This window comes from Diceros bicornis, chromosome 12 (assembly GCF_020826845.1).
Source record: "Diceros bicornis minor isolate mBicDic1 chromosome 12, mDicBic1.mat.cur, whole genome shotgun sequence".
Lineage (NCBI taxonomy): Eukaryota > Metazoa > Chordata > Mammalia > Perissodactyla > Rhinocerotidae > Diceros > Diceros bicornis.
The window spans coordinates 59914286-60058464 of NC_080751.1; the positions used below are offsets into that span (position 1 = coordinate 59914286).

General features: G+C 36.5%; 1 pseudogene; it reads right to left on the reverse strand.

The window, feature by feature from the left end:
- Nucleotides 1-3523: 3523 nt before the first annotated feature.
- LOC131411732 (E3 ubiquitin-protein ligase Mdm2-like) lies at nt 3524-61738 on the reverse strand (annotated as a pseudogene).
- Nucleotides 61739-144179: the final 82441 nt, after the last annotated feature.

Genomic DNA, 144179 nt, shown 5'->3' on the forward strand with positions numbered 1-144179 from the left:
ATCATTTTATGAGGCTTCAGGAAATATCTTGTTGTTTGAGTTTCTGTATTTTTGATTTTGAGATAAATGTTTTACCGTATCAAAGCCAAGTTCCCACTGGTGTTATCATTCCCCGCGGCCTCTTCACAAAACAATGAACCGGACTTGCTGTCCCAGGTCCTTTCTCTCCCTTTCGTATTCTAGCAGCAGGATGAATTCCTGTTCAGGCTCCTTGTAAACATAAGAAAACTCTGCCCTTTCATTTGGACAGCGCCTCAGAACAAGTGATTTTTGTGACAGGGTTTATGATTTTTGGTCTGGTGAATGAACAACGTTGAGGACTTAGAGGATTTGGCTGTTCTTAGGTCTTAAATGTAAAATGTTTCTAAAGCCAGTGTTCCTGCCTCACAAATGATAGTCGAAGTGTGCAGCGCTGTGATACCAAAGCTTAATGTGGCCAGACCTTGAACTTTCTGTCTCCACCTGGCTTTCTAACATTTAGTAGCTAGAATACAAAACGGTCTGCTGCGGCTCTGCCTCCCAGGCGTCGGAAAGAGCAAATGCTAAAGGACTTTCAACTCAGTGGGCTTCACACAAACTATACCCCAGAGAGAAAATCTAAGCAGTGCTTCAGGCAGGTGCATGATGTGGTTCAGAAGCAGAAAACATTTGATTCATGAGCAGGAGGCACTAAAATAGAGCTTTGGGAAGAAAGGAGGGATCAAGCAGCGATGGAAGCGATATTGCGTCTGTGTTGCAACATGTGCGCTGCTTCACCTGCCATCTCTTCTCCGTGCTTTAAGGTTTAGAGAAGATCAGAGGGAGCAGGTGAGGCAGAGGGTACACTATGAAGCAAACCAATCCCAAAGCATCCTGAAGAGGGAAGGGGGCATTACTCCTTCCAAGAAGAGGAGAAGGAGACTTGCATCCCCTAAAAGAAGAGATTTCCAGGACCTTGTGATTGACTTAAAGGGCAAAAAGGCAGCAAGTCCACGTGCGATTCTCTGATTTCCTTGCAGAGCAGTGAAATAAATTGATCTTGATGTTGCTGCTGCCCTCTCCCGACTTCTCCCTCTCTTCCTCCTCCTCCTCCTTCTTCTTCTCCCTTTACTTAAAAAAAAAAAAAAAAAAATTGCTGTTCTGAAACAGGCTTGGCAGAATTTGTAGCAAAGTTTTTCAAATACAACTATCTAAGTAGAACTTACTTTGTGTGCTCCTCTCTAACAGACTGACGTGTTTTGTATTGACTGCTAAGACTGGGGCTGTTTTCAGGGTTTGGGGGGCAATTTCACAGATTTAGGGACAGACTGGTGGTTTGTGTTTGCTCCCCAGAGGGCCCTGAGCATCCTTTTTAGGACAAAATCCTCCTATGTGACTACTCTGTAATCAGCAACTTTTTATTCTCTGCCCTTTTCATCATCTCCTAGTGAAGACTATGGCTGGAATCTAGGGATATGAATAGCAGTCAGCATGGGACCCAAGACAATGAAAACAGACGCCATGAAGTCAACAAACATTTAAGTGTACCAAGCACTCTGCTTAGCTCTCAGGGAACAGTTGGAAACACAAAAATGGATTGATCATAGAGTTCCCCTATGTAGGCTCTCTCTTCTATCTTGCATTTCATTTTATTGTATTTGTTTATAATAGTGATATTAGTCTCAAAAACACAACTCCTTTACGGAAAAGTTTGATTTGGCAGAATAAACTGTGAGGCCAATGTGAACGTTGTTGATCCTTATTAATACAGATTCTCCCAAAGGTTAACCCATCAAATGGGTTCAAGTTGCTTGCTATATTGATCCTGTCAGCCCCCGTGGAAGCTGGGTCAAGCTTCGAGGCAGCCATAGCCCCCGAGCTTGTCACCTCTGGCCTCAAACAGCCTCATCAAGTTACCACAGTCTACTGTACAAATATTATCATATTCTGTGTGTACTGATGCCCTTGAGGCCTATGCTGCCTTGTAAACTCTGATCATTTGATGTCAACAGACATGCAAAAGAGCAAACAAACAAAATAGTGAGAGCCCCTTCTATTCCCAGTAGACAGACTCACACTGGCTCAAGAGGCTAGTTTGATCAAAGTATCCTGAAGCTGTGCCTACAGTATTGTCAAGTGTTGGAGTCATTAATAGCAGCCCTTTTACAACTTTTTTTCCCCACAAAAGATTATCCGTTTGAGAATTATTTTCACTGATACTATGTAGATGACTCATTTTAATTGCTGAGACTTAGACAGCTGAGCATATCTCTTCATGTTATTCCACAATTGATGGTCATTTAGGCTCTTAAATTTTTCCCTCTAATTGACAATGCTACTAAAAATATCTGTATGGAAATATGCTGGAAATACTTCACAGAAATGGTTCACATGTGGGGGACGTAGGGTCTGTTTGAAAATGTGTGTATGCAGCTTGTTTATCATGATGTCTGGAGGACACTGCTGGCAAGTGATACTATGGGGCCATCCTACAAGAAATATCTGGCACAGTGAAGAATTAGCCATCCAAAACACCAATATTTCCCCTATGGATAAACAGTGATCTAGGTTGTGTGCTTAGAAGTGAAATTGCCGGATGTGATGGATTTAGTAGATTCATGCTCAACTTCCATTTTAAACCTCTTCTTGTTTGCTTGACCATATCGCAAAACCTGGAAAGTTAGAAACTCATTCCTATCTGCGGGTGCAGATTTGTTGTAGATTTTCCAGTCGGATATTCTCATGGAGACTTGGAAGGAAAAAAGTGAAGTGAAGGCTGGGCTGCTCTGCTGACAAGCAGGCACAGAGGCTTTTCATTTATTTATTTTTCCAAAAGCAGACAGTGTCCCAATGTCGCCCTGTCAAGATCCAGGATACAGGGCACGTTTTTTGCCTGTGAACTGAGACGTGTTGTGGCCCTGGAGCTCACAATTGTGGTGACAGCTTCCTGAGTCCGGGATAACAGCCATGAGATGGGATGTTCCATCCAGATTCCCCAGTGTCTTCATGGCGGGGACAGCAGCATCCCAGGTGGGCCAGGAAGAGGGTGGCTGTGGGAGTCATTCTCAAAGGCCCTGCATGGGGCTTGTTCTTTCCCCCTTTCTGAGAATATTATACACTGCTATACTCCGGTTTTGAATTGCTTTCTGCTTCAGATACCTGGATTTGTTTTCATTATATTCAACTGAACCATGGCTGAAGCACTAGGTTTTAGGAATTAGGTATCTTTGTTTTTACTGGATTTTGCCATGCTTCTCTTCCAAATAATTGGATCAATTTACACCACCACATATAAGAGTTCCTGTTTCCTCACACCCTCAATAACCTTTGGGATTGTCAGATTACCACTACTTCTCCTTCTCCTCTTCCTCATTGTTATCATTATCTGTCAATCTGATCATTGTAAATAGCAAAATGTTGTCTCTGAGTATCCTGATTATTTGCTAATTGAGCACTTTTTTATGTTTACTGTTTGCTTTCCTTTTCTGATAAATGCCTGATGATGTCTCTAATCTATTGTGCTATTGATTTGTTTATAATTTTCCAGGTCAATATGTAGAAGTTCTTAGTATCCCTGCCATTCCCAGTCATTGGCTGGAAGCAGCATGATCTCAGGACAGCTCAGCAATGAATTCCGAAGCTCAGCAGCTGAAGTTGTGCTCTCTGTAGCAAGAGATCGGCGGCAAGTGGCTTCTGGCTTCTGGCAAGGAGCAGTCTTTCTCCTTCCACTGTTCAGATCTGCTTCTTTACACAGGTTGGGGAGCATCTCTTCTGTGTCTCCTGTGACCCTCTTTTCTGAGGGGAAACTCAGAAGAGTGAGTCAATGGGATGAACTAGAGGCCCAGTGCTCAGGTCATCCCAGGCTATTACTGATCCTCCACTATCCATTCTAAATTACCCTCACTCTCAGCTGTCCCCTCAGCAGGTCTGGGTGGCTCACCTGGTGGTCTGACCCTTCATTCCTGAAGGTTCTAAAGCTTTGATAGTCATTCTCTTCTCAGTTCTGAATTGCTGCACATATCCACACACAGTTTAATGGAGCAAAGGAGGACCAAGAGGTGCTCAAGTTCCCAGGTACTTCTCCTGGGTTCCACAGGTATTTCTCCTTGTCCCCATATTGCATAAAGAGAGCCTTATCTCATTCCGTTGATCAGGGTCAATTACCCCTGCTAATATTGTGACCTTGTTTTTTGCCTGCCTTTCTCTGGAAACAAGGAGTCCAAAGTGTCCTGGAAACAGGCATAACTTTTAGTTCAGTAGGATTCCTAGCTATATCCCTTAGCAAGAGTGTACCCCTTTGGGGACCAGGACTTCCAACCCTGAAGAGCCTAGAGTTATGGAAATAGAAATCATAAGGGCCCCCAGTGAATTATTGGGAGTCATGGTAAGTGGGGCCACCCATGCTTCCACTCCTTGATTTCTGTACAAGCGTATCCTTCCTACTGGGGACAGAGCATCATATAGAGACATCTTTGTTGCAATAAACGTACTGTGTTGTGAAGAGTGGCACCCATTCCTTTCAGAGTGTTTGCTCTGAATTGCCATTTCAGTTGCACTTTTAGGAGGTCGTTGTATTTTTTTAGGAAGCCAGAAGCCACTTGATGGCATAGTATATGACACAAGCAGTGAATCTCCTAGGCATGGGCCACTCCAGTACCTTCTTCACCTTCTCCACTTCCTTCACTTCACATAAGTCCCCTGATCTGATGATAGGTGTGGAGAGGTCATGTGTGAGGATCAGGCATTTTGTAAGCCCCCATATAGTGGGGCTGGCTGTGGCTATGTGGGCGGGAAAGGAAAACCCACACCCAGGATTTATTTATTATCCCTACGAAGCTGAGAAGATAGTCTATTCAGGATAGAAGGGACTCTTAATCAACTTGCCACCAAGTAGCCAGTTGGTCTCCTCAAGGGGCAGTGCCGTATTGGGTGTTCAGTGTTGGTCTCTGTTACTCATAAATTAGGCATTCAGAGGCATAAATAGATCTGCTTTGGTAAGTAGGAGTCTGTGCTGTTGGGCCCACTTATAGCCTCTGTCTCTGTCACCATTCATGTACCCATCATGCCAATTGCAGGGTGGCTGATGACAAAGCCTGGCTAAAGATAACTGGCTCAGTCACATTCTCTACTTTGTTGTTCAGTGTCTCTCCTGTGGTGTATGCTTTCTGATGGGGGTCAACATGTTACACAAAAATCACATTTTATACCCACTTCCATATGCCCTACACATGTCTGTATCTAGAAGATGTCTCTAATCTTCTCATTATTTTCCTCCTAGGCCCTTGACATGACACCTTGGGCCATTTCTTCTTCCAAAAAAATAGACAAGTAGATTAACTGCTTATAGCTTAGCCCATTTGGAAAATTATCACTCTCAATCATCTTTCAGGGTAACCCCTCAATATGGGTCTGTAGTCACTGCTCATTTTTCATTTGCACCCACACACCAAGCTGAACTATCCATAAACCAAGCCCAACTGCTTTCCTCCTCCTTCAGCTAGTTGCATAAGAACCCCCATATGGCCATAGGTACAAGCTGTTGGAGAGGCACTGGTACAACTCTACAGGTGACATAGAGTCTGGCGTATATGTTCATAGATGTAACTTGTGTCCTCTGGCCCTGCTCAGGTTCATTCCCAGAGGTACATTGCCATTATATTATAGACAGGTGCTGCTGTACCTATCTGACCTCATGACTTGATGAACCTGACAGAACCCAGTTCATAATGGGAAATTCCAAAGGCATTGTCGCTTTGTCCCATGTTCAAGTACTCCATCTCTAACAGGGCCCAGTAAGATGTCAAAAGATGTTTATTTCTTAAAGGGCTGATAATTCTCTGTAGTAGATAATATGGCCCCAGAGTCCCAAGGGTCAGCATTGTGATTCTCCCACTAGGCTTGTCATGAGCTCCATACTGCATCCTTTCCCACCACTGACACTTCCAACATAATATTGTTTACTAGATTGTGTGGCCCAAGTGGCACTAAGGCCTGGACCTGCTCCAGTGCCCTTTCCTACTGCAGGAAACCTTACAGTCTTTCATGATCCCCAGCAATTATTCTTAGGGATGTGTTGCCTGCAGACCGAAAGGGGTCTACCAGGCACTGTGTTTCTTTCTTTGTGGGGGAAGATGCAAGATGCAGCAATTTGTCTTTTACTTTGTGAGGAATATCATGGCACTCTCCTGACACTAGATTCCCCCAAATTTCACTGAAGTGTCCAGTCCCTGAGTCTTTGTAGGGTTCATTTTCCCTTCTCTGGTATGCACATTTCTTGCCAAAGCCTATAGAGTACTAGCCCCTTCTTTCTCATTTTGCCAACTCAGCATGATGTCATAGGAGCAATGTGATGTTCTTTGAGATGTCCAGGTGGTTTAGATCTCTTAGGACTATATTATGACAGAAGGCAGAAGGCTTAACATAGTCCTGAGGCATAATTGTGTATAAATATTGTTGTCTGTCCCACATGAATGCAAACTGTTTCTGATCTTGTTTTCTAATTTGAATGGAAAAGAACACATTTGCCAAATCAATGACTACACATCATGTACCTGAAACCTTATTAATCTGTTCTAGCAGCAAGACCACATTGAGTGCTGCAGCTACAACTGGGCCCACTACTTGATTATGTCTGTCATAGACTACAGCTGTTCTCCAGGATGCGTCCATCTTCTGAAGGGGCCAGATTGTTGAATTAAATAAAAATATAAGAGGGAGCACCACACTTGAATCTTTTAGGTATTAAAAGGTTGAGCTAATCTTTACCATCCCCTCCAGAAAACAATATTATTTTTTAAAAATAATTTATTGATGTGAAATTCACAAAACATAAAACTGTTTAAAAATGAACAATTAAGTGGCATTTAGTATAATGTTGTACTAAATGTTACGATGTTGTGCAATAATTACCTTTATCTAGTTCCAAAACATTTCCATTATTCCAAAGTAAAACCCTTACACATTAAGCAGTTTCTCCCCATTTCCCGCTTCCTCCAGAATCTGGCAGGCAGCAGTCAGTGTTCTTTCTCTATACATTTATCTATAACGGATATTTCAAGTAAATAGAATCATTCAATACATGACCTTATGTGTTGAGGTTCATTCATGTTGCAGCATGTATCAGTACTTCATTTCTTTTTATGGCTGAATAATAATATGTTATATGTATATAACACAGTTTCTTTGTCTGTTTCTCCATTGATGGACACTGGGGCTGCTTCTACCTTTTGGCTATTGTGAATAGTGCTGCTATGAACATGAATGTACATATATTTGTTTGAGTAACTGTTTTCAGTTCTTTTGGGTATGCACTTAGGAGTAGAAATTGTGAGTAACATGGTAATTTTATCTTTAACTTTCTGAGGAACCAACAAACTCTTTTCCATAGCAGCTGAACCATTTTGCACTCCTACCAGCAATGTTCAAAGGTTCTATTTTCTCTACTTCCTCTCCAATCCTTATTTTCCATTTTTTTTGATTTTAGCCATGCTAGTAGGTATGAAATGGTGTCTCATTGTGGCTTTGATTTGCATTTCCCTGGTGACTAGTGATGTTGAGTATCTTCTCATGTGTTTACTGGGCCTTTGACTATCTTCTTTGGAGAAAAGTTAATTCTAGTCCTTAGCCCATTTTTAAATTTGGTTGCCTTTTTATCATTGAGTTGTAAGAATTCTTTATATATTCTGGATATTAGACCTTTGTCAGATATATGATTTGCCAATATTTTCTCTCATCCTATAAGTAAGCTGTCTTTTCATTCTTTTGATGTTTTTTGATGCACAAACATTTTTTAAAAATTTTAATGAGATCCAATTTATCTCGTTCTTTGTTTTGTTCATGCTTTTAGTTTCATAAATAACCAGGTCATTATTATTTTATGTTAACTTCAGCAATCAGCATAACGACTTTTACATAATAGGCCTCCCCTGTGTTTCTCCAAACTTGTTTAAAAACTAAATTTACTTCTGTCATAATATGCCATGGACTCACTCTAATAATCATTACCAATTTTGAATGTCCTTTAAATCACCTTCTTTATTCTTTAATACTAAAGACGATATGGCTCATCCAGATATATTCTTAAGTACAAGAGTTTTTCAAAGGGATAATTGAAGGTCTCCAAGGTGTCTGATTTACTAGAATTTTAAAATCTTGGGGCTAGAAGTAGATCTAAGGTATCACTTCCCCACTTGTATCAATGCAGTATTCCCTTTGACTCTGTTCCTCATAGATGACCATTCTACACGAACTCTCCCAGTGACAAGGAGAACAGTACTTTAAAAGGGTCACGTTGTGTGGTTGGACAGCATTGTTACAAAACTTTTCTTTAAAATGAGATAAACTTTAACCTTGCAACTTTATCCCATTTGACCTAATTTTATTATCCAAAGTTACACAGTATGAGGCTATCCTTTTTTTTCCTTTATAGTAGTGCCTCAGATGTGTAAAACCATACAATGGCTTTCCTATGTATCTACGCCAAATAGTTACCATGCCAATAGCTCTTCTTCATTTCTAACTTGGATTCTAGATATTTCATCCTCCAGATCACCCTCCTCTAACAAAAGTTCAGTTTGTTAATATTCTTAAAATGTAGGTGTCAGAATAAGACAAAATGCTCAACTACGATCAAAACCAAGAGAAGTAATTATTTGTACATCTTGATTTTATTAATGAAACTCTGGTTGCTAGCTTCTTTATTAGCAAGCCTGGTTTAAATGAGGTCCTTTTCATGAACTGTCATTTATTTTTGCAGAAGCAACAATACCAAACCCTCAGGAGAGCTCCAAGTCTCTACATGTGAATTAAGGTGATACTCTCCCATTTTGGAGTATATTATCAGGGCTTCCAAAATCATACTAGAAGGCTCACAATACCTTACAAGGGAAATGTATTATCTTAATGTCAGCCCACATGAAGCATATTGTATCTTGTCTTGTCCTGAAATGGACCCTATTCGTGTATCAACTTCTAATTCATTCTTTTAAAATATAGTGGCTTATGCCCACTCTACAAGTAACCAAGAGGATATATTGTCACTACTCATATCCTTTTATTTTCCTCAATCCAGACTTTCTTTGTAGTACACCCTATGTACTGTGTGTGTGTGTGTGTGTGTGTGTGAGAGAGAGAGAGAGAGAGAGAGAGAGAGAGAGAGAGAGAGAGAGAAAGACTGTGTTCATGTGTAGAGAAGAATATAATTTCTAGATGTAATTGCAAACAGCTATAAAATGAGACTATATGGAGTTTCATCCAAATATGCATCAAAATTTCAAATTTTGGTTTCTATCTAATTATATTTCTTTAAAAAACTAAGTGATTGTGTTTTTTTCCATTTTTTTTTACTATGGTAAAATACACAAACATAAAATTTCTCTCAGCAATTTTTAACTGTATAGTTCAGTGGTATTAAATATGTTCATAGTGTGTTATCATCACCACATCCATCTCCTGGACTTTTTTCTGTTTTTTGATAGTAGACATCCTAATGGGTGTGAGGTAGTATCTCATTGTAGCTTTGATTTGCATTTCCCTAATGATTAGTGATGTAAGTGACTGTTTTTTATGCTTATTTTGGATGAGGCTTGAGGCTTAACAGGTGTGATGTCTGTCAAAGACATAACTGATAGGGTTGTCAGAATGTCAACTCATATGTAGTAAAGGAAAAATTAGCAGTCACTGTAATGGTCTATTGGGCAGTTTTGGTGGATTAATTTCTCAGGAATTCTTAGATGTAGGAACAATTGTTTCTGGTAGTCTGTCTTTATCTGCAAAAGACTTAAATGGATTTACTCCAATCTCTCGTGAGCATATTCAGAGTGAATCAGCATTTGAGTAATGTATATCATCATCAGTATAAAATAATAAAGAATAGAGAGAAAATCAGCTTAGGACAGTGTAAAGCTAATTTTCTGTACAGGTGTGATAAGAAGCAGAAGGAGTTCTTCCTGTGTGATATATCAAGATGATAATGTGCCCCATTAGAACAATTTGTTTTATATTTCTTAAAATAGATATGACTGAGAAAATGACAGATGGAGGTCAGGAAAAAATTCATGAAGTCCTTCACCTTATATTCATAAATCAATGACTTAGTCCCGGAGAGTGGGCTAAAAATATATTTCTCTTTCAGATGAAGGAGATTAGGTTGTAAAAAGAAGAATCTGTTGACTGAAATGACTGAGAACACCATCTCTGTCATTATCACTATACTATAGCATCACATAGAGCACAAGAAAAGTGATTTTTTTTCTCTTTTATCTGTACTTTTCCCATAATACTTTTCTCTCTCTCTCTCACACACACACACATACACACACACATACACGTACACACATGTACAAATTTTCATTTTGTAGATGAAACCATGTGAGTTTATTAACAGAAAAATAATTGAGTTCAGGTAAATGTTTGGCCCCTGGGAGGGGGAATAGTTAAGGAAGAAATAATTTAAATGAACATGTACCAAGTATTTTCATAGGGGAAGAGTTAGAAAAAAATTACCCAGAAAAGATTGTGTTGAAACAATACTAATGCCTGAAAAAATAGACTTTAGATGTTTTTCATTCTAAGAGGCCGATACCAGCATCGACTCCCAAAAGAGATCAGTATGTGAAACGACAATCTTTGGTTGAGAATGCAATCTTTAAAGTTCAACGTAAAATACTGATTTTTTAAAATAATTCCTTTTGAAATATAACTGTAACCTTTTAAACTTATAATCAGGTACAACCTAAACTATAATGAAGATACTTAACGTGTCAGGAAACAAGGAGAGAGTTCAAATGGCAAGGTAGCATTGTGAATTTTTAGTGAGATTTGCACTCTGGCTTCTATTTTTTACTGCATTCCACAAGTGTCACAGAAAAAAAAATCCTTTAAAGAAATATATTTTACAGCTTATCAGTCATGTCAGAGAATACTCGTTTAATGCTTTTGTTGGCCATAATACTGAAAATAATTCTTGATTGAAGCAAGCACAGTCATACATTGAAGTACACAAATAGACACGTTTGCTTGGTTTATTCTCCAGCCTTGCTGCAAGAATGCAAATGAGCTTTTCCAGGCCCAGTTTCAAGCTATCAAGTGACAAAGTGGGGAGGGGGGTGGAAAAAAATCAATTGAGTTAACCTAGCCAGAAGTACAGATTAATTATGTTTTAAGAAACTGAAAACAGTGTGTGTTTTGTTGGCAACTTGAAAGATTGGTGCTTGAAATACTCTTTAATATTATGTAAACAAATGGAGCCTAATCAATTGCAGAGATGGCAGTCACCATACCTGTAAAGTGTGTAGAGTGAGATTGTTACTTTTCTCTCAAATAAATGAATTGAACGTGGAAGACGGGAATCCTTTTGCAGCAGTAGATAGAATTTATATTTTGCTTACAGGAAGGTGACAAATAGGCATTATGACTTCAAATGTCAAGTAGGTATCGTTATACCTATTCTTTCTATTGTGACTCCAGAATCCTAGGAATTCGAGGATAGTTAAGTAGGCAAGTTGTACTCTCGTTCTATCCCTAGTATTTTGTAACAGAGATATAACCTCTGAGGCTTGTAAGGATGTGGGACATCCTCATAATTGTTTTCAGTTCGCTTGGATAGATTAAGCCCAATTTAGTACCCAGTTGTTATGCAACCATTAACTTAGTAAATAAAAAATATTAACATAAATTATTTGGGATCTTGACCCAACCGTGACTTAAATATTGGGAAATTTACTTGTTTATTAGCTACTTGATGTTGATTGAGAATCTAAAGATGCTTAGCAATGTGTGCTGGAATAAAAAGGATGGAAAAGTTGAGTTATGAAGCGTACAGTGGAGGAGACCTAACTATATGGAACTTCAGAGAAGGGCAGACTAGCTTCAGGTAAAGTAGCAAAGGCTCTCCTTTGGAAGACAGAGGGACCCTGAAAATAACAGATGTCTTTGAAATTTACCTAGGGTATACAGTCATGCATCTCTTAACGACAGGGATACATTCTGAGAAATGTGTCATTAGGCTATTTCATCATTGATATAGATGGTATAGCCTACTACACACCTAGGCTTATGGTACTAATCTTATGGGAACACTGTCGTATATGCGGTCTGTCGTTGACCAAAACTTCGCTATGGGATGCATGACTATACAAGCGTTCAAGACATTTTTAGTAATTAGGAAAAAAATACTTGAATTTGAACAGAAGAGAGATCCAGAGGAAAGCAAAATGATTTGGTGTGATTTGGAATGGCAGATGTTTACCAATTGTCAGCAAGATGTTAAGGCAATTGGAAGGAGAGGAGACTAAGAAAGGATAAGTTAATTACCCGACATGAAATGCAAGGAAGATAACTTTAGTTTTCACAATTTTAGTTGAGATCAGTGGTTTTGCAGAGATAAGATGCAGGTTTTCGGGAAAAGCACTAAAGAGAAGATAACTTTCTGAGTTTGTTTTTATTTTTATGAAATGGGAAATTAGAATATAGGATTTGGCAATGCATTGGAAGAATAGGATATTTTGAAGGTATTTTCCTGCTTTCAACTGAAAGGTAAATAGATATGGTTATATTACAGCTAAATATAAAATGTTGGTAAAATCTGCCACAGAAAATTACAAAGAACATATTATTAATTAGGACTTTGTTTTTGCCCAATGTTTTAAATAGTTTTCCACTTTTTTTATTGAAGATATATCTGTTATCTTAAGTCTATTGCTGATCAGAAGTAAGCACAATTACACAGTTTGTTACATGAACTCATAATTACCTAGCACATCCATGCTGTATAACCTCAGGTGTCACTTTATTAGTAAATATGCCTTAAAATTGTGCAGGCTACATAGTTTCAGTTGAAAGGTTTGAGTATGTTTTCCCTCCTGCATTTACCCTCTTGGCTTTGGTTAGTAGTCGTATTGCATTTCTTGAATAAGGGTCTTAATGCAGGTACTTTTTATTCTTTTTTGTCAGACCCATTTCTCACCTCTGTTCTGTAATGAACAAATATATCACCAAGAAAATTCACTACAAAGCACATGCCCATTAAGTTGTGTCGATGAATATACAAAATTCCCTAAGTAACTAAACAAGAAACAGATGTGAAAAATTCCTCTATAGATTTAACTGTAAGTATATGTATACACACACACACACATACAGACATATAGTCATACATTTAGACATGAAGGTTGACATCCTAAAAATAATTTTTCTTCTCACAGTAAACCAAATTACAGTACTTTGTTAAGCAAAGGCATTAAATTATTCTCATCTTATGCACTGCCATCTGGCATACTTGTACTTTTTTGTGAATCACAGAAAAAGCAACTCAAAACCAGACAGTAAATAGACCCATAAGTAATTATTGACATATTAAGTAGTTTCTGAAGACAGGTTTAAACACATACATTCCAACAGGATTTTCTTAGATTGATAGCCATAAGCTTTGTCATTGAGAAAAATATTTTATAATAATATTGTAAAATAATTTTGCAAACTGTTTCTATGTGCATCTGCTTGAATAGTCTTATAACATGCTCCACTACAAAAGTAGTTCTGTTCTGTGATTCATACTCATTCCCTTTTCGTTGACGTTTTTCCATGTTTTATTAACGGGGAAGAAATCCTGATAATGAAGAAAGTGTCTTTATCGTGAAAACACCCAGATTGTTTTGCTTTACAGATGTCAGGATTCTGCAGATTTGGAGGGATGGTGGGTGAAGCTTATCTGTTTTATTTATGGACCAGGGTTCACATCAAAGGAGCCACTCAGATACTCTCCCATTAGCTTTGTGAAAGCAAGGTAATGATGTCACAGGAAAATTGGTTCCATTTTTGTATGTTTCTAATCTTGAGAAATATGCCTTTATATTTAACCAAAACAAATGCCCCTTCTAGCATTTCTACTCTGAAGGAGCTTGTAATTCCACATGGCAGCCATTTGTAATTCTGATCACTCTAGCTTACAGGTCCTTGATCCTCTTTCAGTGTGGTCCCTGGAACTGAACACAGTACTCTAAGTATGGCTAGACCAAGGCAAAGTACAAGGGAGTACTCACTTTCAATTTTCCTAATAGCAATATTACAATAATTCACAGACTCCATTCATCTTGTCAGGATACAGTCAAAACTCTTGCCTAAAATTGATGTTCACTCAAAATCATAAATTTTTACTAAAAGTTTTTGTCTTCTCAAATATTTATTCCTAAACATAGACATTTATATTTAACCCTATTATATCTCATTCTACTAGCTGTTTCTAATTTTGACTATTAGAAAGTCTTTCTTTAACAACCACTAAATTTTTATGACCATAAAAATAACACACCTTTTAGTAAAGAAAAAGAGAAAAAGGTAGGACAAACCAAAAAATATATATAAAAAATGCCTAAGGCATTTATGTGTAACAGTGCATAATGCCATTGCAATTATGTGTAACAGTTTTATGTGCTGCTTTTTTTCACTTAAAATTACCTTATGGGTATTTTGTAGCATTATTTAATTTTCTTTTGAAATCTGATTTCCAGGCTGGACTGAATAATATATGACAATATGGGCATATTATATTTAATTAAACAGTAGATGGTTAGTAAGAGTGTGTTTATTCATTTTTTTCTATTGCAAATGATACTACTATAAACATCCTTATACATAAATTTTTGCCTGCATTTCTCAATAACTCTAGGATAAATTATTGGTTATAGAATTCTTGGATCAAAATGTTTGAATATTTGAGGAAAATCTTGATGCATATTGCCAAATTGAAATTTATTTTCAAGGTGTTTTTTTACATCCCCCATAATGTTCTTTATGTGTATATATATATATATATATATATATACACGCACATATGTACATATATGTACATATATACATAACATATAATACATATACCTTTATATGTATACATACATCTATTGTGTATGTGTGCCTGTGTGTATGTGTTTGTATGTTTATATACATATACATATATGTATATATATATATTTGAGAAGATGGAAAGAGAGAGAGAACCTGGGAAAGTTACACGGTGTATTATCATGACCTATCTTATATCTGACTTATCTTATATCTAAACTAGGGAGTTGAAACTGGTATGTAAGTGTAAGTGGAACATGGCAGTATCAGACTAGTCTAAAAACTTACACCTAGGGTGTGTGGGATATAAAGGTACTATAATGAACCTGACCAATATTTTACCTTCCCTGTTTCCTTCATAAATTTCTATAACAAATGGAGCAATGAAAGTCTAAAATTTGAGTAGGATATTCTCATTACATGAAAAGATTCATGTGTGAAATTCTTCCAGAGGTAACAATAAAACTACAACCTTGAATGGGATGTGGTCAAAATTGTTGCTTTTGTTTCCTGAGAAGACAAATCCTCCATTGAGGCTTTCTTGGTTTATTTAGTGAAATCTACAAGCATTTATTGACTACTTTGAACTAGGTACAGTGCTGGACACTATAGTTTATTTAGACTAATAAAAGAATGTCCCTTTTTTCCTGAAGATCTTACTCCCTAAAAAGGGATACTGAAAAGTATATAGTGTTCAATGCAGTAATATACATATGCACAGAGGTCTGTGGAAGGGTCTCTGGGACACTTAAGACTTTTCTTAAGGCCTTAATCTGTACTTTCTTCTTCCACTTTTACTAACATTCTCTTTCTTCGTTAGTCACCAATCTCTGTTCTGTAGTGACTAAAATAGTACAATGGGAAATAAAAGGATAATGGGTGGACAAATAATGAACAAAGAAATCTAATTAAACAGAAGTATACTCTAACCTAGACCCTTTCTTCAAAGAAAAAGAAATTACCTTTAGGCAAGACCAATGCAAGAACTTGGCAGCAAATTTTGCTCGTGGTGTATCCCGGCACTTGCTTACTACACTCTGTACCTGCTCTCTGCTTGCCACTAAACAGAGAGAGAGAGACATGCTGGATGTGAAACCAGGTCTGCTCCCTAAGTAAACTGATATATCTCTAGGTGTACCACCACTCACTGCTGATTTACCAGTGAGAGTACCTTTGTTGCACAGCCACTGATGTTTGCAGATCTAAATTGCAGAAGAGCCACAAACATGAACAAGAGATCAGAGTTTCCAGCTCTGAAAATTAGAGGACCCACAGACTTCAGTCTTCAATCAGAAAGCTCCTAAGATTGTTATTTACAAGTTCTACTTTATAGTTTCTATAAAATTGAGAATTATTATTCTTACCCCTCAACCCACAAATTGGCAGAAATTTTCGAGAACTCAAGCTATTAATCTGGATATTTGTAATGACTAATGCAGAAAAAGGCTGCAGATGATAATAGTTTCAACCTTAGCACCAATAACAGTGAGGGAGATGGTGAAGAAGTAAAATAGACAGGAGTAAAACATCTGTTTATTTCGCTGCATCAGAAGCGGATGTAAGAGGGCCGACCCCGTGGCTTAGTGGTTAAGAGAGCGTGCTCCGCTACTGGCGGCCCGGGTTCGGATCCCAGGCACTCACCAAGGCACCGCTTCTCTGGCCATGCTGAGGCTGAGTCCCACATACAGCAACTAGAAGGATGTGCAACTATGACATACAACTATCTGCTGGGGCTTTGGGGAAAAAAAGGAGGAGGATTGGCAGTAGATGTTAGTGCAGAGCCGGTCTTCCTCAGCAAAAGAAAAAAAAAGAGGAGGAATAGCATGGATGTTAGCTCAGGGCTGATCTTCCTCACACACACACACACACACACATACACACAAAAAACGTATTTTGGGCCGGCCCCGTGGCTTAGCGGTTAAGTGCTCGCGCTCCGCTGCTGGCGGCCCAAGTTCGGATCCCAGGTGCGCACGACACACCGCTTCTCTGGCCATGCTGAGGCTGAGTCCCACATACAGCAACTAGAAGAATGTGCAACTGTGACATACAACTATCTACTGGGGCTTTGGGGGAAAAAAATAAGCAAAATTATTAAAAAAAAAAAAAAAAGAAGTGGATGTAAGAGAGCCCAGCTACCCATTGAGGAACCGAAGGGCTGGTACTCTTCACATTTATGGCTGTGGCAACCAAAATACTTCCTCAGCTACAGCACAACTTACTAGTTCAAATGTTTGCACTGCACGTATGGGCTATTAGGAGAGAAAACTCTAAAGCTCTAGATGCACGTGAGATGGTGGAGGTCGTGGTGGTGAATAAGAGTTCAAACAGGCCCTCCTTGTACTTCTGGGAAGCATCAGCAAACAGGTCCTTATTGAGGTGATCATAATAGATGAGGCGGCCAAGAACTGAACCCTACCGACAATCAGTAATTGAGAACCATTTAAGGAAATAGGAGTACATGAAGGAAACCAAGACAGAGCAGCCAGAGAGGTAGAGGGAAAGCCAAAATATGTGGTGTCACAGAACTCAGGGAAAGCACATTTTTTACAACATTGAATGATTAAAAATATCAAATATCAAGTAAGACTCAGAAAAGAGAAGTGGTTTTGACAACAAGGAGCTCACAGATGATCATAGCAAAAGTGAGGTGTCAGGGGAACAGAATAGGGTGGAGCCACATTGTTGTGAGTTGATGAGTGAATGGGAGACGTGAAAATTAGAGACAGTACCAATAGACAACTATTCTAAGATTATTTCATGGAATTTTATTTAGGATGAGAGAGACCTGAGGATGTTTGAATGATTATGTGATGTGATCAATATACAGTAGCACATAATTTCTCTATCTGTGGTGTCACACATTTCAATCTTAATTCTAGCTTCTTCCATATGCAAGCAGCATGACTGGACATTTCTCTAGGTCTCAATTTCTTCATCTGTAAATGCATCAGTACACTCTCAACCAACGTTAGCTCGTTGTTTTCTTTGAAGACATTGCAGAAAGAGAGAAAAATCAATGAGCAACTTCTCTTGGGAGGTAGAAGGCTATGGATTCCAGAACTCAGGTGAGTGAATTGATCTTTCAAAGGAGGAAGGTCTCTCTTACACTGTGGTGAGAGTAAAAGACAAAAATAAGGGTACAGGCACATTTACCTTGATGGGTTTGGCGTTGACAGATTTCCAATTTTAGTGGCATTTATTTGCTCTGAAGTAAGAGGTAGAATTATCAACTCTAAGTAGGATACAGAGTTGGTGAGTAGAAGGGTTGAGGGAGATAGTTAAGATTTCAAATAGCTACCATAGTGACGATAAGAGAATGTTTACTGAGAAAACAGGATCGTCAGTCAGTCTTGAGTGCCCATTTGATACTAGAGAAAACACATTAAAGTATTTCGTGAGGTTCTGGTTTTTCTTTAAACAGTGGACCTAGCCTGGTGCTTGATTAGGGAAGTGCTATTGAAATCTATTCGAAGTGTAGAAAGAAGTGGTGGGAGTGGAATACAATATAGATAGATAATGAAAAAGTAGAAAGGATAGAAGTATAGAGATCTTGGTCAGGTGAAAGGCAAGTTGGGATAAAACTAACTGGAGAGCTAGGAGGGTAGAAAGTTCTAGTAAAACACTAAAGTGTTTGTGTTTATAGGTGGAGCTTTTCTAGATTTTAAGCCCCAGGGGTGAACCAGTGTGAGCGGGTATATATATCAGAACGTTGGAGTTAAAGGTAAGATGACTCATTTTATGCTCGTTATCTTTACATAATCATTAATACTTCCCTTTTCATTTTTTTCTTAATCAACAGTTAATAAATTGTTTATTCATAAATCAATAAATAATAGATGTACACTGAACATACAAACCTAAACAATCAAGACTATATTAGTAATCCATAGGTATGGGGAATGAGACTCCATTTGCGCATAGATTGGAATGTTTTATAAATAGCATAATCACTGCATACATATATCCTGGATACACATTGTTTATAATCTCATTTATACCACCAACTCTCCTCAGAAAGGATGAATTCTACTTAGTTCTAGTTGATGTATTATAAATTCCAAACTAATAAAGCTCTACTGTATTTGAGGATCACTCTTTGGCTAGAATTCTGATCCCTTCGGCTATCTGCTTCCTACTTACCTATGCATACATGGATAAGTCATGCATGTGTGTGTGTGTGTGTGGTTTTTGTTTTTGAAGTTTTTAACGATGATATACTGTTAGTAACTGGCACACAAAGTTGCTGCACAAAATGACCTCTCAATCCTATCCTAATCTTACAGTTCAGTTGATTTCATTGTCCTCACCCATGTACATACAAGTGTGATACACAGGACAAAAACACTGGCACCCTAAATCCAAGTGGCTGTTTACACTATTTTGCTTTGAGTAAGATTCATATTTAAATGTAAATCAGGAAGTTAATCTATACAGTCTGAGAGGTATTTTAGAATCCTATGTTCTGACTCTGTCTTTCTTGAAGAAAAGTGATGCATAATTTCTAGATAATTTAGAAAACAGTTATAACCTTTCTGGATGTTTTAAAATGAACTTTTTTCTGCCATGAAATTCTGAATTCTGCTTTATGAATTCACTAGTTTCTAGAACTTGCCTTAAGCAAATGTCTGAAACCTAGCAAACTACTAGAACCATGGAACCCAGCCCAAGAAAGTACTTCACTGTGTCTTAGATTTGTTTTTCAACTTAGGGGAAACAATAGATTTCACTAAACCCTGAAATCAAGTGTGGAAAATGGCCTGATATACCAGGTTGGACCCCCACACCACCGCCAGGACAACCCCATATTCTACTACAGAGCCTTTTAAAAAGTTTTGTCTTGTGGATAAATGATGGCTATTCTCAAAGACTGCTCAAATGACGTATACCAAAGTGGCTGGAGAACAAGAAGTACAATTTACTTACATAGCACTAAATATAACTATTTATTTTTTATCTGGAAATAGTATTTTAAGAGGCTCTGAAAGAGCAGAGAAACTAAGAATCACGAGATTAAAGGGTATCTAAAATTTTAATATTAAATCTTTCACACAAAGTTTTTCTCCTTACATGAAACTTACTGAATAAGTGACATTTAAATGCCCTACTTATATACATTTTAAAAATGAGAGACTTCTCATTAAGAAAAAGTGCATAAGATTTAAAATATAAGAAGTAGGAGTAAAAGATGAGTTCTACATCCAATTCAAATTACATTAAAATCCAAATATAAAATATAAACAAAAGTTACATTTCCCTAAAAGGAAGTAAATATTCACTGTCCACCTCTGTAGTAGGTAAATTATATCAAAGAAGAAATATACATGGACTGAGATTTTTTTTGTTTTGATATATATATATAAAAATGTATATAAAATATATATAATATATATAATAAATATATATACAAAATTAAGAATATATTTCATGTTTGTCTAAATGTAGTCAGAAATATGTAATTCTACTTTTATGGAAAGGTCAACTAACGGAAATAAGTTAGCACAATCATTTGAATGGGTTGTCTTCATACTCTACAGAGCTTAGTTCCCTCTCTTTTTTTAAGCTTTATTGAGGTATAATTGACATACCAAAAGTTGCACATGTTTAATGTATACATTTTGATGAGTTTGGACATAAAGATACACCCGTGATACTATCACCACAATCAAAGTACTAAACATAGCCATCACCTCCAACAGTTTCCTTCTGTTCTTTTGCGTGAATGTGTGTTTGTGTGCCTTGTGTGTGTTAAGGCCACTTAACATGAGATCTCCCCTCAACATATTTTTAAGTGCACAATAGCGTGTTGTTAACTATATGCACTATGTTGTACAGCAGATCTCTAGAACTTATTCATTTTGTATACTTTTTTAAAGCTTCTTTGCAAGTGTAAAACATGCCATAAAATGTCCTGTATTGCCACGGACCATGCCACTATTTTTAGGTCAACCTTGGCAACTCACACAAGGATCAATGTCATTAAGGGGAAAACTAGATTCCATGCTTTCTTCTGTCTTGTGTTTCTTCCCAGTCAAACTTGTTGACATCTTCTTGGCTGCTATAAATAATGCAATTAGAAGTTGATGGCTGAGAATAGCACTCACTTCTTGGGATTGGAAGACGTATGTGATTTTTATCATCATTTTCTTCTACATATGACTCTTTGGAATCATTCACTGTAGTTCCCCAACCCCCCATCAGGAACTTCAAAGCCCTCTTCTACTTTTGTTTGTGTTGAGTTTTTAAGATTGGCTGTCTCAGACCTTTTCCCTTTATCTTTCTCTTTATCTTCAGGAAGCCAATTATCACCAACTGCCCAACATCTGTTGCAATGCCCTGGAAGAGGAGGATTCATTTCATTTCATAAAGCACACTTCCAGTAGTAAGCTAAGGAAATTTCAGGATCTTCTTCAAATGACTCTATATCACTCGCCCATGCCTGATATACAGTAACTCGATATACCTCATGATCTTCCTCCGAGAGTCCTTATTCTTCTGCACTAAGGCTATAATCTTCTGAATTGACACTCAACTTCAGATTCTACAGTGAATTAATCTGAAACTGAATCCTAATTCTACCACCTGAATGTTCACTTATACCTGCATCAAGATCCGGACTTGATGGAGTCTCTGTGGACTTCCTGCTACTGTTCTTTCACAACATGTCTCCCTTATTACACATAAAGTGAGGTTTTCATCAAAGAAAGGGAAATACTATTAGAAGTCTGGTACTTTCTTTGTCATTCACCATGTAATTCATGTGAATTTTCATTTAGTCAGAATTTACCTCTTCTTCCTCTGAATTCCCAAAACACTTACATCCCAGACCTCTGGGGCATTCAAACGCACTAGGTCCAGAGAAGGAGGCTCCTGGGGGCAAAAGTAGCAGGACCTTGGTCAGAGGGGTTAGGGCTGCCCCTCGGGTGCAGCTTCTCCCTCCATCCTCCTTCCAGTCCTACAGGTCGCAAGCGCCCAGAGAGGAGCCCAGCTCCCTGTGTTCCTTCAGTTTACCTCACTGGGTGTTTGTGCATGCATACCACAGCCCCCCACCCCACTAATTCCCCCTTTCATTTTAAAAATTGTCCAGATTTGGACATAAATTCTCTTTTGCCACCATGTAAAAGTCATTGGAAATTACAAAGCTGAGGAAAGGCGAGGGCAGGATGCTCAAAGGATTATCCAAGTGGGTGCAGAATTCATGGCTCAACAATGATGGAAAAATAGAGGGCTTGAGTAAGAATATCCGTAAATGAGTACATATTAATAAAACATAACATAATTAGGTGAAAGCTAAAAACTCAAATTTGAGTCTTCACGTTATAGACAGCAAGCCAGTGTAATATTTGGGGACCTAACGTGCAACACGCATCTAAGATTCACAATGGTGAATGATGCTATGTGATGCTACTCTGATTTAATGACTTTCAAAGGTCCAAGTTTGATTTCTTCCAAAATTTAGCATCTATTGCAAGCCTGACAAGTTAAAAGTTTGAGCTGGAGAACAGAGCCATTACAAAATAAAAGTAACCAACAAACTCTTACAGATCTCCTAAAGCAATGATTCACACAGGATTTCACACAGAACTCCCATTAATGCTAATGAAATTGGCTAAGTTACAGGCTGAAACTCTCCCATGCATTGATAGGTGAATAGTTCCCTGAGGTACTTACTTAGATGAGGGAACTTAATTTTCTCCCCACTAATCCCCTCTGGATGAAAAATAGGAAATCGTGCTTCACAAGTTAGATTTCTTTTTTAAAGTAGATGGCACAAATTCAGCATTATTGGAGTGGGTCAGTCAAAAGCCACATTAGAACATTGACTAGCTCATTTTTGACCAATCAAACCATCTTTCATTCAGATGGATACCAGATGACCAAAGTCCTAAGAAGTCAATCTTGTTTGCAGCTCTGAAAGTAACCCATTAAGGCCACTCAATCTTGCTTCTTCAAGATTCTAGAAAAAGGAACACTGCAATATGCAAGGGAACTAGTTGAGAAGAAATAGAAATCCCTGATTGCCTTAGTATGAATTGGAAAGTTCAGTCACTGATTTAATTAGCTGCCTAGGGAAGGAAAGGTCATGAAACGTTGAGTTAGAAAGAACATAAGATCGTTCAAAGACATACAAAGTGAGAGTACAGGTATAATTACGTTTCTGGGGCAGAAGTGTTTTTTTTGTGATTCAGAGGAAAGTAGCAACTTTCGCTAGCATGACAGTGTTTTTGCTTGATAATACTCATTATAATAATATCAACTTGGTTGTGTACAATTCTTGACTAGTGCCAAATAAATTGTCTATTCATCTTCTCATTTATTGCAACTTTCTAGAATATAGGTAGGGCTGTGATGACTGTCTTATTTTACAATTGACAAAGTTATGCTCAATTTAGCAAGCTGCCTCATAGAAGAAGAGTGGTAGGCCCTCAAAAACCATATTATGTCAAACAAATTGTAAATAAAATAAGTATGCTGATTTTGATAATGAGAATTATGTCACAGAAAGGAAAGATTGCTAAAATCTCATTTAGGCTACACTTCTCCCTTTTACAGCTAATGCCATTCAGCCTTAAAATGGGTATTTTCTAAAAATCATCACCCAGGTTCTTAATGTCAAAAGAATTCTAGTGTCTTGCCTTTCAATTACTGATATTAGAAAGTGTCTCAGATACGGATAGATCCCCAAATACCAAAATACTTCTTTGATTAAATTATGCATGAACACATAAATAGTTGTTACTATGTGCTGCTCAATGAAAAGTATCTGATGCTTCTTATTTTGACTAAAGCCCAGATTACACTGAATTTAAGCAACAGCAGACACATTTTGGCTAATTATATGGCTTTAAACAAATAAAATTTGCTAATTTATTAGACATTAAGAATCAGTGCTACTACATATGGCATTTTAAAAGTAACTAGTCTAAAATCCACAATTACAGTTGGAGATGTCTCAGGAATTGATGGAACAAGTAAAGTGAAAATCAGTAAGCAAATATAAGACCTGAACAACACTATCAACTAACTTGACCTAATTGACATCTATAGGACAGATGGCAGAAACCCAAAAACAGCCTATTACACATTTTTTTTCAAGTGCACACATACTATTCACCAAGATAGACCATATTCTGTGACACACAAGTTCTAGAATGAAATTGCATAACTATGTTCTCAGGCCACAATGCAATGAATTTAGAAATCAATAAGAAATAATTGGAAAATTCTTAAATATTTGGAAATTTAAAAACACACTTCTGAATAAACCCTGTGTCAAAGAAGAAAACAAAAGGGAAATAAGGAAATATTTTGAATTAAATGAAAGTGAAAACACAACATATCAACATTTACGTGATGCAGCTTAAGTAGTGCTTAGAAAAAAATTATAGCATTAGGAAAATAAAGGATATATTTCAAATTAGTCTTTGGAGATTCAACCTAAGAAACTAGAAAAAGAAGAGCAAATTAAATTCAAAACCAAAAGAAAGAAAATAATAAGCATAAGAGCAGAAATCAGTGAAATTGAAAATATGAAAGAAATAGAGAAAATCAGTAAAACCAAAACCAGTCCTTTGAAAAAGATCAATAATAAAATTGGTAAAACTCTGACCAGAATAATTAAGAAAAAAAGAGAGAAGACACAAATTACCAAAATCAAGACTAGAAGAGGGAACATCACCTCAGATCCTAGAGACATTAAAAGCATAAAGGAGCACCAGGAACAACATCATGACTATAAATTTGATAACTGAGGTTAAATGAACAAATACTTTGAAAGAAACAGCTAAAAAGGTGAATTTTACCATTTCAATATTCCTGACTAAATATTTCAATAAACCTGACTAAAAAAATAAAAGAGATATTGATCTACTCAGGAAAGAAAACAAAATGTACCACTACTATAACTAAGACCGATGTATTTTTAAATAATATTGCTTTTATTTAATGGTTTTGTTTTTATACCACAGTCTAACATATTTGGGCAACAGCGAGATTCTTCAGTGGTACTTAGACTTCAGTGACCTAATATCTGAAAAGTACACATTTATTTCCACACTTTCCCCCCAATTCTTCTTGAACAGATCTCGTATTTAAGACAATTCTCTTTCACATTTGGATGGTTTCTAGTACAAGAGAAGGTTTTGGATACAAGAAATAGAGCTGAGTCATTTTCCCTGCCTAGGATGTGAAAGCAGACTTACTTTTTTTTTTTCCTTCATTTGAACCTTAGGAATTTGATTAAATTGCATTGAAGCTATATTCTACATGGACTATTTTTAGGGGAGTTTGAAATTAATACATTACTTTTTTGCACATCATCATAGTCGTGGGCTTTGTGCGCTGGTAGTCAATCACCAGTATAAAATAAAAATGCTTTTTAACATGAGCATTAAGTATTCATTAAATTATTAATTTTCCAATAGATCCAGGAACAGAAAAAAAATAGATAAAGATAGTCTTTATTAGTAAGAAAGACAATAACATGATAGTTATAATTTATCGAACACTTGTACATGCCACTGTGTTAAGCAATTTCATTCATTACTTAAATTAATCCTCATAACATCATTAAGACATGGGAATAATTCTCATTGTACCACAAGGATCTGATACTAAAGACTAAGAAATATTCTACCAAATAAATTAGCAAAATTAACAGGGAAAAAATCACCAGTGTTGGCAGTGGGTGTTGGGAAATGTTTGCATTCAAACTTGCATTGCAGGTGGGAGGTTAAATTGGTAAAAACTATTTTATTAAGTAATTTCTAATATATATCAAGAGCCATAAAGATGTCATATTTTGTTAGACTATATACAAGCTTAGGAACATACTCTACAGAAATAATCCAGGCTACAGGGAAAAAACAAAAACAGAAAACTGGATTAATGATATTAATTTGAGCAGTAGCCATAATATTATTTTATTTCTTTAATGATATTTAATAATATTTAACAATTTACGATATTTAATAGGTAATATTTAGCAATAATTGTTAAATAAAACAAAGTGTAGCCATATGACTTTATATTAAATGCAGTAGGCTGTACACACATATATATATACACACACATATGTTTGTGTATAAAAATAAATTCAGCTGTATTTCTACATATCCCTTGATTAAAACTGTGTTCAGAGCTTGACGCACAGACTAGATTGCAACTGGCCAAAAATTTAATTTCTAACTTTTCCTGCTGCTTAGCTTATGTTCCTGCAACACTGAATTGCTTACAGTTCCCCAGATGAAGCTGTGGCATGTGCCTTGATTCGTGCATTTCTTTTTTCTAGAATGACTTTCCTATTCTTCCTGTCTTGAGTTAGCCCAATTTATCCTTTAAGATAAAACCCAGGAATTAGCTTTGCTGAGAATCTTTTTCTGCCCCCTTTCCATGAACACCTAAGGTTCCTCCTAATCATTCTATCCTAGAGTCTGACACATTATTCTAAAATGGTCTCTTTGTAGGCAGCTGCCACCTCCATTGGGACCCCTTGTGAGCTCAGAGGCTGTTCTGTTTTCTTCTTTATATTCCCAGGATCCAGCATGTTCTGGGTGTGAAGGAGCGTCATAAGCTTCTTAAAAACTGATCCTATATGATCTGAAGTGTAAGCAGTGTTAGTATTAAGATAGTATAATTATATTAATATGGTATGGTTCCCTTTTTTCAATTTCTCATAGTTTTATACTGTGGTTATATTATTTTTATAATGATCGAAATATATGTATTCAACCAGAATGAAATATAAAGCCAAGACATACTGACATCTATCCATAATTGTATCAATAACACTCTTCAACCAGAAAATTTTAGAAATATCCAGAAAAATAATTATGATGTATTCATGACAGACTTGAAATGTTTCTTTGAGATCTGAGGTCAAAAATGAAGAAAACACATAAAAAAAAGCAATGGTGCATGTCCATGGAAGTCAACTCTATCCACCATTGAAAAGTATATTAAAACATGAAAACTGCAAATAATTTAGTCAAACCTACACTATAAGTGTTGTTACAAAACATAGTATATGCAGCTGAGAATAAACTCACTCAACTGCTAAGGAAAGATAGGTGTCCTCAAAAGGTTAAAGCAAAGGGAGGAAATAATACAGGATGACATTATACCTTATATAGATATTCCAAATATTTAGCTAGGAAGATGTCCTTTCATAATCATGTAATTTGTGCATCCTGCCCCCACCATAGACATACAACATTATTTTGACTCCCTGTGGTTGTTGTGATTTCTGGGAAGTAAGAGAGCAATAACAGCTAGGAAGTTATTTTAAATTTCTTGAGGACACTTATTTGAACAAGCTTCTTGGATTTACCACGCATCAAGAGAGGCAGATGAGTAGCTGTTTTCTGGCTTGAGTGGAGACCTGATTTAGGGAGTGTATTCAAACTAATTGATTGTTGGGTATTGAAACAAGGGTAAAACAACAAAACCTATGCAGGAATATTGAGCTTCTCTGAGGTGGTATTTCTCTTTCAAAATACCAACAATAGGTTACCATCTGACACATTAAAAGTTCTGGAGAACAAAAAGTTTATTTAAAAAGTACTACTGTGACACACTAAGTAAAGGAATTTCTAAGAAGAGAGAGCTGAAAAATAAGCTGAAAAAAAAATCACAGAACAAAAGGACGTAACTAAGTTAAAGCACAGACATGATAACTAAGCATAGAAGAGAACATCTTTGATCCTAAACACTATCCAGAAACCATCAAAGGCAAATGTTACAGGTAAAAGCAATAAAAAGGATTACCTTGAGAGAGAAGGAAAAGGCACGTATTTAGATGCACTGTTAGAAGGGAAAACAAAACCAGGCAAGCAGTAAAAGATCTGAAAATTGAAAGGGAAAATCAAATCAGTGGCTTTTCTGCCTCATCCATCTGCCAGCACCCAGACAGCATACTTTGGAGTCCAATAGAGTGAAAACAAGATTGGGCAACTTCAGCAGAAACACATCCTCTCCATTTTTAAAATAATGAAAACAGTAACAGAGGCATGACTAGGAACCAAATGGAAGAAACACCAGAGAAACTGCACAAGGGACAGTCAGAGATGCAGTGAAAGGCAGTTTATTCATTGGAATGAAATTCAGCATGGATGGACCAGGCTACATGGATCAATGGCCTGGAAGAAATGGGTTGAGAAAAATGTGAATCAGTGAATGATCCCATTTGACCAAGCAAGAAAAAGGGTTCTGGGCTGCTTGGGAAGAGTTGTATCTAGTTTTTGAAGTGATATGAAGAGACTGTTGAAATCCTCAATCATGGCACTCAGAGTCCTCACCATTTGCCCACAGGATTCCTCCCACAGCATCTCCTCCTCGTCTCTTTGACATGACCCTTCTGTCGTTGTCACAGCTGCCCCTGAGAATAAACCCAGACCTTTTACTGAGGTTTAAAAGGACCCATGTCATCTGGACCATGCCTTCTTGCCAGCCTCTCTCCTTTTGTTCTCCCTGGTGTTTACTGAGCTCCGGCCACTCTTTAGTTCCCCCAAAATTCGAAGTTCATGCGTCAAATCTGTCTTTACACGTTATTCCCACCAGAAAAAATTGTCTCCAGTTCCCCTCATTTATATATCACCTCATTAGAGAGATTTTCCGTGACTGCACCTCCTCCCCTTCACTATCCCAACACACTTGTAATCATGTCATAATATTTATCAACATTTGAAATAAGCATGTATAATTATTTGGTTACTTGTTTGTTTTTTATGAACTCTCACAAGAATATGAACTCCAAGAAAGCAGAAATCTGATCTACTCACCACTTGATCCTAAGCAATTGGAAGAGTGACTACTATATAGTGAGAATTCAATAAATGTTTCCTTAATTAAGGAATTGATTGACAGAGGAAGATCATCCTAGCTTTGAAGCAAGAATGAAGAACAGAAACATATTGAGGCCTCCATTGGCCAAGGTATTTTATACACATGATTTCATTTAATCCTCCATCAAACCTAAAACGTAGTTATTATTATCCCTACTTTACAGATAGTAATTGAGACTAAAAACAATGTATGATTTAACCAAAGGCATGTAAGTACTAAAAGGAAGAACTTGGTTCCAAATCTGATTCTGAATTCCATGCTCTGCCCATTTCACCATACTGATCCTTATTTGTTCTGATCATTTTCTTCCCTAATCAGCTTGTTTTGCAGCATCTGCTGTGAAGCTACTTATAATAACCTTCTTCCTTGAGTGACATCCTTTTCTGATCATCAGTTGCACTTTTAGGAGAAAATACACAGACTCGAAATGCTGGCTATCACTTTTATGTAGCTATTCTATTTCTCTGACTAAACAATAAGGTCTTTTGGGGTAATAATCTTGTCTATTTCTTCTTTGCCATCCCTGTTTCACCCTTGGCCCCACTACAGCCCCTGCCCTTGCCTGACCCCCCACCCCTAACCCTGCCCCCCAAGCACCTGACCTCCCACACCTCCTGTCCTTTTATATCCCCTGCACTTCTATGCCTCCTGCATCATTACATCCTGCCCTAACTTGGAGCACAATTCTCTACCCATTGAGATAAGCTTGATAATAGGTCAGCATAAAAATAGGAGAAATTATAGTAAACAAACTCTCTTATTTCCAGATACATGTTCATCATTTTTACGATAACATTTTATCATAAATGAATTTTATGATTTTTATGGCTGAAAGAATGAATAAGACAGCAAAATTACTTCGAGTAACTGATATTCCCAATTGCTTCATTTGTCCATGCCTGGTGACCACCATGTCACTTAAGTCTCTGAGGTCATCTTCCTTTGAACAACAGTTTGCCTAGTAGTTATAAGCATATGTTTCAGAGGAAGACAGACTTGGGTTCACGTTCTGACTCTGACTCTTCCTAATGTACGTATCTAATTTACCTGTCTAATCCTAGACACTTTATCTCAAAAATAGATATATTATAATGCCTATTTCAAAAGATTCTTGAAAGGAATAATTAATCTGATACATGTAAATTCCCTACCAAAATGTCAGGCTCATAGAAAGTATTCAATAGGTACAGTGTTCAAAACTGGTAAAAGTTCCACGTCTAGCCGTCCGGAGGGTTTACACAATCAGGCTGTAAAGAAATCTCCTTTCTTCTTAGAGGACTGTCTCAGATTTCTCCAAAGGCTCTCAAGGTAATTAACAAAAAAAACCCCTAATTTCATTGACTTAATACAACAAAAATATTTCATATTAAAAATAAAATAAATATTAAATAATTTAAATACTAAAGTAAAAATGTTTACTTGTTTTTATTATGAAATGGTACTTCTCTACTTCAGGGGAAAGAAGAGTATTCTTTTTCAAACGGTTTGTTCCTGACATGAGTAAACAAGATGACAAACTTTCTCATTTCAAGAGAAGCCTATTGTTACCACTAGTTCCCTTGGTTGGCTTATTTTACTTCTCAGTAATTTCTAAAACAATTTTCCTGATTATAAACTATATCTATGACCTCTCTGTCATTCACAGATTTAATACCCACAATATTGATAATTTGTGAATATAATGAACACCACTATTCTCACTGATAAATAGATCTCTGTTCCTTCTTGAGCATGTACGAGTCTGAAATCCCTACCCCTTGCAGTTAGTTGGGGCTCTGTGAGAACAAATCAAATGTGCGCAAAAATAACGTGTTACTGGCTGATGTGATGAAGACCCCTGGGGGATTCTCCACTCTCTTCTTCCTCTGTCACAGCTAAGGCAGACAAAGTCTCATGCTCATACAGCAGAACCAAAGGACCAAAGCAGCATGAGTTATTGAGCTATTGCGTGGTGATCAAGTGCCTTGCAGAGTCCTCCCGATTTTCATAAACTTTACACAAATGGGGTGGCAGTGGTGGTGAAATATTTTTGTTGCATTAAGTCAATGAAATTAGCGGTTTCTTTTTTTTGTTATCTCAGTATATTCTAACACGTGTGTGCAGGAAAGAGTTAATTCACCAGGTCTGAGTTAATTCATCAAGTCTGAGTTGCTTAAAACTTGCACTTCCTCAGAAGAACCTATTTTCTTGACTGGCCCTTGGTGAGCTCCTGGGAATTGAATGCTTGAATGTTGTAACTGATACGAGTATTTTACATGCCTGGAGCTTTGAAGGATATTAAACCAGTTTGTCTAGATAGTTTATGCAAATAATGTGATTTATGGTGGACACCAGCTTTTTTTTGGTGGTCTGTAGTTTTGGTAACTGCAGTCAGTTGTGAAGGCATTGTGTATTTACAGGATCAACCCCCAAAAACCCCAGATTCTTAGGCTCAAGCAAACTTCCTTGGTAGACAACATTTCGCACACGTTGCCACAATAGCAGGAAGAATTAAATGTCTGAGGTGATTCCACTGGGAGACAAGTTTTGGAAACTTGCTACTGGTTTCCTCCAAACTTTTCCTGATGCACCATTTGCTGATTTTGCTTTCTATCGTTTCACTGTGATAAACCATAACTATGAGTATAATGACTTTCGAATTCAGTGAGTCCTTTTAGTGAACCACTAAGACTGGGAATGATCTTGAGGACCACCAAGACACTCCAATAACAAACACAGAAAATTAGGACTGGAAGTGGGGTACTGTCATAACAAAAACCTAAAATATGTGACGTTGCTGTTATAGGTGCCTGAAAATATGGTGATTTATATTAAAAAATGGCAGAACGTTTGTCATAAATCATAGTGGTAAAACACTTGCCTGAAGTAATTTGAGTATTAGATCATATAAAATGATGAACTTGTCCTCTTGACCTGATAGTCTAGAGAAAAAGTTTGGAAAATAGAATTTTATTAGCATGTTTTGAATGAAATTGACTATATTTTATAGGATATTTCAAGAAAGTGTTGAGCTCAGGACAGAATTGGCTATGGAACGGAATGGTAGAACTACAAACATTTCCGGGTTTGCAATGTTGGTGAAGCTGACTGTTTTTGATACCCAAACTATAAATGATGAATATAATAATGACTTTGAAAATCAAAAGCCTATAACAACTCAGTTGAGCAACAACGATTAAATTAAAGATCTTCTTCTCACCTTTTGTTAATAGTTTTCAAAAGACTTAAGTGCCTTAAAACAAAAATCAGATTAAGGGCTAATTCCCAACAAAGTAATATCAACATTTAAAATATCTTGAGGTAAAGATCAGATTTATGGTGTAGGCTTTTCATCTACTATTCAAAGTAGACTCAGTAAATTGATAAAGAAAAGTAAAGGGACAAAAAATAAGTAAAATCAGAGATCGCATTGCTAAAGAAACTTGGAGCCAAGACTGAAAAAGCCTGTGATTCTTTGAGACTTAAAAATGACCTTTTCATTTGTTGAAAATATTATGTTCAGCTATTCCAAGAATCACTTCTAACAATTCCTGAAACAATCCCTTTAACTCAGGATTATAAAGACAATAGAAGTAAAGGAAACATTACAGATTGGTTTCAGACAGAGCAGGATTTGGATCCAAGTTCCTTTATGGACTAACTATGGAACACTGGGCAATTTAAACAGGAATAATTATAATGCCATTTCAAAAGGCCATTGTGAGGATTAAATGCATGCTATTGCTTGGTATAATTTCAGTTACATAGAAAGCATTCAATAAATGTTAACATTCATTGTCAGAATGATCCTTGGGCCTCCAAGCTTCTACAGGCAGGTAGTGGGTTGAGAAACTGTTATAGTGCCTATGAAGGGCATATTCCCTAAACTCCACCTCAGATATAGACATGGAAGATAATGAGAGATAGAGGAGAAAAAGCTTTCAGAGGATGGTGCTAGGTGCCCCCTGAGGACAATGGAAAAGAGAACTACTTCCAGGAGAGCAAGATGAGGGCTTTACCAAGGAATAGTGTCTACCTTCAAGATAGGTGTTTCACACAATGTCTGTCCAGTGGGTGTTCAGAATTTCTGAGGACTAATGGCTAGGTATCTCTCATTCTTTTCCTTTCAGAATGAGAATATTTATCACATTATTCTAGCCTTATCCCACCATTATACGCTAAGTGTGTATGGGAAGGAGCAGATGATTGTCCTTAGAGTTCATAGGTTTCCAGTCCAAGAAGAGCCAGATCCAGATCTGATGGAGAGATTATTATTGCACAACACCTAAAATTTAGAGCTGTTGTTGGATGAGATTAGGGTGGTTTTCCTTGGCAAAAGGGTGTACATTTTGCAGGAAGATTAAACTTAATATATTAGAACTGGAAGAACAAACTGTAGCAGAATTTACCAATGCTCATCAATATCCAGTTCTCCTTTCCTGCCTTGACTTACGGGAACTGCACTTCCCAACCTCCTTACAGTTAGTTGATGACTAGTTCTGGCTAATAAAATGCATCACTTTCAAGCAGAGGCAGTGAAAATACCCTGGGAGTTTCCAATTGCATTATCCTACTACTGCAGCTATTATGAAGGAGTCCTAGCATTGTGATGGCCAAGTCCCAAGAATGAAGCTGGTTGGAGGAGAGGTCCACTGAGAGTTTCCTAGAGACACGGTGAACATTTTATAAACAAAAAACTAGCATTGGTGCACGAAGCCCAAACTATTTGTGGTTATATGTTAAAGCAGCATAACTTAGCTCATGCTGACTAAAACAGTGAGCACTGCTGAATATTGATGACTTGAAATTCTTTTCAGTATTTCTAAGGATGAATTTGAATCTTTTCCTCAGTGAAGCTATATGCTGGTTATTGTCAATTTGTGCTCCCAAAGGCGAGTGTGGCTGCAGCATGTTACACATAGAAAGGGTAATGCAAGAGAAGTACTAAATTTAGGAAGTCTAGATGATAAAGGATTTTTTAAGTCATGGTAATGAGTGTGGATTTTTTTTTAAAGCAATGGAAAGACATTGAAAAATATTAAGCAGAGGAGTGGCATATGACATACGTTTCATAAATCTTCCGGGCTATGTGAAGTTCAAAATGGAAACAGGGATAACAGTTTTAGTGGCTCTTGTGGTTCTTCAAAAAGAAAATGATATGTTTTAAACTAAAGTGGTCATAGTGCATTTTGAAAGGTGAGGATGGATTCCACACATATTTTTGTAGTTAGAAGCACTAAGACTTGCTGATCATTTAAGGAAATACACCAGAACCTTATTTCTCTTGAAGGAAATACAATTTTTGAGAAAGTCAAGAGACTATGCAAACTTTTCTGTATTTGCAAAGCTAGAAATTTGCAAAGATCTTGGGATTTATCCCTTGTAAATGTCAAGGGTTTTATGATATCTGCTTATTGTAGAAAACTTGAAAAATACAGATGTACCCAAATGTCACTGAGAAGTGGGTATGAATTGCATCTATGCCACAATTAGATTTCTTCTAAGCACTTCCAATTCCATCTCCCACAACATTCTCATCCCCAACACAAGCAAGAACATAGACCTCCAAGTTCCATAGACCCCAACACACCCATTTTCTCTGGGAAAACCCAAAGGGGTGCTTCTCACATCTCTCCAAAGGTTTCTCTAGTTCTTCATCCTCTTTTATTTTGCTCCCTACTTCTCAAGTTACACTCCTCTTTCCTCGACACACACACACACACACACACACACAAAAGCTGCTTCAGCGAGTCTCAGGGCTGGTGCTTCTATAAATTTCATCAGGTGAGCAGTATTATCCAGCAAGATATTTTAAAATGGTAGTTTAAAATTTTCATTTGAGAAATCTGTTTTTTCACATTTTGCCAGTTACATCTTGTCCAAACTCGCTCAAGAAAACAATCCAATCATAATTGGGCCCTCACCACTCTATTCATATCACTGCATCTAAAGTCTATGGATTATAATTTTTCCTTCATTTCTATTTTTACTACAAAAATCAAGGCCACCATCATCTCTTTCTGGGACTGCTGAAACAGCCTCCTAACAGACTTCCCTTCATTCAATCTTGTTTACATCCAATCAGCACTCTACAATTGAGCCAGAATAAACCCACCAATATGCTGACCTGACCACCTCTACCCGTCAGCTAACTCCATTAAAATCTTGAAATCTTTCAATGCCTTCTCACTTCCCTGTGGATAGAGCCCAAGTTTCTTCATATGCTTCTAGGAATGTTTAGGACTTGCCACTGCCTACTTCTAAAACCTCATCTTTTTATTCTTTCCCCCTAAAACCTGCACCACATAGTCCAATCAATCTGAATACTGCTCAGTTCTCAAACACATCAGGGGTTTCTCATTTCAGGACCTTCACATGTCTTGATCTTTCTTTCTGGAAGTGTATTCTTTACACCTCTTTAAGATCTGAATCTCAACAGCTCTTCCTCTATAAGTCCTTGACTTCTTCCTAAACCAGATTCCATGTTCTTAATATGTAGTTTCCAAATACCTTGCACTGCCCCATTATGCCATTCATCACATTTGCTTTGTTATTGCATGTTTTATCATCTATAGACACCACTTGACTCCATGAGGACCTGGCATCTCCCTTGCCTAGCACATAGTAGGCCCTTAGCAAGTGCTTATTGACTTATTATAGTGTTGCTAGCTTCTTGTGCCCAGATTCCTCACTTGCTATTCGAATACAAGCCAATGAGTAACTAACTGTATGCATTTTATGGAGTAAGCAAAATTATCTGCCTTAGAGACTAGTGGAGTGTGAGTTCCCTCACCAAATTTCTCTACCACACTGGAAAGTATATGGAGAAAAACAATTAAAAAAGGAAAAAGAGAAAACCTAATATCTAATTAATGTGTTTCTTCTCAGTCTCCTGTACATGCCTGGTAGATAACAGATTGAAAGCATAGTTAATTGGAGAGATCAATAAATGCAGAGCTATATGAATGCATAAATGATAGTTATGTTTGAAAGCATACTGAGTGTGACTGTGTGTGTAGATTTTGTTTGTTGATTTTTGTTTTTTGGAGTTATTTTACATGTTTTGATTTTCTTAATATTATCTGGTGAACTTTTTTCCACTTAATTAAAAATTGTTCCTAATGCCTACATCATATTCAAATATATGATGCACATTATTTATTTAGCCTTCACATTCAGTAACACATACATTATTTCCACTTTTTTCCTCATTATAAATAATCCTCTAGCAAACATTTCTGTCAAAATCTTTCCCTGAATCTGGATGTAATATTAATCTTTCACACTTCTATGCTTCTTTGCTCTAGTGCCTGGTCTTCCTATGGGAATTTAGAAATCTTTTGGTGCGACTACACTGAGACCCATTTTCATAAGCTAACCTTCCTTTTTGCCAATTCTTCTTAACAACATTCTCCAGCTTGGTGTAGTAGCAACGAGCTGTTGAGTTTGAAGACATCAATGCAGTGGGATTGTGTGAACTTGAAAATTCACTTAGATGTCTTGAGTCTTGGTTTCCTCATTCTGATAATGATAATCGCTCTCCTACCTGTCTTACTGCTTCACAGGTATTTTTTTTTATTATTTGTCTCTATGTTCTAGGGACCATTAAGGGAGTAAGTAAATGCATTTTAACTAATAATATTGTGTGTGTGTATATAAAAGTGGTCAACGATTTTTATTTTATTTGAAATGATTTTCATGCCCTTTGTAGCACTTGGATTAAGTTCAGATGCTTGATTTATACACTGCACGTTTGGATCACATCCAGGGCCTGAGGCTTGGCACATAAGGTTCTTCTCAGTTTTACTCCAAGTTAGAGCTACAAACTCATTTTGTGTGTGTGTGTGTGTGTGTGTGTGTTTTCTACACCAGATGTACTTACCTTCCTAGGTTTTGCAAAACTTCAAGGTCCTTTCAAAAAGTCAAGGTCCTTTCAGCACATGGTGTCTTTCTACAAGCGTGTTCTTCTACTTGAAATATCATCCACCATTCATTCTCCCCCACTGAAAAATTGACACAAATCAAAGATTGAAAGGTATTGGCAAGTCATTTCCAAACAAGTTTTTAAACAACACTGTGTGCGTATGCATGTGTGTTTGTGCATGGAGTGTAACATAATATTATAATATATGTGATTTTTCAGAGTGTGTGTGTGAGTGAGCATGCATACAAATATGTATCTACGTGTGTGTGTTTGTATGTGAGTGTGTAGGGAAATGTATATTGAGGATTAAAATAGAATGTGCTTTTTTCCAGAGTTTCTATATGACAATGCTTTCAGTCAGTGAATTTCTAGTTAATGGGAAAGTAAGGATAGGATTGTGGTTCTCCTACGGTTTCTACTCAGAAGGAGAACAGGCGACAGATTACCTGACGGCTCCTACACCTGCATTGCCTATTGCTGTGTGAAGCTGTCAGCTTCCATCAGGAGAGGACCTCACACAGCAAGGTGCAGACGCTTCACTGTGTTAGTTATAAGAGCACGCTGGAAAGAGAACAGAGGCGCATTGTTGTAAGGAAAATTAACAACCAGTGTCTGCAAAGAAAGGATTGAAAATGACAGGCCAGTTTTAAGAGGCCTTTTGTTTGGGCTTACATTTTTCACCTAGAAATGGACACAATTACTGAAAATTAGAAATGAAGCCGGGCTTTATACAATGAAATGAGATAATTTCACGGCCAAAACAAGTGGACTTACATTGAAAAGAAAGCCATTAAAATATACCTAAGCAGTAAGTTAATGGGGGGGAAATTCAATTTGAAAATGAGAGAACATTTTCAGATAGAAAAGGCAGGCAGTGGAACAGTGTGCTTAATGAGGTACAGTAGATATATTCAAGTTTAATCTAGATAATTTTAGATAATTACAGAAAAAGCTTAGGCTAGGGTTTTTTTTTTTTTTCTACTTTCCCCCACTGTTTGATGCCAAGTATTTGACTGGACCAGAAAAAAAAAATACACTATCATTTTATTATCTATTGTTTTGTATAAAGTCTATTTCCAGAAAATAAGAGTTCAAGTTTTTCTCTAGGTGCCTAGATGTCAGCACCATGTGAGAACTGCATTATTGTCAAATGATGCTCAGACAAAGGACATTCAGTATTTTCATTGCTCATGACCCCTCCACTTCTGTCCAAAGAATAAGCTCACCTCTGTGGTGGTTATTCCTTCTCTCTCTTTGCCTCACAGATTGTAAGTCTGTCCTCGGAATAATGCGCTGGTGAATGGCCACTGTGATAGTCAAAGGCTGCTTCCAAGGTTGTGATGGGATTATTCAAGGATAAAAACTTCTCGAAGTTATGCTACATGTTTGTAGTGGTGTTTGTACTTATTGTAGCATCCTCCTCATTATTTTCCTCAAATCATTCTCTAGGTTTTTTATTTTGCTGCAGATATTTGGCGACTATTCATTACTTCTCTAACAGCTTCTAAGATTTTTTTTCCCATGACTGCCAGGACTATACTGATTAATCAGGGCTTTGGGATATTCCATGACGTAGCTATAGGGTGTACAAAGACTGAAAGGAGTGTTGTACAGGAGGGAGGTGGTCTTGACTTCCTTGTCTGATGAGGCTTCACCTGTCGGGATGTGCTTGCTATCATCAGGCAGGCTCAGCTGGGGGTCTTGTAGGTTTCATGGCTCAGACTTATTGTTCTGCTCATTGTCACTAATATTTCTATCCGGGGCTCTGTAACTAGGCTACCTGGGTCCTACTAAGAAGAGCCTTGTGTGCTAGAGCATTCTACTCCGTAGAGAAAGTTTAGTGAAATGGTTGAGGATAAATATAAACCTGATTTAGGAGGTTTAGGAGAAATATAAACCTGGCTTCAAGTTCCTACTTAACCATTTATTTACTGAGTGTTCATGGATTAGTTGCCTTATTTCTCCATAAGACTTAGTTTCCTTATCTTTTAAAAGAGATATAATAACTTTATCCAATTCTCAGGTTGTTGAAAGACTATAAGGATTGCTTTTAAGTCTAGACTATAAACCAGTTTAATTTTAACTGATAACAAATATGTAGATAAATTTTAACTGTGACTGTGGTAATAAATGAAGTGATAGCTCTTACTACTACCATTATAATTATTACCATCTCAGGTCAGAAATATTTAGGGAAGTTAATATTATACAGTGAAGTTTAATCTAGCTCTAAAAATATGTATGTGGTATATACCAACTTATCTAGGAAGATAATTCAACAGTTCAAGGCTACTATCTCAGAGAGCATAAATTTTACCTTTCTAAACGTTGTATAGAATCTATTCCCAGGTATGGCTACTGAAATGATAAACGCTGCATCTGATAAGCCCACTTATGTTAAGGCACACATTCTAGAAAACCCTAGAAACCAAAACCAACTGGAAGTGACTCTCAAGGCACTGAAACTAATCCATATACCCATTGAAGACCACCATGAAGACCATGTGAATGTATTGATCCCCTTAATAATTTCTCAGATGAAAACAACTAAGCCAGCAGTTTTAAATATAATGTAGAAGGTTTATTAGCAATTAAACCAATTCTTTTGTATATTAACAAGTGAGGCTATGCTGTTCCTTCAGTGTGATAAGCTGTTATTCTAGTTCTTCACCATTACAGATATAATATCTCTATAATGATCTTTCTTTCAGTCCTTACCTTTTATTTCTGGAAAGTCACTAAAAGCTGCTGGGATCTCAGGAATTACCTAACATACTTGCTAGTCAAAATAGAGAAAGTTGCTGCTAAGTTCAGTTTATGTAAATCCCATACCATACCTTTTGTCCAGAAAAATAAAGTGTCCATATGCTCAGTGTAGTTGTTCTCTTGATTGCTTGCTTGCTTGCAAAGAGAGATATTACCCAACAATGGGCAGCGTAAAGTAGATTAAAGTTGTTTTTGGCTACATTCACCCCATGGGCACCTTCGGGAGCAGCAGATATCTGCCATTGGCTCCAGCAGGTAAAAGGATGAGTTTATCTCTTAATAGATCAAGAAAATTCAGAAGAGAATCCACACAGGCAAGAAGACTTTGTTCTGGGCCAAGCTTACAGGACAGCAGGATTGGATGGCCACAGACTCTCCTGGTACATTTGGCTGTTCTTGTCCTATAATTTTGTGAATTAAGGCACAAATGTATTTTCTTTGATATAGGGAGCTTGAGGACACAGAGAAGCTTAATGGGAAAATGCTTTCCATTGGTCAAAAGACTTTTCTTGAAGAACATGTCTAAGTGTGCTTGCAAGTTTTAAAAGTGAAGCAGTTCCCCTACCCCCACCCCACCCCCATCCTGATATTTCCATCTATATAGCAGGATCCCCACTAGCATAATACTTGGGGCCATTCTCTGGCCCCTACATAATCCATCCCCCATAAGGAGAAGGGGAGCTTACCTTTTTAGTGAGTTTGGGAAGAGGAGATTGAACACGAATGGTCCACCTCTTTTCTTTTTTCTGTCTGTTAGAAGTTGGCAATTGCTTTACTGTGTCATAAGGTTTACAATCATGGATCCTGTTCCCTTCAGTGGTGAGGCCTGCGAGTTTCGTAGTGTATCCTCATATCCCCACATCTGACTCATTGACCAGTGAACCTTAAGAACTGTGAAGTCTAAAGTCACATGTGGAGAAATTTAGAAGAAGCCAAGTCACATGGTGTCTTATCTTCATAGTTTTCTTTAAAATTTGTTGATACTCAGTTTAGAATAACTTCTGTGCACTTAGTAACTTCTGTTTTGTTTCTCAGCCAGGTCTGTAGGTCACTAAGTGATTTTTTTAATAAAGCTTTGAGATTGTAGCTACTATCTTTCACCAGGGTTGAGGCAAGACCAATCAGAAAATTTCATGTCTTATTTTTTTTTCTTGCATTAATGCATCCTTAAAATTATACTCCTCATGAGTTGATATTTATGCTTGTGAATACTGGAAATTCAAATAGCAGTCCTATCTACTGAAATCTGGTAGATTTTATTAATGAACAGACAAATAGAAATGGAGGCCCCTGCCAGGTTTGAATATATAACCTTCACATGGATAGAGTTAGAGGAGAGCTGATCACAAATACTTGGACCACCTCTTCAATTACTATTATTCAAGAAAGCTTATACCTGGGGTGACTTAATCTTGAGAATTACCCTAGTGTGGAAACAGTGTCAGGTTATAGGAAAGTGGTAGAGAAATTGAAGAACAATTTAAATGAATATGAGATGGTATTTTAAGAAAAGTCTATCTTTGAAAATAACTGAAGAAGACATAGGAGCACCAAGCTAAAAGAGAAAAGGTATATACTTCAAAGAAATTCAAGGTTTTAGAGGCCATAATTCAAACGAAGTGGATAAAAAATGCACTTTAAGACCCAACATACCAAAATTTAACTACTTTTAAGGTTTTGGCTGGACCAGGAAGAAATGTTTTTTGATAACCAGGCCCTAAAAAGTGATCAGTGCTTGAGAAACCTTGAGAAACAGAAGAATATAGTGAAGATCACAGAGGTAAATTGAAATATTTCCTCTGGATGCAGTTAGGACTCAGGAAACTGTTGAGAAATGCCGTCTCAAAGCTACAGATAGAGTACATACTAAGCGCTAATAGAAAACTGCTTCCCTGAAGATTGTGGTAATTCCAATAACAGCTTATATACTGTTTTAAACAAATGTAATAGGGGAAGACTAGGAGTACTAGTATAAAATGTTCAAATTATTGTTGAGTGAGTTTCAAGATAAATTGATTATTATAAGTAAAGACATAGCTATTAACTGTTCTCTCAAGGAATATGTCATGGAAATTTTACAAAATAAGAAATCTAAGGCAAGATAAAGTATGAAACATATGAAACAGGGGGAAATAGGCAGATCTCAATAGGTAGAATACAGACCCTGGGTAGACATGGGATTGAGAGAAAAATAACTCTTAGACATGATTACCTTACTCAGGAGAACATGTTTTGACAGAACCGGAAATGAAAGGCAACACATTTCTTATTATAGAGGATCCCTGTAAGGTCTGAGACATATATTATAAAGAAACATGTAAAAGACCATTCAACAGAGAAAATTAAGCACAGCTGTTTTCCCAGCAATCTAAACAATGAACACATTTATACATCAAGAGGGACTCCAAGGAATATTGTGAGGGCAACACTCAAGTTGGAAGAACAGACAGAATTAGTTTGATAGATGTTTAGGGATTTTAGGAAATTGAAGACACCCAAATGTGACTGAATGAGGTCAAGCACTCTTTGGAGAGCAAATAACTAGAGTTGTCCACATTATAAACCAATGTTTTTGCCAGTAGGTTTGCCTGTCATCAATACAAACACCCCACTGTCGGGAGAAAGTGGCATCAGTAGAAATGTTTTAGATTCAGAGTGTAGAAAGAATACCTGATAATGGAAAAAGCAGGCACTTAGATGCTCTGAAGACTATCAGGACCAATGATAGGGAGGCTCATTATTCTCCATTCTGGTACTTTGCTAGGGCCAGAGTATGGGCAACAAAAAGAATCCCTAGAAATTAGCTTCTGATGCTGTCCTCAGTTAGTGGGATCACATCTACCCTCCTGGAGAATGAGAACATGGAACATGCTTTTCTTCCTTTCCTTTCTCTTTTTTCTTCTCCTCCTCCTTCTCTCCTCATTCTTTTTCCCTCCTTTGAATATCTCTTTTTAAAGAAACATAGAAATATGTGACTTCTTGTTTGGGGGAAGAAATATAACAAGATATGGTGACAGGGGATTTTAATATATTTTAACATTTTCTTCTTTAGATTGACTAGAGAATTGCATATTTTACTTTATTTTCTTTGGCTTTGCACATAATTTTATTTTGAAAAATGTGATAATGGAAAGTGATTTGTATTCAACTTGGGTCATAACTTTATTGGAATTTACATCAATCTTGATATTGTCATTTGATCCCATTACAGAATCTCTGATAGACTGTTTGGGCAAAGTGGCTTGAAATAATTTGGGATGGAACATTGGAAAATCTAGCCTTAGATATAGTATGGATATAGAATAGATTTGGTAACTGCACTGTTGTAATCAATTTTAGACTTTTTAGTAGCAAAATCTTTATTATCTAGTGGTATACCCAAGAAGACAATCAAGGAGAGTAGTTATTATTGAGGAAGTGGACTTTTGTGAGAGTAGAGCAGTAATATTGATCTCTTTCATGGTAGAAGAATAACCACAGTCTTGGTTGACCATAAACTTAGTGGCTAAGCCCAGTGAGTTGAGACAGAAAGACATGGAATATTTGGGGGAGGATACTTCTTCCTAAGCTGAGGTTTTCTTACATGGAGTTAAAGTCCCATAATTGTAGCAATTCTTGCCCCTCTGCTTTACTATTCCCATAGAGAGGTGAAGTAAGTCATTGTATTGGTGAGTCTAAGAGAACTGGATACAGGTAGCCAGCCTCCTTTATCCTCTTACTGAGGGACAAGCTGACCAGAGAAGACACATGTATTTTATTTCTTTTGGTTGTGCATAGAGCACAGAAAAAGCTGGCCCCTTTTCATGAAGGTGGACATGGTGATGCAGTTCTTGGGAATAGTTCAATTTAGGGAATGGTCAATAGCAAGAAGTTATAGGAAGGTCAAGTTCTCCTTGAGGAGTATCTCTGCCCATGTTGGAGCAATACAATGGACTCTGCCTAATCAACAAAGTGATGCGTAGTGAGAAAGCAGTGGGGACTGTAGGATAATAGGTGCAAAACTGTGCTACTAACTTCATAGCCTTAAAGGCAAGACTAAAATCAGGAGCTAATTCAAACAGAAACCCAGATGACATGTCAATGCCAGGTCAGGCATTAAAAAATCTTTAAAATGATCCAATAAATGATGACCGAGGCACCACCCATTTAGAAGTGCTGAGGATAATGGTGGGCACATTAAGTCTATAGTTGAGTAATTTAAAGTATTCTATCTAAAAAGAAATCTGGATATCTTAGAAACATAGTCTATCCTTACGGAGTCCCCCTTAAACAAAATAAACCAAGAGAGAAGACTGGGGTCCCTTAACTTGCACATTCGGGCAATGTGAGGCTGCCACCAGAAATTTCATTCTTGAAACTTATGAGACTCTAGTCATAGTCAACGAGTAGGAATAATTTATTGAAACCACCATTGTTTTCAGAGGAAAATGATTTTAATATACTTACCAGTTGTCTTTTCACTGTGTCAAGAAGAGATACCATCTACAGAAAACTGTATGCTTATTCCAAGTATTGGCTGGATTAGCACCAAGACAAAGTAAATTATATTTGCATGATCTTACCTTACTAAGTAATCAATAAAATAGAATTAGTCATGTTTACAAATTTTAAAAAGCCATTGCGCAACCCAATTCAGTTATATAGAAGTTTGCCTTTTGATAGTACAAAATATATTGACTTTGTTCAAATCTATAAAATCTATTTTACAAATGTTTTCATAATTTAAAAATAGTACCTTAGCTTGTATTTAATAGGGAAACAAGTTACCACAACAGCTTGTATTTAATAAATAAGTAAACTTTCACATTGAAGTCAACATGAGAAAATTGAAATATTTGATTCCATAGGTAACCAGTTCCCCAGTTTTCTTTAATAATTTATTCAAAAACTGACAACAAAAGATTAACTTGCAAGTTGTTTTTCTTTAAATCCCTAAATGATTCTTAAGTTTATAATTAATGAGTCTAAAGAAATAAACCATTTTTTTTGGTATCAGTAGATGTGCGAGGCGTTAAAACATGAACAATCAATCATTTAATTTATCATGCTTCTCACATTATGTTCCCTAGATCATTGATATGAGATCCTTTAACTCAATTTTTAAAAAATATGTGTTGAATGATGCACAGACTAAATCTCAGTATTTATAGAGGAATATGTGTCAATGTCATAACTTCCTCATCCATGTCCGATTATTCTCCATTTTTAACAATATTCAATTCATTTTTGCTAAAAAAAAAAATTCATTCCCAGGAGAGGTAAGAACTTTACTTTGTTCAGCAAACTTGATGGGTGGGTGTATTATCTTTCATACTTGCATTTTATTAACAACCAATTCATCTCTACACATACAATTCACAGATTATTAAGTGAAAAAGCTTTCATTAATAATTAATGACATTTTCTTTATTTGCTGAAGACTGAAATTCAGTGAGCTGAGAACTTTTCTTAATCTTTTTAAACAATATCTAGCAAAATTCTGAGTTTCATTATATTGTACTCCTATGATATTCTGGGGCTATATATGTCTTATAGTCAAAATATTTTGAATAGGTTAATCAAATTTATCCAACTTTTATTGTCTCCACTTTGACAAAACAGTGTAAGATATAGAAACGGAAAATATGTGAGATTCTTTTTTCTCTGTAGGGATTTCTTCAAGTAGTATGTCCTGATTTACTATGTTCCTTCTATTAATTCGTGCGTTCAACAAACAGTTATTGAGCTCTGACCATGTGCCAGCACCATTCCAGAACCTGAAGATTAAGTGGTGTTGAAAACATTGTTTTTGCTCTCTTTGCCCTTAAAAGAACAGGAAATAAGCAATAGATCGATAGTTTAGTTTGAAATAACATCAGAATAATGTTCTTTAAAATGAAATATATCTGAAATTAAATTTCTTTGTATAGTTTTTGTGTTTGTATGTTCCAAATGCATATCTAAAGAATGAATCAAAACCTGTTTTTCTCAGTAGTAAAGCAATGGAAATAATTATTTAGCTTCCCAAGGGGACCTCAGACGTGGAAAAGTTTTGTAAGCTCTCTGAAGACAATGACCACATGTGGCTGGTTCATCAAATATTTACTGAACACAATGAGTAATTTTAGTATATAAAGGAAAAAAATAAATCTGGTTCGTGATTTTAAAAATCACATTGCTGCATATTTACATAAAAATCTGTGCAAATTACTATTTTAATGCTTCCTGTCATTCTCAATACAATTCCCTTGCCCATTCACTTCCCCACTCTTCTGGAAGATAATATCTTATTTTCTCTCTTCTAAAACCTCGTAACCCTTTTCCCCTTTCTCCACATACAGCTGATGTCTTTCTTTCCTACCTTACTGGAAAATAAAAGCGATTAGAAATGACATTTCCGGAGCTTCTCTTATTACGCATGCCCACCTATCTGCAGCCACACTCCAGTGATCGTTCTTCTCTGGAGTTACCATAAATGAATGTCTTCTGGTTCTAACACAAGTTCCTCAACTTGCGCATGAGATTTTATGACTTTCGCCCGTTCTAGGATATTACTTCAATGTCTGCTCTCTTCTGTACCTTAAATTCTATCTCCCTGCTGTATCTCTCCCATCCGCATGAACAGATCCTATTCTCTCTATACTACTTCCCTCTCTTGCTGTTGCCTTTTCTTTCCAGCAAACCCTTCAAAAGTGTTGTCTATATTCACTACTACTGGTTACTTCCCTCTCTATGTTGAGCCCTCTTAATTTAGTATTTCACCTCCACCAGACTCCTGAAAATTTTCTTTTTAAGGTCACCAATGACCTCCACATTTCTAAATCAATAATCAATTATCCATCCTTGTCTTACCTGGCCTATCAACAGCATTTAACAGTTGATTACTGTCTCTTGCTAGAAACGTTTTTTCTCCAATTGATTTCCAGGTTACTACAATCTCTTGCTTTCCTCCTACCTCACTACCACTCCTCCATCTCCTTGGCTGGTTCTTCCTCACCTCCACAAGCACTTAAATTCCAATGGTCAGTCTTCTTATTGACTCTCCTCATTCTCTTTATTCACTGCCTTGATGATTACTTCCAGTTACATAATTTTGAATACTTTCTCTTCGTTGATGACTCGCAAGTATATTTCCCCACCCTGGACCTTATCCCTGAACTCTGGGCTTGTGTATGCAACTTCCTACTTGACATCGCCAATTGGATTCATAACTGACATTTCAAATCAACATGGTAAGTAACTGAATTATTGAACCATCCCCACCTCCATGAAAAATAAAGGCTCTTCTACAGTTTTCCTACACTAGTGTTATTACAACCTCATCCATCCATTTGTTCAGACCAAACCTTGGAATTATTCTTCACTCTACCCTTCTCTTCCTCATCACACACACTCTAATAGCAAATTTATAATCTCTCCTCAAAATATATCCAGAATTTGACTACCATTCACCACCTCAACTGCCCACACTGTCCAAGCTACCGTCATCTTTCACTTGATAATGCCGAACCGTTTGCCAATATAGTACATTTCCACTAGCAATGTGTTCGACATTCTCACCACATTTGGTATTGTCAGTCTTTAGTAGTAGATATGCAGTGACATTTTATTTTGATTTAATTTGCATTTCCCTGGTTACTGATGATTCTTCACACATTTTCATATTAGCCATTTGGATATCTTCCTTTGTGGAGCTCCTGTTTAAACTTCTGGCCTACATTTCAATGCCATACTTTTTCTTATTGATTTGAAGCTATTTTTTATATGTTTTGGATATAAAACCCTTGTTGATTACATGAGTTCTAAATATCGCCTACTCAACAGCTTGGTTTTTTGTCCTCTTAACTGTAGCTTTTAATGAAAGTTGTTTTTACTCTTGGTAGTCAAATTTATTCTCTTTCCTTTATGGGTAGTGGTTTTTTATTTCTTTCATTTTATTTTCCTATCCCAAGGTCTTGAAGATATTCTCCTATATTATCTTCTGAAAGTTGTGACTTTCACATATAAATATAAAATCTCCCAGAATTTGATTTTGTGTGTACTATGACAAAGGAGCCACACTACTTTTTTTTTTCACATGGGTATCCAATCTCCCTTTGGAAAAACAGTTCTTTTTCCCACTGATCATCAGAATCACCTCTAAAGCAAATAGAGTGTCTAAATAGGGCAATTTTCCCCTCGGGCTCTTGGTCCCATTCTATTAAAGGATGATGAAAAGTCTTCTAAAGCAGATGAAAAAACTAAGAAGTCATAAAGAAAAATATTGGTAAATTTGATTTGATATTATTAAAATAGATTATTTTGTAAAGTCTTGGCCTGATATAAATATCAAAATCAAAGTCAACAGATAAGCAACAAACTGAGGAAATATGCTTGCCATATTTAAGATGTAGTGTACTTGTGTGAATCAGTATGAAAATAGTGGACAACACAATGGTAAAAAAAGGATAAGAAAATAGGGGTAGAGAGGTCACCAGGAAATCAATGATAATGGTTCACAGACATATAAATACTTTTATTTTTCCCATAGTTAAAATATGAAATTTAAAACAGCAGTGAAATGCAATTTTCTTCCTATCAGAATGGCAAAGGTTATTTATATGTTAGAATGTTCTGTTATTATAGAATGAAAACTGGCTCTTTCACATTCTATTGGTGGGCAACGACATATGTGATACCTTTTAAAATGCACGTCTCTACTGACCTGGGTATTCCGCTTGTGCATGTGCTCATCAACTCATTTTATCCTCACAAAGCCCTGTGAAGCCGGCACTATTACTATTTCATTTTACTTATGAGGAAACTAAAACAAATAAAGGTAAAGTGGCTTGCTCAAGATCAAAACTAGTAAAAAAAAAGAGCCAAAATTTGATTTTAGGTAGTCTGACTCCAGACTCTAGGCTCTTACCGAATTTTGTTGGCTCTCCATGAATATGTGAGGATGTTCATTGCTGTAGCTTTATCAATACAGTATTAGATATAACATAAATGCCACACAGTATAGAAATTTTTTTAAAGTGCCTTCATGCAATGTAATACAAAACAGTCATTAAGAAAATCATGCTGTAAATCTGTAAGTGTTGATTAAAGGATACATAAGAACCTGGTGATGCTGATTAACTTTGTTGTCTATCCTGGAAATCTGGAGTCAAAGGCAGATTTATTTTTCATTATACCATAATCTTGTGTGGTTTCAAAGTTTTTGACATAGGCATTTGATGTCCTTTTTTTTTTTTTTTCAAGAAATAAGCAGAATAGTAACCTCAAACATGTCTTGGTAATGAGAAAATGTGGTAAAAACGGGTAATCAACACTGTCTGGACCATGTCCGCCCTAAGGCCTGCACCAGACATGCATGCTTTGTAAAGAAGGCTTTTCATTCGTCTCTGCCTGCCACCAATGTAGAATGCTAGGAACTGTGCCTAGAGCAGATCTGGTATTAGAAGCAGGCTGGGATTTAGCCCTTCACTTAGTTATTAAGAGAAAAATATAAATGTAATTGTATCCATGACGTTTGGGAGGCAATTTGCGGAGGTGGCCCAAAGCTGCGGGGCTTCCTGCAGGGTTCTATCATGCCTTCCAAGAACCCTAATAGTTCCTTCCTCAGAAGAAATGTCAAGCTGCTCATGCTGTCAACAGAGCAGATGCTCTGCTGACGTCTTTGGGGAACAGTGTCAAGTGACTAGAAAATGGATGCCAAAGATAAAATAAAATTCTTACCCTATCACTAAATTTCATGTTCCCCGTGACCTGGTGTTTGGTCATCTACCCCAGGCCTCAGTGTTCGCAGCAGCCCCAGCTGGGGGATACTCAGCCATGCGCTTACTGGGACACCAGAGGGCTTAGCTCTCTCTCTGCATCTTTCACAAGATGTTCTTTGGAACTATGAAGAACGTGTCTATTTAATTTGCTTTACTTTGTGAAAGTTTCCCCTCTTATCTGACAACCTTTACTTGGGAGGTATCATCTTTCTTTCAACATATGACTTAAAAATATTATCTTTGTATCTGTTGTCTATTTTTTTTTCAGTTTCCTCTAATATTTATATAATTTTTTCATAAGAAACTTTTACTAAGACACAAAGTAAGCAATAAAGATACAGAAATGTAATTATTTTCCCTGTACTTTCTTATGCATTACTTTATTTGAAATTAACCCCCTCTCCCCCACACGCAAGCCCTCTCAGCTCCATTTTATAGAGGAGGAAAGTGAAATCCATGAGTTAATAACTTGTCCAAAGTGATACAACTAATTGGAGGTGGAGGTGGGTTGAGCACTCCAGTCTGTGTGTTTTCCCACACACTAAGAGCGTGTTCTCTGTGATTGGTGTCTTCATCCTCATTAGATAGTATAGCTTAGTTTTAAAAATTCTAAAAGCTAAAGTTATTAATGTAGTGATATCTTACTGCAGAAAATTTGGAGAATTCTGGACAACAAGAGGATGATGGGGAGGAAGGGGGAAGGGAGAAGAGGATACAGGTGAAAAGAAAGGGAAAGAATTTTGACATTTGTTTGCTAAATATTTATTCATATTTTTTTGCATTATGAATTATATTTTTATTTTCATTTCCACATTAGAAGTGTGCTTAATTTTATGAGTTCTTTCTCATTCTGTTCTATTGTGGCCTGAAGCATATACAATTTTGACAGACACTTCTTTAGGGAAAAGAATATCAAATTAGTAAACATTTATTCATAATGAGAAAAGAAATTACAATAAATAACATAATCATGATAAAATCCAGGAAAGCAATATAATGTTTTATTTATAACATTTCTAACATTATTCTTTATTTTTCCTACTTTTTATTTTGGCTACATTTTCCTTAATTGTCCCTTTACTTGAGAATGATTTTGTAATTATAATTTCTGATATGAGAATGCAAAGTCAATTCAATCTTCCTCTAGTGACATAAATTAATTTCCTTTAATAATTGATATTTTAGGAAAGATTGATTCAGTTTCATAATGTGTTATTGGAAATGTCATTTACAATTTTAAGATGTAGTCAAATTTGGGAAAACTATAAATTTTCTTTATATTTTAGTTGTAAGATTCAGAATATTATTGAACGTATATAAGTGATAAACAAAAATAAACAAAAATAAAACAAAATAATGAAATAGAATTTGTGTTATTTAATAAAAATTTTGTTGAACAGAAAAAGTATATATCTACTCATATCCATATACACACATATATATGCATATATATACATATATTTTTTTTAATGTAGAAAATCACCTTTGACTAGACATTTCTGAAAACTGAGTTCTCGTCTTATAATTTTGTATATCTGATGATTTGAGTAATTTTCACAGAATGGTTTCTGGCACTGTACAATTCCAATATTGTCGTTCCTTTGTTACATTTCAAGCTCTAGGAAATGTATTTCTAGCTCTAGGAAACACAGGACACATTCCCAATTGTGACACAACTTTTGGCCATGCACTTTTGTGTCAGGGCATCAAGAATCACCGCAGTAGACATTTCTTGTTAGTCATTTCTACATCAGACCAGCTAATAATAATTTGATTTAATGTGAAATGAACCACACAATAATTTCTAAATCAATCGATTGTCCTTTTAATCAATAAGGCCAAATCAAAAATACTGTTTCTTTGTAATAACAATACTTTGTTTTTGTTTAATATTTGCCAGTGTGAATTCAACATATTTTTCTATTATTTTTTTTAATAGTTATTGTTGATCACTCCATATTTTGCAAAATTCGTTGACGTAATGAGGTAACGAATATGGAATCTCAATAAAGAAGTTGAAGCTACAAAATAGAACCAAATAGAAATCCTACAGCTGAAAAATACAAACTCTTCAGTGAAAAAGAAAATTATTGGATAGGCTTAACAGCAGATTGGACACCAGGAAAAAATCAGTTCATTTGAAGAAAGAGCAATCGAAACTATCAAAACTAAGTCACAAAGAAAAAACTAAAAAAAAATGAATAGTGCCTCAGTGACCTGTGGGATAATTTAAAGAGCTTTAATATACATGTCAAAAGAGGAAAAATAAGAGGAAAAGATTTGGGCAGAAAATATATTTGATGAAATAACGGTGAAAAATTTTCCAAACTTGATGAGACGTAACCACAAAGACCTAAGAAGTTCAAGGAACCCCAAGAAGGACAAATAGAAGAGAACCACACCACGCACATCCAAACCGGATTGTTAAAAGCCAGTGATAAGGAAAGACTCTGAAAAGTAACCAAAGAATTAAGACACATTTCTTCTCATAAACAATTCAAGCCAGAAGAAAGAAGAACACATTTTTGTACTACCTTAAGCTTCTTGAGTGAAATGAGCAGTCATTAGAAGGTTATGAGCAGAGAAATGATATAAACTAACTTATATTTTCAAAGGATCACCTTGGCTTTTAGGGTGAAAATAGATTATGGGGCAGAAAATGAATAGAAGCAGAGAGACATTTTAGGAAGTTATTATAGTAAAGCCAGAGGTGTGCTGATGGTGGCTTGGACCAGAGAGGAAGCAATTAATGTGGTGAGAAGTGGGAAAATTTGGGATATATTTTAAAGGCAGAAGCAACATCATTTCCTAACAGATTAGATATGGGATATGAGAGAAGGAAAGCATCAAACATGACTCAATGTTTTGTCCTGAGAAACTGGAGTGACGAGGTAGCCATAAATTGACTTGGCGAAAACTATGGTTGATACAGAGGGTTTCTTTTTGTGGTGGGGGGAGGGGAGAGAAATCAGGAGTTTAGTTTTGAACATGTCAAGTCTGAGTTTTCTATTAAAAATTCTGTTGTATTGTTGAGTATGCAGTTACATATATCAGCTTGGAGTTTAGAAGAGAGAGCTAGTCTAGGGGTATAAATTTGTGGGGCATTGGTACGTAGATTACGTTTAAAACCATGAGAATCTGTATGATCACTGATAGAGTTAATGCAGATAGAGCTAAAGAGTGGAGGAAAGGCTGAGCTCTGAAGCACTCAACCGTAGGAAAGTCGGGGAGAAGGAGAGATGCCAGCATAAGATACTGAGAAGGATTGGCCAGTGACAGCGGAGGAAACCCAAGAGTATGATTCCACAAAGCAAACTGAAGAAAGTTCATCAAGAAAAAGGTAGTATTTAATAGTGCAAATCATAGTCACCATCACACAAAGAAATTATATGTTTCTAATACCAGAAAATATGACTAATGTCTACTTTTTATATCAAAAGTTTATAATTCCCAGAACATTTATTTCACAGAATTTTTGATTGGGGTACAGGGAGAAAAAAGGACAGAATTGAAAATCATTTGCATTCCTGTTTGAGTGGGATGATTTATATGTGCCCTTGTACAACATTCCTTCACTGAGGTAATTTGATATGATTCTCCAAATATTTTTTTAATTGAAATATCTTTCACATTCCATAAAATTCACCAACTAATCCCAGAACATTTTTCATTACCCCCCAAAGAAAGGCTGTATCCATTATCAGTCACTCTCTATTCCTGTTTCCTCCACTCTCCCTCTACCCCACCAACCCCTGGCAACCACTAATTCCTTTTCTATCTCTATGAACTTGCCTATTCTGAACATTTCATATAAATGGAATCATACAATATATGGCTTTTTATATCTGACTTTGTTGTATTAGCATAATGTTTTCAAGGTACATCCATGTTGTATCATGTATCAATATTCATTCCTTTGTGTGTGTGTGTGAGGAAGATCAGCCCTGAGCTAAAATCCGATGTCAATCCTCCTCTTTGTTGCTGAGGAAGACCAGCCCTGGACTAACATCTATGGGACGCTGCCACAGCATGGCTTGAGAAGCGGTGCATCGGTGCACACTGGGGATCCTAAGCTGCAAACCCTGGGCTGCCGAAGCAGAGCACGTGCACTTAACCGCTGCGCCACCGGGCCGACCCCTGCCTTGTATCTCCTTACTGACTAATGATGTTGAACAGCTTTTCTCATACTTATTGTCCATCTTCTTTGGAGAAATGTTATTTCAAATTATTTGTGCATTTTTAAAATTGAGTTATTTGTCTTTATATTGTTGAATAATAAGATTATATATATATTTTTTTCTGTATACTATACTTTATCAGATACATGATTTGCAAATATCTTCTCTCATTCTGTAGATTAACTTTCTATTTTCTTGATAGTGTTCTTTGAAATGCAAAGACTTAATTTTGATGAAGTTTAATTTACCTATTTTTTCTTTGGTTGCTTTTACTTTAGATGTCATAGCTGAAAAAACCATTGCCATATCCAAGGTCACAAAATTTTCTCACCTGGTTTCCCTTAAAAATTTTATAGTTTTAGTCCTTACATGTTTTTCTTCAAGTCATTTTGAGTAATTTTTGTATATTTTATGAAGTATGATTCCAATTTCATCATTTTCTGTGTAAATATCCAGTTATCCCAGCACAAGTTGTTAAAAAGATTAATTTTTCCCCATTGATTTGCCTTGTTATTATTGTCAAAAATCAATTGACCACACATGTATAGGTTTATTTCTGGACTCTCAATCTATTTACTTGATCCGTATGTCTGTCCTTAAGCCAGTACCACATTGTCTTGATTACTGTATCTTTGTAGTAAGTTTTGAAATTAAGAAGTGTGAGTCTTCTAACTTTGTTCTTTTTCAAGATTATTTTGAGTATTCTGGGTCCCTTGAGTTTCCATGTGCATTTTAGGATCAAGCTGTCCATTTCTGGGAGAAAAAATTCAGCTGGGATTTTGATAAGAATTGCATTGAATCTGCAGATCAGTATGGGGAGTACTGCCATCCTAACAATCATCTTCTAATCCATGAACGCAAGACGTCTTTCCATTTATTTAAGTCTTTGAATTCTTTCAAATATTTTATAGTTTTAAGTGTATCAGTCTTACACTTCTTTTGTTAAATTTAGTACTAGTTATGTTAAGTTTTTTATGCTATTATAAGTGGCTTGTTTTCTTAATTTTATTTTGAATTGTTCATCGCTACTATATAGAAATACAATTGACTTTTACTTGAGTGTTTTTTACATCAATGGTTAATTACCAGAAACTAAGCAGAAAGTTCCTCTTTCCCCTCAATTTTTAAATAAAAGTTGTGTTTAATTAAAGAGATATATCTCTTTGTTTAATTTCCTTCTAATATGAAGGAAATGCCCTTGCGTAATATCATAGAATGCCTGGCTCATTTCTTCACTAGAAAGGTGTTTTTTCTCACTCCTGTCTCCTGAATTCTGAGAAGATTAATATTCTGCTATGGAAGAAAACTTCCATTTCAAATGAGGATTTCCTATTTTCTCCTGGTCTGCTTGTCTCTCATCTGAGGCAGATCCAAACCCTAATTCCTACAGCTGATGGTAATACCGATGGAGATGGAGATGGGAGATGGTGGTGGTTTGGAGTGGTGTGTGTGTGTGTATGTGTGTTATGTGTGTGTGTGCATGTATAGGCAAACTTTTGGTGATTTTCTATTTGAATATCAGTAACAATTGCCAATCTAAAATCCTAACAGAATTTTTCTGGTAGCTACTAGGTATATGTCTGACTTGGAGAAAAGAGACATTTCCTGTATAGGTTTTCTTGAGAAACAAAGTTTATTTAAGCAGTGTCAAGGTAGATAAATGAAGAATGCAGTTGTTTTAACTTTAATATACAGCAATGAACTCATTAATTTTGATGGATTACAGACAGAAGTTAAAAACAAAATAAAACTTGTTTTCTTATTCCAAGCAGCAACTGGAATTTTTCTCTCTCAGCCTGCTTTTCTTATTTGTGTGTGTGGAGTGTGATGGACTATTGAATCCTGACAACCTGTTGGGTGAGATCCAACAATAATCAGTCAGATCAATGCAACCCAGACGGCCCTCATGGGACATGACAAGAAATTCTGCTTTCCTTTAGGATGCAATTACCCTGCTGGATGCTGTAGAGAGTGACCTCCTTTACTCTCGCATTTATTGAATGGAGACCTAATGTCTGGTCTCATTTCAAAGTCCTGTCTGCAGTGCCTATCCCAAGACCAAGTACAGTACACAGTGAACCACCATAGCTGCCAAGAATCAGTATTTTGAAAAGCATCTTTGCCAGGAGATTATAATGCCTGTTCCTGTTAGAAGCAATATTGCTTTTTCTGGCTCATTTAATGTAAAATGCAATTCAGTTTCAAAGATAAGTACTTTAATTCACAAATGGTTGACAGCAGTAGGAATATAGTGTAGGATCTGAACTTAAAAATAGTTTGGGTCTGATTACAAGTATTTCTGCACTGAGGAATATTTAACAGGATAGGAACTGAATAGAGGATATTAGTATTTGTCTTATCAGTTCAGGAATAAAGACACACTGAAGGTATGACAATTGAGTAATGGGACTTGGAACTAAAGTCATGATCTTCTATTTCATATTAAGAAACATTTTGAAGAAGTAGTGTATAGGTTTCATTAAAATTTATGCTGTGATTTATTTTATTAAACTTCTACAGTGATTTATTAGACATAATTGCAAAGAAGAGGTAGTTCAGTTTTTCCCTATTTGGCTAGAAGTTAAGTACTCTTGAGTCTAAACTTGGAGGACATGTCCTTATAAAAATGGAACTCATAATTAATGTTTCTGTGCATTTCCTATAATCCAAACATGCAAGAGGGAACATTTAAATGCCTAGCAATTAAAATGAAAACATTTTACTTTTACTGGCAGGCTTTTAACTTTTCAGTTCATCATATTTATAGTTATCATTATTAGACATCTGGAAAAATATAGTTATGCTTGCTATTTATATTACCAACCAAAGACTTTGAATCACTTTGTAGACATGATCTCATTAAGGCTCTCTACATCTCTGTGAGGTAAGTGCAATTATCTTCATTTTATTGAGTTTAAATTACTTTCTAAGGTGTCAAAGAAAATTGTGACAGGATATGGAAAAAAAATCAAGGTCCCTCAGTGTCCACTCTAGTGGTAAATCCTGTTCAATAAAATCAGAAAGAAATGAATCCAGTTTTAAGTGCATAGGGCTTAATTTTCTACAAATAGTCATTTGATGTAGCTATATGAGACATAACATTTTTCAGTTATGCCATTTCCAGTATAATTTATCAGCCTGACCCATATTCTAATGTATTTTTCAAACCAATATTTTATATAATGACATTTTCCTAAGTTTTCTGGGAGAAAGTTTTACCAAGAGGTAGAAATAAAACTTACTTTCTCTGTGACTGTTTTTACTTATTAAAGGAGTTCTCATTGCCTTTCTAATTATTTGTACTTTTTCAATCTCTGCCATCCACAGCCACTTTTATAATCTAGGCTTGATTTTCAGGTGGTTGAGCCACTTTTATAATCTAGGCTTTATTTTCAGGTGGTTGTTTAAAATGCATTCCTCTTTACATTTTAGGGAAATGGCACAGGACTTGCCAGTGTTCATCGTGTGGGTTTACTGAGTTATTACAGAATTGATTGTCTTTACTATAAATGATCCCTACTCCTAGACTTTATCAATGCTGAATACTTATGCTAGCATTTTTCCTTCTAGTTTTGCTTCCAGATTCTCAAATATAACAGGTATTAGAACTGATTGTGTTATTCTCCTTTTACTATAAACATTAGCCCTCATATATGGTCAATTAATTTTCAACAAGGGTGCTGAGACCATTCAAAGGGATAAGAACAGTCTCTTCAACAAATGGTGCTGGAAAAACTGGATGTTCACGTGCAAAAGAAGGAAGTTGGATCCTTAACTTATGTCACGTAGAAAAAGTAACTCAAAATGGATCAAATATCTAATCTTAAGAGCGTCATTATAAAAGTTTTAGAAGAGAACATAAAGGGAAATCTTCATGACCTTAGCTTTGGCACTGGTTTCTTAAATATGACATGAAAAGTACAAACAACAAAATAAACAAGATCATCATCAAAATTAAAAAATATGTGTGCATCAAAGAACACTATCAATAAAGTGAAAAGACAAACTGCAGAATGGGAGAAAATAAATCATATATTTGATAAGGGTTTAATATCCAGATTATATAAACATCTCTTATAACTCAAAGACAAAAAAAAAAAACAATTAAAAAATGGGCAAAGGACCTGAATAGATATTTCTTCAAAGAAGGAATACACAAGTGGCCAATAAGCACATAAAAAAGATAATCAACATCATTAGTCATTAGAGAAATACGAGTCAAAACCACAATGAGGTACCACTTCACACTCACTAGGATGGCAATAATAATGAAAATAACAAATGTTGAAGAGGATGTGGAGAAATTGGAATTCTTGTACACTATTTGTAGGAAAGTAAACTGATATAGCCACTGTGGAAAAATATCAGTTCCTCAAAAAGTTAAACATAGTGTTATCATACGACCTAGTGATTCCACTTCTAGGTATATTCCTCAAATAATTGAAAACAAGGACTCAAACAAAAACTTGCATGCCAGTGTTTGTAGAAATATTATTTACGATAGCCAAAAGGTAGAAATAATCCAGAGGTCTATCAACAGATAAAGGGATTAGCAAATGTGGTATATAATAGACTGTTATTCCATCATAAAAATAAAGTACTGATACATGCTACAACTTGGATGAACCTTGAAAATATGCGAAATGAAATAAACCAGACACGAAAGGACAAATATTTTATGGTTCCGCTTATATAAAATATCTAAAATAAGCAAGTTCAGAAGACGGAAAGTAGATTACAGGTTGTCAGGGGCCAAGGGTAGGGATAATAGGGAGTTATTGATTAATGAGTACAGAGTGCCTATTTTGAATGATTTTAGAGAGAGTGATATTATGGTTTGTACAACATTGTAATGTAATTAATGTTACTGAATTATACACTTAAAATGGTTAAAATGGAAAATTTTCTGTTATATATATCCTACCACACACAAAAAAAACTTACCCTTTTCATTTCAACCTAAACTACACAAGGTTCAAGTGAAACACACATATTTAGTTTTCTGTTTTCCAAAATGGACAGCTCTTTATTGGTTTTTATAGTTAAAATAATACAGAAAGTGTTGAAAACGTATCTTTCATTTCAACCCCTCCCCCTAATAAACATTTAATAGTTGAAAAAAACATTCTATTCGACAGTATATTTGGAATCTCTTTGGCAAAATACATGTTGTATATAATAGGGATAGCCACATTTGTACATTGTACATTGTACATCTGTACATATGAGAACCTAAAGTTTTTCCAGGAATAACATACACAGCTTTTGGTGCATGCATTGGTGATAACTGTTTTGGCTGCTCTGAGAACCTGTTAAATTCTTTGTTTAGTCTATTCCGAATAGGTAAAGTTGCATTATGGCTATGTTACAGTATATATTACACGATATGCAGCCACAAGAGGCATGTTTTCCAGTTTGGGAGGCATAAAACAACCACGCAAATACAAATTTAAGAAAACCTTCTACTACAAAAATATAAAGTCCAGAGTAAAACATTTTTACAATGGAAATCAAAATAATTATACTTATATATTCTCAATTTGATTATAAAAGCATTCATTTAGCTATTGGCAGGGGAAAACCTTACACTTTTTTTCAAATAATTAGCAAACATCTAATGTAGTTTATTTTGAACATTTTTTGTGTGTGTGAGGAAGATCAGCCCTGAGCTAACATCCATGCCAATCCTCCTCTTTTTTTGCTGAGGAAGACTGGTCCTGAGCTAACATCTGTGCCCATCTTCTTCCACTCTATATGGGACGCTGCCACAGCATGGCCTGACAAGCAGTGCATAGGTGTGCGGCCAGGATGCGAACCCGGGCCACCAGCAGCAGAGCGCGCGCACTTAACAGCTACGCCAGGGGCCGGCCCCTATTTTGAACATTTTTATTGCTAATTAGAATAACAAATAAATGAAGTGTTGTTTTACAAAACTGCTATATGTAAATGTGTGTATATATACTTGGATATATATATATGACCAAGCCAAAATTTTCAGAAAGCAGTTATTAATATTTCTATATGTGAGATACACTGAAATTATCTTTTCTAATACATTCTTCCCTTCTTCATTTTTTAAAAATGATGTCACAGCCTTGAGCCATTAATGGGTCATGACTAGCAGTTAGAAAACACTAAAAGAGTGAATTTCTGAGAAGGATTCCTGGCATGAAGGTGAACAGCGGGTGTATATAATAGGTAGCTGTACTTTTTTTCTATCAATCGTGATGCTAAACGGCAGTTACGCCCAACTTTATAACGATCAACTGAGCTGCTTCCTGCATCTACACAGCCTGTGGAAAGGAGAGATTAACCTAGATTTCTAGATAAATTTCCATTATCTGTGAAAAGTAAAAATATTGTTCTAACTGCCATTTTAATTCATCAAATAAAGGTAAATGTCTTTGAAAAAATGCCTTGAAAAGCGCTGTAGGTAGGACTGGGTGTTCTTAGCTGGTGCTTAAGCTTCAGAGAAAAGAGAAAATCTCCCTCCCTCCACCCCACCCCTGCCTCTCTCTCTCTCTCTCTCTCTCTCTCTCTCAGTCTCTGCCTGTCTCTCATTTCTTCCATGGAGATGAAAGATAGAGGAAAACAAAGGAGATAAACTATTAGAGCGGTTATTCTTTTTCTGGCCTTGCTACAGTTTCTTGGACTTTTAGTCAATATTGTACGGAAGACGGTGGAAGCAGACATCTTTGCCTTGTTTCCAATATTAAGAGGAAAACTATAAATTTTCATCTATAAGTGTCCACAAGTAGGTCTTTTATCAGATTGAGGAAATTCCCTTCTACTAATTTACTGAGACCTTTTATTATGAACAGGTGTTGGGATCTAGCAAATGCTTTTTTCCTCTATAAATATTGATCTTTTTATTTCTATCCATATGGTGGATTATATATGATTCTTTTTGAATGTCAGAGCAACCTTGAATGCATGATATGAATTCATCTTGACTGTTATATCTATATATATGTATTGCTATATTATTTGGTGAAACAAGAATTTCTAAATCTATGTTCATGTGGTCTATGGTTTTCTGTTCTTTTAATGCCTTTGTCTGATTTTGATATCATAGTAATGCTGGCCTCATAAAATGAATTGAGAACTGTTTCCTCTTTATCTATTTTTTGGAAGATTTTTTTTTTTTAGCGTAGGTTGTATTTTTCCCTAAATGTTTGGTAGAATTCACCAGTAAAACCAACTGGACTCAAATTTTTCTTTGAAAGTTTTAAACTATAAATTCAATTTCTTTAACAGATATAATTCTATTTAGTTTATTGAGTTCATCTTAAATGAGCTTTTGTAGTTTGCGTCTTTCAAGGAATTAGTCCATTTTAACTAAGTTGATACATTTATTGTAAAAGTGTTTGTTTATAATATTCTCTTATTATCCTTTTAAAATTTAAATTTTTCAGTAGTTCTATATTTAGAGAAAAATTGCAAAGATAGAACAGAGTGTATACCACATACCATTTCTTCTATTAATATCTTACATTAGTATTGTAATGTCTCAACTAATGAACCAAGTATGACACATTATTATTAACTAAAATTCATACTTTATTCACGTTCCACTACTTTCCCCCTAATGTCCTTTTACTATTCCAGAATCCCATCTAGGATACTACATTAGATTTAGTTATCATGTCTTCTTAGGTTTCTCTGGGCTGTAACAGTTATCAGACTTTCTTGGTTTTTGATGACCTTGACAGTTTTGAGGGGTACTGGTCAGGTGTTTTGTAGAATGTTCCTCAATTTGGGTCTGTCTGATATTTTTCTCATGGGAAGACTGTAGTTATGGATTTTGGGCAGGACAACAGAGATAAAGTATCATTCTCAACATATTGTATCAGAGTACATGCTCTCAATGTGATTTATCAGAGGAAACAAAACAAATTCACATTTATTGATATATCTGATATGTTTAGTCTCAATTAAATCGTGTTCTTCTACGTTATTTTTCTGTGTGCATTTTATTTACTGTGGTTCTCTTTGCAGTCTTTCTGCCTCTCTGTCTGTCTTTCTCTCTTGCTCTATTGATCTTGTTCTCATTTTCAATCTTGTTCTCAATCTCACTCTTGTGTGCTCATTCTCTTGCTTTCTCACTCTCTTTCTTTAAATAAAACAAAAACTTTTCATATTGAGGACTGTTTGTGTATATATAGCAGTACCTTTATTTTAAAATACTCTTTGGAACGGCTTTAGCCCCCCTCTTTCCTTACTTATGCTTTTCCTATTTGATTTGTCCGCTTTAATTTCTATCATCTGATTTCCATCTATTGGCTATGCAGTAATCAATGAGATTATTCTAATTTCTCCTATCTTGCTCAATTTTCCTCCCCTTCTCAAAATTCTCTTATTTCTAGTGTGTGAGAACTTATAACATCCTTTACTCTTTATCCACTCTTGTCCCCATTTCTGTTTTAATCTTGTATCTACAATTAATACATTTATTTGCTTACCATCGGTTCTGTTGGTAAAGGTTCAAAGTCCTCTGTTGATTGAATAAACTTCATCCTCCAATGAATTCCTAGGGAAGGCTTGCGTGTTCAGTCATCTCTGAGTCCCTGCATGTCTATCGCTTTGATGTTTGTTGACAGCTTGGCTGGTTTGAAAATCCTGGCTTAGCACTTTATGTACTTAAAGTTTTGTTTGTTTTTGTTGTTTTAATTTTGCTCCATTTTCTTCTTGCTTCATATGCTGCTGTCTAGAATTATGATGTTAACTTGATTTTCTTTTCTTTTCTTTGTAAGTGACTTGGTCTTTTTGCCAAGATGCTCAAAAAACTTTTTTTTTTTCCTTCTATCTTTAGAATCCAGTAATTTTACTAGGATGTATTTTGGGATTGAATGTTCTATGTCAAGTTTTTTCAGTAATAGGCCCTTTTACTATGTAGATTCAGACCTTCTTGGATTATAATTTTAAATAATGTTTCATTGTTTTGTTTTTCTTCTACAAAAAATCCAGTTACATATATGTGAATTTTCTTTGCCTTTTTTCTACATCTCTCACTTTCTATCTGATGCATTTTACCTCTTTTATGAATCTATTCTTATCTTGGCTCTTTTCATGCTACTTCTCAATGTCCCTTAGCATATTTTCCACTAAATCTACTTTCCCTTAGTTACCTTGTAATTTACGCTTTATTACTAAGTTGATTTTTTTTCCTTTCTTTCTGGGTGTGCAAAATTTTCATTTCTCATCTTCCTCGGTTTTTTTCCATTTCTCCTCTCATTAATTAATTAATGAATTTTAAAATATCTGATTCAGAGACCTCTTTCATATCTGCAAATGCTTGTTTTAAGTTGCTTAATTCTTCTTGGATATTGCTACAAGTTTTTGCCACTGTTATTTTGTTTTCTTCTGCTTTGTTGTTGCTCGGGAGTATATTTTCTTCAGCTGAAATGTTTTAATTCTCATTTTCTGTTTTCTTCTTATAGTAGCTGTGTAAGGATGTTACTTTCCAGTTTTGTTCATTTTTAAAAGTCTTGTATTTCCCGAAAGTATCAATAGAGAAAGTATCTATTGCAACTGGAGTGAGGGACTTGGTTGTGTTGCTGTGTTTCTTGCATTGAGAGTGTCTTGGTCTGTTAGTAAAGTGAAGCAGAGTTTCTTCACTGGTTGGCACTTTTTCCCAGGATGGGAGATGATGTGCCTTTTGATTTTTCTCTTTTTTCCCATTAATTTCCACAATTTCCTCCCTTTTCTTTTCCTTTCATACCCTGCCTTCAACTGGTATCCTCTGTTTCCAAATTGCTTCGCTCTTTCCCAGCAGCAGTGCTTTCCAAAGACTGCCAACTTTTGATTCTTCGGTAATTAACATTCTGGTCAATGGAATAGTAAACATTAGTATAACATTTAACCAATTTCCACAAACTGTATGCTTCATTCACATAAGTGCATACACGACATGTGCTAAAAATAATGTACTTTCTGTTTGTTACACTAGTCATATTTCAAGAAGATACATTTATTTACTCAAGCACCATACTGGGACAATCTACAGCACTAATAAAAGATAATGAGTAAAATGAGTCCCCAGACTTACATTCTAAGAGATCCAAATAATAACCCAATGTTTGAAGTGTCATAATATTTGTTTTGGAAGCTAGAGTTATAGTTATTTGCCTTAGTTCACCAATCAATTCTGGGGAAACAAAGATAAGTATTTTGCTATTAAGCTAGGAAGTAAGAGCCAAAATGCTATAGCCAAGGAAAAACAATTGGTTTTTACACTCAACAAAATTCAGAATGAGTGTTAATTTTCTATGTTCTTTGGATTAGATTCTGTAATTGCACTATAATTAAAGTATTTTGAAGAATAAATTATCTTTCCCTAGTTGATATCAGAAAAAGGGGACCATTTTCAAATGGATCTAGATAGTAGTTTGAAGAAAGTTTTCTCCATAAAATCCGATTGATGAATCAATTATTCCATGTATCGTATTCACAAACATTTTTAAATGCTTATGCTTCTAACATTCTTCCCTTCCTTGAATAAATTTGTTATTTTTTTGCATCTTCCTAGAGTGCCCTGCAGACAGAGGCATGTTGGGTGTGTTGAACTTTATATTTCCTTTCTGTTTTTGTAAGAAATGTGTATCAATTTTGTTCTGTCCTAACATTAGAACTTATTTCACGTCTAAAGGAAGCAGTTGAATCATAAAAGCACCAAGTCAATTATTAAATTAATATCCATAGTCTACTATGCAACATTGCAACCAGAGATATAAAGCAAACTTTTTAAAATCTGGATGAGTCATTTACCATGTATTAAAATATTTTTAAAGTGCATTAAAAATAATGATGAACCAAGCAAATATTCTGAGAACTCCCCATTCGCAGCCACCTGTTATTTTCTTTGAACGAATTTCAGTATGACATTATTTTTTGTCTATACTAAGACAATGTTAATGTACCTCAAAAAGCATGCACATATCTGTGCTCTTTTCACTCGTAGTAATGATGTTTCTGTTTTCTTTATCTTACCATTTTTTCATAGTAAACTCTCATTCAGCTCCAGCTTAAATTTCTTCTCTATGCAAAATGATGGTTCCATCCTCTGTGATTCAGTGTCTAACACATTGCTTGGCAAATAAAAATGATTTAATAAATAATGAACTAATCCTGTAACACTTTATTTTCTTCTTAATACAGACAAAAATAAGTTAATAAAATGGTACAAGACCCATGTATCCTCATTCAGACTAAACAAATATTAGTACTGCCATATTTGCTTCAGAATTTTTTCTTTCTTCTTAAAAAGAGAGAGAGAGAGAAAGCACAGTGGAGCTAAAGTCTCATGTGTTCCCATCCACTGAGATAACTGTCCATCTTTCTCAGATGCAACCATTATCATGAATCTGATGAGTATTCTTCCTTCCATATTCTTATTGTTCTACTGCATATATATGTTTTTGTAAACACTATAGTATTGTTTAGTGATTTTTAGCTTAGGTAAAAAATACTAAATAAGACATATATAATGGTAAATTAATTTTTCTATAACCTATTTTCATAACTTTATATTATTTTAAGATTGATTAATCCTCAAATGTCTATATAAAATTTACTAACTTTTGATGCTGTTTAATAGTCTAAATTTTTATGCACTCTCATATTGATTGAATTTTGGTAAGTTTTCTGAAATTTTCTTTATTATTAAAAATTAAGCAATAGTTCTCATTAAATACATCTCCATTTACAAATGTCCAAGATTTTCTCTAGGAAATTTACCTATAAATTACATTACTTAAATCTCCTTTAAACTATTACATGATAGAGTATGTGCGTTTTCAACTACAATATTTTTTCCATTTTGCATTCCAAACATTTTATAACATCGAACACCACTGGTAGCTGTATATAAGAGTTTTTCTTTACTTTCATTAATGCCTAAAAAAATTATTTTGGAATTTTTTGCCAAACTTATAAGTTTGATATAGAATCTACTTCTTTAAACTTCTTTTTCTCTGATTTTTTTTTCTGATTATTGTACATATGTTTTATCTATTAATTGCCTCTTTCAAAAAATTTAACCAGTTTTATTATTGATTTGTAGGAATTTACTTATTCTTTCAAAAAATTTATTCAAGAAACACATTGAGTGCCATCTATGTGTAGGGCACTATTTTAGGTTATAAGGTTACAGCAACAAACAAGATGAAGCCCCTGTCCTCACAGAGATCATGTTCTAGTGGAGAGAAAGAAAATAATAGGATGAAGAGGTGAAACTTGAAGTGAAGGTACAAGGCCTGTGAATTTCTCGGGAAAGAACATTCCAGAGAAAGGAAACATCAAGTGTAAGGATTTGAAGTGGGGACTTGCTTGGCCTTTCCCAGGAACAGCAAGAGCTAAGATGGCTTCAGGGCAGTGATAACAGAGCTGAGTCATTGAAGGGCAGGTTGGAAAGAGCTGGGGTCAGATTGTATAGGATCATGTTGGACATGGTAATGACATTGGACTTTGTTTTAAGTGTGTTGAGAAATCACTGATGAATTTTAAAGAGTAAGATTTGATCTATTTGCATTTTAATGAAAGGTCTAGGGCTGGCCCGGTGGCATCGTGGTTAAGTTCGCATGCTCAGCTTTGGCGACCTGGGGTTCGCTGGTTCGGATCCTGGAGCAGACCTACTCACCACTCATCAAGCCATGCTGAGACAGCTCCCCACATAGAAGAACTAGAAGGATATACAACTAGGATATACAACTATGTGCTGGGGCTTTGGGGAGAAAAAAGAAAACGAGGAAAATTGGCAACAGATGTTAGCTCAAAAAAAAAACAACAGGAACCATGTTTAAAAAGAAACCAGTGATCTAGATTTGTTTTCAATAGGCAGTGATTTTTACCCTCCAGAGACGGTTGGTGATGTCTGGAGATATTTTTTATTTTTACAACTAGATGGATGCTAGTGTCATCTAATTGGTAGAGATGAGTGATGCTGCTAAATATTCTACAATGCACAAGGAAACCACTCCCATCAATCAATAATTACCTGGCCCAAAATATTAATAATACCTAAATTGAGAACCCTGGTCTAGTCGCCTATCAATATAAAAGCAGTGTATTTAGAGTGTTGTCTATTAGAGTAAGGCAATTACTCACTTGCTGTTCTTTTCTTTTTGAACTTTTCACTGGCTGATCTTTAGATTTTTTTTTCAATATGAAGTTAAAATTCAACCCAATTGGAATAAAAATTACATGGAAATTTTAGAGTAATTGATAATTTTGTGCTATGACATCATCTTATATAAAATATGACAGGCAAGCGCCACATTTTTATTTGTTTTATTTGTTGTCATATATATATGTATTTGTTTATTTTCTTTATTTATTCTCATATGTATGTATATATATATATACTCATATGTATGAGTGCATATACATATATATGTCTATGTATATATATTTATTTGTATGTAATTTTTACCCAACGTCTTTAGAATAATACATAGTTTCTATTATAGCACTTGACATATTTTATTATACGTCTTCAGTTATACATTTGTTTCCCTCCCCAGACTGTAGGCATAATGAAGTCAGGAGCTATATCATATTAATCTCAATGCTTGGTATCCAGGATATGATTATTAAATGTTTGGTATAGTCGAGTATTTTGAGGTCCTCAAATAACAACAACATATGGGGTGTTTTCCAACTACTTTTTATCCATAACAATTATGATTCTGTCCAGAGAAGATAATATTAGATAAATGTAAGAAAACCAGAATAATAAGATGAGATGTCATTGAGGATGAATTGACTAAGATGAAGTACATTAATGGTCAATTTAAGAAGTAGGTGAGATGACCCATTGCCATGTTTCTGACTCAAAGCATCAGGAATTTACTCCCTGGCTCTACAGGCAGTAAGTATTTTAATATTGGTATGTAGTATTAACTTTGGCAACAGGCCTTATTGTCTATTTTGAGGTAATTCTCATAATGCCTAAAATGTGCAGAGTCCTATCTGTTGCTGCATGGCCTTCTGAATAAGCGGTGTTGGGAGTAGACAGTGACACGGCTGTTCTATAACTACAGAATTAATGATTCATGATCCTCTTTTGCAGATTTTCTTTGGATCTCTGCATAAAAACAGGTGTATGGTCTTATTAATCCCTCCACGGCTCCTCCTTCACATCTTCCATTTCCGTTTTATCACCTCTCCAGTTCCCGAACAGTGAGTTTTTTTTCTGTAAAATCACTAGGTTATGAAAGATGCTGTTGACAAAACATGATTATATAAATTCATTGTGGCAAATGATGCCAATAAGGCATAACATATCTATTAGAAGCAAATTAAAAGGTAATCCAAGATTGTCAGAGCCCTGTAACTTGAAAAAATGTTTACACTGCTATACAGGAAAAACAGCGTCCTGGAAGGGGTGCTCTTTTCTTGTTGACATGTTAGGTGGGGGGCAAGATGATTAAATATGAGAAATAGCTAGAACATGGAAGACATTTTCTGCCAGAAGAGACCACAAAATTGAAACAGCTTGTTGGTGGTTTAATTATGATTTGATTTTGTTACGTTAGTTCCAATAAAAAAAAATATATAAAATTGTTTGAAATTTAGAATTATGACAATTTCACTTGAAGGGTTTTTTATATTTTATCTATCTCTCTATCTCTCTATCTATCTATCTATCTATCTATCTGTCTATCCATCATCTGTCTATTGTTCACCCACTTGCATGGCATGAGGTGGAAGATGAAGGCATCCAGTATCTAACTAAACATTATTTATTGTATTTAAATGGTTAAATTTACATTGCACAAATAAAATTAAATGGACACTTTCGTGTAATATGAAAATTCAAATAAATATAGCTATCACACGGCTGGAAGCGTGTTTCCTAGTTGAACCGATAGTGAAAAGAATGCTTTATCACTCACTCTGAAGCTTTCCCTATGTCTAATCTAATCGCTACGTATCTGTTCTTTCTAAAATATATGGTGTTAGAAGATTTGAGTTCTATTCCCAGATCTGACTCTTAGCACCCTGATATTGATCAAATTATGTTCTCTTCTCAGTCTGCTCGTGTATTTGTAAAATTTTCATGATGTAGTTTGAGTATCACTACAATGGAGGGTATTTAGAGGTTAAAAGACTTGTTTCTAACTGACCTACTGCTTTACATATTGGTCGCGTCTTTTTTAACTAACCTAAATAACATAGTGGTCATTTTACAAAACGCTAAATGAATATTTTAAAGTATGTGATAAACACTCATGTTCACCAGATGTAAAGACATTTTAATAAGCTCAAAGCAACGTAGAGCCACATTCTTTTGAGGTTAGCAAGGACAAATTATATGTCTGCATTCAAAGGTGATAACTGATTACGTAAGAGTTAAGTATTCTTATAATGACAATATCTAAACAATAATAATGAGGAGGATATTATCTCTAAGAAATTTACCTACTGACATTGAAAAAGGTAACTATTAAAACCAATCCAAAAGGAATCATAAGAAGGTAGAAGTGGAAAGTAGTGACAAGACTAAATTCTTTGAGAATCTTCCTACTTTGCCGCAGAGGGTAACTTGGTGCGGAGAGACCAGGATGCACTCACGACCATGAGAGCTACCAGAGAGGGAGCGGCACCATCTGTTGCCCAGCCTTGCAGTTTCATTCATGAAAGTTACACCAAGTTTTTCTCTTACTGAACCTTTGCATATGCTTTTACCTCCTTAAAAATGAGAAGACTAGAGACCTATAAACTGTTAAGACAAGTATATTTTGGCAAAATACACACAACATACGATGGTGGAACATGGAGAGTATAACCTCAATAAGCATTCATATTAGAAAGGGTAATGATAGGAGGCTTATAGAGGTCACTAGTCCATAGAAATTCCAAAACCCCAGTGGGGATGTTTGCCAGGTACCATTACCTTGAGGGTGGGAAAGGTTCTTTGATTAGGCAGCAATTCTGCTTCTTGAAAAGGATTCTTCAGTTTATTTTTTTCTATACCTCTTGACTCTGCTGCTCTGGAATATTCTTCCTTTGCCATCATTCTACTGGGCCACTGCTGAAGAGTCAATAGAGAATATTTGTTGTTGGTTGAGCATAGTTTTCATCCTACTTCCTGTCTGTTGAAAGTTGAGGGACCAAGAGATATTTTCATGACTTGAATGGTGTAGGACTCTTTAGGTCAGCTTGTTAAAGCATTTGCAAATACAACTTTCTCAAAAAGTTTGTAAGTTTTCTATGAATTGATACTAGTCAACTCCATATACTAAAGCTGAACCTACAGTTCTTTTTCACATATGCTTCTCTTTTGTATGTGAGTATGTATATATAGTATATATAGTAAATATAGCCTATTTGATCCAAACTTGGTCTTATATATTACATATATAGTATATATAGCCTATTTGTATATATACAGTCATGTGCCAAATAACAACATTTTGGTCAATGATGGACCACGTATACAATAGTGGTCCCATAAGGTTAGTACCATATAGCCTAGGTGTTTAGTAGGCTATACCATCTAGGTTTGTCTAACTACACTCTATGATGTTCTCACAATGACGAAATCACCTAACCACACGTTTCTCAGAAAGTATCCCCATCGTTAAGTGACACATGACTGTATAGCCTATTTGAGTATATAGAGCTTGAGTTCATTAAATGGGCTACTTATGCCATATTCTTGTCTTGGAAATAGCAGAAGCAGCACATTTGTGCAAGACCATTTCAAGCTTCTGTTTAAATCATATTCACTAACATAATATTTGTCAAAGCTAGTTACATGCCTATGCACAATATCAGACAAGCACAGAAATGTATTCTTCCCATGTAGGTCAAAGGGAGGTAGTAAATATTTGCTGAGCAATAATTTAATATACCACACATACCATAAGAGTGGTAAGCAGAATATCTTCAGGTTCCAGGGCGGAAAGGAAAAGTAAATATCTAGTCACTATAGAAAGTCATTGAATTAAAAGGTGAACAAATCACACATTCTGTGATGTCACAGTGACAGAGATTAATTACACTATGGTGTTCAGGAATTAGTCATTCCCATTGGCAGTGCAGTGAGTGTAATGGAAAGAATGGAGTAAGACCAAGTGTGGATCAAATAGGCTCTGTGAGTTTGTACAAGTTATGAACCAATTTATACCTAGATCCTGTTCAATTATATAGGAATAATTATTGTCCAGTTTGTATGATACCATACAGAGAGACTTAACATTTTTGTCATCATTTAAATGTTATATCCCTCTGATTCCTACTTTCAGCACAAAAATACCTGCATTATCTTTCTCTTCTCTTTAGCTGACAAAAGGATTAGATTTCAACAGAATTTTTGTTAACCCCAGTGGATGTAGTAAAGTGTACAGTTGCAGTGATAAGAGAAAGGAAATAATGTTATAAGTTAAAGTCTCATACGGTCTAATTAGAAACAATTATTTAATGTGATGGTAGATAAAATTGAGTACATTCTGAGCTGTGATTGGGGAAATACCTTAAGCACCACTGTGCATGTTCAATCTGCATCTACAGTGAATATTTACACCAACTTTAATTATCACACTGGAGATTTATAAAATAGGTTTCAGATTATATTCTTTCTCTAAGGTGAAAAAGATAAATTTATTAAACTCTGTGATGAAGACAAAACTACATAGTTCTCTCTTACCCGTGGGGGATAGGTTCTAAGACCCCCAGCTGATGTCTGAATCTGCAGATAGTACTGAACATAATATATACTCTGTTTGTCCCTAGACTAGGCACTTATCGCGCACTGTGGCTGTAACTTTTGCATTTTGACGTGCGACTGCAAAACTAGAATGAATGGTTTTTCCTTCTTCACAATTTCATGGATAGAAGATTTGTTCTTACTGTAGATCTTAGCAACCTCAGCTTATGACTTTTTTCTTTCCTTAGTAAGTGGAGAACATTCACCTTTTCCCTTAAAGGAAGCACTTTAAGGCTTCTCTTTGACAAATCTGAATTGCCAGCTTTGCTACTCTTGCACCTTGGGGCCTTTATTAAGTAAAATAAGAGTGACTTGAACACAGGCTCTGCGGTACAGCAATGGGCAGTGCAAGATTTCATCACACTACTCAGAACGGCTGCAATTTAAAACTTATCAATTATTTATTTTTGGAATTTTTCATTTAATATTTTTGGACTGCAGTTGACCAGGGATGACTGAAACCATGAAAAGCGGATAAGAGGGGACTACTGTATAGATCAATTTTCATGCAAAAGACATAAAATCGTAGTAGATCAATATGCATAATGCGTTTAAAAAACTATCCACTAGGCTTCTCTGTTAAAAGGGCAATCAGGTAAAAGCCTAAATCTCTTCTTCGTCTAAATGCACAGTAATGCTACGTGAAATGTTTAAACACACACATAAACATTAAAATATATATATTTGCATTTAATAAAAGAAAGGAAACTGGAAAGGAAGCACTGAGTGGTCAGTGGGAGATGAGGTTGCATTGCCCTAGGGATTCTGATATCACCATTAGTCTGGAGATTGAATGCTAAAGGAGCATGAACATCAGATTCATGCACAGGATGAAGCTGGAACTCTGGATCCATGGTGACTTCTCGTAGTGAAGCTGGAGTAGGTAGGTAGTATCAGCTACATGCCCAGGAAAACATTCCTTGGTGCTATAATTGCAAATAATTTTTCTGAGACCTAATAGAATCTCTAGTAACTGAAGACTTTTTACAATCTGGGTAAGTGTTCCTCAGAAGGCTTTCATAGCAGCAATCACGGAATTACTCATAGGATAGTTTTTTTTTTAAGTAAGATATATTTGTAACAAATTCCAATGAATTAAGATTATAGAGAACGTATCTCTGACCAGAAAGAGAAAAAGCAATGATCAACAACAAAATGAAATCAAAGTAACCAGTCAATCAAATAAACAAATAAACAAATATGTGTGAATACAACAAAGCAGACTTCTAAGTAGTCCATGGGTTAAAATGAAAACCAAAGTGAAAATTGTGAAATGTTGGTATTGTTTATAATTTTTCTTAACTTATTCAGATTCAGTAGAGTGGTAATTAGAAGCAAATTCATAGCCTTACATGTATTTTTAATACTGTATGAATGTTTGAAAATGAATTAGGTAACCATTATACTTAAAAAACTAGAAAAAATCAATAGAGTAAATTTTAAGAAAGGGAATGAAGTTAAAAATTACTGAGATAGAATAGAAATAAATGTATAGATCAGTGAAGAAGAATTGAAGAGTTCAGAAATAAACCCATACATATATAATCAATTGATTTTTCAACAAGGGCGCCAAAATAATTACATGGAGGAAAGAACAGTCTTCGACAAATGGTGCTGAGACAACTGGATACTCACATGCAAGAAATTAGGTTTGGACCCCTATCTTACACCATATGCAAAGATTAACTTACAAAGGACCAAGGACCTAAAGATAAATATAAAACAATAAAACACTTAGAAGAAAACAAGTGTAATCTTCGTGACCTTGGGTTAGGCAGTTTCTTTAGGTATGACACTAAAATCACAAGCATAATGAGAAAAAAATAGATGAATTGACCTGCATCAAAAGTAGAAAATTTTGTGCTTCAAAGGATTCAGTCAAGAAAATGAAAGACAACCAACAAAATGTGAAAAAATATATTTACAAACCATATATCTATTAAGAGACTTGTAGCTAGACTATAGAAAGAACTCTTAAAGCTCAACAATGTAAAAAAATGAAAATTAAAAAAGGACAGAGGACTTGAATGAACATTTCTCTAAAGAATATATACAAATAGTTAATGAGCACATGAAAAGACTGTCAACATCAGCCGTCAATAGGGAAATACAAATCAAAATCACAATAGGATAATACTTCATATTCACAGTGATGACTACAAGCAAAGTGATAGGCCAGAAACAAGTGTTGGCAAAGATATTGAGAAATTGGAATCTTCAGACATTACTAATAGGAATGTAAAATGCTTCATTCACTTTGGTAAACAGTTTGCAGTTCCTCGAAAAGTTAAACATAGAATTGCCATATGACCCAGCAATTTCGCTCCGAGATGTAAACCCAAGAGAACAGAAAACCTAAGTTCACACGAAAACGTGTACATGCAAGTTCACAGCAGCATTATTCGTAATAGCCAAAGAGCGGAAACAGTCCAAATATATATCAGCTAACGGTAGATAGATAAGATGTGGCATAACCATACAATTGAATTTTACTATCCACAAAAAGGAATGAAGCACTGATACATGCTGTGTCTTGAATGAACCTTGAAAACATCATACTGAATGAAAGAAGCCAGTCACAAAAGACTGTATGATTATATTTATCTGAAATGTCAAGAATAGGCAAATCTATGAAGACCTAAAGTAGGTTAGTGGTTTCTTAGGCCTGGGAGGGAGAGGGAAATGATGAGGAATGACTAATAACAGGTACTGGGTTTTTGAGATGATGAAAATGTTCTAAAGTTAGATTGTGGTGATGGTTGCACACTTCTGTCAATATAATAAAAATAACTGAATTATAGACTACAAAAGGGTGAATTTTATATATGAATTTCTCAAAGATATTTTTAAGTTAATGAAATTACATACAAGCAAACACAATAAAGTTAATTTAGAAAACCAAATTCATTATTTGAAAAGACTAATAAAACTGAAATTCTGGAAAGACTATTTAAAAATATAGGAGAGATGATAAATTTTCCTTTCTTAGATATCATGGAAGTAACCTGTCTACAAATAGTTTATATTACAAAGAGAGAAAAACATTATACCCATGATATTATTCTAAAGCTTTTTGAACTATAATTTATATAACAAAATTGACCCACCCATTTTAAGAATATAATTCAATGATTTTTAGTAAATTTATAGTTTTAATACCATCCAGTTTTTGTTGTTGTTTTGTGAGGAGATCAGACCTGTGCTAACATCTGCCAATCTTCCTCTTTTTTTGCTGAGGAAGACTGGCCCCAGGCTAACATCCGCGCCCATCTTCCCCCACTTTATATGGGACACCGCCACAGCATGGCTTGCCAAGCAGTGCGTCGGTGCGCGCCCGGCATCCGAACCCGCAAAGCCCGTGTGCCACAGCAGATTGTGCGCACTTAACCGCTTGCGCCACTGACCGGCCCCAATACCATCCAGTTATAGAATATTTCCATCATGCTACAAAATTCCCATGAGCCCATTTTCAGACAAACCACACTCCCCCCACCTGAGGCCCAGGCTAGCAATAATCTGCTTTCTGCATATATAAATTTGCCTTTCCTGGATATTTCATATAAATGGTATCATCCATTTGTGTGTGTCAGTGTGCGTGTATGGGAGAGAGAGAGAAAGACATTTATTTTACTTAGCATAATGTTTCTCAAGTTCATCCATATTGTAGCTTGTATCAATATTTTGTTCCTTTTTATTGATGAATATTATTCCATTGTATGGATATGCCACATTCTCTTTACCCACTCACCATTTGATCGATATTTGGATTATTTTAAATTTTGGCTACAATAATAATGCTGCTATAAGCATTCATATCCAAGTTTTTTGTAGATATATGTTTTCGTTTTTCTGTTAGATTCTTAAGAGTGAAATTGCTGGTTTTTATGAGTACTTATGTATAGTATAACTTTGTAAGAAACTGAAAAATTTGGTTCAAAATTATGGTTGTTGTAGTTTATCCACATCCTCACAAACTCTTGGTAATACATCTTTTTATTATAGCCAATGGGTATATCTCATTGTGGTTTTAAATTACATTTCTCTAACGAGTAATGATTGTAAGCACATACTTATTAGCTGTTTATGTGTCTTAATTTGTGAAATATCTATTCAAATATTGTATCCAATTTTAATTAGATAGTTTGTCTTTTTATTATTGAGTTGTAAGTTTTCTTAATGTATTCTGGATACCAGTCTTTTATCAAAAATATGATTTGTAAATAGTTTCTCCCAGTCTATTAAATGTTTTTATTTTTAATGACATAATTTTAAGCATAATGTTCATATTTTAGTGAAGTCCAATTTATTATTTTTATTTTATATTTTACGGTTTCTGCTTTTGGTGTTGTATCTAAAAGCTCTTTGCCTAATTCAAGGTCAAAATTATTTTCTCCTATGTTTTAAAAATTTTATAGTTTTAGTTCTTATGTTTAGAACTATGATTTACTTACAGTGAATATTTGTGTATGGTGTGAGATAAGGGATTTAAATTTTTGTTTGTGCATTTGTTTATTTTTGCATGTGGATATCCAGTTGTTCCAGCACCGTTAATTGAAAATATTATTCCTCCTCATTGAATTGTCTTGGCACCTTTGTTAAAAATAGATTAACCATGGGGCCGGCCCGGTGGCGCAAGCGGTTAAGTGCGCGTGCTCTGCTGCGGTGGCCCGGGGATCGCTGGTTCGGATCCCGGGCGCGCACCGATGCACTGCTTGGCAAGCCATGCTGTGGCGGCGTCCCATATAAAGTGGAGGAAGATGGGCACAGATGTTAGCCCAGGGCCGTCTTCCTCAGCAAAAAAAAAAAAAAGAGGAGGATTGGCGGATGTTAGCACAGGGCTGATCTCCTCACAAAAAAAAAAAAAAAAATAGATTAACCATGAATTTAAGAGTTTATTTGTGGACTATCAATTCAGCTCTGTTAATATATATGCCCATCCTTATACCAATACCACACTATCTTAATTGCTGTGGCTTTACAGTACATTTTGTAATCAGGTAGCATAAGTTTTCCAACATTTTTCTTTTCAAGTTATCTTGGCTACTCTGGGTCCTTTGCATTTCCATACAAAGTCTAACATCAGTTTGTCAATTACTGCAGAAAATTCTATTAAGATTTATATAGGGTTTCATGAAATCTATACATTAATTTGGAAAGAATTGGTGTTTTAGTGATATGAAGTTCCATGATTCACGAACATGGAGAATCTCTCCATTTATTTAGATCTTCAATAATTTCTCTCAGCAATGTTTTGTAGTTTTCAGTAAACAAGCCTTTTACTTCCCTTGTTAAATTTATTCCTAAATATTTTATTTTTATGACATTATTAATAAAATTGTTTTCTTAGTTTCATTTTCAGATTATTTGTGACTAATATATCAATTATTTTGAAACCTAAGTGAAACTGTTCATTTCCTAGAACAACAAATTTAATACAGTTGATTCGAATATAAAGATATAATTACTTTTATTTTATGAATTTATTTGTTATTGTTCTTCTAAGGCCGCTATGCATATAGGTCTTCATCAAATGTAATTAGATGTGTTGATTTGGAGGTGTTCTACGAGGGTGAATACTCTTGCAATGAATGTTTGTTTATTCTGCTTTCTTTATTTTCACATAACTTTTTTTTCGACCCTGAATGTTTTCACTTCTTGTGTTTATTCAAAATTATAAAAGAGTACTCTATAAAGAAAAGATGGTTAGAGAGTTTAGATAAAGTTCCAGCTATATAGCTTTCTTATTTTACATGGCTGTCACTGTATCTACCATTAATCCCACTAACAAAGAACATCATATCCCTTTGATTACTAAATCCACTCAAGTAGAAATAATTCTAACTCTCCTAAGCACTTTTCCATGTCTCAACCTGAAACTTACTTTAAGACTATTGCAGTAAAAAGTTCTTCTGTTTGAGGAAAAAAGCTGCAAATTTAATAGGTAGAGAACTATTTGCAAATGGAACTAACAGATAAAATGTACGGCAGAGAAACTATTTTTAGAAGTCTCAAAAAATTCTCCAGCATACAATCAAATTATAGTTGATCTGGATGTCAGTAGACTTACACTATGTATAATTCAAAAAATAACCCAAGAATTAGCTATGGTCTCAGAATCCTCACAAGCAAAAAACTCTAAGATCTAGGCAGAATAATTGGAGCTGAGCCCATAAGAGTCCAATTTAATACTTGTAAACTGTTAGCTAAACTTTCCCAATATTTTCTTAAAACTAAAGCCAAAGAAAGTCTTTGGCCAATAGTGACCAGAAAAAAAATTAGAAAAGTATTGGAAAAATATTGATGTACCTTTTGAACCAGTCCTTGTAATATGCTAAGCTAATGAAAAAAAAAACAAACAAAATCTTAATGTTCAAGAATATAGATTTGTGATAGATATGCAGAGCAATTAATAAATAGTTATTCCTTGCTTCTCAGTATGCTTAATCAAAGCATAACACTTTGGAACAATCTGTAGCCAAATTCTTTATAATAGATTTATGCTCTGCTTTCTTTAAGCATATCCAATACTTACTTATTTTCACTTGGAAAAAAAAAGTCAACAGTTTACCTGGAAAGTTATGCTGCAGGGATTTATTAAGTTCTATCCTATTTGTCGCAAGTCTTATACTAAACTATTAAAAGCTCTGATCCAAAATATCGATGACCTCTGCTTATGTTCCATCGGTCTGGGCAATTTAGCACTAATTCTATCCATCTACTCACTGATAATGGGCATAGAGCTTCTCAGAAAATAGAAAAGCTCCAACATTTTTAAAAAACAGCTTATTATCTTAGTCTGCATCTATCATTGAAGGAAGGGCGTTATCTAAAAAGATATCACATATTATACAAAATTACTCAGATGAGCGAACTATATGTTGTAAAAGTGAGTACCAAACATTTCTGAACCAGCAAGGCCTCTTTTTTATTTTACTAAATCGAATATCTGGGAAACAATTCTATGGAACCCAGAAAGCTAAAATTTCTCTGAAGTTCCTCAGAGAATAAGCTGTTGAGGAATTTGGGTCAACGTGGTATATTTTACACACGTCTTCAGTGTGGCAGCCATACAGACTTAAGAACGAGAGAGAAAGGTACAGCGTAAGAAGATATTGACAAAATTCTGGAACCATATGCATCCTTATTGCTGAGGATACTGTTATATATACTCCACAAAACCGGTGCCCGCTTGGTCTGAAGTGGATGGAGGTGAGGAGTGGAAAGAGTCTCTGGAAACCTCAGGAAGTACTGGCAGTGCACTGGTCCGCTTGGAGACAGAACTAACTAACCCTTAGTTAGGAGGGTGTGTTTGTTTCTAAGTTGCGTAAAATCAGTTCCCATTCTTTCTTAATATGAAAAGGAGGTCATTTCATAAGACATTTGTTTGTGTAGGATCCGAAAGAGGGTTATGCTAGCAATATAAACAGGTAATTTCAATGAGATTGATTTTTTTTCCCTCAGTATAAATCACAGGTACAAGAATCCCATCATTCTAAGGCCTGTTTTTCAACAGTTAGACTTTCTTTTTTAGGTGAGGGTTTCTTCCTGTGATATCTTCTAGTCTTATATTTTAAAAGTTAAAATAGGTTTTCAAGATTGATTGGAGGGGAATGAAAAGTAAAATATAGCCTGAAACCAAACATTTAGACTTTTAAGTTATTCTTGTTTTCTTGATTTATTCCTCTAAAGGTGAATGGAATTGTCACTACAGAACTATGTTTTTTATTTGTCTCTGGAATGAACCTTGGTAATTCCACAAAGGCTACTGAGAGCTTTTAAAGAACAAGGGAACTGCAGGCCTCCAGGGACTTGTCAGCACTTAGTATTGCTTGTTTTCTATTCCCTTTGTTTTCAATAAGAAACAAACTTGAGAATTTAAACAAGAAATGCAATCCTTATTAAGTAGGAGCCTGTGTGGGAAACAAAAGAAGCTAGAGACTTCCATGGGGCTTTTAACCAGTGGAGAACAATACTGGGGGTTATACACCTCAGAACTGGTGGTCTGGCTCTTGAAAAGCTTGTAACTCTTAGAAAGCTTTATAGAGCTATAAGAAATGCAGATAAATCTGGAAAATTAGATCCCTGTTTATTTTTCTACACCTTGTTCATCACCTTAAAAGACATACATGAAGTGAAGTAGAAGACGTGTTTTTTGGCGTCTTCTGCCAGTTACTGTCAGCAGAGGGTGAGTGGGCTAAAGTGAGGTTGCCCTCATCCTAAGAGTGTCCCCTTTACAGTCCACTGTATTTGTGTAGCATGTTTATAATTTACAGTGCACCTTCATGTATATGAGTTCTCTCCTTATTCTAAACAAAACACCCCTTTTTCCTTATATTACCCAAATCTTGAATTTAAATCTATCTTCATTTTTTAACCCCCAATTTATACCTCAACCCCACCACTCATTACCCTTGTGAAACTGCTATCTTAAATTTCAAATCTATTGGTTTCTTTTCAAACTTTCTTATTTGACCACTCCAGAGAATGTGATACCCCATCAAGGCCCTGTCTATCTTAAAATGTCTCTCTTAGCTTGTGAGTCACCAGTCCCTCTTTTCTCTCTGGCAACTCTGTCTCAATCTTCTTACCTTCTATCTGGATCTCATTTTTACACCTTAAATTTTACATTTCATAAGCCCTCATTTTTTTCCCTTACTTTTCTGTTTTAATCCCACTTATATGCCTACGTTCTGAATCTCTTCCTTGAGCCCAGTATTCTCTCTGTCTTCCAGAATCTTATTTCCACAATCCATGAATATCTGCTCTTGGATGTCTCATGCACTGTGGTCAAAACCAAAATCATCATCTTTTCTCACAAATCGGCTACTTTTATCTCTAAAGACATAATCCTATCATTCCACTAGAAATCATGGGGTCATCTTAATTTCTTCCTCAAATTATGTTTTTCCATTGAATTGACCACTGGATCGTCTTGATTTTTACCATTTATAGATCTCCCCCATCAGTCCCCCTTTTGCCACTCCTGCTGACACTGCTCTGGTTTAGGTTCTCTCCTCCCTTTGAGTTTCCTGATTGATCTCCTTGCTTCCTCTCATGTAGTTTTTCTAAAAGGAAAACGTATCGTCTGATTCTGGTTCTTGATAATATTTGTCTCCTCGGTGATTACAGGACAAAGCATAACTCTCTCGGTTTCATGGACTACTTTTACATTTACAACCAGGCCCAAACCAGGCCTCTAGATGCCTTCAACGTGGTCTCCACTGAACTTCAGACCTCACTCTCTGAATGTCCCTCATATGGCCTCATGATTTTTGAAGCTACTGAGAGATGTAGTCTAGAAAATCATTCTCATTTCAAAGACCAATTTAAATACCATTTAATTGGTAAAGTCCTGTACTAATATACTCCTCTGTTCTCATTACCCTCCTGCAATAAATTTAATGATTCACCTCATGTGCTTTAAAAGTATTTTGTACAAACTGCTGTCCCCTCCCATCAATCCTCTCCCATAGTACTGCTTTTGGAACTATGTTTTCACACATCCCAGCTCTGTAACTACTTCTGTGACATTTCTCCCAGTAATTGGAAAAAAAATTGAGGTCAAAGGCATCCACGTTTTGTTCCCATCATCTAGCAGCTTTCTTGTAACTTATAGGCACTCAAATACATCTGGAAAACAAGTAGACGTACATCACATTAGGAACTTCACCAAGGAGACAAGGTGAGTCACATCCAGCCCTATCACTAGCTCCTATGGTCAAATTCTTGAAAACACGATATGTCACAAAGACTCAAAGGATATGACTCAGGCTGCAGTGAAGATCTCCCTAACTCATTGCAACTGGACACTTTTCCTCAGAGCATGGAAAATTTGCATTTCCCATTTTTCCTCAAAATTTTTTTGGCATGCCTGCCAAGCCGTCAGCTAAAAGGGATAATTTGTCTCCATTAGCAATAGAAATTCAGAATTTGAAATAGAAAATATCCAAATTGCAAGGCTATGTTTTACCTGATTTTGAAGAAAATGACATTAAGCAGTAGTACTATAATATTGATTATATTATGTAAACTGTGTTATATTATTAATTATATAAATTCTACTATATGTTATGTTATAGTTTCTACCCCTACCCTTCTATTTTTCTATTTTCTGTTTTACTTTCCTCCTTACTATCTAATTACTTTCTTATTATTGAGGAAATAGGAGTGACAAGACATCAAGCAAGCAATGTTGCTCAGTGTAAAAGAGAAGACTAGAAGGATTGCAATTATAATAAACTATGAAGTGCTTATCCTGTACCAGACTCTGTTCTAGGAACTTTACAAAATATTTTTCTTATAGAACATTTTATAAATATATTAGCTTATTTAATATTTACAATAACTCTAATGGATAAGTACTATTATTATTTTCAGGTTACAAAGAAGCAACAGAGTCACAGAAAGATCAACAATACACCCAGGGTCAAAGAGCTAGTTACAGAGCTAGGATTCCAACCCAGGATTGGCTCCACTGTCTTTAACCACTATGCCATACTGCTCCTTTATCAGAAAAAAGTGACTTGGGGTATTGAATTAAATATTGAAGTTAGAGGCCCTGGGTATCCACACACAGATATAAGATCACACAGGACATTTCAAAGGTGAGGATAAAAATAACTTGAAACTATTTAAAGACATTTCCCATTTATACAAATCACTTAGAGGAAACTATAATTATCCTAGAGATAACCGCTTATTAATATAGACAATTTAATCATGGTTGTTGACTCATGTGTTGTTGTTGAAAAGGACAGCAGGTTTAATTTATCAAAATTCACTGTGTAGTGACCCAGAACCACATTCTAACAACAGGTGATTTCACCTGTATAAAAATAAACCCATTGGTATTAATGAATCAAGAAATCTCAAGACATTGGTATGAGATGGAGTTCAGAACAAAAGGTTCTTTAACAGTCATAGTTTATACACTGTGATTTTTCAGTTCAGTTTTATCTGACACAAAGGATTTGTTAAAGGGCCAAATTCATCCTTTGTGTGTTTTGTGAATCTTATTAATTACACCTTACTTCCTTTGTCTTGATGGGCGATTTTGTTTTGTTTTATTTCTTATATTCACTTCCTTCCCCAGACAAATTCATCCTAATAAGATGCTTCTGTATTTCTTTAGTCTAAATAACACACTAAACTTCCATGTCCTGGATTTTGCTTCTACTCTTTTGTCATCCTTATTAACTGTAGGCAGATAGTTCTCTTTATGGATTAGCTGTAGCTTTACAAATATGAGCTCAATTAAAATTCCTTTGCCTTATACCCCTTCTCCATTCTTCTCTGTGGCTTTCTCCTTATCCTGAAATTTCACTTGTACTTGAAGATTGCCCGTCCTGCTTATTCACAGCTTTGCTCACAGACAAGAGGATCTTGGTAGTGTTCCCCAGGGCTCTGTCCAAAGCCCTCTTTCCATTCTATGCTGCATGGGGTGATTGTCTCCAGACCCATGGGCCAATACACATAAATATGCCTATAGTTTATAATGACAGATTTTTAGACTCACCCTTTCCAAAAACAGTTCTATGACTTCATCCCCAATTACCCATTGGAAGGACACTCTTACCCTCAGAAAACTCACATTTTGGTGGGAAAGAAACAAAGAAAGAGAAAACTATAGTTGAGAGTAATATGAAAGCACAGAAGAGCATCATCCAACACAGTCCGGAGTGTCAAAAAGATTCCAAGATGCTGATATATTGAGGATGAGTAATAGGAGCCAGCCAAAGAGATAGAAAGACAAATGGTCCAAATCACTAAAGGCAACAGAGTAGAACTGCATGAAGCTTAGTCTGACAGCAGCATAGTGCGAGAGAGGATAATGCAGAGAAATGTGGCTTAAGAGGTAAGCAGGGCCAGATCATAAAAGGCTTACCCTTTGAATGCTATTGGATAAGTGCATTAGAAATATAACTCTTAGTGTGGCGTGGAGATTAGATTTTAAAGTAGCAAGACAGAAGTCAAGAAGACCAGCCGTGAGTTTATTGCAATAGTTCTCATGACAGAGATAGATTGAAATTGGATAGTTATCTATTATGTTGGAGATAAGTAAATGGATTCAAGAAATAGTTTAAAAGGTAAAAATGGCATAACTTTGCAAGTGGATAGTAGGTATATGGAAAAGGAGATCTCAAATATGAAATAAAGGTACATGGCTTGAGTAATTAGATAGATTCACTATGTGAACATAGCAGTTTTGGTTGGAGATGGAAATTAGTATGCCAATTGAAATATGATAATATGAGTTTTCTATGCAACATTCAGGTGGAGATTCCCAACAGATATTTAGCTATTTGGATTGACAGCTCAGAATGAATATATGGGCTCAAGATTTGGTTTTGGATTTGGGGAAGGAGTGATATAAAGAGCATATATAAGATCTTTGGTGGATCCTGAATAAGTATCCTCTGAGACTGGAAAGAAAAGATGTAAAATGGATGGGACTTGATGGCAGCTTGAGGACTGTTAAATTTTGGAAGGGTACTGAAGACAATGAAAAACAGAACTGATTAAAGGCAATATAAAAGACTCTAAGTGGTACAGAGTGTACTGAGTGTGGAAAGCAGGATTCCTTGTGGTGCTTTGGGGTGACAGATAGTGACATGGCCCAGGTTATGGCCATGAACCAAAATGGAGATGAATGTTACCAGCATAAGCACGACTATAAGATCAACCCAAACAATTTGCTGATAACTTTGCAGTACGTGCTATCATTTAAGTCTCCAAAACAATCCCATAGAGTAATACTACTATCATTTCCATTTTAGAGAATAAAAAAAAAATGACGTTTAGAGAGACCAAATGCTTTGCTCAGGGAAACCCAGAAAATCAGTGGTGAAACCACATTATACGTGGACAGATAATCCTCTAAGCTTGCTTTCCTCATAAAGTGACTTCCATCCTGTGAGCAGCACTGGCCACCAATCTCTGGTCAGAGCCAGTATCTGATCGGAGACTGGTGACAGCCACCCAGAGCCACTGGCAGGGATTCCTGCCCAGGGCACTGTTGGATGTGATGGCCTCTGAAGCACCTTCTAAACGTGAAATTCTGAATATTCCTCCTTTAAATGTCAATGACAGTGTTTTTTATTTCATTTCATGATGTAAAATTCCAGAGGTGTCTGAAATTTTAAGTAACTTAATTGTCTTCTTCACTTGCTGCTAAGATGAAATATGAGTTTGTTTAGTGTGGTTGTGTGTGTGTGCACAGAGCCAGAGACTTGACTTCTGCTCTTTATTGCATTTCTTAAACTAGCTACACTTGGCGATTCATTTACATCAATAATTGAAAAGCCATCAGTCTCCTCTTGTCTTAAACTCCTTGCTATGCACACTAATGATATGCATGATTGGCTATTGCCATAAAAATGCACCATAAATTTTTTAAAGATAATTCAACTACAGAGAATGAATCAATATGAACTACAGTGACAACATATGAGAGACAATCTCTCTAATGCCACTTCAAAGCAGTTAGTGCTCCTCTTGATGACAACCTGTCATCGCCTCCAGTTGGAATTTTTAGGCAGCGAGTTTGCATTTTCCTCTTTCGAAAACTGACTAAGGTACTATATTCTCATCCACCCAGTTTTATAGACTGTTCACCCCTGTTGATGCTGCTTTAGTTCTATGCTTTCTAGTTTCTACCATTTGGGGGTAGTCTGTAAGTGGAAAGGACCTGTTGTGTCTTCTGTGTCTCACCAAACTGGGCATGAACTATTGTGTTTGCTCATTCTTTCATTCATTCATTCATTCATTTATTCACTCAATAGACTGTCATTTGTCCTTAAATTAATAGTGGTCTTATAGGTGAGACTGTCATCCATTAGAAGGCACAAATCACAATAGAAATCTGAAATAAAACCAACCCTGAGGCCAGTCAGTGCTCAGACAGAGATGCAATGTCTAAACTAAATGAGGATATGCTGGGCCCTAAGCATTGGATGATTTTGTTTATTTTGTCATGGAAAGCTGGGACAATGCTATTTGCAGGTAATTCATCAGCCTGGGTAGCCATCCAAGGAAAAGGGTCAGAGAGCGGAAATGGCTCCTTCTCCTAGCATTGTCTGTCCTAGGCCACTGACAACAGGGTCACTTGTAGAGACTGAGCATCACACTTCAACGTTTTAGGTGAGGAAGAGAGTATGACCCACACTTAACCCCTTCTCTGTGTAGGTACATACACAGGACATACTGCAGCAAAGTGTAATCTAACTCAAATCTTTGTCTCTGCAGAGGTGTGGACATCTTGATACTAAGGGTCCCCAGGGATCAGATGGAACTGTAGTTGTGGTTGGGCAGCAGAGGTTTTCAGGTTCCTCTCTGCTTTGTCTCCTAGGATACCTTTCTCTATAAACATACATCTGTAGCACACACACGTCTGCACACACTCATATACACACACACTTTGGGACCCAATGTTTTGAGGTATGTGATTCACTCTCTAGAGCGGCCCTACATGTATTTGCACAGAACTGAATCCAAAAATTGTTTGCTGAAGTGGGATCAATAACTTTTCATAAATCTCAAAGTGATTTATTTTTGAATCTTAGGAGCTGAAATTCAGTTTATCATATTTTTGTTACCAAGCACTAATATCATTGCTTAAAGAAAAGACCTGCTTGTTATTTTTTAAATCTTCCTTCTGTTCCTGATCTCTGTTTGTATTCCTCTTTCTCATTAATAGAAATCTCTACTCTAAAGTATGTGAGTTTGTCCATACACACCTTATACAAATAACACGTAGACAGTGTTATTTGGCATGTATAGTTTTAACTTGCCTACATATTATTATGCTTTAATCTCATTTTATTTCTTATTTCATGCTTTAAAAGTATATTTTTGAATCTATATTGCAGTATATTATATCTAGTCCGTTGCTTGCATAATATATTTCATTGGATACATAATATATTACTTATTCATTCTCCTATTGAGTATTCCTCAACTTTTTGTTGATAATAACACACACACATACACCACTACGATCAACTACTTTGTATAGATCTTCTTATAGAACTTCTCTGAGACGCATGCTCAGGAATGGAAGTGATTAACCATAAAGTATGTGCTTACTTAATTACATGAAGTACCTTCAGAATGATTTCCAAAATGGCCTAAGGACATTGACATAATCAATGTGCTAGAGTTCTAGTCTGGCCACGTCTTCACCAATAGCTGGCATCACGCACCTTTCCGAATTTTGCTATTCTTATGAGAGTTGCCTGGTATCTCATTGTTGTTGAATTTACATTTTTCTCATTTCACCTCAATTTGAATGATTCTTTAGAGAAATATCAGGTATTTTATCCCATATCCCTGTGGTTTGTCTTTTCCCATTTTTCTGCTGGATTTCAAACCTATTTTTCCAGTGATAGGAACAAAATGTTTAGGGGGCGCAGCCCAGAGTAGTGGTAAAAGGCAGGGATCCTGGATTTAGACAGAGGTTCAATTCCTGGATTCATTATTTACAGTCTACATGACATTAGGCAAGTTGTTTAAGCTTCTCCTTTCTTCCGTGTGAAGTGGATAAGGTCTTAGTCAATTTTCAGTGTGGTAATCCATCTACTTTTACTACTCTATGGCCCACAGCAATCGTTTGCAATGCTAACTGATATTATTTTTGTTAAAGAAGACCTTGTGTTCTCCATTCTCTTCCCTGTCTACCACATGGGAAAATTTTGCCAGAAGACTCAAAGGAAATGGTGACAGACCACCTTTATATTTATCGTTACTGTGACTGTCTTTTCCTTTTTTGATAAAGTAATATTATACCGAGGTATAATTTGTGCACAATAAAATGACAGATTTTAAATGTTCATTTCTATTATTTTTGACAGTTTTATACAAGTGTGTAACCACCACTCAATACATTTCAAACACACCATGCATCGTATCAGATAGTTCCTTTGTGCTCCCTTCCTGTCAACCCTCTTCACACCCATACCCCGAGAAGTGCTTTATTTTAATTGCCACGTAGCAATCCTGCCTGTTCTTGGGCTTCATATAAATCGGATCATACTGTATGTGTTTTGTTGTGTCTGACTTCTTTGGCACAGCGCAATGTTTTATAATTCACTCATGTCATTGAAATAATCAGCAGTTCATTCCTTTTCATAGCTGACTAGTACTCTATCATATGAATATATTACAAGTGGTTTATGCACTCTCCCATTGATAGACATTGGGTTATCTCCAGTTTTGGGCCATTATGAATAAACCTGCTAATGAAGATTTTTTATTAGAAGTGTCTGTGTGTGTGTGTGTGTGTGTGTGTACATATGCTTTAGCATATTTTGTTTTAGTATACTTTGGGAAATTACCAAGGAGTGGACTAACTAGGGCATAGGACTAACAGTTTTTAAGAAACTGTTAAATAGTCCTCCAAAATGGTTGTATCATTTTACACTCCTAGCCCGAGGTAATAGAGCTCCAGCTGCTCTGCATGTTTGTCAACATTTGAGATTACCCAACTTTTTTATTTTAGTCACTCTATTGGGTCTGAAAAGGTATCGCTTATTTTGTTTCTAATTTCATTCCCTGTTGACTAATTTCCAATTTCCTATTCATGTGTTTGTTGGGCATTTGTATGTCTTCATTTGTGGAGTATTTATTTAAATCTTTTGTGTATTTTTGTTTACAGTGGATTGTCTTTTTTGTTGTTGATTTGTAGGATTTCTTTATATGTTCTTTATACAAAGTTCATATATATATATATATATAATATTTGTGAATATTTGCTCCAATCTGTGGCTTGCTTTTTTACTTTTTTAATATTGTCTTTTGATGAGAAAATATTTTAATTTCAATACAGTTCTATTTCTCTTTTATTTCTTTTATGCTTTGTGCTTTTGGGGTTTATTTTCTATTTAGGAAATCTTTCTTATTCCAATGTCATGAAGACATTCTTTGGAATTTTTCTTTTGTAAGCTTTATTGTTCTAACATTTATGTTTAAGATGTTTCAATCTATGATTCATTTTTTTTGTGTTTGGAGTGAAGTAGAGGTCAAATTTTATTCTTTACAAATGGAATTCCAGTTGTTTCAATATTCTTTTTTTATTTTGTCTTTATTTTTCATATTTAATCGACTTGGCATTGTCAAAAATCAATTGACTGACTATTTATGAGTGATTGTGAACTCTCGACTCTGTTTCATTGATCTTAGACCAACGCCACATTTTATTACCAGAGATTTATATTAACCTTGAAATTAAGCAGTATAAATCCTTCAATTTTGTTCTAAGATAATTTTGGCTATTTTCGATAATACCTATTTCCATGTAAATTTTATAATTAGCTTGTCAATTTCTTTAACAACAACAAAAGCCTATTGGGTTTTCCTTGCAACTGGGTTGTATCTATAGACATTTAATGAGAATTGACATCTTAACAATATTCAACCTTCCAATCCATAAACATAGCATATCTCTCCATTTATTTAAGTCCTTAATTTCTCTCACCATGTTTGGTAGTTTTCAATTTAGAGGTCTTGTACAGCTTTTGTTAAGTTTATTCCTAGGGTTTTGATCTTTTCTGACAATTTTGTAAGTAGTGACCTAAATACAATTTTTTAATTTTTGATAATATATAGAAACATAACTAATTTTTGTGCATTGACCTTTAAGCTATTTTTACTTAAACTTCTGACACCAAATGTGTGGGGTTCTTTTCTCATGCCAACCAATTCTCCAACTCTCTGCACAGCAATCGGGTGTCCTACAACTCAATTCAATTCTGACACTAAGTGCCTGGAGTTAGTGTCTGACTCCCACAACACCCTTCCTCTTTCAGGTTTCATAATTTGCTGGAATGGCTCACAAAATTCTGTAAAACACTTTATTTACTATTATTGGTTTATTGTAAAGGATATAAGTGAAAAGCCATATGAAGAAGTACATAGGGGGCGATCCGAAAGGATCTCAAGCACATGAACTTCTGTCCCCACGGAGTTAGGATGTGCCACCCTGTAAGCATGTAGCTCTGTTCACCAACTCAAAAGCTCTCCAAATCCCATCATTAAAAGTTTGTTTATGGACATTTAATAACATAGACATCATTGATTATTAACTCAATTTCCATCCCCTGTCTCCTCCTCAAAGGTTGGAGAGGTGGGGCTGAAAGTTCCAGGCTGCTAATCAAGGCTGGATTTTTCTGGTGACCAGCCCTGATCCTGAAGCTATTTAGGGGCTTGCCAGGAGTCACTGCGTTAGAACAAAAGATGCTTCTATTACCTAGGAAATTCCAAGGGATTTAGGAGCTCTGTGTCAGAAACCAGGGACAAAGACCAAATATCTTTCTGTGATACCACAACCATGTGGTATCTAGCAAATCTTGCTGGATTTGCTTAGTCATTCTAGTATCTTTTCTGTAGATTTCGTGTTTTCTACATACAAAATTGTATTATCTTTGAAGAATAATAGTTATAATTTTTATTTATCACATTTGTACCTTTTATTTTCTTCTCTTGCTTTAATCCATAGAACTTAAATTACCACATTTAATAGAAGTTATGATAGTGAATAACTTTCCTTATTCTTTACCTTAGGAGAAAAGTGCCTAATAATTTGGTATCATTAAATATGATGTTGTCTGTTTCTTATAGATGTACTATATCAATATTGAGGAAGTTTTCCGCTTTTCCTAGATTCTTAGTTTGCTGAAAGTTTTTTAAAAAATCATGAATTGGTATTGGATTTTGTCAAATGCTTTTTTTTATATCTATTAGAATGACTACATGATTATTTACCTTTATTCTACAAATATAGTGATCACATTGCTTACATTTCATGTTAAATCAGCTTTGCCTTCCTGACATAATCCCCACTTGGTTATAATATATCATCCTTATTATATATTCTAAGATTTAGTTTGCTAATATTTAGTTAGGAAATGTTGCATCTATGTTATGAGAGATATTGATCAGCAATTATTTTTTAGACTTTCTTTTCAGTATTAGTATTATGCTGGCCCCATAAGGCTAATGGGGAATTGTTCCTTCCTGATCTATTTCCTGACAGAACTTGGTAGGATTGGGATTATTCTTCCTTCAATGTTTAATAAAATTCATGAATTAAGCCATCCAGGTCTGGAGATTTCTATATGAGAATGTTTCTGATTATGATTTAATTACTTCAATAACTATAGGGCTGTTCAAGCTTTCAATTTCTACTTGTATCACTTGTTTTTGAGGAAATTCATTGATTTAATATAAAGTATCAAAATTATTGCCATAAATTTGTTTATATCTCCTTATTATCATGTTAGTGTCTGTAGGGTCTATAGTGATGTTTCCTTTGTGCATTCTTAATATTGATAATTTGAATTTTCTCTTGTGTTCCATGATTAGCCGTCTTGGGTTTTTATTAATGTTATTAATTTTTTTAAAGAAACACCTTTAAATTTGCTGATTGCTATATTGTTTTTCCATTTTCTATTCAATTCATTTTTGCTTTTATTCTTATTACTTCATTTTTCTTTTTGCTTTGGACTTATTTTATTCTTCTTTTGCTAACTTTTACACACTGGAACATTAGATTATTAATTTTACAGTTTTCTTCATTTTCTAATATAGGCATTTAAAGCTATAAAACTCATTATAATCAATGCTCAGCTGCATTTTATACATTTTGATAGTCTATATTTTCATTATCATTTAGTTTGAAATATTTTCTCATTTCCCTTGTGATATATGTTTTATCCATGAATTATTTGAAATTCTGTTGTTTAATTTCCTCATATTTGGAGATTTTCTTCATGATCTTATTGTTATTGATATCTAACTGAATACCTTGTGGTCAGAAAATATGTTCTGCTTATTTCAATTGTATAATATCTATTAAATTTGTTCTATGGCTTGGTATATGGTTTATCTCAATTAACATTGCATGTTCCTTTGAAATTCATGTGTATTCTTCTGAATGGGAGTATAATGTTCTTGAACTGCCAGTTCAGTCAAGTTGGTTCATAGTCATTTGTAGTTGTTCTTGTTGTTTATTCCATATCTTCTATCCTTAACAATTTTTTATCTAAATGTTTTAAGAATTATTGAAATTATGGATTTATTTTAATTTCCAACATAGAATTTATTTATATTTCTCTATAGTTCTATTTTTGCTTTATGTATTTTTAATAAATATTGAGGTGAAATTCATATAACATAAAATTGTCCCTTTTAAAGTGAGCAGTTCAGAGGCATTTGGTACATTCACAATGTTGTTCAGTCACCACTTCTATCTAGTTGCAAAACATTTCCGTCACTCCAAAGTAAAATATCTTACCCCATTAAGCAGTTTCTCCCTGTCCCTTCCTGCCCCAGCCCCCAGCAACCACCAATCTGTGTTCTGTCTCTATGGATTTATCTATTGTGGATAGTTCATATAAATGGAATCATATAATATTTGTACTTTTTTGTCTGGCTTCTTTTACTTAGCATAATGATTTTGAGGTAACTCTTTGTCATAGCACGTATCAGTACTTCATTTCTTTTTATGGTTGAATAATATCCCATTGTGTGTATATAGCGTAATATGTTTATCTACTAATCCATTGATCCACATGTGGGCTATTTCCGCCTTTTGGCTATTGTGAATAGTGCTGCCACAAACATGTATGTACATAAAGTTGTTTAAGGACCTGTTTTTAATTCTTTGGGGTATATACCTAGGAGTAGAACTGTGGGAAAATATGATAATTCTATGTTTAACTTTTTGAGGAATTACCAAACTCTTCTCCACAGAGTTGACCCTTTTTGCATTCCGACCAGCAACATATAAGGGTTCCAATTTTTCCACATCCTTGCCAACACTTGTTATTTTCTATTTCTTATTATGGCCATCTTTGTGGGCATGAAGTAGTACCTCATTGTAGTTTTGATTTGCATTTCCCTAATGACTAATGATGTTGAGCATCTTTTCATGTGTTTCCTGGGTCTTTGAATATCTTCTATGGAGAAATGTCAATTCAAGTCCTTTGTTGATTTTTTAATTAGTTTTTTTTTGTATTTTTGTTGTTGAGTTATGAGATGTTTTTATATGTTCTGGACAAATTTTTTTTAGGTTCTGTAGGTTCTTCATTCTATAAATTGCATTTTTGGTTTTTTTTGATAGTGCCTTTTAAAGCATAAAATTTTTTAATTTTGATGAAGTCTTATTTATCTATTTTTTCTCTTATACGTGCTTTTTGTTTCATATCTAAGAACTTGTTGCCAAATCTAAGGTCATGAAGATTTACCTGTATGTTATTGTCTATTGGTTTCATGGTTTTAGTTCTTATATTTAGATTATGATCCATTTAAACTAATTTGTGTATATGGTTTGAGATTGAGGTCCAACTTCATTCTTTTATATACGGATATTCAATTGTCTTAGCACCAACCACTGAAGAGAGTCTTCTTTCCTGATTGAATTGTCTTAGCACCTTTGTTGAAAATCAATTAGTAATAAATATATGGGCAAACATACGGAATCTTAATTCTGTTCCATTGGTCTCTATTTCTATACTTATGCCTGAACCACACTGTTTTTTTATTACTACAGCTTCCTACTAAGTTTTAAAATCAGAAATAGTGAGTTAGCCAACTTTGTTCTTTTTCAACATTGACTTGGCTATTCAAGGCTCCTTTTAATTCCATATGAATTCGAGGAGCAGCTTTTCTTTCTTGCAAGAATAAAAACGCTATTGGAATTTTTATATTGTTTTATTGAATCTGTTGATCACCTCGGGTAGTATTGAAATCTTAACAATATTGAGTCTTTCTATTCATGAAAATGTATTGTCCTTCCATTTTTTTAAGTTGTCTTTAATTTCTTTCTTCAATCTTTCATAATTTTCAGCATGCAAGTCTTTCATCTCCTTGGTTAAATTTACACCTAGGTATTTTATTCTTTGGATGCTATTGTAAATGGAATTGATTTCTTAATTTCCTTTTTTGAATTGTTTATTGTTGTTGTATAGAAACATAACTGCAGAATAAGTATTCTTGTTTCAGCAGGCAGTTCCATAAAAGGTTGATTGCCTTAAATATGTAGGCTTGTTTTTGACTCGTTGATGCAGATCTGTGGAATACCCACTGTTTCCCAAGCCCCTCAAACTTGATGAGACACAACCTTCAAACTCTGTCTCCCCTGAGGGTCTTGTTAAGGCTTGGTTTTATTCTTCCTCAAGGTGAGTGTAAGGTAAGTCTTACTCTAAGGTGTGGTCTTCACTCATAAGGAGTGGTCTTCCTATTATTTTAGCTGGCTGTTGAGAAGTTACTCATGAGATCTCTGTACTCTGGCACAGCCAGTACTCCAATATCGCTCAGCATTACTTTTCTCGCAGTAATGCTCCACCTCTAGTATCTCTGTTGCACTTTCTACCTCATAGCAGCTGCTCTCCAGTAAGTCTTAGTTCGTCTATTCCTGAACACATATAGCCTATTTATCAACCACAGACTCATAGGGGACCACTTAGTGAATTCTGGGCTACTTGTCTTCATAGCCTCCATTTCTCCAATATTCCATTCCACAGATTTGACCCATTTCAGCAGCTTCAGATTCTGATTTCTTCTTATTAATTTCAATAGGACAGTCCTGCTCTACTAGAGCTACATCAATTTTTGTCCAAATAGGGAAACTTTCCCCAACAGGTGATTGAGGAGCTCAACTCGTGAGTTCCCCTTCTCTTATATTCAAAGTCTTGTGCTATCTGTTTTCTACTGCCTAAAAAAACAGCTAACTACTGTATTTTATCCAGTTTTACAATTGTTATGGAAAGAGGGATAATCTGGTAAAAGCCACTCTGCCATGGCCAGAAGTGGAAACTCCATCATAATTATTTTAATGTCTCTATTAATTTCATCTGGACTATCTCTTGAGGGTTTTCTCTCTTGGCCATGAGACGCATTCCCTTGCTTCATCATGTGCCTTGAAATTTTTGATTGAATGCCAGCCATTTTGTGTAAAAGAACACTAGGGACTGAGATAAACAATGTCTAATGCCAAAAAAGGGCACACCACTTCTTCTGTTAAGATAATATTGGGAAAGGGAGTGTGAGAGAGCTTAATTTTTTTGATGATCTGGGTCTGGGCATTAGTGGGGTTTAATTAATGTGGTTCACTTCTAATTTCAAAATTTTGAGGGCCATTTCAGGATTTTTCCTTTATGAAAGCTTGGGATATGAACACTAGAGATATTCCAGAAATCTCTTTATGCTTTACAGACATGCTTCCAGCTTTCTGAATGCTGGGAGATCTCTCTTTACTTTACAGACTAGCTCTAAGCTTTTGGGTTGCTGAGGAATTCTCTTTGTTATCTAATTCCCAGCCACCTCCTGCTTTCTGTGCCTCCAGAGATCTCTCTCCTCTTTGCTGAGCTATTCCAACTTTTAGAAGATAGCTTCAGTGTACTTGTGTAAAAGGGATTTCTCTCAGCTTTCCTGCATGCTGTCTTTGGCACATTATCCCTTTGCATTTGGCATGGGAATGAGTTTTTGTGGGGGAGCAGACTCCATATGTGGCTAGAGCTCTTTAGAATCCATTTTGCCAGCCTCCACATGTATTTCATGAATTTGTAGAAAGTCAGCTTTTTCTTCAATATCTCAACCTATAGTGTGTTTGTTCTTTTTGTGCTTCTCTGCTAGGGGTTGTGGCAGTCACGGGTCTTTTTTCTCCTACCCAGTGCTCATGAATAGTTGAAATTTAGTTTGTTTAGGCTGTCCAGTGCGTTTCTCAAGAGTTATCTGTTTCTCATTGTCAGGTAGAGCAAGGTTCTCTTGAAAATGTCTCCTCTCTGCCTTTGGTTTTGTACATATGTATTTTATTTCTAAAATCTAGTTACTCAAAAAAGCCCAGACAGAGATCCACTATGCTTTGAGTCTTCAGATAATCACTGTTAGAGTTCACAAATGCAGTGCTCAGAAGACAAAATTCTGAGCATGAAATCTAGTTAGTATTTAGGGGTTTGGGCTGCTTAAACTCTTATATGAATGTATCTTAAAAGTCTAGAAACCATGTATAACTGTTCTCTTTCTAGGCTATGAGCCCTCAGAATTCTCCCTTCTGACTAGTTAATCTACTGACTACTTAATCTACTATATATAACTGCTCCTATGTGGAAGCTTTCTAGGATAGCCCCTTGCCTCTCTTAAATGAAGCAGGAAGGATGAGGGAATTAGGAAGACCCCAAAATGGGAGAAGCCTAGAGAGGAGGAATAAAGGGGTAGAGAGAGAGGCAGAAATGGGAAGAGGCAGAAAGGATGGTTGGAACATTGGGAACAGGAGAACAGGCAGGGAGGCTCTGGGGAGACCTTGGGCAGGCTTCCTGGCAGAGCAGGAGGCTGGTGGCTGGAACTCAGTAACTCAGCTCCCATGCATCCTCAGTGTCATCTGTGGAGAAAGCCAGCTAGCAAGGGAGAGGAGGAGGCTGGCCCTGTTCCTGTAAGTTATTTCTGGATGCATTATTCATATTTGATAAATCATTTAGAGGCAGCTACTTTATTAGCTTATAAAGCACATTATATGGTTTTAAATTGTTAATACAGGCTGTTGTGATGCATATTGTACCTCAGAAAAGCAATGCATCACTTTAATTCACAGCCTCATTATAAAGCTTGTTTCAAAGTGCTGCATTATTGCATGAAGGATAGTGGAGTAACGTTTCTGCAAGAAACCTGAATGTTTTATTTACATCTTTGGAGTCTTGGTATAGACCATAGGAAATGTACTGAAAGATAGAACCAGATCAGATTTTGAGCTTTTGGAGGACGGAGACCTAACATCCACCCCCTCCAGACTGATTTTAATCTAGATTTAGCACCTGGTTCTAGTCTGCATACATAAATATCCAGGAAAGTCTTCCTTGAGTGATCATTTGCTTGGCATCCTTGGATGAGTTGGCTTGTCCACTTCTCTAGGATCCCCAGAAATATTGGTACAAAATTTATCTTAGGACCTGCTTTTCATTTATTCATTTAAGAGACATTGATCACCACCCATGTGCCCGGCACCATGCTAGACGCTGGAGATAAAATGGTTAGCAGCATAATCTTATGTCTTGACTTCATGAAGATTATCAGTACTTCTGGCAAGAAGGAGAGATGGGGTGTATTTGTGCTTGAGGATTGAAATTAACTGAGTTTTATACAATTTTTAGATGACAAGGGTAGCATACTAGTAAGTTAGCCAACTATTCAGAAGGCTGGGTGATCAATAGGCCTTCATTCCAACTGAAGTTCAAACTACCTCCTCCAGGAAGCCTATATTGACAAAGAAATCAAACAAATCCAAATTTGAATCCTGGTTCAGTTACTGACTATTTATCCTTGGGTGGGTCACTTAGCCTCATTGATACTCAGCTTTCTCATCTGTAAAGTGAAAATAATTGTTGCCATGTATCACTGACTCATTGTGAGTATTAAATACAGAAACAAATACTTAGCTGAGAGTCTGAGACATTATAGGTGCTCAGTAAATTGTTGTTGTTTCAATCATTCAGTACTTGAAAGCAGAAGGTGTAATGCTCCTCAAACTCACCTGAAACATGCAGAGGTACACACCATGGCATTCACAATTGTAAAATCTCAAGGATGAAATTACATTTTATGCCAGTGTTAAAGCATCTAAAAATTAAAGGTTCTAGGGGCCAGCCAGGAGGCATAGTGGTTAAGTTTGCAAGCTCTGGCGGCCCAGGCTTCACAGGTTCGGATCCTGGGCGCAGACCTATTCACCCCTCATCAAGCCATGCTGTGGCAGCATCCCATATACAAAATAGAGGAAGAAGGGCACAGATGTTAGCCCAGGTCTAATCTTCCTCAGCAAAAAGAGGAAGATTGACAACAGATGTTAGCTAAGGGATGATCTTCCTCACCAAAAAACCAAAAACAATTAAACGCTCTCTTTAGATCATGTATAATCTATTTCAGTACCTATGCCTTAGAATCTTTTTCCCCATGTGAACTACTACTCCGTGCACGGCTTTCTGGAACCTAAAGTAGGGCAATGCCTCTCATTCAAAATCAGTGGAAACTCTAGTTAGCTCATGGTGAGGGTTCAAGTTGAAGAGAAATTGGGAATGATGTAGGTTGGAAGAGTAAAAGTCCTGAAGAGTATTGAACATTAGTCCAAAGAGTGCTGGCTTGTTGAGCCAACAATAGGGAGCCAATGCTGGCTCTTAAAGATTTAGAGGAAGTGCTACATCATCACAACTTGACTTTTGGAAGTCATATGGATCAGTCTCTGTATGGGGTGTTGGGGATTGGGAGGGGAGATGGGGGCTAAATTAAGGAAGACTGAGTATTGACCAGTTTGGAGAGTAGAGCAGTCTTAGCATCTTTCAGATTCTGCAGTTACTACCTCCCCCAATTTTCCTGACATCTCTACCACTCCAACTCATGAGAGGCACCCAAGTCCCATGTTGGCACAGTCTTTCTTCCATGATACAGAAAATTAATGCCACCTGTGATTATCATTAGGAAATAAGTGCCCCTGTAAGTTTCTTGAGAGTGTCTAGGAAAAGTAGAATTAAAAATTTGAAAAGGAAAGAAAAGTAATACCTGAATGATATTATTATACTAAATTTTGGAATTGGAAAATGCTTCCTTCTGATATATGGAAAACGTACAATAACATTTGCCTTTATGTTTATTGTTAATGATGGAATGATTAATTATTGTTAATATTGGAATGATGGAATATGGATGCCTGTGCCCCAAATCATGGGCATGCTGTGACTTTAGTCTTATAGGAGATAATTTTTCATAATTTATGAAACACATTTTTGAATGCTGAAAACAAAGAAAATGACAAGGCTCACATATTTTTGAGTTAATGAAGCTCAATGTTAGCAAGTCATTTACATCAAAAATAAGTATAGAGAGAAGAGGAAGAGTCTGTGCAAATATTTTTTTTTAGGTAAGATCTGTGCTAACAGGTGAATATCCAGACCAAAGAAACTTTTTCATCTGGTACCCTTTGGTGTCTGAATCCATGAAGTAGAGTAAGGGAAAGAAGTACAAATGTCCCAATGATTCCCCAGAAAATGAGTTGCTAACATTGACTGACTTTCTTCTAACTTTTTATTTACAAAACTAGCACCTGTACATGCTTTCACTCTAATTTCAAAACTCTGGCATTTTTATTAAAGTAAGAGGCAGATAAGTGATGGATTCTATCGTGTTCACTTGGTGTTAGATATGGCAAGTCAGTAGAAAAACCTACAGTCTTAATTAAAATGCAGGAACTCCTGGGTCCATATAGAAATCATGACACAATCAACAGAGTCTCAATCTGTCCAAACAATGTGCTCAGAAATGGATTCTCCTCTCTCTTGGTTAAAACCAAAATACTTAGCTAGGAAGTGCCCTCAATCAGCTCCAAGGCTGTATGCGCCAAGTTCAAGGAAAGCTTCCCAGGAGTCACCAGGAAAGGTTTCCCCTGAGGCAGCTGGGCACTGTTGGAGGAATGGGATCTCCTTCAGATTTTGACCTGTGGACCCTTTCTCAGCCCCCTTCTCTTTGCTTGCTCCCAGCCCCCAAGAACTCAAGGACTTGGTTGCTGCCTTCTGCTCTCTTGCCAGGGTTTCTCTTCCACCCCCAAAGAGGAACAAGGCAGAATGATTTCTCAGGTACCTTTTTTGTTTCAAAACAAAGCATGCAAGCTCCTTTTATATTTTTCTGAGGTGTTGACGGCTAGTGAAAACAAAGAAAAAGGAGGGTTAAGAAACATAAGACACACGTGCATGCGAACACACACACACACAAAATATCCTTTGCAATTATGTGGATCTTCTCAAAGTGTAGAGTCACTCTATAGACATGATCTCATTGGGAAGGGAAAGTATTACACTGATTCCTACTTTACATGTGAAGAAGTGGAGGTCTAGGGAGTTGGAGAGATTTCCTCTGTAGCTAGTAATGGTGGAACTGGACCTGTTATCAACACTAAGAGAGTCTTGGTTCCCTCGCTCCTTCTAACACAGAATAAGAAATATTTAAAAATATTTAGAGGTTGGCCCAGTGGCGTAGTGGTTAAGTTCATGCGCTCTGCATCAGCAGCCCAGGGTTCATGGGTTCAGATCCCAGGCATGGACCTATGCACCACTCATCAAGCCATGCTGTGGCGGCATCCCACATACAAAATAGAGGAAGATGGGCATAAATATTAGCTCAGTGACAATCTTCCTCAAGCAAAAAAAAGGAAGAGTGGCAACAGATGTTAGCTCAGGGCCAACCATCCTCTCCAAAAAAATGAAAAAAATATTTAATAGAATTTGTGGGGCCAGCCTGGTGGCGTGGTGGTTGGGTTCGTGCACTCCACTTTGGTGGCCCAGGGTTCACCGGTTTGGATCCCGGGGGCGGACCTACACACTGCTCGTCAAGCCATGCTGAGGTAGCGTCCCACATAGAGCAACTAGAAGGATGTACAACTATCTACTGGGAGCTTTAGGGAGAAAAAAGGAAGAAAGGAGGAAGATTGGCAACAGATGTTAGCTCAGGGCCAATCTTCCTAAAAAAAAAAAAAAGAATAGTTTCTCTAGAATTTGCTAAAATGCTGGTGGGATGAAGCTGTTTTTATATAACGTTATCATTTTTAAGCATTTACCGCTTGCCAAGTATCATATGTATACACGTGGACAAATGCATGGACATTTCATCCTAACAGCAAACTCTCAAGAGAGGAATTTTCTTCCTAGTATTATAGACTGGCGTGTTTTTTCATTCTAACTGCACATTTCTGAACCGTGTACTGAGTCATCCTATCTACCTCCTGCCCCATCACACATTCTTTCCCCACAGGCCACTCCACAGGACGGTCAGACATGATCAGATTCCTGCTCTTCTAGGCATGGATTTCCCCTACATCACTAAGAGGATCAGGGAAGTGTGGGTCGGGGAGGTGGGGGCATAGCTTTTCCTCTTCTCATTCCTCACAGCCTGGACTCACCAGTCTTTTCTAGACCCATCCTCCAAGTGCCCTCTGATCTTCCTAGTCACTGTCATCCTGTAACATGGCTCAAGACTGCCATGTGAAGTTAAGCTGGTTGTGCACTGCAACTCCAGGGGGCGCCATTTACTTTTATGGTTATAGCCAAAGGATATTTTCTGGCAAGTGGCAGTAAAGAGTAGGGAGGAACAGGTGTTTTTTTCTCCTTCTTGCAAATGTGCCGTTTGAGATGTGGGGTTGATGGTGACCCTGGTTCAGCTGTACAGTCTGTGGCAGGGGCCATAATTCAGTCCTCTGGCCGTGCCTCCTGCATATCCAACTTCTCTCTTCCAATTATCTGAATGGCACATAGTCCTTGTTCCAGACAGAATGTTCACGATCTAATTCTTACAAGCTCTAGGTATATATTACTGTCTAAAGATAAATAGATTCAACGTTTAGTCAAGTCTAAACAAGCATCCTGTTCTCAACGGAACAGATTGCTCTAGATTTGTCAAGTCTTACATTTGCTATATTTCCTTTGCATTAAAAAAAGTTTGTAACATGATAACTAAATTCTCCAAAGTATGTTTATTAACTCCTTAAAAAAATAGAAAAAGAAAAAACCAATTCTCAAATTTCTTTCTTTTCTTGACCACAAATCACTTGTAATATGTTTTTTAAACTTTTTTCTGCTTTGTGATAACTGACTATTTAAACATGACCATTTTTTCTCATCTTGGTATTATTTTTTGGGAACATGAGCTGCTACATTCCTTTATATGAATGTTCTGAAATAGAATGACCACACCTCTTTATTGAACATGCAGAGTGTTTCCATTTTCTTGTTTGCTATTATAAATATTGCGAGCATCTTTTTGAACATTAAGATAGTGTTTTTTTTAAGATGAATTCTGAGAAATGGAATCATTTGCTAAGACAGTAGAAATATGTTTAACGATCTTGAAGCACAGAACCAAATTGCCTTACAAGGAACACTGTGTTATTTTATTCTTCTAATAGAAGCATTTGAAAAAGCTGCCTCACTGCACCATCACCAACCTTGAAACAATTTGATAGCAAATAGAATACCCATTTCTTAAATATGAATTTCTTTTTCATTGTCGAGAGAAGTTAAATGTTCTCTCACGTTTATTAGCCATACTATATTCATAGTTCTTTTGAAAACATTTGTTCATATTCATAGTCCATTTATCTATTATTGTGTGAGTGCTTTCCTTATTTATTTTCAAGGGCACATTACTTATTAATGATGTCATTTATTTCTATATCATATATTTAAAATATATTCCTGAGTTGAGATTTTTAATTCTCTTTTTTTTTTAGCTAAGAGAGTTTGCCACCTCAAGTAACCACAGAGGTCAGTGAAATCTTTATGTACAATTTTAGAATTTTATATTTTTATTGTTTAAAATAACACCTTAAATTATCTGGAATTTATGTGTCTATGTGACATGCCTCTATGTGGTGTGGCATAACTTGATTATACAACCAGTCAATTTTGCCAACCACTTTTACTAAATATCCAACTTTTTCCCATTCATTTGTGGCTCTTCCTCAGTTGCCAGGGAATCAGCTCACCTTGTGCCCAACTGCTGACTCAGCTCATTACGTCCCTGCTTATCTTTGAGAGATCCCACTGTTCCTCCCTTTGATTTGACTTGACCATCTTAAACATCATCTGAATTAAAAAAAAAAAAAAAAAGTTTTAAATATACTGTGTACCTGCAATAGAAATATTAAAGTCTTCTCAGATGTTTAATTTTTTTAAAATTTTATTTGGTAACTCTGAATATCTTGGCTTTTTTCCCTTAAAACAAAAAACAATAGAAAAATGCCAGGTAAGACTGATAAATCAGTCGTACTATCCAGGCAGATTAGGAAAATAGGATAGGGAGATGGCTGTTCACATCTCTAACAAAGGGAAAACTCTTTTAGGTAATTAGAGAAATTTGGGAGGATGTTTTCATGCTACCTGAAAACGGTGAGTTCTCCAAGTTATCTGATATTCCCTAAGGAGGAAAATTCCATAACCATAAATATGAAAAAGGGGTAGGTTTTGAGGCGTCGTGGAGGCTGGATGAGCATAAAGGGAACAGGAGTCTTGAGAATTTACTGAAGGGAAAGAAGGCTGGAGTCAGGGTGCCTATAAATCAGGTAAGAGTAGGTGTGCGTATTTATCAGGTGTTCTATTTCACCTGTTGGCTCAATTGTGAGTCTGAGCTGTTGGTCTGGCATTTAGTTATCTACATTTTAGCTGTTTTAACAAATCTATATATTTATGCATGTGTCTATCTTTTTTGTTTTTATCCAGAGTCTGAAATTCTGCTATTCTTTCAGGTATCAGATCATGTTTTACATGACCTAGTAGTGGCCATTGCTACAGATTTAGGGACTGTCAGATAAATAAATTTTGGTCAATAAACAAGTGCTTAACTTATAATGGGAAGAGGTATTATGCGGACATAAGGAACTCAGACCCTGGAGTCAGAAAATAAGGGTTCAGTGTATTCTTCTACCACACACAGGTCAGGCAATTAAACTTTCTATGCCTCAGGTGCACTCTTTGTAAAATGGGAGTGGTAATCATTGTACCTATTTCAAGTTTTGTTTTTGTTTTTCTGGGGTGGGTGGGGGATTAGAGGGAGGATTCAATGATGTCCCTCATAGGGCTCTTATTCCGGTACTGGGTGTGGAGCAAACAGTCACTGTGCATTAGCTGCTATAATAGTAATGCCCCAGCCTCTGGTGAATGTTAGACGTTGTCTTATGAGATGTGGAAGAGAGGAAAGATTGCATGGCCTCACAGGGACAGCATTTGATCACAGCAAGAAGAAAAACTGATATAGAAGTTCTTTGAGGGCTGAGGTTGTTCAGAGCTCCCAGTGTTCAGAACACAGTCCCTTGTCCTAGTAGATGATTAATAAATATTTGTTAAACTGGGAATCAAATCCAATAGTCTTTGCCTTGGTAAATAACCATCTCGTGGTCTCTGCTGGCTCTACTATGCAGTAAAGAGGGCAAGCATGACTGTTTTTGAGGTCAGCTCCCGTGGATCTCATTTTCTTTACGTGTAATATGGGAGGGAGGGAGAAGAGACCCTTTCTTTAAGCTCCATATCTGTTCTACAATGCTAAAATTCTCAGACTTTCTATTCCTAGTCTACTAAGACAAAGTTTTGCTTTCTGGGAATAAGAAGGACAGCACCAAAGCTGGGCTGGGTGCCCAACGGAATGAGTCTGGAGGTACAGCACTGTGCTACCTTGCCCCAAGCCTTGCAGCCTAATGCGCATCATGCTTTGCTCTCTCCCTTCCACTTAAGTGTTCTGCTGCATTCCAGCTGCAAGATAAACAAAGCATTTATCCCAGTCAATTTTAACAGCCTTCTCTTTGCACATTTGCATACAGCTTAACTTTCATACAACCCTGGGAAGCTCATAAAATCTCAGCCTGTGCTGACCATAAAAAAAAGAGTATTTTTGCATATTGCTGGGTTTGTGTACTTCCTTGAAGCACTAGAGGAACTGCAGGAGCCTTTAAAACTAATTAACAGCCCCCTGTTGGGGACACGGAGCTTTGCGGTGATTTATCCAGGGTGGGAGTCTAGACCTGTGCAGCAAGTACTTCTAAAGCTGTAGGCAGATCTGAGGGGATTTGTGAAGTGGTGTTATTTACGACACATACCTCCCACTACCCACTTTTTAGTGGGGAGTGGAATGGAAATATTTAATGCATCTCTCTCTTAACAGGAGAGGTAACAACAGGTAATTCTTTACTAACATGCCGCTGCCACAGCTACAGCCTCCTAGAACTTAAGGTGAATTTCTCCCTCCCCTACAAATGTTACTGTGTGTTCCAGAAAGTCAGGTAAAAGTGCCCTTGCTGCTGCAGCCTAGGTTTTAAAACATGTGTGACTCTAGGACCTAGTGCAGTTATTGCTGCCATCATGATTTGGGGTGCCAACAGTTTCCCTTTCTCTCAAACAGAATGATCTGATGCCAAGAAATACTAGATTTTAAAAGTGCCTTTTCCCTCAGGTAATTTTCTAGCTACAGAAGCAGAACGGTTTTCAGGGGCTAATTTCCCCCCAGAAGTCCCTGAAATGGAGTTGTTAAGGGCTTGGAGGGGAAACACCCTTGTTTCCATTCCCACCGACTTTGTCTGCAATGTTCCATTCTCAGATAAGGGAGTTTATTACTGACCAGCAGTGGGCAGATGGACTTGAGATCAAGCAAGAAAAATGAAAACTAAAAATAAATTTAGTATAGAAGAAAAACATAGAAGCATTCCTGGGAATGAACTGCAGAAGATCCAGAATGACTGAAGGAAACTTGGATTCCATCTGCATCTCGTGCTAGCTGAGTAGCCACTAGGAGTAGCCACTAGGGAAAGTTACAGCTTTGCCACCTTCAGTTTCTTCATCAATAAAATAAGAAATAAAATGAGACAGTCTTTTCATGAGTCTTAGGCACAGTGAGCATCCCACAAAAAAGGTTGAAGATGGATTTATAAATGGAAGAAGTTTTTTGGGTGAGGAAGATTGGCCCTGAGCCAACATCTGTTGCAAATCTTCCTCTTTTTGCTTGAGGAAGAATGGCCCTGAGCTAACATTTGTGCCAGTCTTCCTCTATTTTGTATGTAGGATGCCATCACAGCATGGCTTGATAAGTGGCATAGGTCCATGCCTGGGATCCAAAGCCACGAACCCCAGACCACTGAAGCAGAGCGCACTGAACTTAACCACTACATCACAGGGTGGCCCCTGGAAGGTTTCGATTGCAGAATTTCTGATGTCAGAGAATCACACCGTATTTGACCCATCTTTAGCTGCTCCTGCTCTCCCACTGAAGGCACTACTTCTAGCGGAAGCCAATGCACGGGCGGAGGAGAAGCAAATGCACAACCTCTTCGCTAGGCTTCAGGCACCACACTTTTATTAGACCTCACATTTAACAAACTCTAGTAAAAGCCAACACTGCGATGGCTTTGGGCACTATCCGTTCCCTTACAGGTCCACTTGACGTGTCTGAATGAGAGAACAAGTAGACTTTGTCTTTGTCCCTCATCTCCAATGCACTGTCACCTGTTCTTCCGCTTCTTCCCACATGTGCTCTAAGGGAGGCTCCACCCTTACCTCCCAAGTCTACATTTGCCTTCTGAGAGGCCACAGGAGCCCACCCAGCCTTTCTGACTCATCCTTAAATGTTTCCGTGATTATCTTAGTCTTGAATTTTGAATTGTAAATATTTATAGCCAAGACGGTTTGATAGGATCCAATGTGGACTGTGCTATGGCCATTCAAACATCCAGATACCCCAGCTAGAGGTACATCCTCAACTGTAAGAGGATAGAAATGGATTTATTCCTATCTATGGAAGAAGATTAATTGAAAATATATACATATATTTACTATGGGCTCTTTTTAGTGTTTCCATCCTTTTCTTTGTTAAGTCCAAAGGATATGAAGTAGGAGGAAGAGCGAGCACAGGCGCTGAGCACAAGCACACATGGATATAATATGGATAAAATCTACTAAACAAACAAACAAAAACCAAAATTTAATTAATTCAGTTACCTTTGGATCTGCTACTTTTTTACTGAAACCAAATCATTGAAAAATATGACATGATGACATTTAGTAAAACTCCTGAACACATGAGAGGCATTAAAAAAAAAAAAAAGATTAGCAGTGGATACTACCACCTTATATTTATGTAACACTGCATATTTTAAAGACTTTTGTTTTTGACCAGTGAAAGACTGAATCTCACATTACGTGTGAAGAGAAAGCAGGCAGGGTATTTGTATCCCAATTTATGGATAAAGAAACAGTTTCAGCGTCCAAGGTCATACAATAAATAAGATTCTCTCAGTGGCAATTAGGGTTATAAATGGTCAACAGAGTCTAGAGGGTTGTTGTTGTTTTTTGAGACTGGTCTATCTTAAATTGAATCCAGAAAAATAAATGAGGGTAAAGCAAGTCAGCGGAAGAAGAGAGAAAGGACATCTCTTTTCCCCTTGAAATGAAGTCAATGTAGTTATCAGAATCTAAATATGAGAAATCTGACATCAGCCAATACTAAAAACTCACAGTACCAATTTGAATTTGTAAAACTTAAACAACGAAACATTTTTATACTTTTAGATTAATATACCAATTTTATTTTCACGAGTTTAAAATAATTTAATAAGTATATGTTTATTGAGGTAGAATGATGTTCATTATATATTTTTAGAGAAAAAGATTATGAAATAGAATGTGATTCTGTTTCTGTTTAAAATATATATATTTACTTACTTATATGTACACTTAACAATAGAAAAAAGTCTGAAATAGCATTAGGAACATTCTTTTAGCTTTACTGAGGTATAATTGACAAATAAAGATATTTAAAGTGTACAATGTGACGATTTGATATATATATATACATTGTGAAAACAGCACAAACATTTAATAGCAGTTATCTTGGAGTGGTAGGATGATGGGTGTTTCTTTTTTCTCACATATTTACCTTTTTTTGTGTGTGTATGACAATATTAAATTCTACTCTATTAGAAAATTTCAATTATACAATACAATATTATCACTGATAGTCACCATATTATACATTAGATCCTCAGACTTTATTCATCTTATAGCTGAAAGCTTGTATCCTTTTACAAACTTCTCCCTATTTGTCCCACCCCCCAGTCCCTGGCAACCACTTTTCTACTCTCTGTTTCTATGAGTTTGGCTTTTTTTTTTTAGATTCTGCATATAAATGATACCATGCAGTACTTGTCTTTCTCTATCTGGCTTATTTCACTTAACATAATGTCCTCCAGTTCCATCCATGTAGTTGCAAATGACAGGGCGCCCTTTTTCGAGACTGAATGATATTCCATTACATATCTCTCTCACATTTTCTTGATCCATTCATTAAAAATGATTTTTTAACCTCATATATTTCACCAGTCCAAATAAGACTGCCTTTGTCTGACCATTTTATACCTGAGGTGATAATGTAGAGCTAGCAATACAATTTTAGGGCTGCCGTCTCAACAACTTCCATATCATGCAGAATTGCACCAGAAGCAAAGCATTATGCACTTCATTCATTGTTGGAATCCCTTTTCTAGGTATTTATCTATGCAAACTTCCTTTTTGTTTGTGACAGATTGCTGAAACCTGATCCTGAAAAAGTGAAGTATTGATGGAACACAGGATGGAAAGGAGGAATAACTTTGAAGCCAGAACTCTGAACGCTTCCTCAGATTCAAAACTCAGCCTTCTCACTTACTAGTTTTGTGACTTCAGGCAAGTTTTTGAACATTTCTGTGCTTCAAGTTACAGAATAGGGTTTGGTGAAGAGTACATGAGATAACACGGAGTACCTTACAGCTGATGCAGAGTGAGCATGAGTAAACGGTTGATTTCATTATCAACCTGAAGGTCTGATGACTTGATTGCAAGCCCAAGACAATGACAGTTCTGAGGCGCACAGAGAAAGATTTGCATTAATAATTAATAAGATGAACTTGATGACCAGTAAAGGAATAATGGTTTAAACAATGTCGACATTTAATATCTCATTAAGAAGTCCAGGGCAGCATTTCCAGGATGGGTTCAGCAGCCCAGTGATGACACCAAGGACTTGGGGGCTTCCCACCTTTTTGCTCAATTATCCTCAAATATCTTTTTTGTCCCATGCATTATTTATGTTGCAGCTCTAGGCAGAAAGCAGATGGTAGAAGCAAAATTATCTGTAAAATTTTTTTTTCCAAGGAATAGACCCCCACATTCACCTCAAAGATTTTACTTTATGTATCATTGCCCAGAAATGGATTATACAGCCATAACTGTGGGAGAATCCAGAAAGCAAAAATGTGGTAAAAGACAACTGGATTGCATGATTCATTCTTTGGAGCTGGGCACATTGCTGTCTAAACAAAGTAAAGGTATCTTGAGCATGGACAGAAGAGGATGGGTGGAGCATTAGGGTGTGCAGTGTCTGTCACAGAAAGGTTTAATTGGACGTAAAATCTCAGTGCCACCATGGTAGGCGTTTCGGGAACCATTGACCCTGGGAGCTTGGTATTCAATGGTGAGCGTGGCTGGTGAATGTCACATGGTTAACGTTATGGCACATTTTGCCCTGCCTTTTTGGAAAAGGTATTGCAAGTGTCACTCTTTATAGTACAGTTCAACTTGTGTAACTAGTCATAAATTCTGGCCAAGATATACTTCCAGATTGCATGGTGAAGTACCTACAATGAGATGAATGTTTTTAATAGAGCTGCGAATGCAACGATCAGCTCATCTCCAAGGATTTTACAAAGAACTTTGGTGTTTATTTGCTCAGTTAGATTTTACAGTGAAGACTAAACTTTCCTAATTGATTTTATTACTTGTTTCACCAAAATCTCATTTTGCAATGCTTTGCACATTACCACGTAGCTTCAGAGCCAGAAATCATCCCTGATTTAGATTTATGGAAAGAGTTTGCATATTTTACAAACATGGATTTTCTTTTAGTTCTAACAAAGTGCATTTATTTTGGGTACAAACAAACAATATATCTATTTTGGAATGCTTTTATTTAAATTCTAATGATTTATAGGCACTGTAGTTTGGCTGCCCATGTAACATTTTATCCCGCCCTCTCTAAAACCTTAAGTCATTAATTGAGCAAGGCCATACTGCAGAAGCTCCTTGATCAGTAGTTTTTGGCTTTGGCATTATTCCTATTGGGGGAAGGGTGGACAGAGTTCTATTTAATTTTTGTTTGCTTTTATTATTTCCTTCAACTCTCTGGCTGGTTATTGCATTTCTGTTATCATTTTGAAATTTATAGTCTATTTAATGGCATTTTATTTTTTATGATTATGTCAGTCTTATGCATAAGAGGGTCTTAGGGAATATGTTTTGAGTTTCTTTCAATAGCAACCACGTCTGGAAACTACCTAAGTGAATTATGAGTTTTATTTTTTTACCAGAGGGAGCTATGAAACAGAAATGATTTTAGATGTAGATTATAATAATAATTTGGATGCATCTTTATGATCTGTGAGCTTCATATCACTCTCATGCCTAGTACTCCCTTGGATTATTTCTGTTCTAATAGAGCTCTGCAGAACTTCTATCAAGTCCAATAACAATCGCTACCTCAGGGGTAGGGGCAAGGGAGCCAGTGTGCTTAATACCGAATCCTTCACCAAACTGTCAAGAATAGTTTGTTCAGACTATCCCAACGGGCAGCACCAATTGGTGTTTCTTCTTCAGAGATTATGTGTTTATAAGGGCTAAAACATTAAGCTATCATTAATAGGGGAAAAAAGATAATTTATTGGAAAGATACAGGGATGTTTCAGGGAATCCAATAGCACAAAATCCTCTTACGCAGGAGCAGATCAAGAAACTAGAAAGTTATCAGGGAACGAGGTGTCCTCCTGTCTGTCCCTCTCACTTGCAGACACGTGATAATGGATCTCCCTTACGGATGGATACAGACACATGATGGCGGATGAAGAGGATGGTCACAATTAGAGGTAACATCACAGAGTGTGTACCATGCCCCAGGCCCCCTTCCAAGTGCCTCACATATACTGACTCATTGAATCATCACAGTGACCCCATGAAAGAAGAAGCTGAGCAGGGAGAAGGTCAGTAACTTGCCTGAGGGCACATAAACGGGTAAATAATAAAAAGCGCAGTCCTGATTTGATCCCAGCTACCCAGCTTCGGACATGAGTTCTGACTGTTTTTTCTTCTCTCTCTGCTGACCTTTCTTTTCTGTTTTTCTGCTTCGGCCTGTACCAGACTGCCCAGCCTCAATGTTGCACCTTTTCCTAGTTCAAATGTCTGACAGAGATTGACGAGATTCTCTGGGTTCTAATTCCAAATTCCTGGGAGACACAATCTGTTCGGTCAAAGTGAGTGAATAGTTTGACTGGCTGTGGCGAGGAAGACAGGGTCACACGGTTCTGACCTAGCTGTCTGGTTTCACCACGAGTGGTTAGGAACAGTTCTCATAGAGGGGATGTGGCTGGGGCAGTCGCTCACAAAAGCTGTCTATTACAATTGATAACTTATGATATAAATAGCCACATCTTGGGAGCTCATTCACATGATCTCCTGTACTTCTCTATGTATCTTCAACTATTAATTTTAAATCAGTTTAATTTATATTTCTTTAAGAACAATTTTTGAAAGACAAATTAATGGCGGTGTATATACTTTCTAGAGTTCATTTTATTTCTGTCTTTTTTGCATCCATTGTCCTCCAGATTAGAGTAACTTTAGACACCAGATAAACACAATGAAGATCTAGCAATCTAAAGTTTCTCTTAAAGATAATAGCTAACATCAATTACTTTATTTAATCCTCGTGACAAATCTATGAGGCGGAATTGATACTATTCTCATTTTAACAATAAAGAAACTTAAGCAAAAATATATTAAATTAATGCTCCAAGTCACACAGCAGAAAGTGACAGAATCTGGATCCAAATCCATTCTGAATGCAGGACCCGAACTCTAAATAGTTGCACTACACTAACACATATGCTGGTTTTTACTCATTTCAGCCAGTATTTGTGGGGTGCTCTAACCTGAAAATACCATAACGATCTTAGACATAAAAGTGGTTCATAGAGCAAGGTTTGTATCTGCATCTGCTAACTCTTAGAAAAAGTACTTTCCATGAATCTTCACAATTTCATGGACATCTGGCAGCAGCTGACTTACCTCTGTGAAGTTATGGGAACTGAAAGTCAGTATACCTTAGTGGCTGAGATGGTGATCTGAATTCAGGCCACCAAGATTGGAATTCGAAGTATATTTCTTAAAAGCTTTGTAAAATTGGGCAAAGAACAAAACCACTCTAAGTTTCATTTATGAAGCTCAGGTGATGATGCTTACCCCTCAATTTTTTTGAAGATTAAATGAGGAATGATACATATTTAGTTAATTTTGTTGCGACATTGGAACATGCTCAGTGCTCAGTTTCTACTGCCTCCTGTCCATCCCTTTTCTCCAGGGATAACACCCTTTGTCCAGTGTTTAACACCATTGTCCTCACCAGTCCTTGTACATTCGAGCATTAGAATCCCTCTTAGAACTTCTACTTCAATTATGTGGCTATTCAGGCTGCTGTCCTGTACATCTTCTGCTGCCAAATTGTAGCTTCTGTAATAACTGAGTGTAACACAAGAGCTTACAAATCTTGAATTCTCTGCCTTGGAAGGCTAAAGAGGCAATGCTGTGATATTTTAACTGATCCTTTGATTTGCAAAAGCCAGAGAAAGTATCTTACATTGGAAGTAGCTTCCAAGGAGAATCCAACAGAATAGAGAGACGTTAGGTTACTTTGGCTTTTCTGAGAGAACCGTGAAATAATTCAGCCATCACTGATTTTCCCCTGGGTGGGATATTTAGGAAATGTGCATGCCACTTAAATTTCTAAAATCATATTTTATGATCAGCAGAATCTGTGGTTTTAAATCTTGATTAATAATAACATAGACCTAATTTCTATTGCTCTTTTTAGTTTTTATGGAATGCTTTTATATAAACTTTTCTTTTGGCTCTTACAAAAATGAATGAAGCATTTGTTATAATCCCTATTTTATAGATGGAAGAATTGGTTTCCAGAAAGATTAACGGCTTCTCACTTTATTGTTCAAGCCAAGGGCTCTCATGCCTTGCAGCACAGGGCTTAACACCATAGAGTTTGGAATCAAAGGGACCAGTTTTCATCTGAGATTGCTGGGTGGCAAAAATAAAGATAATAATACTTCCTTCATAAATTGGAAATGTGTTTGGCTGCAAGTATCAGAAAGCCAATTTATAGAGATGTAACCAAGTTGAGGATTGTAGGTCTCATACGAAAAGAAATGTGTACTTAGTCAACTGCCTGTATCGATTTTCTCATTTGACAATGTCGCTGACATCCAATATGCAATTCCCTTGGCTTTTCCCTGTCCTGGTCACCTCTTCTGGAGCTTCAGTCTCAGTGTCTGTGTCTGGGGTAGAATTAAGAAGAATGAAAGTTTCAGCTCTCTGTTTCCTTTCATAGACAAAGCAAAGGGTTTTCTTCCTATAAACCCCCATGGGCTTTGCTGTTCTGTCACAGTGTGAACTGTTACATGGCCACCACTTGCTGAAAGGGACTCTGGGAAGGAGATTGTTGAGCCTGGGGCTGAGAATGTTGCTGCACAAATAAAAGTAGGTCACTCTTAGTGAAAAAAGGGGGAGTGGGTATTAGCAGGGTCAGCAAGAGTGTCTATCTCACATCACTTTTAGAGATATTTTATTCAATATGTGTTTTTGTATAGAATACATATACAATAAATAGTATTATGTGTAGTATTATTAATATTAATAATTAGTAATATTATGATAGCATTGTTTTCCTTTTCCATAGACAAAAACACCTTTGAAAGAAAAATAATAGTTAATAATAATCAAAGTTGAAAATGTTACCTTATATTTTTATTGTGCTTAATTCTTAATATATTTTAACTTATTTTTGCCTCATCATATTCCTCTACATAAGGATGGAGAGCATCTTTATTATATTTTACAGACAGGATAACTGACCCGCATTTAAGTGAAAAGAAGTGCTTAAATTAATGGCAGAGCATGTATTTTAACTTCAAATCTTGCAGTATGATTTGAATATCATGCATTAGTACTCAGGAGCCATCGCTTCCTCCAGAAGGATAGAGGGAGTAACATAAATGATAAGCAATGGTCATTTTTGTTGATGAATCATTGTTGAAAAATTAACAAGAGATGATATTCTCTTGTATTAGGACACTGTGCAATATAAAAAGTGTGTTCACTATTTGATATTCCAAAAACATGAAGTAGACATGGCAAGCGAGACCCCAATGGAAACAGCAGGAAACTGAGACTCTATTTATGTGATTTGCCCACAGTCACTCAGCTTATAGACAAAGTAGCTGGGCAGAGCACCAGTCTCCCACTTTTAGCCCAGTGATCATTTCACCGATCCTTGCCGCCCTTCAGAAAAAGGCTTTTTAATCTTTACGTCTCATGAGAAAAAATGTTTTGTAAAATTTAGTAATTCTGAACTCTTTTAAGTAAAAGCTTGCAAATTGGATCTGTATTCATAATGTATATGTGTTTTGCTTGGCCTCCAAACCATGGATCCATGCAATGTTGGAAAAATATAATTAACTGCCAATATTTAAAAATTAGATGTTATGTAAAATCCTGCCTTTCCAGCTAAGAAAGAAGGAAAGGGAAGGGAAGGGAGGAAGGGAGGGAAGAAAGAAAGAAGGAAGGAAAGAAAGAAGGAGGGAAGGAAGGACGGACAGACGGACGGACCTGGACCTCATTCCTGAGTGGAATTAAGAGGCTGAACTGAAGACCAGGCAGGGATTCTTCAGTTTTCCACAGTGCCCATAACCCTCTGTGGGGCTCCTAATGAAGAAGCTAAACCTGGCCCGTTCACTCATTTTATTCTTATGCCTGCTCTCTATAGGCAGGTAAGTTTGTGACTCCCTGATTAACTTATAAAAAGTCACTTTCTGATTCTAGACACTACAGCAGATGACATAGTATTTTTCTTTTTCATTCCTGAGATTTCTTTGAGATCTCTGTACATTCAAAATAGAGAAAGGAAACTTTGTTTTCAAGTAAGATGGAAAAAAACGTACTTATCCTCAGTCTGTCTAGCAATGCTTGGTGTATGCTAGCTGCATTCAGTCACTACTGGATATAGAGTTGACACTGGCGGGCTAGTCTGGTAAAGAACAGTGAAGTTGAATGAGGTAGCTCTAAAAATAAGGGAAGGATGGAGTGTTGTATGAAACACAGACAGATTCAGCTTAGTCTCATCTGCCACTAGAGCTTAGATTTAGGCTATTTGGAGACCATTGTTTGACCTAGGACTCAATACTCACCCCATCATTAAGCTAATAACAAAGTAGGCCTTCTTAAAGGAGTTGACTTATCACTTATTTTCCCACACATAGATATAATTAAATACGAAGGGTGGTGATGGCAGTTGAACATCTGTCTTTAGCTTTCAGATTTTTCACAGTCTGTTGATTGGGTTATGTTTCGTATTATTCCAGTGTCCACAGCTGTCAAGTGAAATGGGAGCGGGCCTGCCTAAATCAGGGAGCCGAGGTCTGCAGCGGCTCTTCACGTTCCACGTGGTAATAGCCAGTGACAGCTTCCACTCTGAACAAATTGTTTTCTGTTGGTTGATGGGTCTCAGCTGTTCTAACCTGGGAAGTGATGAGTTTGGGAAGTGATGAGTTTTATTTTCCTTTGAAAAGTAAGATCTGTTCAAATAGAGTTGCTGGCTTCTTCGGGTGTTATTGTTTGGTTGATTTTTTTTTTTTGTAACTATGTGTGTGCGTACATGCAGTGGTACTTTGGTCCATTTTTGACAGCAAGTTCTAAACCTACCAAAGTATAGTATCTGGAGCCTTACAAGGTCTGTGCTGTTAGATGGGGGAGAGGTCAACACAAGGGCAGAAGAGCATTCCAGACAATCTCACTCCCACCAAGCTCTCTGAGACTGATGTCCCACCTTGTCGCTAGAGCATCTTTTTAGGTGAATATCGTTTCCTCGTGAGTGAGGTTAGCTCGCACCAATATCCTTGGGTAATGCCAAACAGTGGAGTGCCAATTAAAATGGTACTTTGGGGAAACACGGAGTGTCTTCTTTCAGAGGTTTCTGAGCTACAGACTTAATTTTATGTGCTGTAAGTGTGTGCACATAGCACGGAAGTTGAACAAGCTTAAAATGGAAAAGTCCGGAAGATTTTCAGTGCCTTCATGTTCACTTCTCCTTTCTCCATCTCAAAGTATGGTCTTAGTAAAGGATCTAAACATACTTTGACCCAAAGTTATGAATAATGAATGATTGCTTGGTTACTTGCGCTTTAACGAGAAGCAATTATAGATATCTATTGCTATCCAATACAACTCTCTGTGATGATGGAAATGCTCCATATGAAATGTGCCTAGTACAACTGAGGGACTCAATTTTTTATTTCATTTCAATGAACTTGACTTTAAAAAGCCACGTGTGGTGAATGCTTACCATATTGAAAGTGCGGAAATAGACCATTAATGATGAGCTTTAAGGCTTTCAGCCATTTCAAATGAAGTTTGTATTTTTGAGGAGGGCTAATTATCCTGGCATTACTGAAATGGTACCATTGCCACCTGAAAGAGTAGCACTAACCATTTCTAGTGTCTAGCACAGGAGTATTAAATCATAGACAACAATAAGGCATTTAAAGAATGAATATATGAGTGAATGCCTAATAAAGATAACAAATAACACAGTTAACAGTATCAGCTAACATTTGTTTGAGGCAGGCACTGTCTGCCTGTGACAGGGAGAATCAGGATTCTTGCATCTTCTGCACAACAATTCTGTGAGGTACATATTATTGTCATCCTTATTTTGCAGATGAGGAAACTGAAGTGTGGAACAGTTAAGCCTAGGCCCCAGGCTAAAAAGCTAGTAAATAAAGGAGTCTTGATTTCAACTCAGTTCTATCTGTCTCTGAAGCCCACATTCACAATTGAAGATATTATTATGAATATAAGCTTTAAAACACAGCTTACTTTAGGCACAGTTAATGAAGCTCATATCTGAATGTAGTGCCTTAGATCTCCAGGGTCGCTTTCTTTTCTTAACTTGATGATTACATTTAAAATAAAATAATGTCTAGATACAACTAGCATAGAGTAAATACTCCACAAGAGGAGCTGCGTTCTTTTCCACTATCATCGTAATTATGACATTTCCATAAACTCTAATTGCACATATGATATCAATCAGAAGGGTCACTGGGTCATAGATGAATCTCGTAAGTGATTCTCTCCTTAATATCACCAATGATAAAAGTATCACAAAATTATAGTTCTGAAGATTTAAGGGGCCAGAAGAGAGTAGCTAAAAACATTTTGTCCTACAGAGCAGACCTATTGCTGTATGTGATTCTATTTTCCACTCATAATCAGCAACGCTGTTTATGCGTTTGGTTGCCAATATCACAGCATTTTGGACTTTTTAAAAAATCCTGTACCTGCTTGTCTAAGTAACTACTGCATTGTGAAGTTAGATGAGGGATATCTATAAACTATATTGAATTATTAATTGAAGAATGGATTGAATCTCCCATCATTTCCACTGAGTATAGCTACAACTTTCTGCCATTTATTCTCCCTGAAATGTATTTCCTGGTGTTTCCACCCATACGACCTGTCAGCCACTGTGCCAGGCCCTGAGATTGGTGGAATCTGGTTATATTAATGGGGAAAAAAATATATATATAACCACTGGTTATATTAATAGGGAAAAAAATATTCCACCACAAGGCACTTAGCTGTCAGCTATATAATTTAAAGTAAATTCAATGAGATTGATTTGTTTTAATTCTTCAGTATTTCTAATTGGTCCCAAGCTGATTGCCAATTAGTGCTTTTAACATTAAATTCAGGTTAACTATTTGATTGTTAATTTTTTCATTACCAGCAGACTCTGCAGTTTCAGGGCTCCTAAATTTGACTGTAACTTCTAAGTGGCCGCATTAGCATTTTTTTTCTGTTCCTTTGTGACACATAGAATGGTTCTTATGACACAAAATATATTCAGTGGGCCTCTAGTAGATCAAAGCAACTGAATGCCTGGGTGGACCAAGGCGGTGATCTCTTCTGGTCCTGTAGCAAAGAAGCCTTGCAGATGTGGTTTGCTTTGCAGTGAGCTGGAAATAAGAAATTACAACTAGAGATCATCAGATCTGTAAAGCCTGAAAAGCCAGGCAGAAGAATGCAGACTGGTCATTGGGCAGGAGTATTGGTGGCCAGAGGGCCAATATTGGAGGCTGAGCCTTGAGAAATGTCAAATATCTGAGTGTAGTGAGGAAAACATTCCACACCCATAAATCTGTTTGAGATGAAAAATAGAGACGAAGGCAGTGGAAAGGATGAGTTTCAGTCCTCCTTTGATAGAGAGCTGGGCTTTGTCTTTGTAAACAGGCACAGCATCCGAGACTGGATAAGTAGGACACCAGATTCAGTTTATTTAGTACATTTTTTTCCTTTGGTAAAAATATAAATCTCTATTCACTCATTTCCTTCATTTACATTCACATTGATCTGTTAAGACAAGCAGTTGAGATGGGGATAATTTTCTAGTTGATCATGTGTCAGCATCGTGCTAAAAGACGTAGTTGTTGCACTGTACTCACTCCCAAAACAGTTGGGTATATTTCCTTTTAAGGAAACAGAGGCCATAAGAGAGGAGATGCTAATAAGTAATACGGAAGGAAGGAACAATAAACATTTAAAACAAACTAAAGCACAGGCTGAATCAGCAGCATTTCATCGAGCAGGAGGATGGCCCTTCCTCCTCCTGTTACAGGTTCTAAGGGAAGAAAATCCCATTGACTTGGCTCTGAAATACTTTAAAGGGAAACCTGTTCATTTGAGGCCATACTTTTGCCTGTAATGAGTTTTTAGAAACAAATGAATTGCAATCAGAAATTAAATGAGAGCAGATCAGGGATGATTATTAAATAAATTGCAATCATAAATTAAATGAGTGCAGGACAGAGATCAAGGTTTGAATAATGTGACCTTGAGGAACCAGAAGCTGCCAAATATTATAATCACAATTTCATGCTTTGAAGGGTCAGTTGAGTTGATGGAGAAATTAGGTAGCAAAGGCTGGTACATAAAGCATTATGTGATGAACATTCTCTAAGTCTTCACTGTGTTCAGGAAGCAGAATCTTATACATGCTTTCAGAGGAAGCATAAAGGTTTTAAAGCAAGACCATAACAGTCACATGAGCACTTTCTTTTACATACATATACACGTGTATATGTGTATGTTCCCCAAAATAGTATATTTTTCCCTGTACTGTTTTGTAATATGCTTTTCTCACTTACCAGTATATTTTTCATGTAAGATTGAAATCCAAATTCATATTCATGGTTCTATATGGTTTCTGTCTAACAAGAAAAAAAAATGCAATTTGGTTTGTAGACCATTAGTTAATTTCATTATCTTGTGACATCTGATACCTTATCATTGGAGCTAATGATATAGCGACCCAAGATTATGGTTTTATGAGCTTCAGTATTACAGCTTTTCCTCCATTCTAATTCCAATTCTGCCCATATCCTTTACTGTGACACTCAAAGGCTGCAACGAACAAGGCTAAACACTAACAACATAGGTTGGAGGAAAGAAGGGTCTAGGGTTTGTTGGGTATGGAGCCTCAACTTTTTCTGTGCTATTTTATAGGGTCTATTTCAGACTTCAGGTTTGTTGTATTGTGATAATTGTAGATTCACATTCAGCTGTAAGAAACTATACAGAGAATCCTTTGTACATTTTGCCCTGTTTCCCCCAAAGGTAACATTTTGTGAAACTGTTGTATAATATCCCAACCGGGATATTGACATTCATACAATTTGGTGATCTTACTCAAACTTGTCCAGTTTTACTTTTACTGGTGTGTGTTGTAAGAATGCATAATCATATTTTTTATCAATATTTAGTAAAATATTTTTACTATTTAATCACATTTTCTAAATTTGAAATTTAATGCATTTTATCCTTTTTGGTGTCAGATACGGTTTAAGGATCTTATTTAATTCTTTTTTTTCTGGGTGTTTAGCCTTCTTTTAAAATGTCCTTTTCCCTTGGATTTGAAAGACTTACTTGATCATACACTGTGATTTTATATATATTCTTTCCTCTGAATGGCACTAATGTATATATTCTTTCCAACTTATAGTGCTAATGCAGCTGCCTTTTCTGGGCCTGACACCACGTCCTTTAGTTAATATAGCTTTAAAATATATTTCACTCTCTAGGAGAGAAAATCTATTCCCATCATCTATTTAAAATGAAAACTTATTTTCAATCCTTAGACATTTATTCTTTCATATAAATCTTTTATATAATTGGATACTTGTTTTCATTTCTTAAGAAAATCATGTCAGGATAAAATTGGTTTGCATTATATTTGTAAATTAATACTTGGAGATTTTTGTTTTTACAAATTTTACAATATCAATTCCTACCATGTAAGTTAATATTATATCTTTGTTCTTTATTCAAATCTTTTTCATGGACCTCAGTAAAGTTGCTCAGTTTTCTTCATACAGGTTCTTCACATTTCCCAAGAGCCTTGGAGAAGTTCCCGTAGCTCTTAGATTGAATTACTAGAAAGAGGTCTTTTCCACAGGCTTCAGTATATTTCTCTGCTTCTGACTTCTTTGTGGCAGGGTGGAAACGGTGATTGAGTGTTACCAATGAGCAAAGGAACAATGAATGACATAACTGGTTCTCTCTGATGGAATCTCAGGGTCTTATTTGGACTGAGACTCAAGGGTATTACTCAATGGGAATAGGATCAATTCCTGAGAAGGCTAAATGATCTCAGAAGGGAGTGCAGAGGCCACAGCTTCCGAAATAGGTTATACATCTCCCTAGTTGTGTTCTCTCTGCCATGCCACTTCCCCCAACTCTACCTATACCCTTCAGGATACAGAAAAGATAGTAAGTGTACTATCTCGCCCTTATATGGCAGCTCGGAGAAGCAAGCAAATAACTCTCACGTGAGGTGGAAAAAAGTCAAAGATAATTCAAGTAAACCATATCAAAGCAAAGAGAAGATTTGGAAAAAGTCGCTTGGAATAAAAACAGAATTTTCCCCATTGCCTTTGCCACTCAGGCATGACCACATGGCTAAGTTTTGTCCAACAGGATAAAAACAAGAAGAGTATGTACAAATTCTAGGAAGTATTGTCAAAGGAACCCAGTTTACTCATTTTCCTGCATTTCTTTTTATGATGCCTGGAATATTGACACAGTGGCTTCCTCCAGATTTCTTGAACATGAAAGGAAAATAAGCTATTATCTTGTTTACTTGCTGTTATTTGGGGTTTTGCTGATAATTACAGCTGAACCTGATTTTAACAAATATAAGCTGTGTCTTTTGCAGAACTCATACATAACAGCTACCACCACAACATAGCCTCATTAAATTATTGAACTTCATGAATGGAGAAAGAAATTTTCAGTCATCCAAGCAGAAAAAGCAACTCTCTCTCAAAGCGAAAAAAATTAGGTTCACTTTCTAATTCTCAACAACAATATTGAATTTTTACAAAAATCCCTGGGTCTACAATTTCAGTGGGAAATAGTACGTGGCCAAAATGTCATAACAAGCTAAGTTATCTTTCATGTCCAAATGTTACAAGAAGACATTCTCAAACAGTGATAAACTCAGGGAACCATTCTATCTGTGAGAAAATCTTGGGAAAAAATGTTAGAAAAAGAAAGAAAGCAAAATAAAAAACAAAAACGAGAAACACCTGACCATGGAATCTAGCCAAAATCATGAATGGGAAGACCATGGTAAAAAAGACCGGTGATGAACATTGATGTCATTTAAATATGACACCACAAAGAAATGATATTGGAAGAAATGACATTTTTAATCTTATGCATAATAAATGAGTAACAAAAATCCCACAGTGGGGAAACCATAAGCTCTACGTTTACTTCCAGACTCACACATCCAGGAGTCTTCTTGATGTGTCATCTTGGGCATCTTAAAGTCAGTATGTATAAACCAGACTTATGGTCTTTCTCCCCCAATTTGGTCCCTTTCCAGAGTTCTCTACCAGTGAGTAATCATGTCATTCACTCACAAACTTGTTTAAAAGACTCCAGCGATCACTTGTCATAAGTGGCCACGCATTCTTGGTGCTCAGTCACAGGCACATGCATGCTTTTTCCATCCATCTGTGTCTTTCTCTCTCTTACCTTACCCATTGTCTCCCTCCTTCCCTCATATGTGGACCTGCCTTAAAGCATCCTCTCACCTCTACTTCCTAGGACAGGTTCACAGGGCCAGGACTCCTATATATGCGTTCCACGAGTAGATGTATTCAATTCAGGAATTAAAGAATGAACCTTGAGCCCAAGCCACATCCCAATATAATTTTACCAAAATAGGCACTGTATTGTGCCTCATCTGTAATCTTGAATAAGCTCTCAAGATGGTTCAGAAACAAGAGAGAGAGGCTTATGATTAATCTCTCCTCCGCCAAATCACATCATGATCTATTGTTTCTGCCTGTGTGGGTGAAGGACATTTTACCAACCCACTGTAATTTAAAACTTTGATAACATTTCTGAGTCATTTGTTGTAAGTGTGTTTTAATTTGTGGTCCAACTGATACCATTTCTTTCAGTTGGTGGTTTTGGCCAATCTACACTTACACGTATATGACAGATATGTTTGGCTTTAGATTTTTTTATGATGTTTTTCTGTTTTTTTAATCTTTCTCTATATAGTGACTTTCTTTGCTATGTTTCCTATATGTGTTGTGATAATTTTGAAGGTTTGTACATTTTCTTCTAGTGGTTTCCTAAAGGTAACTGTAACTTTATATAATACTTCATATAGTTAACGATTAAATTTTTTAGGTAATATCTATTTAGCAATGATAGCGTTTATACTTTTTACTTTCTCTCTACTTTTCTTTTCTCTTAACCAACTATGTTTTATCGACTTTTGGTTACAAAAGATGAAGAAATGAGTATCTTTACTCTGTTTCCCACCATTTGTTTAGTTACAACATTCCTACACTCTTAGTATTTATGACTAAATGTTCTCTTCTTTGACCATAACCCCAACATTTTTCTACCTTAGTTGTATGATTAAATGAATTCAATTCCATTTGACTAAAGACAGTTTTAATCTTCAATAAGGTTAATAGTTAAAAAAAAAAAAAAGGACCATGGGAGAACCATCTGTAAGTTAGATTTACAGAACTTATGCTCAGTTCTCTAACAAGGAAAAGTCTTAAAGCAGCAATTTTAATAACCACCATAATAGAACTAACATATTTTAAAATTCCCACCCTACTCTTGTGTCTACTTTGTGAATCAGTCAGTATCTATAGAAGAAGGGAGATGTTCATGACTAACATGCAGAATTCCAATAGAAGAGCAGCATAAAATGGTAGTTAAAATAATGGATTTGGGAATCAAACTTCCTATTTTGAAGCCTAACTTTACCACATACTATGTGAGCAAAATACTAATATTTTCTGTAAAACGGAGATTAAAAATGAGACCACAAGTTAAATGAGGATTATAAGAAAAAAATAGAAGAGTGGCGTCACATAGTGTATACACGGTAAGGGCTGGCCATTATGGTATTATCCATCTTTTTAATGTTTGCTAGTCTGCTAGATGAAAAATGGTGGCTAGTTATTGTTTGAGTTTGCAGCTTCCAGATCAATAATGAATTATAAATATTTTTAAAAACATGTTTATTAGCAATTTGTGTGCCTTCTATGAGTTACATGTTGAAGTTCTTTGTCCATTTTTCTCCTGGGTTATTTGTCTTTTTTGAAGGAATTTGTTGGAGTTCTTTTTACATTAGACACAATAACTTTTTCTGTGTATTATATATATTTTTGCACACTTTACTTTCTGCCTCACATTTATAATTTTCAAAAGTTTTTATTAGAGTGATATACATTTGGGAAAAGGTACAGCTCGATGAATTTTCACAATCTGAACACATTTGTGTAGCCAGCACCTAAATCACAGAAAAAAATAAAACAATCCAGCAACCCAGAAACTCGCTTCTTGCTCCATCCTAGTCTCCACCACATCCCAGTGCAGCTGCTATCTGACTTCTGACAACACGGATTAGTTGTGTTCATGTTTTCGTACTTTGAATAAATGGAATCGTTTAGAAGTGTATTCTTTTGTGTCTGGCTTCCGTCATTTGTAATTTAATGTTGAGTATCGCACCTTTCATTTTAGAATAGTTTTGTTTTTTGATGTTTTAAATAATTTAATTCATTAAGAACTCAGTCAAGTGAATAAAGAAAATACTTCTACATATGGTGTAATAAAGGATGAACTGGTAAATATCTTAGTATAATGTGATTTTTTTGAGTAATTTCATCTCCTAAACTGATATTTTTCAGAGAAGGGAATGAAAGGCCTTTTAATCATCAGAATTCTAATTTTCAACATCTCATCTAATTTCCATTATGTAGTTTTTAGAGTTTTCTGTAGTCTAGTTCATCTGATCTTTGCATCCATATTACATCCTACTCTCCGAAGCAGTCTATAAGGGCAGGTCTGTCACTAGCTTCCAAACAGTCACTTCTTTGCTTCTCTTTCTCTCAGAATTGCCCCCTTGGTTCCTCTTCCTTATTCAAATCCTCATTATTCCTGATGTCTAACTCTACAGCCACCATGTCTTCAGGCCAATGCATATTTATTGACTAACTTCTGTGTTTCACATAATACCTAGGTACTGGGTGGGTAGGGGGATACCTGTGCCAACAACTCATTGTTATTAATGTGATCGCAATCTAGTAGGAGAAACGTTATTTAAATGCATAATTACAGTAAAGTAAGTTTGGAAATATGGACAAGCTATAAAATTTGTATAAAGGAAAGAGTGATTCACTTTGCATAAATCAAAACTCATTGAAATTATGAAGTGAAAACTTGACAGTCAGAGTGATATATGATGACTGTTGGGAAGGATGGCTATGAATCTCCAGATAGGGGGAAGGGAGTTTTAAGAGGGAACAGCTTGTGCAAAATCACGGAGGATTGAAACATTCTAGCAATTACATGTAGGAGTAAGTACATCGTAACATATAAGACAGAAATTGGTCTCCATTCAAAAAAGAATCCACAAAGCCTTGAGCCAGATTAGGCAAAGGGGCATTTATTAGGAGGTAAGGTTGAGGAGGTAGGTTGGGGCCATATCATGACAAGGGCTTGGATTTTCACCTGTTGTTGGCAAGGTACCTAAAGAATTTAGGGGCTCGGTCTGTTTCAGGTAGATCACTCTGTACTCCTTAGGACAGGTGTGAAGTGACAGGGCCAGGGGAATTATTGTGCCACCAACTGAATGAGGTTAAATCTGTGAACTCCTCTCTCACCAGAACTGTCAGTTACCTTGCTGTCTGCTACCTCCCCCAACAGACTAGGAATGGGTGCATGTTGCCATCTGCACTCTCTATTTGCATGCCTGGGTGACTGGGCACTTGTGAAGAAAACACCAACACGTGTTGGTGACACAGTAAATCCACGTCTATCTACTAGTATGAGAGTCTCCGCATCACACAGCAATCGTTTTGGTTTTTCTTCCTAGGTAGGATTGCTCTGATTCTTCTCGATGACTATTTTAAAACTTAGATATTCTCTTAAATCTATTATCCAAGTATATACTTGTATTCTCAATAGAAATTTTGCATTTTATTTCTTGAAGAAATTTGGAGATTTCACGAATAGTTTCTCTAAATACTTTCTCTATTCCACCAACATAAAAATTGTTGTTTATTTATAACTATTTTTACCTCCTTTCCTCAGGCATCAGAGACAAGATGTCCCTTCTCCTTTATGAGAAAATCTGATCCACTTGTACCTGTGACCCCATATCCCCATACTTCCTCTAGGATCTCTTTCCTCACTCTCACTTATGTTCTTTCCTAAAGCTTCAATTTCTTATCTCCGCTTTATTCACTTCACCTTATATTATTTGAGATCGTATCTTAAAATTAAGCCTAGCAACCCTGGGGTTGTGTTGCTTTGCTAGATTAGCATCCCGGCCTTATGTAGGCAGGAAGCGGGGAGCAGCTTTCCTCAGCTGAAGAGACTTTCTTCCATTTTCCTCTGCTCTCAGTTCTGTTGGATACTGCCATAGAAATTCATTCCTTTTCAATTCAGATGCCATGCTGTCAAAAGTTATGTGTGAGTGAAGACTATCACGTACTACTCCATTTATAATCATCTGATTCATTTCTATAAGGTATCAGTTAAACATTTCCTCGTCTCTGTATACACAGCTAGATCTCGACTGCTAACCCTGCCACTTGGACCCTGAGAGTACAGATGGGATGACATTAAGTGACTCTATTCATTTACCTCTCTGGATACTCTTTCTTTGCTGTGGGAACTCTTGAGTCAATTTACCCTCTTCCTTTCCAAGCTGAACTTACTTCTACTTTGTTTTTCCCTGATTTCAAGTGTGAATGAATATTTTCTCAGTTTTTGTATGTTTTTGGTCAATTGATCCAAATATATTTCCTGGAAACCTACTTTATCTTGTGTACTGTTCTGGACTCTGAAAATATAAATATGAGTAAGAGAGACAACATTTTTGAACCTGTGGGGCTTACATTTGGGAAAATGGGGTGAGAACGAGTAGCATGGAAACAGACAATACACATTTAAAAAATCAATAAATACATATGTGTATTTTTAAAAAGGAGCTAGGAGTAGGGAGGACTGGTTAAAATCATGGTGTTTTCTTCATTTCATGCTGCTTAGGCAGAGTTTTCATACCACTGTGCTTCCGGTCTTTCTATCTTTGTAGGTATGTTCTGCAAACCTCAGCACAGCTCATTCGTACAGCACAGGTTTTACAGAACAACGTGATCCTCTTTAACTTTGAGAAAACTGTTCTCTAAGATCATCTGGATTCTGTGCTACCTCAAAGCTTTTTGTTTAGTTTTCACATCAATTTGTCAATCTAGGTTTTAAAATATTGAAACTCTATTTTATCCCATTAAGCTAAGTTGGGGTGAAAGCCCTTTCCCATATGGGGACATCCTCACTCAGTTCTTGGCATGAATGTTTGGTTTCCCATTCGTGCCCCGCCATTAGCAGGAGGGACAGTACTGTGCTGTCCTAGCATCACATCACAGTGTTGAATAAGGTCTGGTGACAGGTGGGTCAAAGGAGTATCTTTTCTTAAAAAAAAAACACATTTTAAAGAGAAAGGACTTCACACTGGAAGAATGTAACATCCATAGCACTCACATGCCTAATTTGGCAAATTCAGAAGTCAAATCAATTATGCAGCAACATGAGGACCAAATCTCTGGCTTGTTCAACCCCATTTTGTTCTCCTACCATCTGTGTTAGCCTCCTGTGTTTCTGTCAATGGGGAAGATTTGAGTGGCTTCAGGAAGCTATATTTCATCTTTTATTTTGCTAATAGTGAATGAAAGAGCTTTGGCAAAGAAGTCAGGATGATAACAATATGCTCGGACATAGATTTACAGCCTTCTTTCATCATCTCACTGGCTTCAACACGAGCCAGATCTACACAGCAGAAGAAGAAAACCTTTAAGCAGAGATAACATGTGGAGCCTGATGGATGACAACTCAAAAACTAAATATTAAAATAACACTTCATGGACATTTCTCTCTGGCCTTTAATGAGCCACTGCTGAGGCAGGTTTTGTCATTTCCACCTGAGGCTCACAATAGGTCCTGCGTGGTCAGCAAAAGATTAATAAGACACAAGATGAGAAAATTGAGTGTTTAACTAAAGTCTCTTATCCAGGCTTATGTGCAGGAATAGGTGGAAATAAAAAGTGGATTGTAGGGAAGACGTACTTCACAAATATCAACTCTTCACCAGGCTTCTCTCAGTGTACTTGGTGAGCCAAGGCACACATCTCTTGAGATTTTGGCACAAAGCATGCTCTGAAAGAGTGAAATTTCTTCCTACCCCACTGTCAGAGCAGTGACACCCACTACTGATCGCCTGATGTCCATGCCTGTTTATGGCTGAGGTTAATTTTTGTGTCAACCTGACTGGACCACAGGTTGCCCAGACATTTGGTTAAGCCTTACTCTGGTGTGCCTGTGATGGTGGTTCTGAATGAGATTAATATCTGAATCTATAGAGTAAGTAAAGAAGATTGCCTTCCCTAATGTGAGTGGGCCTCATCCAGTCCTTTGAAGGCCTGAATAGAACAGAAACGTTGACCTTCCGCAAGTAAGAGGAAACTCCTCCTGACTTACTGCCTTGAGTTGGGACAACAGTTCTTTCCTGCCTTTGGATTCTAACTGAAGCATTGGCTCTTTCTGGGTCTGCAGCATGCTGGCTGCAGATCTTGGAACTTGTCAATCTCCATAGTCAAGTGAATCAATTCCTTATAATCTCTCTCCCTCTCTCTCTCTCCCAACCGTGCTCCCGCTCTCTCTCTCACTCCTATTGGCTCTATTTCTCTGGAGAGCCCTGACTAATACAATACCCAAGAAGCTCTGTTCTAGGGCTTGTCTGTGTATTTTAGAGGGAGAGCAATGGGCCTGAGGAAACTGAAGCAAGTTTCTCAGCTTTCAGAAGGCTCTTCCCTTCCTCTGCTTTTTCTTTAGTTCTCCTCTCCCCTGATAAAGGCTCTTGGTTAATCTGCATGATGACCTCAAGGATATCTCCATTTTCATCCACTTCCTCACTCCAATTTACTCATAATAAAGCTAGAAATTTTATGTAGGCATCAAAACTCTGTACCTGGATTTCTGCTACTGTCCCAGATACCTAATGTTACACACATAATAGTGGCAAGTGTACCCAGAAATAATCCCATAGCAGATGTCTGTACGGTCTCAAGAGCCCTCATTCTCTTTACCTAGAAAGACAGTAAAATACACCTAAACAATTCAACAAACCAGTGATATGAGAGAGTATGATTCAGTAAATATTGAAAGGGGAAGAAGGAAGGTGGAAAGGCAGGAAGGCGAGAAGGCAGGATTGAAGGAAGGGATAGGGTGTCCTTGCTTATACAAGCCATTATTTCAGTGACATAATGTCACTAAGGTAAGTAAGAAATAAGATCTTACCTTCAGGAGTCACCAAGCTAATGAAGGATGGGGATTCGTGCACAATTAACCTCAGCATAAAGTAGTATATTTAAGGAACTCTCACAGCCCATGTGCTTGCCAGTGAATCTAGACCATTCCTAGTTTCCATTAAGTGAAAGATTCCAAACTTTTCAGCAAAGTTCTTTCCTACTGCAAGTAGATGTCCAATTCTGACTCTGCCTCAGATAACTTTCAAGTAGCATATCATTTCCAGTGATAAAACCCACAATTCTGGAAAACAGCGCTACATTCCAGGTTTACTAAAAAGAAGTGTAGGAAGAAGGGAGAATATTCAAGAAAGCTGCTTAGATAGCACCCTTTGCTCCACATGTTTAGATGTGATGACCAAAACCCTAACACAAGCGCTAGTGTCTCAGGAGCACAGAGAGAATTCAGAAACTATCTTCCTGCATAAGCCAGTGAGGACCACTAAAATCCAAAATCAATTATTCCTATAACAAAGATCTATATAATTCTAAATAATTTGCATTTATTAATAAAACTCACTTGTGGATAGAATTTCTTTTCCTAGCAGAGTTGTCTTTCCTAGTATGTCTGACTAAGTTTCACTTCAAATTATAATGTCTCAAGCACTGGGGTAAGTACTGTACCCATTCTTTCTTATTCAGCCTTCATAATAAACTGGTAAGATGAATGATATTATATCTGTTTTACAGACAGGAGAAAATGAAGCTTAGTGTGTTACAGTGAATTACCTGAGCTCACTTAGCTGGTAAGCAGAAGAACTGGAATTTGATTTCCATTCTGCTGGATCCTGGAGCATGGTTCTTGATATCAAACCATGGATCCTGAAGTCATACTCAGGTAGCAATGGATCTCTAAGGAAAGGGCATAGTGGTAAACAAATCAAGGTGAAAAAGACTCCAGCTCTCTTTTCATTCAATCGTGCATGCATCCTTTTGTCCATTCATCATGTATATGTAGCTTCACTTTGTACCAGTTGTTGGGCAGGCTGTGATATATTAATCACAGTTCATGACCTTGAATAACTCAGAAATGGGTCCTTTGAATGGGTGGCATTTTGCTTTTATAGTTCTCTCTCCTTCCCCTCCTCAATTTCTTTTCTGCCATTCGTATCCTTTTCCCACTCATCTGGACCACTTGCCTCCCTTCTCCCCTCCAGTGCTTAATATCCAGGTGGAGTTAAGCCTCATCTCCTCCAGAAAACCTGCCCTGAGCACATCTGCCCTCCTCAGATACTTAACATGAGATGCAGCCCAGTGATTAACTGTTCCCTAAATATTCTGTTTGTTTGATGTTTCCAAATGGATTGTAAGCTTATGGACAACAAAAGTTGTCTACAAAAACATTTTTCCTCTTTATTAAAAATCACAATACTGGAGCTATAATAGCTGCTAAGTAAATCCAGAATCATTATCATCTAGGTGTATTTCTTGAAAGTTATCCATACATTACTGGAGCATTGCTTAAGTTGGCCCCTCTCAAGACAAACTTTTTGTGTGACATGGATATAACTGGTGTCTTCTCAGTTATATGGGTCCTCCCTTACATCCTGGTAAATATCCAGTCTCCGATCTTGTCTGACATCTCCCAGTACCAGGGAGAAGGATTCCATTAATTTGCAACCATATTTGTTCCCCATAATAATGAGAATGAACTCTGAAATTCTACTGGAAAATAGGCAGCTGATTATCTAAGGGTTTTCATGCAAACAACATAATTTTTCATTTGGATTTAAAAAAACATATAAAACATGATACTCCACATACAAAACTGTCAATGTACATTTTTGTTTAATTTTACCAAATGTACTGGGCTCAAGGTTGGAAGAGAATTCCTTTTTTCCCTCAGCCAAGATTTTTTTTTTCATTGCTAGCACTCTGGAACCTTGTATCTTGTTGAGATTTGATGGTGACCTCACAGGTACCTTATTAATAATAAACCAGAGGGGCTCAGCAGAGCTTGGGTTTGGTGTAATAAATCATACTGTAAGTGCCATGTTTGCAGTTTTGGAATCTAGAGGAATATAATAACCAAGATTGAGGGTCTGGCAGGTGGTGCGAGTGACTGGGGGTGGGGACCGGCCTTTCATGGGTCTGACACATGCTTATGGTTATTAATTACTTTTACATTTTACATTGCTAATTGCCATTATTCTTTCCAGTTACAATGTAATTGAATTTAAAAAAAATCAAGCCTCAAATGTCAGGTCCAGATATTACATTGTGCCTCTGCCCAAGGAAGTATATATACACAGTTTCGGTTATTTGAAATGATGGATAGTAAGGCAAATTTCAAGGTAACTAATGATACCAAGGCAGCAGATTTGCAGCATGGGAGATTCCAGGGGAATATAAACGAGAAATAAGATCATGGAAGTTAATATGTGGATTTTTGCTAGTCAGTTAACCAGCATGCAATTCAGCTGTCTTGTTTATCAGAAAACATCGCTAAGTCACTAAGGAAAATAATTGTTAGTGTAGCTCCAAGTCCATATTTTTTTTTTTTTTTTTTTTTTGTGAGGAAGATCAGCCCTGAGCCAACATCAGTGCTAATCTTCCTCTTTTTGCTGAGGAAGACCGGCTCTAAGCTAACATCTATTGCCAATCCTCCTCCTTTTATTTTTTTCCCCCAAAGCCCCAGTAGATAGTTGTATGTCATAGTTGCACATCCTTCTAGTTGCTGTATGTGGTACGTGGCCTCAGCATGGCCTGAGAAGTGGTGCGTCGGTGCACGCCTGGGATCTGAACCCCGGGGCCGCCAATAGCGGAGCGCACGCTCTTAACCGCTAAGCCATGGGGCCGGCCCCAAGTCCATATGTTTTTAAAACACAGTATATTTTCCATGCATTTTGTGCCTATCACCATGCTAGGTGATGAAGGTGATGGCATCTCTTTAATGCATATCTTCAGTCACATAAACATCACTATCTGGGCCACTTAGCATGAACACTTAGTTCAATGTTTCCTAACAACTTGGTTATGGACCTCTTGGGGAGTCTAAGGAAAATGTTGAAGGCTTCTTCATGCACATGCATATAAGCATCTATCCACTAGAACTTGTGAACAAATTGGGGAGTGGAAGAAAGGGATCCTTGGATCTCCACTTTGACGGATCCCAGAATAGGAATGCCTGGTGCAGGGGCATGCTGACTGGAGATCCAGTGGCATCACCATCCTACCACGCTAGTGGGTATTCATAAAATTGATCCCTGGTTACTAAGGAAGATTAAACCATGTCATTTGTTCTTTCTTGAGAAGGCAGGTGGATGGGTGATTCATTTTTTGGTTAAAATTTTCAACCAAGATAACTATTCTTTAATTAAACTTTCTAGAGCAATCTTTAATAGTGAAAATTCTATTTTTATAATAATGGTTTATTCTCTGATAGTTAGCAAGAGTTGAATAAGAAACTTCTGTAATGGAAACACCACTTGCCCAGGGTTCCCTTCCGCACTTTGGAGGCCCAGAGCAACGAGCTGTTTAGCCAATCCTAGCACTTCCTTTCATGAATTTAGAAAGCTCTGCGTGGTCAGTGCTGTGCACATTTTTGGAAAAGGCCAAATTCCCCCACACTCTACCATTAACATCTTGAAACATAATACTTTTCCAACACCCCCATCTTCATCACCCAGACACTACCTGAGACTTCATAATTACCAAAGAGGAATTTAACTGGGAGTCCAACTTTCATATAAATCATAAATTTCTCTTTTTAAAGACGAGATGACAGAGGCCCTAAGAGGGGTAGCTATTCTTCTAAGCCTCCAGTCAGCATTAGAATTGGAAATGAAAGCTACTCAGTGTTCTCAGAATCGGGCTCCATGGAACCATTGGGAATACAGTTCCTTGGGATTTAGCAAACCCGTTGTAACTGCTTTCAGGCAAAAAGCAGCCTGAAAACAACATTATTGACCTCTGTTAGAGAAAAGCCTGCTCATAGATCTAACAAAAGTTCACGTCTAATGGATGTGTTCTTCAGTGTCTCTCTGTAAGGCAAGATGCCTTTAACAGCATCTTTGAAATTACACTACTTTGTTCTAGTTTCACAGTAAATGCTCCGATGGCTGTGTGGGCTCTCTTGGGTTTCTTCTTTCTTTGCTGTGCTGTGAAAACACACACTGCATGTACATTGTTATTATCATTGTTGCTAAGAAGTAAGAGAGCATGAGTTTCTACCCCATCATCTGCACAGAGCAGAGGCAGTGAATCCTGCTGGAGCGTAATAACAATCTATAAGTAAACCAGTCATGGTAAAATCTATCAAAAATGTGGCAATTTACGAAAATATGTCCCTCAAGCACACCAAAGTTGTCATCAAAGTGAGTTACCTGCCAATTAACTTATACATCTTGCACAAAGGGCACAGAATTCTAGTGTAAAAATAAAACCAGTTAATGCATAACTACTGTCTATGAACAATAAATCAGAAACAAAAATGAACATACCACTTGGTGCTTTTCAATGTATGTTACCATCTTATGGGAGGCTGCTGTTCAGGCTTCTGATAGAGGAAGATTACTTTTAAAGGAGACAATAATGGAAATATTTTTGCCTACAAATTCTAGCTGCAAATTTCAGCCAATGAACACGTATTGGGTGTCAACTATATTCTAGGCACTGGGTCACAAAAAACAGGACAATTTGTAACTGTTAGCACTGCTATGCCTTCCTGTTACAGATTACAATCAGTATATTTACATTTTAAACAAATCATTCACCTTTCACATTGAGCGTTCAAGTAATTAACCTTTGACAAACTCACCTATACCCCAAATAGAAGTGTGTAGAAGATGCTACGTGTGCCTCAGAGAGACAGACAGTGAAATGGTCAGGAAAGGAGGTGATGTTTCCTCTGGCCCTTAAAGGATACTTAGGTTTTTATCATTTCCAGCCAACCTATTAGTGTGTTCTTGTTCCACTTCACTTACTCAGCTGAGTTCTCTCAAAAACAAAGAAATAAACAAAATAACAACCACCACCTTCATAACCTCTCCCAACTCTGAGCTTCCTCACGCTGATGAGTTCCTGCAGCACTTGTGCTCTGTAGCACAGAAAGTTGCACATCGTTCCAGCATTCCCACTATCCTGGGTTCTTGGAGAGTCCCTTGAAGCTTTATGGCTGACTGTAATACAAGAATTCCATGTCCCGATCTAGAGCTTGTGAGTCAAGTATGCAGCCATGGAGGGTACAGAGGAATTTTCTCCTGCCCACATTCATCCACCCAGATCTCAGCCAACACTTGCTCACTTGTCTTGCGAGAACACACATTTACTTGTGGATTACTAAATTAATCACTCATTTAGCTTTCACTGGTCTAGACACTGAAGACCAAACTGTCAGTAGACATAGGCATATGCAAACAAAATAAACTAACTCTGGATGATTTAAGCAGAAAGGACAGGTAAATGGAGAGCCAGAGTCAGGGATATAAAGCCGAGAACATGCTCGAATCACCTGCAGACCGGATAGTTGAGGACACCAACACTACCCTGGGCACTGAGTGCTGCAGTTTACACCACAAATACCCTGGGCACTGAAAGCCACCGTCAGCATCACTGTCACTGCTGCCCAGGAGGCTATTCTCTCTGTAACTTCTTCCTTTCAAAGCCTGTTTAACCTCTCTTGTGTGCTCTTTGTAGCCAATCTTCTAAGAACAATATATTCCATTTGCTGGATTCCTTTGTTCACCTCACCTTCACTTTGCAACCCAAAGCAAGAGGCTTCTCTCTTCACCACTCCACTGATGCTGCCCTTTGGCTAAGATCTCAGTGACTTTCTATTTGGTAAATGCAATGAACACTTTATCCAACTAAACTCTGATAGATTTAATACTCTTGATCACTCCCTTTATCATCGGCATATATTTTCCTGCCCATGCCTTAAATGCTAGTGCTCCGAGGGTTTAATACACAACCTACAGGTCTGTTCACTCTACAATTCACAGGGATCTAATCCACTCTTGTGATTTTAACTACCACCTACATAGTAATGACACCTATATCAATATTTCTCTCCTTAACTTCTCTTCTAATCTTCAGACTTGTATATACAAATTGCTGGTAAGTATCTCTAATGGGATATATCGCAAGAATTTTAAAATTAACATACTTTAAATTCAATTTATCATGCACCCCCAGATGTGATTTTCTTTCTGTGTTCCTTGACTCAATGAATGACACCATTATTTATCCAGGTTCCCAACCAGAAATCTGTAGTCATCCTTTAATTTTTCATCTTGCTAACCCCAAAAAATAAATCAAACAAATCTCATGTATTGTAATTTTGTACATTTTCTTGAGTCTGTTCAGTGATAATTAATAACCTCTTAGTTCAAGCTTTCACCATAATTTTTGATTGCTTGTGACATAGTCTCTAGTCCAAACAATCATCCCTGGCTCTGTTCTTGAGCATCTCGCCTCCCACCTCCCCTTGCTCCAATTCCTGATGCATTTCCTTTACACACTTGCCAAGATGATATCATTAAAAATGAAGTCACATAATGTTTCTCTCTCACATTGATAACCATACAAGGATTCTTGTCTCTTTAGCCACATAATATGCCCCATTTTCTCCCATTGCGCTCCAATAATATGGAACCAGTATAGATACCTGCACACTCCATGTGTGTCTCAACACCATGGCCATGCTATTCCAACACTTTTAATGTCCTTATCTTTGATATAAGCTCTTTCTAACCTAGCAAACTGCTATTTTTCTTTCAAGATATAGCTCCAGTATTACTTCCTCCAAGAAACCTTCCTGGAACTCTCCAAAGTAGACAGATTTTTTCTTTGTTTATCTGTATTATCTTGTGTATATCCTCTGGTAATACTTATATTTACTCACCAGTGTCCCCCAGTAACTATTAATTCACTGAGGACAAAGAAGTTGTCCAAAGACAGTACAACCCCATACCCCAGTGAAAATCACCTTCCAATTTTATCTTTTCAGACAATCTGTTCTGGGTACTTCTTACATACTATGGCCTATGAACATTGTAGCCAGTGACTAAGAGAAGTCAAGGAGCCTGCTCCAGGCAGCCCTTGAGTTTGGCCTGTTTGTACATTTCCCTGAATAGGTAACCCAATACAAATGATGATTGTTTTTTAGAATTCCCAAGCCTCCTATAAATAGATTACAATAAAAAAAATAAACAAGCAAATTAATAAATAAAATTTGAGAACAGGATACCAGACTTTTGGGGAACCAGGGATCCCATTGATATGAGTATCCTAGGATGTTCCATCTCCATCTTCATTTTCACATCTACTAACTCTTCTTACATGCTTAATTCTTTTTTTTTTTTTTTTTGTGAGAAAGACTAGCCCTGAGCTAACATCTGTTGCCAATCCTCCTCTTTTTGCTGAGGAAGATTGGCCCCGGTGTAATATCTGTGCCTGTCTTCCTCTACTTTATATGTGGGACGCCTGCCACAGCATGGCTTGATAAGCAGTGCGTAGGTCCATTCCCGGGATCTGAACCCACAAATCCCTGGCCGCCAAAGCAGATTGCACAAACCTAACCACTACGCCACTGGGTGGGCCCCCACACTTAATTCTTTTCTCTTGTTGTCAGCTTTTTTTTTCCTGCTTCTTGGTACACGTGGAAGAACTTATTGTCATAAGATACTGTGTTAGTCCATTCGGGCTGCTGTAACAGAATACCATAGACCAATTGGCTTACAAACAACAGAAATTTATTTGTCTCAGTTCTAGAGGCTGAAAGTCTGAGATCAAAGTGCTGGCAGATTTGGTGTCTGCTGAGAGCCCACTTACTGGTTCATAGACAGCCATCTTCTATGTCCTCACACGGCAGAAGGGGCAAGGGAGCTCTCTGGGGTTTCTTTTATAAGGGCACTAATCCCATTCATGAAGGCTCCCTTCACATGACCGAATCCCCTCCCAAAGGCCCACATCCAAATACTATCACATTGGGGATTAGGTTTCAATATACAAATTTTGGGGGCCATAAACATTCAGTCTATAGCAGATCTCAAATTTAAATGATCTGAGTTTCGGCTAGTGAGCGCAAAATACCCCTTCCTTTAATTTTGTTTCCAAAACCCTGGAGAAGAACTTTAATTGGTATATTATGAGTCAGATATATCAGTGGACAAAAAAAAAAAAGTGTTCAGGGGACAGAGGTAAGTTGTCCTTTCATGATAAGTCAGAGGCAACATTGGATACTGCATGGGGAGATTAATCTGGTAAAGAGGGAAGGAGTTGTGCTCGCAGAGGGATAATAGCTGTCCACTCCGATGACAATCCTGCACATATGCGGAGTATAATTCATAGCTTACAAAGTGACTTTTATAAAAGGAATTCACAGCTATTTTCTCATTTATTTCATGCACAATCCCTGTGATCTAAGGAATATTATCCTCATATTACTGATGAGGAAACTAAGACTCAAAGAGAGAAAGAAATCTAATCTGATTCAAACAGCCGGTAAAGACTAGAGCCAAGGAGTGAATAATTGCCTTCATTCTTTAATACAAATGGCTTGAAATGTTGATTAACTCATTGTGGACATCTGAGGATCTCTGAAATTCAGTCATGACTCTCAACAACAGGGCTGAGCGCTCTGCTAGGTGGGACACGCATTGCTGAATGGACTGCCACTTTCTCTTCTTCTAGAAGCGAAATCTTGTTTAAAGAGGCAAAATTGTTGAGACCTTTGCCTCTGTGAAACTGATTTCCCTGTCTGTAACTGTGGTTTTGGTCTTGAGTTAGGCATTCAGGCTTAATTAAATTTCATTGAGACAAGTTATAACTCTGGGATCATTTATTTATTTGGCAGTTATTTTTTGAGCACGTACAATGGACAAGGCTGTATGCTTGACAGAGGGGGAAACATAAGACAGTCCCTGCCAGCAAACAATTTATTATCAGTTGGGCCAGGGATAGATACTTGTAACTATTTACATGTGATAAAGGCCATAAAAGAGGTACAAACAAAACACTATGGGAATTCTGAGAAAGGAAACTCACTGCCCCATTAAAATCAGAGGAAGCACTGCTGTGACAGTGTCTCTTTAGTGGAGCCTAGGAAGATAGCACTGAGTGTCTTAGTGGAAACAGGCAAGCTTGCATGGAGTAGGCTTAACAAAGCTTGACTCAAACCTCAGCCCACCTGGATCCATCAACTTAGAGTCTTACAGTCCATTCCTACCAAGGCTGTGTATTCACAATCATATTGATCATTCCTTCCCCACTCTCAGACCCATCTGCCCTCCCAGAAATGCCCTTACATCCTGTTTACTCTCTGTATATGTCTACAATCCTATCTCATTCACTAAGTACAATCACACACATACACCAAGGTATGGCATTTGCTATTATAAATGCTAGAATATTATAACTTACTGTTCTTTGCCCTAGTAAAAGTGTGTCCTTGTAAATAAGAAAATGATTTGGTTTTCAGTCTGTTAGCATGTTATTATGGAGTTGCATAGAAAAGTTATAAAGAGAGATGCGTGGTTTCTCAAAATGGTCTCATTTTTTATACTGTTTTTCCACCATTCGTGCCTCTCTAGGACAAAGGCAGCAATATGGGAGAGGCTGTCCAAAGTGTCTTGTAAATATATTTGAATGTGTGTGTGTGTGTGTGTGTGTATAAATTTTTAAACATGCAAAATTATCTCAGTCAAAATATATTTAGAGCAGCTACTATTTACTGACTTATATAGATCAGCACAAAACAAGAAGAAAATGTGCTTGACTGAGCTTGCATTATAGTTGGGAAATAGGCATTAAATGTATAATATGATATGTTATGATGTAATATAATTTCAAATGGTAATGCATTCTATTAGAAAAATAATTCAGGAAGAGAGGTTATTTTAGATAAAGGAGATTAGGAGAGACCCTGCGGTAACATTTGAGAGGAGAAGTGAATGAGGAGGTGGTGTGAACGACATGGAATCTAAGGGCAAAGCATAGTCAGCAGAAGGCAAGTTAAAATGCCCTGAAACTGGAATAACCTCAGTGTGTTTTAGAGAAACAGCAAGAAGGCCACTAGAGTGGAAGCAGAATAAGTGAAGGGAAAAATAAAGAGGATGAGGTCTAAGAGATAGAAAAGCGTCAGGTCACAGGGTCCTTGGGGCCCAGGACCAGGAGTTTATAATTTATTCTGAGTATGAGGGGAGCCAAGAGGGTCTTTTGAAAGACAATAGTTACTTCTCTGTGGTGTGGGAAGGAACAAATGCAGAGCAGAGTGAGAAGTTTGGCAGGTTTGCCATGATTTAACGTTGAACTCAGTAGTTGCGTAGGAGGGAAGATGTAGATAAATTTAGGGCATATTTTGAGTGTCATCTTGCAAATGAAATGGAAATGAGGAGAGACAGAAAGAAAAAATTTAAAGATGACTCACTGATTTTTGACGTGAGCAACTGGAGGAATGATGTTATCACTTTCTGATATGAGGAACGGAACATGGAAGGATGAGCCAGATTATGGTGGAAGAGGGGGGTGATGCATAGATTAGATTCCTGTAGTGGTAAGTGACATTTGAGACATCCTCATGGAGATGTCAAGTTTCACAGTTGGAACTAGGGAAAAGGTCAGGGAAAATTTGAGAGTCATCAGAATAGATGGTATTTAAAGCCATGGGATTGGATGAAATCATCTAAGAAGTGAGCATAGAAAAAGAAGTTCAAGGATTGAGATTTGAGGCACTCAGTCACAGAAGATAGATTAACATTTTTGAAGTCATCCCAGTTTAATCAAGCCTTCCAAACACATTTGGGATATGTGTGCTGTGTATTGTCAGTTTGCTATGCTTCACTCTTTTCTATCATTCCCTGAACTCCAGGAGTCTGCTGTCTAAGGAATGCTTCAATCAAGCCCTCTGCTCTCGTGCTTCAGTTTGGATTGAACCATTATTTGGAATCAGCCAGAGGTTAGAGAGTAAAAGGAGAAAAATGTTGGGGTATTTATTTCCCTTGCTCCCTCAATGCAGGATTCTTTCTGTGATAAATGGCTATTCAGAATTGGAGGTAACTTTATAATTCCCGTATGTTTGCCATAATATTAACTAATCCCATTTAACTCCAAATTCACATGTGAAAACACTTTCCAAAAACAAAGTATTTGTCCCCACTTAGAAGCTGAAGGAAAAATCAAACAGCACTTTATGACTATCTTCCTCACCAACCTAAAAACTATATTAGCTGATGCTCAGTATATTTCATGAATGAATGAATGTGTGTCTTTAGTATTTTCCAGAGACCCAGACGTAAGATTGCATGGATGAAAAAGCAAGTGGGATAGAGTTAGGTGGGGCAATTTCTGGGAACTTGGACAGAGAAGACAGAGAAATAACATCTCCCTGAAAACATGTCATTGACAGAATCAGCCTGGGGGAGAAATGAGTCAGGGCTACAGCAGGGTCTAAAGATCTTGTCTTAGGCTTCCACCTACCTCCAGACTCTTCAGTGACTTATGGGAAAAGAGCATGGGAATTTGTGTTTGTTCTTGAATCTGGTTATCCAAGAACAAAATCAGTCTACAGGCACAGACTTGGATATTTTCTGCTGCCTATTCTGCTCACACAATCCCCCTGGGCCATGTGGGCCATGTACCCATGGCAGGTCAGAAGTGTTGGCTGAACTGAGAAAACCAGTTAAAGCAAGAGAACATCCAAAGTGAAGAGATAAGTAAATAGTCTCCCTCCTGTCTAGTCTCATGCACGTGTCCTTGCGACAGGGTGAAGCAAACTTGACCAAGTGGGAAAGGTTGATAGACATTCCCATGTGTTTTTTATGCTGATCTTGTGCTGGAATAGTCTTGCAAATCTCTGATGTCCAGTGATAGTGATCAAGACCTTCTTTAGGAGCACTGGAGTGACTCGGGATCAAACCACTCAGCCATGGCTTTGCCCTCACAGACTCATGCTGTGAGTCCTGGCCTCCAGGTCAGAAGCTCTCCAAAGCAACACTGACTCAATTCCATTTCCTGACAGTGCCAAGGAGTCCCAGCTGCTCCTGTGATTGATTTCACACCACACAGCTCTCCAGCTACATTCATTTCAGCCAGAAGCTCATGTTCTTGTTCACCATGGCTGTGTTAAATCCTCAGCACCTAGAAGATGCTCTCTGTCTGAAAGCAGGAAATAAGTTGGATTATTTAATTAAAGTCATTTTGCAAAATGGATGCTTGGGAGGATCGTCTCTGAAATCATAAAAACTAGAGATCTTGTCAGTGATGATTTTCCCCTGGGCCATTTCTCTGAGATGTGACTATCTTGCAAACAAACCAGTCTCGGGTAAAGTGAGTGAGATGGCATTGATCTATGTATAAAATCTCCTCTTTTTCCCTTTTATAGCAGCTATGACATAGATAGCATCTGCAACAATCTGGCAGGTTTTTGTTTATGTGTAATATGTATCTGTTGAATATTTAATTTTGCTAACCAGTGAGTATTATTTTATTTTTTTGCGGCAAGCATGCCACGGTACCTTTTTCAACTTTATTGAGGTATAATTGACATATAAAATTGTAAGATATTTAAAATGTACATCGTGATGACTTGATATACATACACATTGTAAAAAGGTTCCTCCTACCTAATTAATTAACACATCCATCACTTCATATATTTATTTATTTATTTATTTGGTGAGAATATTTAGTTCTACTCTCTTAAAATTTCAAGTATACAATACGGTGTTAACAGCTATAGTCACCATGTTTTACATTAGATCCTCAGACCTTATTCATCTTATAGCTGAAAGTTTGTACCCTTTTACCAGCCTCTCCCTATTCCCTCTACCCCTCAGCCCCTGGCAACCACTTTTATACTCTCTGTTTCTGTGAGTTTGATTTTTTTTGTTGTTAAGATTCCATGCAATATTTGTTTATCTCCGACTGACTTATTTTACTTAACATAATGCCCTCAAATTCTATCTATGTTGTCACAAATGGCAGGATTTCTTTCTTTCTCCTAGCTAAATAATATTTCACTGTGTGTGTGTGCATGCGCATGTGTGTGTACCACAACTTTTTTATCCATTCATTCGTTGATGGACACTTAGGCTGTATTCACGTCTTAGCTATTGTGAATAATGCTGCAGTGAACATGGGAGTGCAGATATCTCTTCAATATCTTGTTTTCATTTCCTTTGATATATATCCACACTGTGAGATTGCTGGATCATACGGTAGTTATTTTATTTTATTTTATTTTTGGGGGAACTTCCATACTGTTCTCCATTATGGCAACACCAAGAATATTACTTATTTTTAACTTAAGTTTCTATTTGATTATTTGAAGGGATTAATCAAAACAGCTGCTAGCCCATTAGAGAAGTCGATGGAGGGGCGAGAGCTGGGTCTGAGCCCTGCCTCCACTATTGACTGGCAATGAGAGCTTAGTCAAACAACTCACTGTCTTCATATATCAAAATAAATATAATAACAACATGTATTATTTATAATAATTTATACAGTAGTGCATATGAAATGAGATCTTTATGGGAAAGCACTTTTGAAATACTTTTTGCAAATATTAAACCCTTATAGTTTTAAAAACTATTATGACAGTAGCATTTTTAAATAGAACATTAGGCTACAAAATACCAGAAAGATTTCTTTGTTCAATATTCAGAATAGAGCCTCTATGTAAATAGAGGCAAGTTAAAGGGACTTGATGTTGATGGACTAGAGAAAATAATCATTTGATCATTTTTTGGGTGATTGAGGATAAAAGAAATAAGAATTGTTCTAAAATTCTAAGGTTCTCGAATAGTTGGCGGTGGTGGGGAGAGCTCTTTCCCCAGCCTCAGTATATTGATAAAGAGCTTTTGAGGTCAGCAAAGAGGGAATTCAAAACTTTTTTTTGTTTCAGCTTGACTTTTAGTCTCTGACAGAAATGTTACATGAATGACCACTTTCACGTCGCCACTGCATTCCACCTACATGGCAGTGGTGTTATGGGCAGGGTCATTTCCTCTCTCCTGAAGCAGGCAGGACAGTAGAGGGCACAGTAGAGATGTTTGTTAACAGCGTGTTGATTGATTCACTTGCTTCATTCCAATTCCATCTCTAAACAGATTGCAAAATGCCATTTGATGCCTGAAACATAGCAACGCTCTAAGGACAGGCTCCCACGTGGGCAGTGGCTCTGAACTGCTTTGCTGCACTCATATTAGCACAGACCCCATTCTCCAACACCAGCATTTATTAAAGATGGAAGAAATAACTTTTAGTGTTTCCACCCAAACCTAAAATTGCTACTGCACTACACGATAACTGTCTAGTGTTCTTTATCCCTTTTCTTCTATTAATAATACATTAAACTTCAGTTATAAAAAACTCAGAGGAAAAAAAGAAAAGATAATGATTTCTTGACAGATGGTGAATGAAAGGCTTTAACACGGCTTTAACTGAGCTTGCCACACCATTTTTAATGTACAAGTCCCTTCTATTTCTCAATCTCTTCATACTTAATTGAGAAGTCCCACTTAGAGATGAAGCAAAGAGTTTAATGAACCTCCTCCCTAAAATCATTAATTCAAAATATCTGATGTTGATTACACATTTTTTGGTAATAAGTACTCTCCCTGGTGATGTCTGCATAAAAATGGGCTGAATAACCACGTTTTGTGAATAGAACCCACACTGTTCAAATTGGAATGTTTTATTAATCACAGTTCTTAAAAGATATTGAACATTGGAGGGGGTAGATCAGGAAATAAATAATACATACTCTTGAAATGGCCCTGAGACGAGTAGCTGTTCTCTTTATAAATATTACAGACTTCACATAATCCCTTAGGTAAAGACACAATATTCAACACACATAATGATGAACAACAACAAAACAGCATTTTAATTTGAATCAGAGTAGCCCTGGTTATGGTATTCTCATCCTGTTAATACAATATCCTCTTGGGTCCTATGAGCTAGGCTATTAGTAGTCCCAAATAATAGATTATTATCCTGAGATGCAACAATCCACCCACAATAGTAATACATTTGGTCACTATCAGTAACTCAATGATGTGAAATAGAAGAGATAATCTGTAGGCAGGGAAGGGAAGGGTATCATTTTAGTATCGTGTCTAGTACCAAATTTATTTTGGGTATACACGTATTTATAGCTTCTTCAATAATTTACCTATAAAAATAATCTGAGTGTTGCTGAAATTTGGAAAATTCTTTTGATTGCATTTATTTTTTAGTAAAGATTATCACGGCATACATTAGCACTGTAAAAATAATTGCTCTAATTAGCAAGTGTTATCAGTGACAAAGTAACACAGAACATTTTATTTTCCACAACTGTCGTTAATAATTTATTTTTTAAGAGAAAGAAAAGGAAAAGGAGTTTTGAAGTAGCCATGTGTGTGTTCATTGGGACCAGAATGGCTCATGTTCCCGTTTCGCTGACTTTTGGCTCCAACTACTGAGATCAGGGGTTGGTATTGGGGAACCTCAGTCCCTGGAGGCCCCTTTTCCCAGCAGCTCTTACATCTTGGTCCACTATTTTCACACTGATCTCCAACTCTCTTTATAGCAAATTATCTGTTGACATATTTCAGGCCTGTCTTTTCAAGTAGAATGAAGCTGGAAACCATATCTAATTCATCTCTGCATGACCAGTGTCTAAGCCAGGCATAGTGACTTTTTATAATATCTTTATACAATAGTAGGTTCACAAAAAAAAGACGAGTTGATTGATTGATTGGTATTTGAATGACAAATCAATTTAAGGACAAGCAAAGTTTCTTTTTTTGTCTTTTCCCTGCAAAGTCAGAAAAAAAGGACATCGGCTTGTATTATGTTTAAGTTAGACGCTGTATGGTGTATTTCCAATTCCCGATTTTGTTCAGATTGGAGTAATAGCAGATGGCTCTATAAGTTTCTCTTACAGGGAATCACACTTATGAGAAGACAGATGTTGCTTCATTTTACTAAGCAGTTTTGAGGACCTACTATGATCAAGTCACTAAGGATTGCAAAAATATGTGCAATAAGGCACTATCCTCAAGGTACATTTTTAGAGAAAATAGATACAGATATATGATAGAATGAAAAATAAGTATAAGAATGAAAAGAGTTTTAGATAAAGTCACAATAGACTTGCTGTTGTCTGAAAGTTAAGGTTGTTACACACCTTGTTGAGTTCACAAGCTCCTTGAGTGCAAGAGCTATGTTTTTATTTCCTATTATGTCTTGATTCTCAGCAAGTCCTACAGAGAAAATCATTTCATCAGACATTTATCCAAAAAGATACTCTCTAGAAATTTATCTTCTTTTCTGATATTATTTGTTGTAGTTCTGCAAGATAGTAAGTGGCTCGTATAGCAAACTTATGTGGTAGGATTAACAGATTTATATCTGTGTTTCTCTTCTCTTTGTGTGACTGGTACCTCAGTGGGAATAGCACATGGAGGTCAAGAGGCAGATGTTTTCTTATAAATTGTTCAGCTTGTTCAAAAGGAGCAAGGTATTTGTCAAGGGAAGAAGTCAATTCAGCAATTTAATAATACTCTGAATATTTTATATCTTCAAATACTTTTATTTTCGAATAAGTTGAGAGTTCCACAAAAGTAAAAACATGGTCACATTTTGAATGAGTGATTGAATGGATGAACACTGTCTGTGTTGTACATTAGAGCCAACAACAGCAATGAGC